The 144,179-nt window shown below is 44.5% G+C and overlaps 3 protein-coding genes and 1 long non-coding RNA gene across 5 annotated transcripts in view; 1 reads left to right on the plus strand and 3 right to left on the minus strand.

The window, feature by feature from the left end:
* The window catches only part of cc2d1a (coiled-coil and C2 domain containing 1A), an 88,678-nt gene extending 88,546 nt beyond the window's left edge, over positions 1 to 132 (minus strand). The window contains exon 1 of the mRNA XM_041176996.1: positions 1 to 132. This exon is cut by the window's left edge and continues 78 nt beyond it. The gene's annotated coding sequence lies outside the window, so the exon portion shown is untranslated.
* A 9,136-nt stretch (positions 133 to 9,268) lies between these two features.
* Positions 9,269 to 31,311, plus strand: LOC121271191. Of its 2 annotated transcripts, XM_041176960.1 has the most exons (8): positions 9,269 to 9,388; positions 10,751 to 10,841; positions 14,416 to 14,514; positions 15,476 to 15,574; positions 19,160 to 19,196; positions 21,477 to 21,609; positions 23,412 to 23,507; positions 30,862 to 31,311. In XM_041176960.1, the coding sequence occupies exons 1-8, from the start codon at positions 9,291 to 9,293 to the stop codon at positions 31,001 to 31,003; spliced, it is 795 nt and encodes a 264-aa protein (XP_041032894.1). In that variant the 5' UTR covers positions 9,269 to 9,290; the 3' UTR covers positions 31,004 to 31,311. The 2 variants fall into 2 exon arrangements, with proteins under 2 accessions (XP_041032894.1, XP_041032892.1); XM_041176958.1 differs by lacking the exons at positions 9,269 to 9,388; positions 10,751 to 10,841; positions 14,416 to 14,514; positions 15,476 to 15,574 and adding an exon at positions 17,426 to 18,097.
* LOC121271193 lies at positions 27,003 to 111,557 on the minus strand. The gene is made up of 4 exons (XR_005941691.1): positions 111,382 to 111,557; positions 71,474 to 71,586; positions 60,147 to 60,289; positions 27,003 to 27,219 (listed from the first exon to the last, which is right to left on the minus strand). It is a non-coding gene; the product is annotated as an uncharacterized LOC121271193 (long non-coding RNA).
* Positions 36,451 to 37,445, minus strand: LOC121271192. The gene has a single exon (XM_041176961.1). The coding sequence runs from the start codon at positions 37,433 to 37,435 to the stop codon at positions 36,641 to 36,643; it is 795 nt and encodes a 264-aa protein (XP_041032895.1). The 5' UTR covers positions 37,436 to 37,445; the 3' UTR covers positions 36,451 to 36,640.
* Positions 111,558 to 144,179: the final 32,622 nt, after the last annotated feature.

Consider the following 144,179-nt stretch of genomic DNA (forward strand, 5'->3'; position numbering starts at 1 on the left):
CGCCATTGGCTGCAAAGTGCTTTGCAGCCTCCTGATGGTGCAAAAGCTGCTGTAGAAAACCAAGCTCTTAATGTGTTTTCTCCCATTGCAGAATTCCCTCTTGAGCTTCACCGCGTTCATGGTTGTTTTTGTTTTCTGTGTTTTTCCTCATTGGTTACGGTATATAATTGAAGGATTATATTTCTCTGTGAGCCCTATAATTATTGGGCATTAGCAGTAAACATGCAGTATAGATGCACCATTAAAGGCTGTAATCAACATAATAATTTAAAACATCTGGTAGTGTCTTGCCATCACTGAACAGTTGGCAGTGTGGAGTAGATTTTATGGTAAAAATGTATGTTTTTGTACATTTACCGAAGCCTGCCTCAGAATGTGGAATTGCCTTTATAACAAAATAGGGATAATATTACACACTGCAATTCCAGCTTTTAAATTATATGATAAAATGAAGCTTATTCTGTGTGATTTCCTGGATATGGTATAATGAAAGTCTGAAATTGAAGCGAAACAAAGTAGTTGTTAGTGAGATAATTATTACAAGATGTTGTGGATGTCAAGTTTCTCTATAATCGACTGCAGATTATTATTCCCTGATACATTTCCCAACAATAACATCACATGGGGAATAATTGATATTTGGGAGTATTTACAGGGCAGCAATCTCACTCAGATGGTCTTGGAAATACTGAGCCACATCTCTGTGGCTTATAAACTGAGGCCTAAAGTTAGAATACAGTCCTGTCTCACTTGTGTAGGTTTGGCACTGCTCTGATGGACTATAATGGTATCTTCTGATCTTGTACAACTTCATTTGTTTAGGTCCTTTAACATAGTAGAATGTCCTGAGGTACTTAACCAGAGAATAATCAAAAAAGGAAGGCATTAGGACAGGGTGCCAAAAACTTAGCCAAACAGGTAAGAGTGAGGGTCCATCTTAAAGAAGGCGGAGAGTTTTAGAGAGGGAATTCCAGAGTTTAGGGCTTAGGAAGCTGAAGGCACGACCACCAATGGGGCTGAGGAGGAGGTGCACAAGAGATGTACAATGAATCTACATTCCTATATAACCATTATTTGTTTATCTACATTGCAGTTGGGGCAGTTTTACTTTGTATTGCTTCAATCAATTTGATAACATGGTGAGTGACAAACAAGGCAGTGACATTGCAACAATCCTCTTCGCCATCTCCCTCGCTGCAATACTAAACCCCACATCCAGCAAATTACCCATAGTTGTTGAGATAATCTATAGAACAGACAGAAAAGGGTTCAACCTAGGCCGCTTTCATTCCAAAACCAAAACCACTCCAACTTCAGTCATTGAGTTCCATTATTCAGATCACGCTTATGTGTGTGCTCACTCAGAAACTGAGCTCCAGGAGGCCAGGAACTCCTTCTCTGAAGCATATAAGAAATTGGACCTTTCTCTAAATACCCTGAATCTGAAGATCCTGTTCCAACCAGGCCCCACAGCACAAAACCTCCCCTGATCAATTAAGATCAGTGGTGAGATCCTGCAAGTTGCGGACCATTTTCCATACCTTGGGAGCCTCCTTTCAAGAAAGGCGTACATAGCCGACAAAATTCATCATCGCCTCCAATGTAGCAGCTCAGCCTTTGGCTGATTGAGGAAGAGCATTTGAGGACCAGGATCTCAAACCTGAGATTAAGGTCATGGTTTACAGGGCAGCAGTGATCCCTGTGCTCCTGTATAATTCAGAGACCTACACCAGGCACCTCAGAGCACTGCAGAAGTACCACGAGTGCTGCCTTCGCAAGATCCTCCAAATCTGGTGGCAAAAAAGGCAACCCAACAGCAGCGTCCTCTACCAAGCCAACAGGCCCAGCATCAAATGATGAATCACTCAAAACCACCTCTGTTGGGCAGGACATGTCATTCAAACATGACACCAGACTCCCAAAGCAGCTGCTGTACTTGGAACTTGATCTTGGCAGAAGACTCCCAGGAAGACAATGGAAACACTTCAGGGATGGCCTCAAAGCATCCTTGAAGAGGTCAAACATACCCATTGACTCATGGGAGTCCCTGGCAAGTGGCTGACCAAAATGGAGGAGTTTAATTTGGGAAGGCACCAATGCATGAAGAGACTTTGTTGGGAACATGCAGAGATGAAGTTGAGATGTCGGAGAGAATGCACAAACCTCCCAACAACTCCTCTATCTGACCCTTCAAACATCACCTTCCCAGCATATTGCAGAGCCTGCAGATCGTTCATTGTACTTAACAGCCATCTCAGAACCCATCGAACCGGAGTGAAAGCAAGTCACCCTCGATCCTGAGGGACTGTCTAAATGGAAGATGAGAAATGGCAGAATCAAAGACCATATACCATGCACTTAATGTATGCTGACTTTGGCATTGGTTTAGCTCATTAATCTTGCATTTACCATGCTATAAGCTGCAGACTGATAATTAGCAGAAGGTAAAACATAGCATAAACTATTAGATCATTTTTTGAAATTATTGAGCTCACTGATCTTCAGTTTGTGTACTTGATGTTCACTAGTGCTAAACCTGTCCAAAAATAGAATTAATTTAATCATTCGTGAATCAACAATAGCTTGCATTTACTGGTACATGTCACCTTTAATATTGCAAATGCCCCAAGGCACTCCATGGATGTGTCATTAAAAAAAATGGATGCTGAGGCAAAGAAGGTTGACAAAAGGCTTGTTCAAAAGGTGGCTTTTAAGAAATGTCTTACAGCATGGGAGGAAGTGAAAGGGCAGGTGGATTGAGCAGGGAAAATTCCATGTGTGTCCCTGATGAGAGTTTTTTTGGTTGCTGATGCAACTACTCATTCTCTGGTTTATTCCTCCCTTTTCGTTCCTTGAAATATGTACACTCTACACCATCAATGGTAGAGAGAAGGGACAGTTAACCTGTTCCTAAAGCTTTCCTGTGAATAGCAGCTGGGAGGTGAGCATCCATTTTACTTTGCTACTTATGAGACAGTGACTGTTCTCTTGCCATGGAAAACCAGCTAGGACTCAAGGAGTAGATCTCAGATCTGATCCCTTCTTCTGTATTGCATGTCAATGTTTCAATCCACTGTGTCACTTCTAAAGTCACACAATGTCTATAAACCTTTGCAGATTTGATCACTTTGCACGCAGCAAGGTCCCACAAGCAGCAATGTGATAACAACCAGATAATCTGTTTCAGTGGTGCAGTGATATTGGTTGAGGGATAAATATTGGCCAGGTCACTGAGGAGAACTCATTTGCTCTTTTTCAAAATAGTGACATGGGACATTATGCATTGGTTTAACATGTCATCTGAAAGGCAGCACCTCTGACACTGCAACACTCCCTTAGTTCTGCATTGGATTATGTGCTCAAGTGGCTGGAGTAGGCCTTGAGTCCATGATTTTCTGAGGCAAGTGTGCTACCACTGAATCAAGGCTGAAATGAATGACGGTGTTGCTGTATACAATGGGTTAGACCTTGCAGTTCTCCTGCTCTCCTGCCATAACCTTGATTGAAACAGCCATTTACACCATTTTTCCAGGGTTTTCATTGAAGTAATAGTGGGAGATGGGCAGAGCCTCTAATTTAGCTATCATTTATCCTCATCTGTTCTTCTCATTGACCTGGAAGTCTAGTCACAATTTCAATAGCTTCTCAAAATATATTTATTTTCCAAATGTTGTGAAATGTTGATTTTAATGCAGTTAAATAAAATTGACCATTTGAAAGTGAAACCTAAATTCTATATAAACAATTAAACATATTTTCTTGCAATTTATGATTTAGTGCTTTCTTGTATCCCTTTGTTCTCTGAACCGTGAACGTGCTGTTTCAATTTTCCTGCCATACATGGTGGCCGGTATAATGCTTAGCAGACTTCAGGGCAGATGAGCATCCAAAATAATGCCACTGCCACCACTTTTAGTAAGACGTTATTGCAAGTGTAGGGAACATTGCCAAGCTGTATGGGCTAGCAGAGAGTATCATGTAAACACCCTGTAATTAGGGAACTTGAAAGATATTTGAAGTCTCTATCTGGGTGTTGCCACAGCTGTCAAAGATTTCTAACTTGACTCGAAAGCCACTGTTATGAGTTTCTTGCAGACAACATAATTGAAACAGCGTTGTGCTAATTATGTAGAGAATGCTCGTTCCAATTTGAAGAGCATGATGTAAATTAACAAAGGCTGAACTTAATTGGCGAAATGATCACTTTTTGCTTCTCTTGGAAGGTAGCGGATTTAATTAAAAAATTCCTTCTAATAGCAAAAAAGAACTGGCAGCTTTTATACCTTTTTTTTTTAAAAAGTGCTGCTGGGCTTAAAGACTGGTAACACTCTCGCTTCTGAGTCAGTGTTATATATTCAGTCCCACTCCAAGGTCTGAGCATAAATAAAGGATCAAGGCTGATCTTCCAGTGCAGTACTGAGAGAGTGCTACAATGCCAGTCAAGACTTCTTTCAGATGAGGTGTTAAGTCATGAAAGCCGCTATATAAATACAGGTATATCTTTCTTTAAGACATGAGTATTCTTGTTTTTCTTGATTAATCCAATCTATGTGATATAGGATTCCTTCCATACAGGATACTTATGGGTTTTATATTAGTTTGCACTGTGTGCATTGCTATTGGGTACAGGTGTTGCACACACTGATGATGAATCCTATGCTGCTATAACTACGTAATTAGTATTACTGCTACAATACAGGGATGGTAATTTTATTTTAACATTCAGTGCAGCCTAGTGAGGTGCGAGCTAGTGAGTAAACACAGCTGTTTCTGTCAAATTAAATGGAGCACTTAACTGGCAGTTTTGAAATTTGCGTCAATGCAAATGATCATTTTATTCAATTCCCACTTTGCTGTACTATTTATATTGTTTTAAATTATTGAATAATTCAGTCTTTTAATGCAAAACATGATTGATTTATCAGAAGACAACTGTATCTGTGCTGGTTCCAATCTAAATTATTAATCCAGCTGCAGTTTTCATTAGTAAAGTGATGGAAAGGGTCATCAACAGGGCTATCAAGCGGTACTTGCTTAGCAATAACCTGCTTACTGATACTCAGTTGGGTTCTGCCAGGGTCACTCAGATCCTGACCTTGTTACAGCCTTGGTTCAAACATGGACAAAAGAGCTGAACTCCCCAGGTGAGGTGAGAGTGACAGTCCTTGCCATCAAGGCAGCATTTGATTGAGTGCGGCATCAGGGAGCCCTAGCAAAACTGAAGTCAATGGAAATCAGGGGGAAAACTCTCTGCTGATTGGAATCATACCCTAGCGCAAAGGAAAATGGCAGTGGTTGTTGGAGGTCAGTCATCTCAGCTCCAGGACATCACTGCAGGAGTTCCTCAGGGTGGTGTCCTCGGCCCAACCATCTTCAGCTGTTTCATCAATGACCTTCCTTCCATCATAAGGTCAGAAGTGGGGACGTTCGCTGATGATTGTACAATGTTCAGCACTATTCGTGACTCCTCAGATACTGAAGCAGTCCATGTCCAAATGCAGCAAGACCTGGACAATATCCAGGCTTGGGCTGACAAGTGGCAAGTAACACTTGCACCACACAAGTGTCAGGCAATGACCATCTCCAACAAGAGAGAATCCAACCATCGACCCTTGACATTCAATGGATTACCATCACTGAATCCCCCACTATCAACATCCTGGAGATTAGCATTGACCAGAAATGGAACTGGACTAGCCATATAAATATTGTGACTAGAAGAACAGGCCAGGGGCTAGGAATCCTGCAGCGAGTAACTCACCTCCTGACTTCCCAAAGCCTGCCCACCATCTACAAGGCACAGGTCAGAAGTGGACTCTCCATTTCCCTGGATGAGCGCAGATCCAACAACATTCAAGAAGCTTGACACCACCCAAGGCAAAGCAGCCTGCTTGATTGGCACCACATCCATAAACATTTACTCCCTCCACCACTGACGAACAGTGGCAACAGTGTGTACCATCTACAAGATGCACGCAGGAACTCACCAAGGCTCCTCAGGTGGCACTTTCCAAACTCACGACCGCAACCATTTAGAAGGACAAGGGCAGCAGATAGCTGGGAACACCACCGCCTGGAATTTCCCCTCCAGGCCACTCATCATCCTGACTTGGAAATATGTTGCAATTCCTTCACTGTCATTGGGTCAAAGCCCTGGAGTTCCCTCCCTGACTCCTTCCCATACTCCCTATGGGTGTATCTACATCATATGGACTGCAGCGGTTTAAGAAGGCAGCTCACCACCACCTTCTTGAGGGCAATTGGAATGGGCAATAATTGCTGGCCGAGCCAGCGACATCCACTTCCCATAGATGAATTAAAAAAATGTTACTGGCAGACTTGCTGATACATATTCTGTTTTTACTTCAGCTTTCAGATTTTGTTTTCAGTCATGCACTTTGTTATGGTATTTGATGTTTATGGATTTTGTTGCTTTGTAGATATCCCTTCGGGAAAGTGACATGAATAAACGGAAGAAGTCTCTCCCTGTGGCTGCAAGTAAGTACGAACATTTCTCCCCTGAGAAATGTCTGCCACCGTTATTCACCTGCCTTGCTGAGAAATTTTCTCAGATCTGCTTTTACTTTCAAGTTAATAACTAAAAGAAAATATGCTCACAGTATTTGTAAGTTCACATTCAGACATAAGCAATATTGAGTTCTATACATATGAACTGTCAAATTAGAAGCAGGCCGGTACTAAAGCCATAAGGAACCTGTACTGAAAGATGGTGCCATCGTGGTCTTATCATAAGTGCTATCCTTACACCTCTCTTTCACAGACAATTTCTTGACTTTCTCTTGAATCAATAGATGCAGACATTGTTCCTCTGAACTTTTCTCCAAACTCTGAATATGCAATTTCATACATCCTTACTTCTTCCTAAATCCTCAGCATCAAAATCAAAGCTCGCTTTCACTTGTTCCCAAGGTATCAAAGTTGTTCTTACTTGCCTCATTCTTCCTTCAAAGTTGCAGACTTTTAGGATGGAAGTTGGAGGGATCATCCACATCTTTCCCCTTGACTTAACTTACATTCTGTCCCCTTTTCATACTTGGTATCATCCTGCACCAAAGACCTTCACCTAATTTTCTGAGAGAGACAGATTTTTGATCTCTCAGGGAATTAAGGGATATGGGAATCAGGCAGGAAAATGGAGTTAGAGCCCAAGGTCAGCCGTGATCGTATTGAATGGCAGAGCCAGCTTTATGGGCGTGCGGTCTACTCCTGCTCCTATTTCTCATGTTCTTGTTTCTCACTCATCCAGTCATCTGTTCCATTTTATTGAGAAAATGCCCTTCAAAAAAGTGCTGAATCAATTTTACATGCATAAATACTTGTTGCTACACAAATTAAAAACCCAGTGGATACTATTATCTTTCTAGTGTTTGTAAATTAATTAAATCCATGATTAAAAGCATGTCCGATGGAAAATGCCCATTCTTTTTGTTCTGTGGAGCTGTGGTGTTTGAATCTAATGGTGCAGTAACAGTACTCAGCACTCCTGCTTTGCAAAATTTATCATTCTCTATGAGCTAAGTGGTATATTCAATGATTATGAAATTTCCAGCCTATTTGAGAGGATTATCCCAGATCATCCAAGGGGAATTGTGAGATGTATTATCCTATTGCTTGTAAGAACACTGGGTTTCAGTGTCACAACAAATACATATGAAGGAACCAGATGAATCCTTAATCCCCCAACAAACTCCTTACCTGGGAACTGTCTGTACTTTACCATCCAGCTTTGCTGTGGGAGTGGGTGATAGCGAAGTTGACTTGCCAAGCTGTCTTACATCACTCAGTTCGGGTTGAATTTGAGTTTAGCTTATCCACCCTCAGTTAGGATGCCCGCAATCTACAATGTGAGTGAATTAACCATTTCATATCAAATCACTAGAGAAGCTGGAGAACAATTGATGCACGAACAATTATTTGTCTAAAAATCACAATGATCACCACTTCAAATTAAGCATTAAGTTCGCGAACAATTAAGAGATCTAGGCTGTTAGAAATGGCTATCCAGCAATTTAGGTAAGAATTAAAAAATACTTAAACAGATAACAGGTTGCAAAGAGAATTTAGAAATGTTACTTTCAAATGTTAACAGAATTGCTCATAAAGCTATCATTGAAATCAGTTTCTCAGACTATTTTGGGAGCAAATAATTTAGATTTCTTACAAGTTAAGACCATTGGATATCCTATCTCTTGTTAAATTATGGTCCATGTGCAGGTGATTAACAATGTTTCCAGAGTTTATATGACCTTGACCATGTAGATAGAATGGTGCAGTTGATATTCTTCCCTCCAAGTATGACAGTGTCTGCTTCTGGAATGTCAGGTTGATGAGCACCTTCAATGACAGGAATCCGCTGAGGTCCTCTGTTCTGGCTGAACCCACTTTAGACTTGAGTGATTGTGTCGGAACTAGCTGGCTTAATGTCACCTTACACACTCTCAGACAACTTGTACGGTTAGCAACGCTCTTAGCTCTACCTGTAACTGGCTTGTATAGCCACATAATCTGATTTTTCTGACCTCTTACTCTCCATCCTAAATATATTTTGTACTTTTAAAGATACTAACGTCTGCCAGTTAAGATTACTACTGAAGAATAGAAAGCAAAGAGAATCTTCTTGTAACTAACAGGAAGGAACTACACATAACAAAGACAGAAAATCTGCAGAGCGGGGTGCCAAGCATCCTCACATACCCTAAACTTAAAGAAAAAACCCTTTCCATGCACTTGACCAACCTGGATGGTGCATGATCCAGGGTATGTCTCTTTGGGTGTCAGTTACTTTTTGAGTCCCATAATTTTCTGCAAAATGTCAAAGTTGACAAGGCTGAATACATATGGATAGAAATAGACAATTTTTCTTTAGCAAACTGGACCAGATAAGGAATAGCACATTTATGGCCCACTAGTGAGCTATTCCTGATCTCTGCCCTCAATATTAACTTCTTGTCACTGGTAAATTCCAACAAGCAATTTTGTGGTCATCATTTGTTCTGATTTCCCAATATTCATTTTAGCTACTGACTCCATTTTGTGTGACCACTTTTAAACTCAATCTGCATTTTGAGAACACCACTCAGTCAACTTACAGGGGATTTTTACATTCTGTTAGTGAGTGTGGAAAGCATTTCCTTACGAGTAACTTTGATTTTTTAACTGATTTAGAAGAGGATGGCGCATTGTTAACTGTTGTAAAGAAGGTGAGAAAGAAAAATGTGCAGCCTGATGAGGAACAGAACACAGACACAGTAGAAACAGAATGCAAGACCATGACAGAAGAACAAGAAACGGAGGATATTACAATGAAACCAAGTGAGGAGGAAGAATTAGCAAGCAGAAGTCACAGCGTGGAACGTACTGAGAAAAGGTAAAGGAATTTTCTGTGTGATCTCTCTCCTTGCATATTGATTTCATGTGGGAAGCCACACAATCGAAATAACAAGGAACTAGGGATGCAATTGACTGGGACATTTTGCTATTTTGTTTCTGAGTAGTTGCGACAAAAACAATGCATTTTTATCTAAGGCAAAGGATCATATTTTAATTATACCAACGTGGATAAGGGAACAAAAAGCAGCCACTGTGTAGAACAAGTCTTACTTCGACATACCACCTCAATTAGCACCCGTCACCTCAAACACAGTCCTTTTTGACCCCGGATTGTTAATCCTAATACTAAGATAAATATATTCAGTGATAAAGTTTTTAAAAGTTCTCACTGATCATAGAAACAGGTAACTGTGCAAAGATCCAATTATTTTGCTTGATAATCAGTCACAGGGCAGGATTTTTAGATCAGCAGGTGCTTGCGATTGGTGGGCCCAGGAGCAGCCAGGGAACGGATCCCAAACCATAATCGGCCCCGACTGCAATTTCACACTTGCTGGCCAATTAACAGCCAGCACAGTGTGAAATGCGCACTGAAAGGCTCAGTGCTGCCGGGGTGGGGGCAGGAGGAGGATGAGCACTGAAGTCAGCGGGGGGAGCATGCAATGAAAGCTCTCTGGAGGCAGAGAGCTTCCTCAGGGAGTGGAAGAATTTAAATGCAGTAAAAACATATTTGAAATCGGAAAAAATGCTCACGCGTCAGAATCAGTCACCTGAACATATACAAGATGAAAGTTCTGTCCATACATTTTTATTTTTTCTTTAATAACAGAAACCTCATCCTGCCCGTGGATGAGGTTTCCTGAAAAATGCAGTGGCTGATGCACCTGCCCGCCATCCGTAACATTGGATGAGCAACGAAAAATCTCCGTTAATTACAACTTTAATGGCCTTAATAGGCCTCTTAATTGTCAGCAGGCACGCTTCCAACTCTTGTGTGCGCCTACTGACGGAAATATCACGTGAGTGCGCCACGACACCAGGCAAGTGTGCTATTTCACACTAGAGCGGGTCGGGCACGTGCCCACACACCAAGCGAAAAATTCTGCCATCGAGTGATCCCACAGCTGAGAGGGCCTATTCATGCAGCTTCCAATTATTCCGGTAGCCTTGCGACTTATCATTAAATGGGGAGAAGCAAATGGTTCGTTTGTATATGCTGAATGCTTAACTTAACAGTGCCTCTTGTTATCTGTGCAGTAGTTAGTCCTTTTCCCACTATACTTGTGTCTTTTGTAGAAAAAGAGTAGTGATGCTGGTAAAAGACAGTTTTCAGTCCTGCTCATTGTGTTGTGCATTTGTGATTTAAATCATGTTCATTTCTGTTTCCTTCTTGTTTTAGAACTGTTCTGGTTGCACAAGAGGTAGGAGAAAAAGGCTGCAGAGAAAATGGATCCCAGGACAGGGAACATTTCTTGTTTCCACTTTCTCAGGTTTGTTGGTGTACCACATGATTTCGAGTGTAGTGTTTTTCACAGGATTTCAATTTACTTGACTTTAGTGATCCTGAGTCCAAATATAAAAATCCACCTGTGTGGGGAAAAAAAGGCTGCGTTGTTTATCTCAGATTAGTCTTGTGTTCTAACAGTTCTAGATCTTAACCCTTGCATGTGTTCCTTGTGTCTACATTGCCATTGGATCATGTTGAAAGCAAATTGGTTCACATACGAAAAATTTGAAACTCATTTGTAAAACATTGGGGAACTAACCTTGTCTCTTAGAGCTAATATATACTTATAAATTCAGGCAAGTTGTTTCAACAAAAGTGCTGGAAGCTCATGTTCATAGTTGAGTATTCTGCCAACACTCACCGTTCAAATACAAATGAATAATAAAAACAGATGCTGGAAATACTCAGCAGGTTATGGCAGCATCTGTGGAGAAGAACAGAGATTTCCACACCTGCAGTATTCTGCTTTTTAAGTGAATAATGGCCACTTGGATATGGAACTGCATGGTTGCTGATGCAGTGGTATTTGCAAAATGGTGGATGTCCCATTTTCGGGATGGTTTCTGGGACCAAAGTCTGCATCAGCGTGAGGTGAGACTTCCCCTGAGATATTGTCAGGAGAAGGCAATTAAGAGCCGGCAGGAGGGAAGGCAGCCAATTAAGAACGGTGAGTGAGCCAATCGGAGGGTGCCTTGGCAGTGCCACCAAGACAGGTGGCCAGTGCTGAGAGAGCTAGGAGAAAGTGGTGTGACCTCAAAATGGAGGCACCCCCCAGAAGGGTGAGCATAGCTTTATTTTTTTGATGAGCCAAGCAGGCAGGTCCATGAGAATATTTCCAGGTATTTTTATTTTTGTTTTGGAAAACTCCTCCACTGGCAGCGTCGGGGGCAAGGGGACTACCTTTGCCGCCAGAGGCCGCCTCTCCTCCCTGGACCTGTGCCGTTTCGACGCTGCCAAAATAACGATGGCCTGGGAATATCGCCCTTAATTAGCCTGTAATTATTCAAATTGTCTGCCCGCTTCAGTTCGGCAAGAACTTGATAGCCAGTCCTGCCACTGGCGTTCAGAATGAGTCAGGAAGCCATTCCAACATGGCTCTTTACTATTTTCCCAGCTTCATCAACACCCAGGACTAAAGTAAAATTCCGCCCCTTATCCCAGCAAAAGTGAACACCTTTAGCAGAGGAATATCAAGAGAAAAGGATAGGTTTGAAAAAAAAGAAGTTCCTGTGTCACTTTGATATTTTTGGCTTACGTCTCATAGAAACAAAGATTTTCTGAAAAAATTGTAACATAAGATTTAGAGAGATCAGTAGTTTACCTCCCACAATATTCTCATTAAAATACTCAATGTGGAATGTAGACTAATGCTCAGTCATTGTAATACACTACAGCAAATGTAGCACTAATCAGATAAAACTATTAAATTATTAACTGTCTTAGCTATAGGAATCACGGATATATATTTATAACACCATTATCTACCATTTTATTAAACACGTTTAAGGTTCCAAGTAATTTTAACCATGAGCAACGATCCCCCATTCAGCTGCTGGTTGTTGGAGACTTGACAGCAGGGATCAAGCCTCCCTTTCAACGTTTCTCAGTCATTTACAGAATTGTAAAAAAATTGTACAAGATGGGGCTGTATCATTGCTGAAGTTGTTACTGATCATAAGAATTAGGAGCCCATAAGGCCCATCAAGCCTGCTCCGCTATTCAGTAAGGTCATGCCTGATTTGATTGTGGCTTTAACTCCACTTTCCTGCTAGCCTTCCGTAACCCTTGACTACTTTGTAGATCAAAAATATGTGTAACTCAGCCTTGGATCACTGATCCAGCCTCCACTGCTCTTTGGGGAAAAGAATTCCAAATATTAAAGACCCTCTGAGAGAAGAAATCTCTTCTCAGCTCCATATTAAATGGGAGACCCTTTATTTTTATACTGCGTCCCCTAGTTCTAGATTCTTCCATGAGAGGAAACATCCTCTCAGTATCCACCCTGTCAAGCCCCCTCAGAATCTTATATGTTTCATTAAGATCACCTCTCATTCTGCTAAACTCCAATGAGTATAGGCCTAGCCTGCTCAACTTTTCTAATGAAACAGTGGCGAAGGAGATTTCTCCTTCAGTGTCAAAATTTCAACAATCAGGACCTGGACATGTGGCTATTTCCTCTTTTGTGGCATGAGGGACCTACTGACTATGGCTGCAATGATAGGTCAGCATCATAACATCTCACAAACATCCCTGGTGCACTAGTTAGTTTCCCCTTGGAAGCACACACACATATGAAAAAAAACACCCCAAAGCACACCATGGCTCAATTTTTCCCATATTCATGCCTCATGGTTAGGTGTAAATGTCCTGCTTGGAGTCACAATACACCCTGGGTATCGCAGTTCCATAGGGTTGAAAACTTCAACTTCCCTGGTGTAAGTTGCACACACAGATGTACAGAATTTGTCAGCTGGATATAGAGGGGCTGGCCAATCTAGGGGGCTTTCTGGTAGGAGTTCCTACACTTTTTAAGAGTAATTTTAATTACTTTTATTAGCAATGTAATTTTTACATGAAATGAGCTTGGACCATCTCAATCCAGTTCACAGTCAATACAGGTTCTTCAAACAAAACTGCCCTTAATTCAACACTAACTTACATGAAGGTAAGTTCCCTTTACATGGTTTTTTCTTCTGGTGTTTCACAAAATTTAGATTGGGGAGAAACCTTCTAATCAAATACCCAGAGTTTTTCTCATTTGGATATCATCAGCAATATGACTGAGCCAATTGCACCGACAGCAGAATATGCACCATACTGGACAGGACTTTCCTGTAAGTTCTCATACATGAACTTCCCTTTAAAGGTTAAATTTAATTTAAAAAAACACAATAGCATCAATGGCATTGAACTTTTTAATCTGTTTCTGCTGTTACTTTAAGCTTATCTCCTGTTGTGGTTGATGTTGGCGCTAGGGTTATAAAATAGAAAGTTCCATTCCCTAGCACTAACATTTCTCTCCTTGAAAGCACACCAGTCACAAAAATAGCAAAAGAAAGATTTCAAAAAAGGACTGTTCCTTTTGGAAAACTTTGGATTACTTATCCTAGTGCACCCAAGCTGTGCAAATAATTATTTCAAAATAACTACCTGAAAACCCTAATGCACAGTTAAAGAATTGAATTGTCAGTACGTGATGTGGGTACTTGTTTCTTATTCAGTTCATCACACTTGTATTTCTGGGCATTAGAAATAAGGATTGAAGCAACACTCTTGCTATATTAGGATATTATAAATTCTGTAAATGGTTCAGAAGGAAAGCTTTGCTCCATATGTCTGCTGGATGCACTCCAGTGTAGGTTTGCACTGCAGTGAGCTGGTACTTAGTGGCATCAATATCTCAGTCAACCAGGTTAATTGTAGATGAAATAATTGTTTTGCTAATGTCTGCAATAATATCAAATGTTTCATTCTGTATAATGTAAACATTTTTAAAAACCCATCACTCAAACAAATTTCAGTTTTGTTTTGCCTACTTTTGTACTTTGACCTAATAGAATTCACTGGGAAAATATGTTCCTGTCTTTCCAAAACTGAAAAGTCGACTTTCCCGCCATAACCCTGTGAGGAACGATGTGGAGATCCAAGAGAAAGAGGTAATATGTAGTCCTGTCATGTTGCTACAATACAATAATAACTGTATTATCACAATTATTTTTGCTCTAAACCATTTTAAAGAATACCATGTAAATCATGCCAGTGTACATACTTCCCGAGTGAAAATCTGGGCCTTTGTCTCCAACATCCATATATGCGCAGTCTCCAAAAGGGGTTACAAGATAAAAACAAAAAACTGCGGATGCTGGAAATCCAAAACAAAAACAGAATTACCTGGAAAAACTCAGCAGGTCTGGCAGCATCGGCAGAGAAGAAAAGAGTTGACGTTTCGAGTCCTCATGACCCTTCGACAGAACTGTCTGTCGAAGGGTCATGAGGACTCGAAACGTCAACTCTTTTATTCTCCGCCGATGCTGCCAGACCTGCTAAGTTTTTCTAGGTAATTCTGTTTTTGTTAGGGGTTACAGGATGGTTGTTCAAAGTTCCCTCTCTCTAGCTTGTGGGACATTGAAGCCAATAATAACATGCCTTCCAGTGTTTTGGTTGAGATCAGAATTGAGCCTGAGTCCTACCTGGTCTGCATGGCTTGACACCATAACAGGCAGTGTGCTTATCAGCCAATGGGCACTATACGATCTTTCTAATGCTCCTATAATCAGCTATCACACCATACCTCGGCACACTTGAGTACTAGTATGTTGTAGCACTGACCTGACAAAGATTCTTGCGTTTTTCTATAGTTTAGTGTTGCAGCAGCTACTGTAGAAGGAACCTTTATAAAGGTGATATTCCAGTAATTGCATATTTTTATATCATGTGTACATAATACTCCTTTTGCATAAATTGTAAATAAACCACACAGCTCTCATGCTTCTACTTCAGAAGCTCAATAACATACATTGAAAATTATCCTGTATACCAGCTAAGGTAATGTAAGTAACTGCATTCAGTCAGATGTAGACAAGTTTTTATTTAATTTTTTGCATTTTATTACTTAAGAGCTTAAACAACAGTAAAGTGGAAGGTGACAGTAGTCCTCAGAACATGGATCTTGAAAATTCAGGACTTTGCCTGCCTGCTGCCAAGCACCAACTACAGGTACCACAGCAATCACTGGAACAGATTGCTTGTAACACAATATCAAGTCAACCTAATGCAAAAGAGTCAGGGAAAGAGCAGGAGACCGAGACAGATAATTACTGCATTAAACAAAGGAGTGATGGTGATGTATCGCTTTCAGACACGCAAATGGGGCCACAGCTTGTAGGCTGTGAGCTAGAGGAGTTGACTTGCCACTCAGACCAAAAAATTACTGAAGTAGAGAACAAAAGCAACAAACTAGATGACCGTCAGTTTGAAATAGATGTGTTTTGCAGCACTTTGATCCCAATAGCTCACAGCACACCAGCTGAACGGCCACTAACTCAGTCAGAGCGTAAAATACAGAATTTCCCTGAAGGGAAGCCTGACCTTGAGCTTTTGCATCATTCTCTTTACCAGGAAAAGACTGATGTTGTGCCAGTCACCCATGAGGAATTGACTCTTTGCCGAGGTGTAAAAAGGGAATGCACTATGGAACTCAATAACAATATTGATGGAAATGGAGAAAGATGTGTTCGTGTACCTGAAGCTTTTAAGAACTCCAGTTGCAGAGAGAAGACACATAATCTTGTAGTAGTCTGTGAAGAGTTAACTGGAAGTGAGGTTAACAGACAAGAACTAGCTGTCCAAATGAAATTGACCACAGATATACCTACACAGAATGATCTGAAAGACATAACCTGTTCACATCCTCCTGAACTCTTGTGTTCCAACACCCTCCCCCATTCACTTGATACTAATGCTGCAAATCAGGCAAAGAACACCTTTAATTCCCAAGCCAATATAATGGATAGACATAAAAATGTAAATGAGAAACTGCAGGAGACACCCAGCTGTGAGGCTAAATTAAGCATTGCTATAAGAAGTAATGTACTGCAAAACTTTGATGCTTGCCAAAAGGATGGTGATCGGTCTGACATGAATGGTGCTTGCAACCCTGGGTCTGAAGTGACTATCAGCAAAATACTGCACAAAGACTCAAATGACCATCAAGTTAAACCTCAACAGCAGTCCAGCCAATGCTTTCTGGAAGATGAAACAGTGGAGATTGATCATGAGACTTTATCTGGCCACCAAGGTGAACTGGAGTCTGAAAGTCAGAAAATTGCCCATAATCTTTGCAACAGCTTTCATGATCATGATGTTAGTGTAGAGGGGTGCAGTTCTGCAAATTGTAGTGATGCTGGTGAGGAGACAAAGCAGCTGATCCAAGAGGCATTAAATAATAGTCATAGCAACAATCCATTAACAACTGACTTTGCAGACCAAAAACATAATTCTACTGCACAAAGTCAAGCTGGACTGGGAGAACAATGCATTAGATCCAGGCAATCCGAGTTTTTAGAAGCTCCATTACTTAACACAGTGCTCAATTACTCACAAACCAATCTGCTTTCAGCAAGCAAGACAGCTGATGTGTCTGCGAGCACTGGGGCTTTTAAGGTATATAGTGGAAACAGCTGTAATACAGAACCTCAACGTGGCCTGCAAACTGGCATCACTAGATCACAAGAGCGGGAAATCACAGAAAAGGCGCTACCCGTTGCACACCTCAACCCTTCACCACAAGCTATCTGTCCAATCAAGAGTGAAGCCATTCTTTCTACTGAAGTCAACGATCATCAGATGCTTTTTGATGGTAATTACAATGGAAAGGTTATGAAGGACAACAAAGAATTAGACAGTAAAATGACAGTGGTCATAACCGATGAGCTAAAATCCAGCATGTTTTTATCGTTATGTAACGTAGACTTCCAAATTGAAAGCAATTTGAGCAATGTCACTGAAGAAAAAGACAAAGTAGATTTAGGTAGAAAAGAGATTCAATATAAAACTGGCATTAAAAGAACGAAAGAAGATGTTACTGTAACTTTACTATTACCAGGCATTGGAATGGAAGACTGTGTTGATGGGCATCAGCCGGAAGACAAAATGAAGAAAGCAATTCAAGCTGGAGAGAGTATATCCACAGGCATAGACTGTGGTGGTGTGAACATCAATAATAATCAGAAGTCAGGCATAGAAGAACAATCTGTCCAGCCTTTAATGGACCATATTGCAGAGAGAGAAAGTTTAAACGAAAGTGGTACTTTTGATGAAATAGGTTTCCCTGTGGAGAAGATGGATATGGAACTGGGTTGTGAGATGGCTGGAGATGTGAATGCATTACCCAAAACTGATCCAAATCTAGAAGCCATTCCACAGTATCAGTCACCTGAAGATTTCACAAAGAGGCACGGATACCTTTCAATGGTATTTCCACCCTCAAGAAATGAAATGCCAAGTCATTGTTCTGATGGTAGTGATGTTAACATAGAAACTAGCCACTATAACAAAATAAATGAATGTGAAAGGATAAGTAGCATTAATGAAAGCAAAAGCTGCAATATTCCTTTGGTGGATGTGGGCACCTCCAGTAAGGAACAGGAGACCTATAAGACTCAATATGTACCAGCACCTCAGAGCGTGAACCAAAGGAATAACAGTGAACAAAAACCATTCTCGTATACAAAAAGCAAGGTAAGGATGTTTTTATTAATAAGGGTTAAAAGCAGCACTGAAGTGCAAATATTCAGTCAAAAAACATGGTAAAAGTTACCAACATCTACTTTTAACTAGTAGAATTGCATACACTAACCTCAGGACTTCAAAAGAAGTGTACCAGGGGAAGAATTCCTCAGATTCCAAAGCTAGGACATTGTAAATGTGTTCATGAAAATTTCTCTCTTTATTTCTAGGAACAGTGTAAGCTTGTTCAAAAAGAAAAGAAAGACTTGCATTTATTTAGAAACACTGACCAAGGGAAATAGTCATGAAAGTGTTTACGATGTTGCTACACGAACTGACCAGAGTAATTCCTCCCTCAATATTTAGTGGGATGAATTTCCTCTAATTGTGTGCTAATTCCCAACTCTTGATCTCCACTGTAGCAGAATATAATCAGATTTTTTTGGAGCCGTTTCCATTTTTATGTGCCAACCGTCACTGGCTCAGTTGGTGGCACTGTCGCCTCTGAATCAAAAGGCTGTAGGTACAAACGCCACTGTAGCACGTAATCTAGGCTGATAATTCAGTGTTGTACTGTGGAAGTATAGCATCATAAGAGCTATTGTACTTCCGATTACATCAGATGAGACTTTAAACTGAGGCACCTTCCTGGTGATCCAGGTGGGAATGAAAGATTCCGTGGTACATGTGAGTTGTCCTGACCAAAATTTCATCCCCAACTAACATCATAAAAACAGAGTAACTGGTTATTCATTTCATTACTGTTTGTGGGACCTTTCTGTAGTCAAAAATGATCATTGTGTTTACTCTTAACCGTACAATGTAATTCATTCCACGTGTCTTGTACACGGTTGTTTTACTCAGTGGACATTAGCACATCCCTAATAAATCGGAAGAGTTTTAGCTATCCTCCATGAATACATTTGTACCAGTTAGAGCACATTGTTACAAAATAACTCTTGTCGGCATGTGATGTAAAAATTTTAATAATGATCATTCAATAAACATAAAACCTCTATTCCCCTATTGTAGAGTTTTTAACATTTCACATAACTTTCATTTCTTTTGTTTTAGGCACTAACCAAACTCACTAATGACGAGGTACAACCAGGTAATTAAACAAAAAGTTTATTATATAATAATGTTTACATGGCAGAAATACTATTTCCACCATTTAAATTGAGGAGTATTGTTTTATTTATCTTTTTGGTATAAGTTACTTTATTTTCTTTTTACCTTTTCTCTTTGGAATCTTCCATGGCACACATCATTCTTGAAAGAGCACATAGGGCTGGAGGCTTGTTAGAAGATGTGAAGTTGGCCCAGAGTGACTGGCTGCCTTCATTTTTCAATCCCTTTCCATGGTTAAGTCCCCAGTTGCTGCACAGCAAAGAGCCTGAGATCAAGAACTGGACTGCAGAAAGAAACCTTGTTATACCACTTGGTACAGTGTATTGGAACTCCTTTAGCAAACAGAGTTAGGTTTTGTTTTTTTTTTCATTCCTACTCAGGAAATCCTTATGCACTGCTCATTGATCCTTTGGGAAGCAGCCAACCAGATTCAAGGCTTCTGTCAGTGATAAACTGGAACTAGTTGCTAGGAGATATTTAAGAGTACCACAGGCTGACCTTCTCGCTCACTTTCCAGCCTTTTTCTCCAGTCTGGAAGCATTTCAATACCATTTGGCCTTTCACCATGACAGTGTGGTCAAAATTGAGAATTTGCTGTGTGAAGCATTTTAGACACAGATTCCACTCCCTGTTGTGCAGCCTGTTCATGTGCTAATTTTATTCCCCCTCCCCCCCAAACGATTAAAGAACGGGAACACTTCCTGCCACCTGGTTATTCCTGGAGCTGTATTCTGTAGAAGTCGCAACGTTCATTAAACAATGCATTGTCCCTATGTTGATTTATAAATTTTGGATGTAATTTAACTCATTAATATGTAATTTGCTTGTCAACAAAACTAAGAAATAAGTTCAAATACATTGCATTGTAGAGGTGGAGGCTGGTATATTGCGAACACGATCAACATAAGGAAGCTTGCAGCGTAAGCATTCAGCCCAGGACTTAAGCAATAGTGGGCTCTTTACCCCTTCTGTTCTAAAGATCTTTATGCTCTTTTCCTAAAACTCTGTGAATCAAATGTATCTATTACTATCTCGATACATCTCAGTATGGTTTTTTTGATGGGGTATTGATCCAGTCACGTTTTGGGCAAAATATCATCTTAAACGTATCAATTCACCAAGAATAATTTATTCTGGTATTCTGATGAATTCACAATCTCAGCTGTTCTGTTATAGGGAAATGTGATTCTAATTTAGGTGCTTCCTCACAGGGAAGGACATGAAATTAGTTAGAGTTAACCCAGAGCCACCCCCAGTTTGGAATGGTATTGACAGAACAAGTTGATTGTGGTACCTTATGTAAATAGATCTTAAGAAAGCAAGGAAAGTAGATCTTAATATTGACAAATTTATCTGAAGGTCTAAGAACCATAATATAGTATAGGGCATTAACAAAACTGGAAAGAGTAAGAGAGAAAGATCACAATAAATTAAGGAATGAATTGAGTGAATTGAGATGACATGATCTTAAATGACATGGATCTTAAAATGCCTGTAGATTATAGAAAGAAGAGAATACTGAGGGAGGAATAATACCTCAGCTAAACAACTACTGGAATTTTTTGACATCTGGTAAACACGTAGTTGTGTCTGCTCCCATGAAAGGCTGCTATTCAGTTTAACTTACAGTGCTTGTGATTTGGTCCCAAAGATTTCTTGGGAGTTGCTGTTGAGTAAAACTCAATGGACTCTTGAAAAACAATGGGACATCTGTAATAGGGCTGACCTGTAAGTGTCTGCGAAAGGGAGATCCTCAAGTTACGGAGCAGGCATGTTGAAGGGGAGCCCCTACTGGCATTGCTCCTTTATCTGTCCCACACAGTTTAGCTGAGATAGAGATTAAAAGAGAAAGGTGAGAGTGCTAGAAATCTTAAATTATGAATGCTGGGACAAGTCTGATAGAAAGTAAGGGGGAAGGAAAGGTTATCATCAGAACTGGAGACTTTCTCGCTTCCACAAAGGATCCTTTTAAACCATGATTTCTGCAAAACTAAATGTTAAAAATGTCATTGTGGTGGAAGAACTTTATACCACTTGCTTGTATTGGAACTTTCTCAGAGAATTACACAATTGTTTCTGACTGCAAACACATAGTTTCGCATTGAATATAATTTACAAAAACTTCTGCAACATGTTTCCATGACCCTAGATGAATGGGGCATAAACTTTCAGATTCATCATGATTTCTAAAATTGTAAATGGATCGAAAGCTATTAGAATTAGTGATTAAACCAATGAACCGGTCGTCTCTTCCTCGTAGGTGATAAAGATTATGAATTACAACTCTTTAAACCGACATTAGAAAACAAGGCTGTGACAGATCTTTCAGTACTCAACGCCCCTCAGGAAGATAATGCCAATTTTGCATCTGATCTTGAAGACCTGCATTTAAGGTGTCAATAGTTTTTAATTAATATATGTGATATTAGACGTTAGATACTGATGATGAGACCTTATCTTTCATCTCTAGGACTTGGGTTTAAACCCCATCTAGACCATAAGGATCTATTGTGTAATGAGTTTGAGGTATTCTCCATACAGTTCCTAGTTGCCATCAACTCTTAGTACAAAACAAAAACAGAATTACCTGGAAAAACTCAGCAGGTCTGGCAGCATCGGCGGAGAAGAAAAGAGTTGACGTTTCGAGTCCTCATGACCCTTCGACAGAACTTGCGTTCGAGTCCAAGAAAGAGTTGAAATATAAGCTGGTTTAAGGTGTGTGTGTGGGGGGCGGAGAGATAGAGAGACAGAGAGGTGGAGGGGGGGGGGTGTGGTTGTAGGGACAAACAAGCAGTGATAGAAGCAGATCATCAAAAGATGTCAACGACAATAGTACAATAGAACACATAGGTGTTAAAGTTAAAGTTGGTGATATTATCTAAACGAATGTGCTAATTAAGAATGGATGGTAGGGCACTCAAGGTATAGCTCTAGTGGGGTTTTTTTTATATAATGGAAATAGGTGGGAAAAGGAAAATCTTTATAATTTATTGGGAAAAAAAGGGGGAAGGGGGAAACAGAAAGGGGGTGGGGATGGGGGAGGGAGCTTACGACCTAAAGTTGTTGAATTCAATATTCAGTCCGGAAGGCTGTAAAGTCCCTAGTCGGAAGATGAGGTGTTGTTCCTCCAGTTTGCGTTGGGCTTCACTGGAACAATGCAGCAAGCCAAGGACAGACATGTGGGCAAGAGAGCAGGGTGGAGTGTTGAAATGGCAAGCGACAAGGAGGTTTGGGTCATTCTTGCGGACAGACCGCAGCTGTTCTGCAAAGCGGTCGCCCAGTTTACGTTTGGTCTCTCCAATGTAGAGGAGACCACATTGGGAGCAACGAATGCAGTAGACTAAGTTGGGGGAAATGCAAGTGAAATGCTGCTTCACTTGAAAGGAGTGTTTGGGTCCTTGGACGGTGAGGAGAGAGGAAGTGAAGGGGCAGGTGTTGCATCTTTTGCATGGGCATGGGGTGGTGCCATGGGAGGGGGTTGAGGAGTAGGGGGTGATGGAGGAGTGGACCAGGGTGTCAACTCTTAGTACAAAACTGCCTCAGTCTACATTAGTAGGTACTAAATTGGCAGCCTTATTCATAGATACTACTGGACAGCTGATAGATGTGGACAGATAGATGAGTGTCACACTGGGAAAGCAAGGCCAATTGGTTTGAGTCTGACCCTACAATTGCTGTGACCTACCTTAGGTGAGAGTGCTGAATAATAATATTGGTGTGACCTGCCTTAGCTGAGAGTGCTGAATAATAATAATGGTGCTAGAAGTAGAAAACTGTCATATTACAGATTCAAGGTAATTATTGAAAATATTTCATCATTTTCTTTTCTTTTGTAAACCTCAAAGGGCCTCAAGCCCTGAACTATTGTAAGGATCCTGGATTAGTTATGAATGGATCTGAAGTTATGCCATGTTTAATTATATTTAATACTTAAATGGGTGGGAAGCAGTCAGTGGCATTTAAAAGAGACCCAGGAGTTAGAATGTCCTGAGCTTAATTTTTACTGCAGCAGATGAGATTTGAACTGATCCCAGTTAAAATTAGGGACCACAGATGGGACACCAGACAGGAAATGGGCAGTCAGCGGTTTAAAACTATCCCTGACAACACTTTTCAGATTTGTTTTGGCACTGGCTGTTTGAGTGCTTCCATAATGATAAAGTCTAAAGTGAATCTGTCCTTGATATGGTTACAGTGAATCCGATTGGCAGACCTTTTCTCCTTCCACAGAAGAAGAGGAAGACGCCACACATGTTGTCTGTGGGCTCATTAATGAACTTTCCAAAATAAAGTGAGTAATCTTTAGGGACCCCAAATTTGTTTGCTCTAAAAAGATTTTCAGTATTTTTGACAACTGTTTAAAGCAATTTACAAATGCTGAAGGAAAAGCAACTAATAGAAGTGATATGATCACAGTGATTATTTTTAAAGTGAGCCATCGAGTGCTATATGGATCTTGTGTTGTGACGTTCAATGCCATGATTGCTGCTGACTATCTCACACATGAATGACAGAGATACAACTGTGCTGTGTTTAGGCCCATCATTTGTACAAAAACGTGACTCACTGGGGAATTATCTGTTTTCCCTGATCATAATCATTTCATAAATTATTAATGCTGTATGGAGTATTTGGGCAGTCAATCCCACACTAGCTAAGTGTGGAGGTGCTGAATATGAGTCAGGCAACTCCATGAGAAAGGGAAGCCCACTTGTGAACATTTTAGTAGGCAACCAAAAACAGCACTATTTCAACATCTTGTCAATTACATTGTTAAGGTTAAGACAAAGAGGTGATGAGTATTGATTGTCTTTGAGCACATATAAATAGGGGATAACTGGGACACTGGGTTGAGTGGGAGAAGAGCTGTAAAACTGAACAAGTCAATACACCGACTCCTTGACTACAACTCCTCACACTCTGCTTCTTGTAAGGACTCCATCCTCTCCATTCTCTCAGTTCCTTTGCTTCTGTTGCATCTGTTCCGATGATGCCACTTTCCAAAACAGTGCTTCTGACATGTCTTCCTTCTTCCTTAACCAAGGTTTCCCACCCACGGTGGTTGACAGGGCCCTCAATGTGTCCGACCCATCTCCCGTGCCTCTGCCCTCACACCTTCCTCTCCCTCCCAGAACCATGAAAGGGTCCCCCTTGTCCTTACTTTTTACTCCTCCAGCTTTTGCATTCAAAGGATCATCCTCCGCCATTTCTGCCAACTCCAGCATCATGCCACCACCAAATACATCTTCCCTTCACTCCTCTGTCAGCATTCTGTAGGGCCCGTTCCCTCCAGGACACCCTGGTCCACTCTTCCATCACCCCCTACACCTCAACCCCCTCCCACGACACCTTCCCATGCAACCGCAGAAGGTGCAACACCTGCCCCTTTACTTCCCTCCGCATCATCGTCCAAGAGCCCAAACACTCCTTTCAAGTGAAGCAGCATTTCACTTGCACTTCCCTCAATTCAATCTACTGCATTCGCTGCTCCCAATGCGGTTTCCTCTACATCGGAGACACCAAACGCAGACTGGGTTCGACCTGTCCGCAAGCATGACCCAGACCTCCCTGTCGCTGTCCATTTCAACACCCCACCCTGCTCTCATGCCCACATGTCCGTCCTTGGCCTGCTGCAATGTTCCAGTGAAACTCAACGCAAACTGGAGGAACAGCGCCTCATCTTCCGACGAGGCACTTTACAGCCTTCCGGACTGAATATTGAGTTCAACAATTTCAGATCATGAACTCTCTCCTCCATCCTCATCCCTTTTTGATCCCCTTTTTTCAATATTAATTTTTTAATTTACATGTATATATATTTTTTCCTTCCCATTTCTATTATTATTTTTAAATTTATTTCCTTCCATTGTTTTATCTCCACCTTTTAGCCTATTTCCATCTTTTTTCCCACACTGCCCCCACCCCCACCCCACCCCCACAAGGGCCACCTGTCAGTTGCTCATCCTGCATTCTACTTTTAATGTCACCATTAGCACTTCCTTTAGCCAGTTTCACCACCGTCAACACCCCTTCGACTTTTTGTCTATGACATCTTTTGCAATCTCTTCTTTGCCTCCATCTATCACTGGCTTTCTATCCAGCTTCACCCGTCTCACCCCCCCCCGCCTTAAACAGTATATACTTCACCACATTTCTACTTCTCTTTAGTCCTGAAGAAGAGTCATACGGACTCGAAACATTCACTCTGTCTTTCTCTCCGCAGATGCTGTCAGACCTGCTGAGTTTTTCCAGCAACTTTTGTTTTTGTTTCAGATTTCCAGCATCTGCAGTATTTTGCTTTTAACTTAAGTCAATAAGCTTTCTCAATAAAGAAAAGCCCTTGGTTTTGTCTTCACCAATCCGCGTGGATCTGTTAAAACACTAGATATGGTCAACTTGGTTGCAGCAGGCTCATTAGGGAAATGTCAGGAAGGGATGAAAACCTGGGGAGAGTAGGAGGTAATGCACTCGCAAAAGAAATTTGCTATCAGCAAACAAGAGTGTGAGGAAAACTTTCTGTTTGAAGTACTCCTTTATTCCAAGCACAAATTGTCAGCCTCACATTATATTTCTTTTTCATTTTCTTGCCAATATGAACGCCCTCAATTATTGTCTCACTCCCTGCTTGACCCACTATAATTATGGTAATTGCAGGTAACCTCCCAGACGTGCACCATTTTAAGCACTAGCAGTCTTTGTTTCAAAATAGCTTCTGGCCCACTCTGTAGCTGTGCAGCCTTGAGAAACCATTGTAGGGAATGGGAAACCTGCATCTCTAACTGGTAGGACAGTGTGCCAGAGTTGGCTAGCTATCAGACCTGTTTGAAGTTATGCCCCTGTGGAACTGCCCAAGAATGCTGCATATAATCAATGTCATGGGACAAGCAGGGGGGGATTTTACAGGGTGGAGGGGTGGTGGGGGGTGCAGATCACCTGCACCCTTTCCCCCCCACACCCCAACACCCACCCCCGACTCCAACCAAAAACTCATTTGGCACTACGCTGACCAGAAACCTGCGGTGATATTATGCTTGGATCAGCCTTAATTGTTTCAGAGTGGGACTTGCGCCCTCACCTAGGAGGAAGTCCCACCCTGGAGACTTACTGGCCAATCTCATTGGCTGCCAGCTCTGTGGTCCCAGCGGCATCAGGTTTGAGTAGTGGTCACTGTTGGGACTACAGGCAGCCCTCGAGAAGAAGTGTCATGGATCCCAGACTTAAGGTAATTCCAGGGATCTTGGATAGGCCTGCCTAGCAGACACCTGCGAAGGAGGCTGGGGGCCCGTGCTTAAGGTGGGGTACAATCTTTGGAGGGTGGGTGGGGATACCTCTGATGGGCACAGGAGAACGTCAAAGGGAACCCCCCCCCAACCCACTTCCTGCCTGACCACAGCCTGCGCAGTGAAAGCTACCCGGCTGCCTGGCTTGCTTCTGCCTCCCCCTGCTGTATGTATTCAAGTGATAGAGATGGAATGAGGCCCCACTTAAGGGCCACACTACGCCTAAGGGTCAGTGGGCTGCTTGAGTTACCCACAAATTGTAATATGGGAGATGTGAGAGAATGGTGGTGGGCAGGCCATCCAATTTATTTTATGAGCCCTCCCACCTTAAGGTACACTAGCCGGGGGTGGTGGGGGGTGCATAAAATTCACCCCTATGTTCAGATGCAATCGTGTTTCACTTTTCTGCATTAGTGAAAGTTCCCTGAAGGAACAGATACTGTCTGAGGTGAGTGTGGGACGTGCCATGTTTTGTATCTTGCATTACTTTCTAAAGTGAAATCGCTTTTGAAGTTGAAGAATGGAATAAACAGGAGAGCAAATCAAACGTGGATTTCATAATACCATCAGCTAGTGAACCTAGCCATTTTCTTCCTCTTCCCCTGGCCATCCTGTGCCCATATTTTCTCTCCCTGCAAAGCGAAGTTGAGATGTGAAGCTCTTGCTGTTTCATATACAGCCATTTAGTTTGTTTTTCTCAGAATTAGGGCTGGTTTCTTCCCCCTGCAAGATGGAGCAATACCATAAGTTTAGAATTTAGAAAGGAACACCTAGAAAGCATTTAATGTACAGCAATTTCCATTAAAAATGCAGTGACCATTCTAAAGTAAGCAAACACACAGCAGCCTTTTCTGAACAATGACTGCAGTGAGATGAGAGTCAGCTGATTTGTTTTTTTTATTCATTCACGGGATGTGGGCTTTGCTGGCTGAGCCAGCATTTATTGCCCTTGAGAAGGTGGTGGTGAGCTGCCTTCTTGAGCTGCTGCGGTGTAGGTACACCCACGGTGCTGTTAGGAATGGAGTTCCAGGATTTTGACCCAATGACAGTGAAGGAACGGTGATATATTTCCAAGTCAGGATAGTGAGTAACTTGGAGGGGAACTTCCAGGTGGTGGTGTTCCCACCTATCTGCTTTTCCTTGTCCTTCTAGATGGTAGTGGTCATGGGTTTGGAAGGTGCTGTCCAAGGACCCTTGGTGAATTCTTGCAGTGCATCTTGTAGATGGTACACACTGCTGCTACTGTACATCGGTGGTGGAGGGTGTGAATGTTTGTGGATCTGGTGCCGATCAAGCAGGCTGTTTTTTCCTGAACAGTGTCAAGCTTCTTGAGTGTTGTGGGAGTTGCACTCATCCAGGCAAGTGGGCAGTATATCATTGCACTCCTGACTTGTGCCTTATAGATGATGGACGGCCTTTGGGGAGTCAGGAGGCAAGTTACTCGCCACACGATTTCTAGCCTCTGATCTGCTCTTGTAGCCACAGTATTTATATGGCTAGTCCAATTCAGTTTCTGGTCAATGGTAACCCTTAGGATGTTGATAGTGGGGGAATTCAGTGATCGTAATGCCATTGAACATCAAGGGGCGATGGTTAGATTCTCTTGTTGGAGATGGTGATTGCCTGACACTTGTGTGACGCAAATGTTACTTGCCAGTTGTCAGCCCAAGCCTGGATATTGTCCAGGTCTTGTTGCATTTGGACATGGACTGCTTCAGTATCTGAGGAGTCGTGAATGGTACTGAACATTGTGCAATGATCAGCGAACATCCCCACTTCTGACCTTATGATTGAAGGAAGGTCATTGATGAAGCAGCTAAAGATGGTTGGGCCGAGGACACTACCATGAGGACCTCCTGCAGTGATGTCCTGGAGCTGAGATGACTGACCTCCAACAACCACAACCATCTTCCTTTGTGCTAGGTATGACTCCAACCTGAGGAGAGTTTACCCCCTGATTCCCATTGATTCCAGGGCTCCTTGATGCTGCACTTGGTCAAATGCTGCCTTTATGTCAAGGGCAGTCACTTTCACATCACCTCTGGAGTTCAGCTCTTTTGTCCATGTTTGAACCAAGGCTGTAATGAGGTCAGGAGCTGAGTGATCCTGGCGGAACCCAAACTGGGTGTCAGTGAACAGGTTATTGCTAAGCAAGTGCTGCTTGATAGCACTGTTGATGACTCCTTCCATTACCTTACTGATGATTGAAAGTAGACTGTAGGGCGGTAATTCGCCAGGTTGGATTTGTCCTGCTTTTAGTGTACAGGACATACGTGGGCAATTTTCCACATAGCCAGGTAGATGCCAGTGTTGTAGCCGTACTGGAACAGCTTGGTTAGGGGTGCGGCAAGTTCTGGAGCACAAGTCTTCAGTAGTATTGGCGGCATATTGTCAGGGCCCATAGCCTTTGCAGTATCCAATGCCTTCAGTCATTTCTTGATGTCACGTGGAGTGAATCAAATTGGCTGAAGACTGACATCTGTGATGCTGGGGACCGCCGGAGGAGGCCCAGATGGATCATCCGCTCAGCACTTCTGGCTGAAGATTGTAGCAAATTCTTCAGCCTTATCTTTGTGCTGATGTGCTGGGCTCCTCCATCATTGAGGTTGGAGATATTTGTGGAGCCTCCTCCTCCAGTGAGTTGTTTAATTGTCCACCACCATTCACGACAGGATGTGGCAGGACTGCAGAGCTTAGATCTGATCTGTTGGCTGTGGGATCACTTAGCTCTGTCTATCACTTGCTGCTTATGCTGTTTGGCACACAAGTAGTCCTGTCTTGTAGCTTCACCAGGTTGACACCTTATTTTTAGGTATGCCTGGTGCTGCTCCTGGCATGCCCTCCTGCACTCTTCATTGAACCAGGGTTGATCCCCTGTCTTGATGGTAATGTTAGAGTGGGGGATATGCTGGGCCATGAGGCTATAGATTGTGTCCAAGTACAATTCTGGTGCTGCACATGGCCCACAGCGCTTCATAGATGCCCAATCTTGAGTTGCTAGATCTGTTCGAAATCTATTCCATTTAGCACAGTGGTCGTGCCACACAACACAATGGAGGGTATCCTCAATGTGAAGGCAGGGCTTCATCTCCACAGTGACTGTGTGGTGCTCACCCCTGCCGATACTGTCATGGACAGATGCATCTGCGACAGACAGGTTGGTGAGGATGAGGTCAAGTATGTTTTTCCCTCACCACCTGCCGCAGACCCAGTCTAGCAGCTATGTCATTTAGGGCTCGGTCAGTAGTGGTGCTACCGAGCCACTCTTGGTGATGGACATTGAAGTCCCCCATCCAGAGTACATTCTGTGCCCTTGCCACTCTCAGAGCTTCCTCCAAGTGCTGTTCAACGTGGAGGATTCATCAGCTGGGGGAGGGCAGTACATGGTAATCAGCAGGAAGTTTACTTGCCCATGTTTGACCCGATGCCATGAGACCTCATGGGGTCCGGAGTCGATGTTGAGGATCCCAGGGCAACTCCCTCCTGACTGTATGCTGCTGTGCTGTCCCCTCTGCTGGGTCTTGTCTACCGGTGGAACAGGGCATACCCAGGGAAAGTGATGGTGGTGTCTGGAGCAATGCCTGTAAGGTATGATTCCATGAGGATGACAATGGGAGGCTTGTTTGACTAGCCCGCAGATGTTAGTAAGGAGCACTTTGCAGGGTTGACAAGGCTGAGTTTGCCACTGGTGGTCTGTCCGGGTTCATTCCTTTTTTGTGACTTTGTGAGCAGTTTGTTACACTTGAAAGACTTGCTGGGCCATTTCAGAGTCAACCACATTGCTCTGGGTCTGGAGTCACAGGTAGGCCAGACAGATTTCCTTCCCTAAAGGGGCATTAAGGAACCAGATGGGTTTTTACAACAATTTGGTCATCATTAGACTTTTAATTCCAGATTTGTTTTTAATTGAATTCAAATTCCACCATCTGCCCTGATGGGATTCAAACCCAGAGCATTATTCTGGGTGTCTGGATTACTAATCCAGCAAAAATACCGCCATGCCGGCAACAATACCACTACGCCATCGCCTCCAAGACTGCTGGTCGTCATTAAGGGGGAAAGTGTTAGAATGCTGAGAGGACTCTGCCTTTCTATATACACTGCCCTGGGTCCTTACTGCACATCTGAACCATCAGAAATGGTAGACAGCACTGCTGACAATGCAGCACATCCATTATTGCACTGAAGAGTCAGCTTTTTCAACTCCAGCCCTGTTGTGGGATTTGAGCCGCAGCCGTCTGACTCTGAGGTGAGAACACTACAAACTGAACCAAGCTGAAATAATGAATCATTGATAATGTTATCCTATAAAGTACATGCTCAGGCATAACATTGTAACTGTTTCGTGTGTGATAATCTCCTCAGTCGTGTCATTATGATCACCCGTCGGGAGCTGGAAAGCATGAGGCGACACAAAAACAGGAGAGTGAGATCAGTTGGCAGACACCCACACATCTCAAAAGGAGCAACAAATGTACCATATTCAGTGAAGAGGAAAGATCTATGAAAAATATTACAACTTGCAACCTGATATTTACAAAGTATTTACTGCCCAGAAACAGGCTATTCAGCCCAATTGGTCCATGCTGGTTTCAATGCTGCACACAACCTTCCTTCCCTTCTTAATATAACCCCATCAATATATCCTTTTATTTATTTCTCCCTCACATGCTTACTAGCTTCCCCTTAAATGCATCCACAATAACTGCCTCAGCTACTCCTTGAGGAGCAAGGTTTACATTCTAACCACCATCTGGTATAAGAAGTTTCTGCTGAATTCCTTATTGGATTTATTAATGATTGTTTTATACTTATATCTCCCAGTTCTGATCTTGCCTGTAAGTAACATCTTCTCTATAGATATTCTATCAAACAATTTCATAATCTTAAATACGGTAAGCCTAAACTTAAAGTTGTAGTTCCATTCCTGAAAAACGCAACTTTAAATGAAACAATTTTAAGCAAATCAAATTTTCCCTTTAAAACCAATGTAAAAACTATAGTTAGGTGCTTTAGGGCTTTTCTCTTCAGGAAAAGCATTAAAACATTATACCCTGTAAGATGAAATACTTTACATTATTAAATTCGAATATTGACAAATGAAATAAAATAAATTTAAAATATAAAAGAACTATGCTAATTTCTACTTACCCCCTGCTCATTGCTGATCCTGCTCATCGCTGATCCTGCTCACCAAACCTGCTGCGTGCCATACATTCCGCTCCCTGACCCTTATTCTCCCTGCTGACCCTCTGGTTTGCAGCTTCTGCCACTTTCTAACCCTCCCTCTCACTGCAGACCCTCTGGTTTGTGGCCTGTGCCACTCCCTGACCCTCCCGGTTATTGCAGACCTTCCAGGTTGTGCCTTATGGCACTACCAGACCCTTCCTTTAACTGCTAATCCTCTGGTTTGAGACCTCTGCCATTCCCTGACCCTCCTGGTTGCTGCGGACCCTCCGGTTCATGGCCTCTGCTGCTCCCTGGCCATCCTGCTCGCTGCTCCCCTCTCCTGAACCCTTGCCGCGAGTGAGGGCACTGGAGATGAGTGACAAGAGGCAGGAGGAGCAGCTTCAAATTGCAGGAGGTAAATCATGAACCGGAGGGTCTGCAGTGACTGGTATGGTCAGTGAGCAGCAGAAGCTGCACCAAAACAAGGCTGTGGGCCAAGTGCTGATAAATGGGAATAGGTAGGTAGGTCAGGTGTTTCTCACGTGTTGGCGCAGACTCGATGGGCCAAAGGGCCTCTTCTGCACTGTGATTCTGTGAAAATGGTGCCAATTCACTCACAAGGTCCTACATCAGACTTGGTGCTAAATGATAATGCCGGCCTCATTAACTGACTGAAGTTAAAGTGAAACGACTTAAAACAGGGTGACTCAAAACAGGGACTTACTGTACCTTTACAAGGTCACCCCTTGGTCCTCCCTTTTCTCGAGAAAATAGTCTCAATCTCTTCTGATAGGTATAACCTCTCAGTTCTGGTATCAACCTGGTTAATCTTTTTTTGCATCTTCACCAATGCCTCTATATCCTTTTTTAAAATGTGGAGACCAGAAATGTTCCAAATATGGTCTAACCAAAGTTCCATACAAGGTTAATATAACTTTGCAGCTTTTAAATTCTAACCCTCCTAAAAATGAACCCTGGTGTTTTGCTTGGTTTTTATAAATTGTCTTATTATCCTTCATCACTACTTAGCTTTTTTTATATCTCTATCCGCAGATCCCGCTGCTCCTCTAACTCATTTAGACATGTACTTTCCAAGGGGTATGCAGCCTCCTCATTATTCCTACCAAATGTAACACCTCACACCTCTCTGTATTGAAATTAATTTGCCAATTTCATGCCCATTCTGAAAGTTTATTAATATGTTCCAACATTTTGTTACAATCCTCCATAGTATTAAAATAGCCTCCCCTTAGCCCCCACCCCGCCGCCCCCAAATTTGGTGTCATCTGCATGTTTTGAATTTGTACTTCTGACTCCCCCAAATGTAAACTGTTTATGTAAATGGTGAATGACAGTGGTCCCAGTTTCAACCCTTGTGGATTGCCATTTAATACCCATTGCCAGCCTAAATAATTACCTTTAACTTTTACTCTGTGTTTTCTGTTTTATATCCAGCTTTAAATTGTCATAAGAGCAAAGCTTGCTGCCTTTGGCAAAAATATTGGGGAGGAGGGATGGAAAAATTAAAGAAGAGGAATAGAAACTAAAAGGTCACCTTCAGCAGGCTGATTTCCATCAGCCACAAGGCAGGGATTACTGTAAAATGGTTATCTGAAAAAAAACAATGCAAGGGGCTTTAACTGTGAAGGAAACAACTAATAAGTGTAGTTTAAACCCCAGTGGGAATCATTCCTTCTCATCACTGGGCAGAAATTTCAGTCATGGCTGTTCTTGCATAGTCCCTTTCTCACCTTGTATGAGAACAGTACCAGCTAGAACTTTTAAATTTAGGTGTAGTGATTCATAAATGAGTGTGAGAGGATGTCCTCTGGTCAGTATTTCTCTTTAAGTTACAAAGTATAGTCTACTCCAATGCAAAGGGCTGGCATGGACAAGATGGGCCGAATGGCCTCCTTTTGTGCTGTAACTTTCCTATGGTTCTAATGTTTACTCCAATGTTTGTAAATCTGAATATAGTGATTGGGGAAAATCACCCCCTCAGAATTACAGGCATAATCTAAGTTTGTTAGTTAAACGGCATGTGTTAGAGTATACTCCTGCAATGAATGACTGTTCAGTAGGTAACAGGTGCCACCAGCTCACTTATTAGCAAATATTGTTGTCTCATTATGTTCAAATGTTTGTAAACTGTAACTGAAATAAAGTTTACTCAAGCAGATTTGCGTATATCAGAAATTAGAAAGTTTTGTTTTTGCGGCGCACAGACAATGAGCATCAGAGCCTCATCTCAGCTCACCATGGGTAAGAATCCCACTGGTTGCTGTGTGCAATAATGCCTTTAAGTTCACTGGTAAAAGTTCCCTCAGTTTGCCAATTCTAATGAAATTAGACACAGACAGACTAGAAGAATTCTTGCTCCCTGGTCATTTTGTAGCTATCTTGAAAGAAAGCACAAATTGAAACTCAGCTGTAATTCCAGGTCTGCAGGGGAGTAAACACATTGTCAGCTCTCCAAGAAACTGCCTGCTTTGCTGTGAGAATCTCTTGTGTGGTCTTACCAGCAGAGTGTTTTATTGGCTGCCACTTTAACCCTCCTGCTGGGAAGATACTTCAATCAAAAAACCAAGATGCAAATTTTGATTGGTATTATTTGGAGAGGTTTCATCACATGTCTTCCAACCCCACGCTACCATCATTAGTGGCTCATCGTGCTGCCTCTTTGCCATTCCGTACCAATTGGAAAGCAAACAAACTCTTCTGTTACCTAGATAAAAACAAAAAACTGCGGATGCTGGAAACCCAAAACAGAAACAGAAATACCTGGAAAAACTCAGCGGGTCTGGCAGCATCGGCGGAGAAGAGTATAGCCGACTGTTCTGTTGAAGGGTCATGAGGACTCGAAACATCAACTGTACTCTTCTCCGCCGATGCTGCCAGATCTGCAGCTAACGTATACTGGAAAATTCGACCAATGGGTTGTGGCTACACACAAAGCCCCGTTGGTGGTGTGGATTTCACCCTCTGGGATGAACACAGTAGCTTGCGCCCCCCAAGTAGCTTCGCTATGAATTAGCCGAGCAGGGGAGGGGACAGAAGTCATAGGCTGCTGTGTCCCACCTCAGGAGCTACATCTTTACAAGGCTGCCTAGTTGGGACAGAACCAGGGATCTACAGCCAGCAGCCATGACCTTTTTGTCACACTTCATGATCATAGCGCTCCTCATCTGCAGGAGGACATCTTAAAAGTGCTTATATCAGAGCTAGCAAAAAATAGGGGAGACAGTGGCAGAGTGGTCATGTCATTGGACTAGTAATCCCGAGACCCAGGCTAATGCCTTGGAGACATGGGTTCAAGCCCCTCCATGGTAGCTGGTGGAATTTGAATTCAGTTAATAACAAAACTGAAAACCCATCTCAGTAATCATGATTGATGATTGTAAAAAACCCATCTGGTTCACTAATGCGTATTCAAGGAAGAAATCTTGCCATCCTTACCTGGTCTGGACTACATGTGACTCCAGATCCACAGCAATGTGGTTGACTTAGTCACCCTTTGAAATGGTCAAGCAAGCCACTCGATTCAAGGGCAATCAGGGATGCTGGCCTTACCAGTGACACCCACATCAACCATGAAAGAATGAAAAGGACACCAAGATGGATGGGGGGGGGAGGGTACAAAAAAAGTGTCTTTTCATCCTATGCCCCTGTTAGAGACCATTAAGCAGAAGATGCTTAGAAGTGTTTTTCAATCTGATTTAAAACCACAGTTGAACTAGCAGAAGATTCGAACAGGCTAAATGGCTGCCTGAACCAGACCAGACAAACACACACTTGATGGGTGATTCTCTTGATGCCTTTCCTATTGAACCTATAAAGGAGGCAGTGAGGTGCCCTACCGATGTCGAACAAAAACCCCACCCCCACCCCCACCTTGTTAAATGTGCAAAAACTAAAAAAGAACTTAAGGGAAAACAAAGAAAAATTTATGAGGTTTAAATCATTCACATTTGCCCTTCAATTCCTGTGGGTCCCATTTGTTTGTGTTCCGTTCGTGAGCACTGGGATTTGTTTCAGCATGAGCTTTGGAAAATTGCCAGAGACAGCCAGTGGAAGGAGCTGGATGAAGTTGATAGAAGTGACTGAAGTGATTACACAGGATTGGTCTGCTGGAGTTAATTTCGGCAACCACAGACGGTAGTGGACAAAGAGTTACCTAAAGGAACCCACTCCATCCCTCAACAAAAACAAAAATAGCTGGAAAAACTCAGCAGGTCTGACAGCATCTGTGGAGATGCTTTTATCCACTCAATCCCTCAGTGTCCAGCCAACTGCCCCCGTTTACTTTTCATCCGCAGCCTCTGTTGCATTTGCCGAACTGCTTGGCTCCCAATCATTTGCAAATTCAGTGGCCACTGACCGACCCACTGATGGACGGGAGCAGTGGTTGGGCGCCACCCTCATGCTTTTGGCTGGGGGTTTACTCAGGATGAAGACACACACCCCTCTTAAGGGCTGCTGGCCGACCAGTTGGCCGGAGTGCTGCAGTTACTCGCCCACTCACCCGCGGCAGATGTGGAATGTGGTGACTACATAAGTGGATTTGACGGTGCCCCCCCCCCCCCCCCCCCCATAGTCGAATAGTCCAGTCCGTGCTCGCTGTCTGGACACGCACAAAAAGAAAGGCCAGTTGAGGGTTGTCAAAAGGATCGGAAAGAAGCAAGTATCATTTTCACTGTCATTTGTACTTCAAAATTGCATTAATACGACAAAATCCTTTTAATTGTAAGAAAGTTTTTTTTTATTCAGAACGGTATAAATCTATAATATTTAAACAATGTGATGGTTAAAGATAGTGACTTCCCATTGTTCAATAAACTGACTTGTCCTGACAGCTGACACTGAGATCAGAACACGTCCAAAACAGCCCTTCACCGAATATTACAAGCATTCAGAAACAAACCTTACAGCGTGTAGGATACATCAGACTCTTTCTTTAATTGTTTATCCAGGTTACTTATAAATGCCGTGTCCCTTGATGCTTCTTGTACATTGACCTATAGTTACTTTGCAGCAGGTGACAGAAGCGCTTGGTATGTGCATTGTCACCAGTCGCATGACACAGTGGACATGTGTACCCACGGAGAATGGGACACACGATCTTGCCGTTCGCATCTTTGAGAACATGCGAGGAGTAGACTTTCTTCGACTCTCCGTTTTGTTTGCAGAAGGTGCAAACGCTGCAGTCTTGCCTGATCTTGCCGACGAACTGTGCAGCAGTCAAGTCGCATTTTGTCTCCTCCCCCCTCTTATCCCCCCAGAGGTGGAGGGCTGGAAGCCCAGGCTCCTGATCTCCAGAACTGACTGTCGATTCGAACAGGCCCCCCAGCAGATCGTGCCTTTGGGCCCCTCCCGTGCGCCTCCGTGCCAGGGTCTCCTTGCCAATGGGTTTCCGACCAATCAAAGCACGCCGTCCTTCCGCGTCACTGTTGCAATTCATGAAATCAAGCCAGCAGTGTCTTTCTGTTTCACCTTTGCAATGCGTTTTTTCCACGTCTTTGGTGTTTATTGTCAAGTAAAGTCCAGCGCCGATTTCCATAGTTAAGCTGTGACTCCCCGTATTTGCTGGTCTGTGTTGCAACTGAGGCGCTCTGCCCTCCAGTTCCCGCCTTTCCACTTGCCCGCTCCTCAATTGCCTTTCCATTGGCTCCATTTTCGAATGGGTTTCCCTGTGCCGAGATTCGAAAATGCCCTCCAGCACCTGACTCAATCCGAGATAGTCAGTCCAAATGTCGAAAGCCCCGTTTGCCATCTCCAAATCGGGCTTTGCTTCCCTGTTTTTTTTTAAACACCCACCCCCCCCCCTCCAAAAAAAATATTCTTTATTCATAAAATTTGCAAAAGCACATTCCAAAACATCTCCAATTGAGTATTACAGGAAGCGCAGCAGGATTGAATTTTTCTCCATACAGTACGTTGCACTCTTGAGGTACTCTAGTTTCAACTGGTGTACGAATTGATGAGGATCTTTTAAAAAGAGGGGAGGTTGGCATTTTGCTTTCCATCAATTGAAGGGCAGAGATGCTAGGATTGGTTAAAGATTGTTATCAGTCTCTGGCGTGTTGTCAAGGGAAGAATTCCTAAAGTAAAAGCTGTTTTGTCGGTTGGTTTGGTTCCATAACTATCACAGGACATTATGCGTGCCGTATGCTAGCTACAAAAATCTACATCGGATTTTTACAAGTGGTCAAACTATTTTCTGTTGTGTGTGTGTGTGATATAAGATGATTTTTGTAGTTCACAGTGAATCGCATCACAAGCTACATTGACAGTCTTGTTGACCCATACGGTGGGAGGTGAGGACGAGCTACTTTTCAGTTAAAAGCAAAAAAAAACTGCTGGTGCTGGAAATCCAAAACAAAAGCTGCTTTTCAGTTTCTGGACAACGGAGTCAAAACATTGAGGAAGTCAGTACCTCTGCCTATCCCCTTGTGCGCTGCCCTTCCTTTTTAGCCACTGGAATGTATCAAGCTTAACAGGCATCCCATACTTTTGATTTTTTTTTCCATCCCTGAACCCAGAGTGAGCCCTGGGCTTTCTCAGTCTCCATCAGCAGCGAGTTCACCCTGCGCACGCTTGCCGAAGCGCGGATTTTTCCTCGACGCTTTTATTTTCCAGTCGCCTTCTCCACCCAACTGCTCCACAACCTGTGCTTTAGAATATCTGTGTTTAGTACCATGAGAGACGCGCTTGTTTTTATTCACCATGTGCACTGCGAGTGGGATAATCTTATTTGCAGAACATTACTGGACGCTGATGTCTCACAATGCGAGTGAGTGGTGAATGAATCAGTGGTTCATTTCAGCTGCCGGAGGTAGCGAGGCCAGCAACCCCAGAGTCAGGGAGGGGAACGGACTTTGAGTGCTGTTCCCAGTTGCTGCAAGTGTTGCGAAAAGCGACTTTGTAATCGTCAGCCACCTGCCCTCTGCCTCAAACCCTCTCAGCTCAAGCCCTTACAATAAACATGCAAGTAGCCGACATGCCTTGGACTTGGTCAGGCTGGTGTCAGGAAGCTGTTGGGTTGTTTTTAAGAACCCAGCTTTAGGGAGTGAGATCTGCTGGCCTAACGTCAGGCCCGTCCGTGACTCCAGCCCCACTTCGAAGTTCTAGGCTTTTAACTGCCCCCTGAAGTGACTAGCAAACTACTCAGGTGGACCAAACCTGATACCCAGCAGTTCCAGAAGGCCCATCAGAACAATGAGGGATGGGCAATAAGTGCCACACTTGCCAGGACGCCTGAGGATTTTTTTTTTTTTTTAAATTTGCACATAGGCGATTTTTAAATATTTTTAGTGAAATTTAAATTTTTTTTAGCTAAAGCACAGAGACACTTGGGACAATGTAAACTGCTTGAATCACAACTGTAACCACAACTGTAGGGTGACCAGATTTTCAAAAGTCAAAACTGGGACACAGTGAAAATTATTATTAAAACAAACTATCAATTCCCTGGGGTAATGCTCCCTCACAGCACACACAGTGAAAAAGTGCACCTTGCCCCAGTAACCTGGACTCCCTGAGTGATCTGTAACCCACCACCACTTTGTAAATCCAGCTCTCGTTTTGATCAAGGTAAGTTGCAACGTCTCAGTAAAATCGACCCTTGGGTTTGTTATCTCGAAGACCCTTTGCGGGTTTTTTGAGATGGTGAAGGAGAGCAGATAGGTAGGATTGCTGCATTATTGAATAAGGCCCTCTCCCAATGCGTAAATGGTGTCTACGGAGGCAGTCAGACTAGAAAAGCCTTGGGTTGGAATCCTAGGCTGTGCTGAGTTAGCCAAACGCAGCCTCAAGAAGAAACCAATTGAGTCGGGGCTCATGTTCCGGATAACTGTCCAGTTGCACCTGATTGAAAATAGGTTTGTCAGCATCGGTCATAAAGAGGATGGGATTTGTTTGCAATACTGTTTGTGGCTGGAGGGCCTGTGTTCACTGCCTGTGTGCAAACAAAAAAAAATAGACACTAAGGTGAAGTAACAGAATACTCAGCAGTTTTGGATCTGTGTGTCCAGCAAAAGGTCAGTGTCTTCAGGAGGGGAGAGAATTATCTTCTAATATGCATTCTGGGAGGCAGGTGATGGATCCCATCTATTGCCTACTAAAATAAAAACAAAATACTGCGGATGCTGGAAATCTGAAATAAAAACAGAAAATGCTGGAAATGCTCAGATAGACAGGCTCCTTAGACAGCACCTTCCAAACCCACAACCACTGCCATCTAGAAGGACAAGGGCATCAGATACATGGGAACACCACCACCTGGAAGTTCCCCTCCAAGTCACTCACCATCCTGACTTGGAAATATATCGCCGTTCCTTCACTGTCACTGGGTCAAAATCCTGGAACTCCCTCCCTAAGAGCACTGTGGGATGCCTACACCACATGGACTGAAGCGGTTCAAGAAGGCAGCTCACCACCACCTTCTCAAGGGCCACTAGGGATGGGCAATAAATGCTGGCCCCATCCTGCAAAGCCCACATCCCATGAATGAATAAAGAAAAGCACCTGTGGAGAGAGAAACAGAGTTAATGCTTCAAGAGATTGACTCTTCAGAATTGATGAAGAGACATTTTGCAGTTGGGAGGAGGCAGTGGCATAGTGGTATTGTCACTGTGCTGGTATTCCAGAGACCCAGGATAAAGTTCTGGGGATCTGAGTTTGAATCCCACCACAGTAGATGGTGCAATTTGAATTCAGTTAAAAAAAATGTAGTTTAAATTTTCATTGAACACATATTTACTAGCAATAAAAAAAAAATGGAGAATGGGGAAAAAGGCTGTTTGACCGAGTTGGAGCTACAGGGAGCAACGTAATGAGACCACCAGCGTTGGTGACACTAGAGAGAGATAGCCAGACAAAGAGGTTCTAGCGAGTGTGTCGTGTGTAGTGATTGAAGGATCAGCTTTAAATGGTGGAGAAGTAGAGTTGGGTGGGAGCAGTAGTCCTAAAGTGAGGGCTGTGGCATTCTGCAGGGGTTTATTTATAAAATGGAGTGAGGCTGGAGAGATCTGAAAACCCTACCTCCCTCCCTTCTTTAAACATCACCTCAGGAACTCAGCTTTTTAAGTGTCAGCCACCCACCATCCTGTAATGTTTATTCGGTTTCTCTTTACCCTCATGCGAAGTTCCCAGACATGCCCTCCATAAGAGTTACTGTGAGCATTTGTATGGGATATAAAGTGCAAAACCAGGCCATTCAACCCCACCAGTCAATGATAGTGTTCATGCTTCATTCAAGCCTTCTCCCACCTTCTCTCATCGAAATCTACCATCAAAACTCTCCATTCCATTCTCCCTCATATGCTTAAATAAAAGCAAAATACTGTGGATGCTGGAGATCTGAAATAAAAACAGAAAGTGCTGGAAAAACTCAGCAGGTCTGGCAACATCTGTGGAGAGAGTTAACATTTCAAGCCCAGTAAGGCTGGTTCGGAACAAGATTCACATTGGACTCGAAACGTTAACTCTGTTTCTCTCTTCTCAGATGCTGTCAAACCTGCTGAGTCTTTCCAGGCACATTCTGTTTTTATCTCTCATGCTTGTCTAGTTTCCCTTTAAATACGTCTATACTATTTGTTTCAGCCATTCCCTGTAGTAGTCAGTTCCACATTCTCACCACTCTTTGAGTAAGTTTCTGCTGAATTCCCTGTTGGATTTCTTGGTGACTATCTTATATTAATATAGTTATGTTTGAGAGACATGGCAACGATTTTTGATGATCTATCTGCCATTTTGGGGGATAAAATAATCTTTCATTTTCATCAGGGTCTTTACAAAAGTGCAGAAACCAAATAATGTGCTCTCTTTCGTTTGTAGTTTACACCTAGGATTTGTATTGCTGGCTACAGCTTGTCTCATTCCAACACTGTTCTATCTGACTGGGGTGTTGTAAAAAACCTTTGATGCAGCAGAACCTTTGATCAAAGCATTGAGCACAATTTTGACCCCAGTCTTCAGTGACTAAAGCTAAATTAGTTGTAATTTGCTGCCATTCTTCAGTAAGGTGTTAGCGGCATTTAACATGTGGTTGACAGTAACTTTCAGAGTCTGAAGTCCCAAGCTTAGTGAAAAAGTAAACAGAGTTATAACTTTGATCTTTAAAGCACCTGCTCCTACACAAGTGATTTTGAGATATGCATCACTTTGTCAAAGTTCATTTTCATTCCCTATCTAATGCTTCAAAATTCCTCCCAATTTGGAGAACAATTCAGCTTTTCCAATTTATCCATGGAACTGAAGCCTCTCATCCCCCAAATCATCGTAAAACTTCTGTGTCCTTGTGAAAACCTTTGATTGGCAGCCCACCCATAAACATTCACTTCACCACCGACGCACAGTGGCAGCAGTGTGTACCATCTACAAGACGCACTGCAGGAACTCACCAAGACTACTTAGACAGCACCTTCTAAACCCGTGACCACTACCATCTAGAAGGACAAGGGCAGTAGACAGATACAGTCTGCTATGGGAACGTCCCCACCTGCAAGTTCCCCTCCAAGCCACTCACCATCCTGACTTGGAAATATATCACCGTTACTTTACTGTCACTGAATCAAAATCCTGGAACTCCCTCCCGAACTGCACTGTGGATGTCCCTACACCACATAGACTGCAGCAGCTCAAGAAGGCAGCTCACCATCACCTTCTCAAGGACAATTAGGGGTGGGCCCATCCAGTGGCATCCACATCCCATGAACAAATATTTTTAAAATGTCCTCCATAAAGTCCCGTGCTCACAATGCTCTCACCGAGGCCAAACCAGACTTATATCCAGGTTCACCATAGCTTCCTTATTATGGTACTCAATGCTTCTATTTGTAAAGCCCAGGGTCCCATATATGTTTTTAACCATTTCCTCAATCTGCCATGCTGCCTTCAACATATCCACATATATGTGCACATATACCCCCAGGTCTCTCTCTGTTCCTGCATCCCCTTTAGAATTGTCTGATTTGTACAATATTTTATAATTTTTTATATAAAAAATTGAATATAATATGTAAAATATAATAATTTGTATAATATTTTCTAAAATCCTTTCCTATAAAAATCTATCTAATTTGCTTTTGGATGAATCAGTATTTTTTGCACCTATCCCCTCTCTTAGTCAGCCTGTGCCGTAGGTTCACGACTTGCTCACTGAAATAATTATTTTTAACAGTTCACTACTTCTACAGTTAGAGCACTATGCACCTCCAGCAGTGCAGAACTTCATCTGTACTGCACTGAGGTATCAATCTAGATTAGGTGCTCAAATACTATAATGGGGCTTAAACCTTCTGACTGAAGAGTGACACTTGACCACAAGGAATCTTTTAGGTAGAGACTACTCCATCTTTGAAAAGAAATTTGGATAAATATTTGAAACAGAGAAAGATACTGGGAGAATGCAGAGGTTAATTTTGGATTGCACTGGCAAAGATGCAGGAGAAGATAATGGGCCAAATGGCCTCTTGCTATAATGTAGGCTTCTCTGGTTCTGTGAATGTGTTGACCCGTGACGGGTGGAAGTTTGTTGCATCTTCTCAAGTGAAAGATGTTCAATCCGGCCACAGTTCCACTCATTGGTCAGTGAGTTTCCCATAATTCACAACCCACCGACAGCAATGAATGTTGATTGTGGCCTTTACAGAAAAGATGGCCGACTTTATCAGGTAACAACAATTCCCTTTTATAGAGCACCTTTAACGGAGTAAGGTGTCCCAGGGCTCTTCTCAGGAGTGTATTCAAACAATATTTGACACTAAGCCACGTGAGGAGGTATTAGGACCAGTGAATGGTCAAAGAGAAAGTTTTAAGGAATGTCTTAAAAGGTGGAGAAATTTAGGGAGGCAATTCCAGAGATTAGGCCTAGGTAGTGAAGGCACAGTTACCAATGATGGTGTGATGAAAGTGAGTAAATGGGCTCAGTGTTGCTGCACCTTAGAGCCATAAGATATGGAATGAGACTTGAGTGGGTTCTGTATAGAGTGATCTATGTCCACAGATGACGAAGACTAAAGTCTAGCCAGGAAGTCTTTTCCTCTCTTTTTGAATATTTTTTATTCCATTTTAATTGGGATGACGTTTTCATTGGACAGAATAATACAGTCCCAAAATTGGGAGCGTTCCCCGCATCCTGTAATGTATTATCAGACATGATGATGTTAGGCACATTCCCGATGTCATCACACCAGTTTTGTATAATACAGCAGGTGGGCAGGCTTAAAAGTCGATGTCAATGTAAATGTCAATGATAGTGTATTTAAGGTTGTTAACGACCTAATTGACTGCTATAATACGGTGTGAAAGGTAGAATACGCCTTTAGAGTCAGATTCACACCATTTGTGGTTCCTGTTTTTTTAAGGGGCAGCTTGCTTGGGTGGGTTTAAAAGCTACAGCTGAGCCCTGGGTCTCAGCTTAGCAGTTAGTAGACCAGTTACTGCTGGGAGCACTTATTCAAATGAACAGAGTATCTATTTTAAAATCATATGAGTTAGAGGCCTTTCTTGGCTGCTGAGTGCTATATTTTGTTCCTGACCATCTCCTAGGACTTATAAAATATCTGAGAGAGATGGGCATTGTGGTCTCGCTTCTCCTGAAAAGATGTGCAAGAGTGCACTCATTAACAATTTCAGATTATTTTTATTTTATGGCATGCTGCCTACCCATTATTAGCCAAGTGTGTGTCAGCCTGGATTCTGTGCTCATCTGTCAAATGCTCATTCTGCCAAGCACCCACCCTACAACTGGACCAACACTTTAAATGCACAATGACATTGTCGAAGACAGCTGTGTCCTTGTTGAATCATGCTGCCTTTGAGGTCTAGTCAAACTGACTTTCCTCCTCCATCCCTGAGTGTGCTGTGTCACACTGGCACAAGATAGCACATACTGAGGCCTGACTCACCCTGGCCGCCCTTATCAGGTCATTGAGCCTTTTCTGGCATGGGGACCATTTCCTTCTGACCAGCCCAACGTTGCTGACCTCCTCGGTCTCCTCCTTCCAGGCTGCACATCTCTGGCTCGGCTTCCTCCTCTTACCAGGGATAAGCATCAGCTGCTCGCGTTGGTCAGAGAGTGCATGTGGCAGGGCTCTGCAGGAGTCCCCATTGAATCTAGGGGCTGGTTTGGCTCTCCTCTCCCACTTCACCCCTCACTCCAATGGCACAGATGTCTCTGGAGAGAAACACGCAACAACTAAACAACTCCTCCATGTAAACAAGTGCTTAACTTGTTCAGGTTAATAAAGAATGCCACCTCTGATCAGCGCCAAGGTTTGGAGACAACAGAACTCAAAATAAAATGCACCCACCTTACAAGACGGCAAACTGCTCAATGACAAATTATCCTGCAGAGTTGGAAGCGATCCTGCATTTGCTGGGTCCTCTGACTCTGTCCCCACCAAGGGGCCCTTTAAACTACTGGCCATGACCTCGTTCCGGGGTACAGCACTGACCTCGGAGACCGGACATCCCGCTGTCCAACGCTGATTGGGCAGGATGAACAAGCCCTGGAAATGAACAAGCCCCAGTTGATATTTTAGCTGGCGCATTGCGAAGGTGGGCCCAGCGGAAGTTGAAAGGCCGCTGACCTCCAGGTGTGGAACCCGCCCTCCACGCCCCAGTGTATCATTCAGCCCATTGTCATTTTTCAGGTTACCTTCTGCCTATTTTGGCAGTTACTTCCCCCTGCCACATCACATTCCCACAGCGTTCCCTCACGAAAAGCCCCTTTTATCTGAATGCAGTCATGTTGACTCCTAACATTCAGGTCTCTCACAGTCAGCAATTCTCACAAATGTAATTCACCTGGGCCATTATTTAGGGGTGAATGAAGGCCACATTTCCACAGTGTCTCCTGATCTGCAGTTATGACTTTAACCTCTGAGCGTCCAATCAGCCTGCAGGAAAGCAGTGCAACAAAATCGTTTTGCCGTCATGTTCACCAATCTGTAACATCTTACCGATCATAGAATCGTGTGGCACACAAGGAAGTCATTCGGCCCATTGTGCCTTTGCTGGCTGTTTTAAAGGATGATCTGATTATCCGAGGTTTGGTAAACAGAATGCTTTTTTAAATATGTTCACGGGATGTAGGCATCTCCAGCTAGGCCAGCATTTATTGCCCATCCCTAATTGCCCTTGAGAAGGTGGTGGTGAGCTGCCTTCTTGAACTGCTGCAGCCCATGTGGTGTAGGTGCACCCACAGTGCTGTTAGGGAGGGAATTCCAGGATTTTGACCCAGTAACAGCGAAGGAACAGCAATATATTTCCAAGTCAGGATGGTGAGTGACTTGGAGGGGGACTTCCAGGTGGTGGTGTTCCCATGTATCTACTGCCCTTGTCCTTCTAGGTGGTAGAGGTCACTGGTTTGGAAGGTATTGCCTAAGGAGCCTTGGTGAGTTCCTGCAGTGCATCTTGTAGATGGTACACACTGCTGCCACTATTCGGTGGTGGAGGGAGTGAATTTTTAAGGTGGTGGATGGGGTGCCAATCAAGAGGGGTGTTTTGTCCTGAATGGTGCCAAGCTTCTTGAGTGTTGTTCAAGCAGCACTTATCAAGGCAAGTGGAGAATATTCCATCACACTCAGGACTAGTGCCTAGTAGATGGTGGACAGGCTTTGGAATATACAGCACAGAAACAGGCTATTCAGCCCAACACGTCTGTGTTGGTGTTTATGCTCCATACTAACCTTCTCCCACCTCTCTTCATCTAAACGCATCATCATAACATTCTATTTCTTTTCACCTCATGCATTTATCTAGTTTCCCCTTAAGTGCATCTCTTGGCTACTCCTCTTGGCTCTTCCTTGTGGTAGCTGGTTCCACCTTCTAACCGCTTTCTACAGCAGTCACCATCCCGACCGCAGGGTACAGTCAACGGTCGATGGTTTATCTATACGTCCAAACTCACCGACAGCGTTGAATGTTCCCTGAAGTCGTCACTGATTCACAGCGGAGATTCCATTGAATATTTTTTAAGAATATTGCCTTATCCCAGCCTTCAACAGTCTGCACTTGTAATCATTCTGTTCAAATCCTTCCATGGCCTCGCTACTCCCCCACCCACCTCCACTATCCCTGCACCCTCCTCCAGCCCTATCACTCTCCATGAGCCCTACGTTTGTCTAATTCTGGCCTCTTGTACAACCCCCACTCCCTGCACCCCAACGCTTGCAGTCGTGCCTTCAGCTGTCCAGGTCCCAAGCCTAGGAATTCCCTCCCCAGATCTCTCCGTCTTAAAACTCCACTTTTGGCCACCAGTTCTACTTTGGCTCAATGTCAATTTGTGTCTCAAAATGCTCCTGTGAGGCCCCTTGGGTCATGTTCCTAGTTTAAAGGCACTTCATAAATGCAAGTTATTGTTGTTAGGCAGTCACTTCTCTGACAGGGCAAATGTCAGACGATCTTAGTTCCTAGCCCTGGCTAATCTCAGCCACTGTAGCAGCAGGAGAGCTACAACTGAGCTTTTGGATCTCTGGATTTTCCGGCCATGTCATGGCAGGATCTGCTGTGGGGAGGGGGGCGGGGGGGCGCAGCCGGCGGTGGGCCTGGAAAATCCCAGCCTCAGAGAAAGTGGGGTTGTTGAAATTGGCCAGGCTCCCCACTCCTGAATGGTGTCCACTGACTTCCATAGGTAAGTGTGCAGGTGTAGCCAACAGGGAGAGGAAGGGACTGAGATTGGCTGCGATGTAGTACTCAGTATATGGGCTCATGCAAATACCAAGTGAACTCACTTGGATAAGGGCTGCTGGTGCCTTTGAAACCATTAACCCAGCAAGAGTCAGCAACAGGCTGACACGATCGGTCTGCCGGGACAGTCCTGTTTGTGGATTTTGGGTAGGAGGCAGAAGCAGGCCGTCCGAAGTTGGGAGACTATCAGGTTGGAAGCTGTGGAAGGAAGATCTCCAGGGGAGATGAGGTCAATCTCAGTCCTGGAAACAATGGCTTGATGTTCAGTGGTGGGGTCATGGTCCAGGGAGAGGTAGGAGGAAGTGTCTGCGAGTTGACGCTCAGCCTCTGCGAGGTAGAGGTCAGTGCGCCAGACAACAACAGCACCACCCTTGTCAGGAGAGAAGAGGAGACAACTGGAAAAACAATTCTGTCAGGATTTGCAGCAAAAGTTATATGAACTTTTTCACAGTTCATGCTGGGACAGATTAGCCCTGGCTCTGGGGGGACGACAGTGTCATAATTGCAGCTGTACAGTATCATTGTAGACAGTGAATGAGTTACAGGCGGGAACAGCAGTCAGCAGGTCTTGTTGTTAGTCACTCTGTGAAAAGATTACTTACAAAATAAAAACAATACATAATAATCACGTTCAAAGAAGAAGGGCAGCTCGAGCAGCACAGCGCTAAACTCCCTCACAGCCGCTCGATAAATTTAAATGCGAGGTGTTTTACTCGCAAAGACAGGCGGTCAGCTCTACCCAAGAACACAATTGTTCAATCAGACTTCCAAACTTCACCATTGCTCCTGCTGCGTGTGTGTCAACTGTCACATTATCCCCATATTAAACAGCAGTTCAGTCAGGGTGACCAATTCTTATGAACTAAAATACAGAAGAACGCTTTGACCATAGGACCAGGGGGTTGTGGGTTGTGGTGATTGTGAGGGAGAGAGGGCTTTTCAACATGAGGGGTTGTGGGAATGGGTGGTCTTGAGAGCATAATATTAGGGGGATGGTGGCAGAGATTTAAAATCAACTAAACTTACTACTTTTTCAAAGCTGCGCATGCCCCCAGTTTCATTTTATTCTTCATCTCATCCGACGCCTCAACAAGAAACTTTGTCTCTTTCTTTCAGGTGCTAAGGAACACAAGCTCCAACAACTCATTCATACCAACGCTCATGCAGGACCCTCCACCCCTGCCTGTCCCTCTGTCCCCATCCCATCTTCCAACCCCAGCCCTGGCCGGGTATTCACCATACCCCCTGACCTTCCCCTCTCCAACGCTGAACGTTCAATGCTCAGCAAAGGACTTAGTTTCATATCCTTACGCCCTCATCTCAATGAATTTCGGGTTCGGCCCGATGCTGAACTCTTCTTCCGCCGCCTTCGTCTCCATGCTCACTTCTTTGGGCAGGAGTCCTCTCCCTGTTCAACGGATCCTTTTACCCCCCTCCAATATTCTCCCTCCACCTGGACCCCTCCCTCTGGATTCTTACCATCTCTTGATCTTTTCATTGAGAACTGTCAGCATGACATTAGTTGTCTCAATTTCTCTGCTCCTCTCACCCATTCTAACCTGTCTCTCTCTGAACTTGCTGCACTCCGTTCTCTCAGGTCCAACCCTGACATTGTCATCAAACCCACTGACAAGGGCGGTACTGTTGGTGTCTGGCGCACTGACCTCTACCTCGCAGAAGCTGAGCGTCAACTCACAGACACTTCCTCCTACCTCTCCCTGGACCACGACCCCACCACTGAACATCAAGCCATTGTTTCCAGGACTGAGACTGACCTCATCTCCTCTGGATATCTTCTTTCCACAGCTTCCAACCTGATAGTCGCCCAACCTCGGACGGCCCGCTTCTACCTCCTATCCAAAATCTACAAACAGGACTGCCCCGGCAGACCGATCATGTCAGCCTGTTCCTGCCCCATGGAACTCATTTCTTGCTTTCTTGACTCCATTCTCTCTCCCCTTGTCCAGTCCCTTCCCACTTATATCCGTGATTCCTCTGACACCCTACACCATATCAACAATTTCCAGTTCTCTGGCCCCTCCTCTTCACCATGGACGTCCAATCCCTCTACACCTCCATCCCCCACCGGGATGGTCTGAGGGCTCTCTGCTTCTTCCTCGAACAGAGGCCCGAACAATCCCCATCCACCACTACTCTTCTCCGTCTGGCTGAACTTGTTCTCACACTGAACAATTTCTCCTTAAACTCCCCTCACATCCTCCAAATAAAAGGTGTGGCTATGGGTACCCGCATGGGCCCCAGCTATGCCTGTCTCTTTATGTGGTATGTAGAACATTCCTTGTTCCAGTTCTACTCTGGCCCCCTCCCACAACTCTTTCTGCAGTACATCGATGATTACTTCGGTGCTGCTTAATGCTCTCATCTGGACCTGGAAAAATTTATTAATTTTGCTTCCAATTTCCACCCCTCCATCATTTTCACATGGTCCATCTCTGACACTTCCCTTCCCTTCCTTGACCTCTCTGTCTCAATTTCTGGTGATAGACTGTCCAACAATATCCATTACAAGCCTACCGACTCCGACAGCTACCTCGACTACAGCTCCTCACACCATACTTCCTGTAAGGACTCCATCTCATTCTCTCAGTTCCTTTGTCTCTGTCGCATCCGTTCTGATGATGCCACTTTCAGAAACAGTTCCTCTGACATGTCCTCCTTCCTTAACCGAGGTTTTCCACCGACGGTGGTTGACAGGGCCCTCAACCGTGTCCGGCCCATCTCCCACGCATCCGCCCTTTCCCACCCAGAAACATGATAGGGTCCCCCTTGTCCTCACTTATCACACCACCAGCCTCCGCATTCAAAGAATCATCCTCTGCCATTTCTGCCAATTCCAGCATGATGCCACCACCTAACACATCCTCCCTTCACCCCCCCGGCAGCATTCCATAGGGATCGTTCCCTCCGTGACACCCTGGTCCACTCCTCCATCACCCCCTACACCTCAACCCCCTCCCATGGCACCTTCCCATGCAACCGCAGAAGGTGCAACACCTGCCCCTTTACATAACCTCTCTTCACCGTCCAAGGGCCCAAATACTCCCTTCAAGTGAAGCAGCATTTCACTTGCACTTCCCTCAACTTAGTCTACTGCATTCGTTGTTCCCAATGCGGTTTCCTCTACATTGGAGAGACCAAACGCAGACTGGGTGACCGCTTTGCAGAACACCTTCGGTCTGTCCACAAGCATTACCCAGACCTCCCTGCCGCTTGCCATTTTAACACTCCACCCTGCTCTCATGCCCACATGTCTGTCCTTGGCCTGCTGCATTGTTCCAGTGAAGCTCAACGCAAACTGGAGGAACAGCACCTCATCTTCCGACTTTACAGCCTTCCGGACTGAATATTGAGTTCAACAATTTTAGATCATGAACTCTCTCCTCCATCCCCAACCCACTTTCTGATTTTCCCCCTCCTTTTTGTTTTTTCCAATAACTTATATAGATTTTTCTTTTCCCATCTATTTCTATTATTTTTAAATGTATTTCCATCCATTGTTTTATCTCTACCTTTTAGCCTATTTCGATCCCTTTCCCCCCACCCAACCCCCACTAGGGCTATCTGTACCTTGCTCGTCCTGCTTTCTACCCTTAATTAGCACATTCCTTAGATAATATCACCACCTTCAACACCTCTTTGTCCTTTTGTCTGTGACATCTTTTGGTTATCTCCACCTATCACTGGCCCCTTACCTAGCTCTTCTTGTCCCCCCCCCCCCCACCCCCACCCCCAAACCAGCTTATATTTCACCCCTTTTCTATTTTTTCTTAGTTCTGTTGAAGAGTCATTCGGACTCGAAACGTTAACTGTGTCCCTCTCCGCAGATGCTGCCAGACCTGCTGAGTTTTTCCAGGTATTTTTGTTTTTGTTTTACAACTTATCAAGTTCAGTCACAACATTATCAACCCCCTGCCAGCTGACTCACTCATTTACAGTCCCAATCGAATCACTCCACCTCACCCTGGAGACTCCCAGATCACTCTCCCACAGGCTGTCCGAGAGAAAAAATGGGACAAAGGATGTTACTTAGGGGACAGGGACAAACAGTCCAAGTACGGGACAATCCCTTCAAATACAGGACGGGGCACCCTGGCTGCAGCAAACACCAAAGGTTTAGAAAATCAACACTGATCTTTTCAGTTTGAAGTTGTTGCCTCCATGTGTGAATTATGGGCGGGAATAGATGGAGCAGCATCTTACTGGAATAAACATGTGATCAAATATGGTAATAAATCTATGTTCAGAGCAGGCTGGATAGGAGGGATCCTGCTGGTCATCAAAGTTTGCCTCCATTGGTTGGGTTTGAAGGAGGATAGGTGAAGGGCCTACAGCTCAGGCTTCAGGTTGTTGGGCTCCCCTGGCTGAAGGTTAACAGGTAGCAAATAAGCATAAACATCAGATACAAAGATTAGAAATGTTGCCCACAGTGTTGCACAATTCTGCATCAACAGCTTAGATCTCACGGTCAATGGGGTTTCAGAGATACCTGTATTTCAGTGACCCGGTCTCAATAGCAGCAACCCCCCCAGGAAAGAGGAAGCTTCACAATCAGGACTGCTTGTCAAAATCAATCTGTTACATAGAAATTAGGATTCATTAAGTGTTTGTTGGTGTGTTTCCATGCATTTATTCCTGAAGGTAGTGAGTCGATGCACATTCCGTGCACGCCAGCTGCTTTAACCTAAGGCATTATGTTCCAGACATTAGATGAGTTACGAACATACAAAGAGCAGGAGTAGGACACTCATGGCTGATCTGATTATGGCCTCAACTCCACATCCCACCTATCCCCGATAACCTGTGACTCTCTTCTTAGTCAAGAATCTATCTACCTCTGTCTTAAAAATATTCATTAATCCTACCTCCACCGCTGCCTGCGGAAGTCTCACAACCCTCTGAGAGAAAAGAATTCGCCTCATCTTCGTCTTAAATGGGCGATCCCTTATTTTTAAACTATGACCCCTAGTTCTGGTCTCCCCTACAAAGGGAAACATCCTTTCAGCATCCACCCTGTCAAGTCCCCTCAGGATCTTCTATGTTTCAGTAAGGTCACCTCTCAATCTTCTAACCTCCAATGGATGCTGGGCCAACCTGTTCAACCTTCCCTTGTAAGATAACCTCCCATCCCGGGCTTCAGTCGGATGAACCTTCTTGAACTGCCTCGAACACATTTATATCCTTTCTTAAATAAGGAGACCAAAACTGTACCCAGTACTCCAGATGTGGTCTCACCAACGCCCTGTACAACTGTAGCAAAACTTCCCTACTTTTATATTCAATTCCCTTTGCAATAAACCACAACATTCCATTTGCCTTCCTAATCACTTGCTGTACCTGCATACTAACTTTTTGTGATTCGTGTACCAGGACACCCAGATCCCTCTGTAGCTCAGAGTTCTGCAATCTCTTTCCATTTAAATAATACACTGCTTTTCTATCCTTCCTGCCAAAGTGGACATGTTCACATTTTCCCGCACTTTACTCCATCTGCCAAATTTCTGCCCACTGACTTAACCTATCAATGTCCCTTTCAATGTCCGTTATGTATGTCCTCTTCATGGCTTACTTTCTTACCTATCTTTGTACCATCAGAAAATTTAGCAACCATAGATTCAATCCCTTAATCCAAGTCATTGGTATAAATTGTAAATGGTTGAGGCCCCAGTGCTGATCCCTGTGGCACTCCACTTGTCACATTTTGCCAACCCAAAAAAGACCCATTTATCCCTACTCGCTGCTTCCTGTTAGCTAACCAATCCTCTATCCATGCTAATATGTTACCCCCTACACTACAAGTTCTTATTTTGTGTAGTAACCTTTGATGTGGCACCTTGCCAAATACCTTATGGAAACCTAAGTATTGCTTGTTACTTCCTCAAAGAACTCCAGTAAATTAGTCAAACATGATCTCCCTTTCACAAAACCATGTTGACTCTGCCTGATTGCATTGAGATTTTCTAAGTGCCCTGCTATAACCTCCTTAATAAAAGATTCTAGCAATTTCCCTATGACAGATGTATAGCTAACTGGCCTGTAACTTCCTGCTTTGTAATTCCTTCCTTTCTTGAAAACAGGAGTCACATTGGTTATTTTCCAATCAGATGGGACCTTTCCGGAATCTAGGGAATTTTGGAAAATTAAAACCAATGCATCTAATATCTCAGCAGTCACTTCTTTTAAAATTCCAGGATGAAGTCCATCAGGACATGGGGATTTGTCAGCTTTTAGTTCTAATAATGTTTTCAGTCCGTTTACCTGGTGATTGTAATTATTTTAAGCTCCTCCCTCCCTTTCACCTTCTGATTCACAATAAGTTCAGGGATGTTATTTGTATCCTTTACAGTGAAGACAGATACAAAATATCTGTTCATTTCATCTGCCATTTCCTTATTTTCCATTATTAATTCCCCATTCTCACATTCTAGATGACCAATGCTCACTTTACTTACTCTTTTCATTTTTAAATAACCTGTAGAAACTCTTACTATCTGTTTTATATGTCTTGCTAGCTTTCTCTTGTACTCTAATTTCTCCCACCTTATTAATCTTTGTCATTTTTTGCAGTCCTGTATATTCTGTCCAGTCTTCTGACCTGCCACTCATCTTTGTCTTTCAATTTGATACGATCTTTAACTTCTTTAGTTTACCACAGATGAGTGCGTCCTTCCCTTGGAGTCTTTCTTTCTCACTGGAATGTAACTTTTTTCTGAGAAGCCCGAAATCTCTTCTTAAATATCTGCCACTGCATTTCTACTAACCTATCCCTTAACCCAATTTCCCAATTCACTTTAGCTAGCCAGCTCTGTCTTCATACCCTCATAATTGCCTTTATTTAAGTTTACAACACTAGTGTTAGGTCCATTCCTCCCTCCCTCAAACTGAATGTGAAATTCAATAATATTATAATCGCTGCTACCTAGGGGTACCTTCACTATGAGGTCATTAACTAAATCCTGTCTCCTTGCACATCACTAGATCTTATATAGCCTGCTTTCTGGTTGGTGCTAAAATGTGCTGCTCCAAGAAACTGTCCCAAAAACACTCTTATGAACTCATCATCCAGGCTACCTTTGCCAATCAGATGTGTCCAATCTGTATATAGATGGTGAGTGTTGAGAGACAGTTCAGCCTTTGGTGGGACAAGACTCCGAGGGCCAACAGCCACACTTCCAGTAAGACAAGAGTCAATGACTACAGCAATTAGAAGCAGAAACCTTGTTTGATTTTGCTGACAGCCTAATCAGCACAGAGCAGGAATCAAAGTAGACTGTTTCAGTTGGAAAACCAATTGCCAGCACGGGCATGATAGGTCACAAAACCTTGTGAAACTCTGACTTGCCCCTTTCAGGAGACATGTACCTGGAATTGGTAATGTTTTTATTCTGTACTGTGACAGTGCTCCACCCTACCACTAGGTGGCAGGTCTGTAGCATCGAGAGTTTTTCAGTGTCACTGGCTGATAAATGTGAAGATACAGAGCAAAATCATAAGATTATTGGAGACATAGGAGGCCCATCTTAATTCATTCCCTCTCCATTATACCATCTTAAATGATCCCAGAATTGATCCTCGCTTACTCCAGTCTTCAATTTATCTTTTCCCAATTTGATCCTCTTGTTCCACTTCAGCAGTTTAATGCAATAACCTGGATCTACCTTCTCTGCCCCTTTGATTTTCTCACATGCCTCTGGAAATTCAACTGTCAGCTGCCTCTCTTCCAGACAGACAAGCCCCAGTCTTTCCTCATAACTCATACCCCTGACATCAGGAACCAGCCTCAATGCCTCTTCCTATTTGAATCCTTTAACCTTCATGTCGCCGCTGTGATGACTGATCCACCCTGCATTAAAAAAAAATAGCTGCCCCCTCCCTCCCCAGATGGGGGTTGAGAATAAATGGAATTGAAATATCCCACCCAGTAAATTCAACATCCTGAATTCAGTTCCCTCACACTGTCGCCATTCAGTACCTCCTTCCGTCCATTCCCCCGATTACATAATCGGCACTTATGATCCTTTTGTGAAAGGAGTATTAACTGGGACTGCTAACGCCCCCTGTCCTCCCAAAAAAAAAGATCCACGTGTTTCAGTTAATTGGGAATCCACTGACTTAGTCCCTGAACAAAGCTGCACAATAGCTAAGAGACGTCCGGCAGCGTCTGCACATTGTTAAAGGAGGAATGATTATTTCAGCACTTCCCAGCAGCTGGCTTGGGAATCATAGAGCGTTTCCAGCACAGCAAGAGGCCATTCGGCCTGTCATGTCCATGCTGGCTCTCTGCAAGAGCAACTCAGCTAGCCCTGCTCCCCCGCCCTTACTCCACAGCCCTGCACATTTTTGCTCTTCAGGTGCTTACCCCCCTTTATAAAAGCCACGATTGAACCCTGCCTCCACCTCCCGCGCTCTCGGGCAGCGCACTCTAGCTCCTAACCACTTGCTGCGTAAAAAGGATTTTCCTCATGTTGCCAATCACCTTAAATTGGGGGTCCTCGGGTTCTCAATCTCTCCGCCAATGGGAACAATTTCTCGCCTGTCTAGACCCCCTCATGATTTTGAACCTCTCTGTCAGATCTCCATTCTCTCTTCTCCTTTCTGCGGGGAATAACCCCATCTTCTCCGGTCGACCCACATGACCGGAGTCCCTCATCCCTGGAACCATTCTCACGGACTGAACTTTTCATCCAGTGGGTGGTCCCGAACCAAGCGGGAGTGAAATAGCGCACGATCGGGGGTGGGGGGTGGGTGCGGCGAGGGTCACAATGTCATCAAGCACTCTCGCGATCTTTTGGTCAGCAGGTGAGTGTGAGAGGCGGAAGCGTGCCCGCCGCCGACAATCCAGAGGCCTATTAAGGCCGTTAAGTAATTAATGAAGCTGCATTTTGCACTGCCCATTCACCCAAGGCTCCTTTGACAGCACCTTTCAAACTTGCCCCCTCTGTCACCTACAACAACCTGTTGGTGCACCTTTCATGCTGCCTGACCGTTAATTGGCCACATCCAGGAATGGCCGGGAAAATCCTCCCCCATGAGCCTTTGCAACATCCTGGGCAGGGAGCAGGCCAGCCAGCTGCAGACGGTAGCGGGTGGTTAAAAAGGTTTAGGAAATGTAAATGAAGGAACATGAGGGAGATGTAAATAAATAAACTTACATGTACCCGTGTTGCACTAATTAACGCAGCGCTTCTCAAAGTGGAGCCCCTGGTGGTCCACAAAAAAAACGTGAGAGTGCTGTAGTGAAGAGTAAGTGATTGAGCGGTGGCCGGAAGTTGCTCTGCTCTCTCCATGCTCAGCTCTCCCTTTGCTCCTGCTCTTTTTTGTTTTCTTGTTAGTTCATTCCTGGGATGTGGGAATTGCTGGCTAGGCCAACATTTATTAGAGATTCATCAGGGAATCCCTAATTACCCTTGAGAAGATGGTGCTAGCCTTCTTGAACCACTGCAGTCTATCTGATTTAGGTACACCCACAGCGCTGTTAGGATTAGAATTCCTGGATTTCAACCAAGCGATAGCGAAGGAACTTGATATATTTCCAAGTCAGTGGGGGTAACTTGCAGGTGGTGGTGTTCCCCTGCACCTGCTGCCCTTTGTTATTCTAGGTGTCAGAGGGGCCAAGTTTGGAAGGTGCTGTCAAAGGAGCCTTGGTGAGTTCCTACAGTGCATCTTATAGATGGTGCACACTGCAACCACTGTGCGTCGGTGGTGGAGGGAGTGAATGTTTGTGGATGGGGTGCCAAGCAAGCGGGCTGCTTTGTCCCGGATAACGTCGAGCTTCATGAGTGTTGTTGGAGCTGCACTCGTCCCGGCAAGTGGAGAGTATTCCATCACACTCCTGACCTGTGCCTTGTAGATGGTGGACAGACTCTGGGGAGCCAGGAGCTGAGTTACTCTCCAGCCTCTGACCATGCACCTCTTTTACTGCTTCTGCCAATGATAGACTGTGGAGTGAGAAGCAGGCACACCCATCTCACTGATATCTATAAGTAAATAGGTGTTTTCTTAAAAGCATTATTAAAGCACTCTTCCCACGCACCACTTTCACTTAATGAATATTGCATAGTATTATAATTTAAATGGGGGAGTGGTCTGTGATACTAATCTATTTGAAAATGCATCCTTCAACCAAAAAAGTTTGAGAACCACTGTGTTGGTGAATGAGTTACAGAGGGGAACAGGGATAAGTAATGGGAGCAGGATTTATCCCTAGTCGCTCTTAATGAAATGAGCCTTTATAAAATATAAAATGACCTATAATAACGAAAGCCAAAGCAAAGCTGAGCAGCCATTTTGAGTAGACTGATGGAGGGGAGAGAGAGCTTACAACTTGAGAAATCAGACTGTCCCAGCGATGTCTGCTTACAGGAAACAAGGCAGGATAAGCTGCTAATACTGATGTCTGGGCACATTACTTCATACACTCCTGAAATAAGCACAAGAGAACGACAAGGTGCCACAGCAATTTCGAAAATAAAATCTGCCGACCGCAATTTTTTTTGGCTTTAATAAGTGAACGGCTGAACGAATGCTTCCGAAAGAGATTGATAGAACTGACAAAGGATTGCACGCACAATGTTAACCTGTGTTTCTTTTTCAGAGGCCTTGGTGCCCTGGGTGTGAAATCAGCAGAATGTTCGGAGCCCCAGATCTCTGTGAAATAAACTCCATCAAATCATTTCCAAACCCCAGGGAGGTCTGAGAGAGCAGCAGCTTCACAGACCATTGCCCTCCACCATGGAGGAACAGGGCTTTGGCCTGAGAGTCAAGTTGTTGATATTTGTTGGTCAAGGCATCAGGGAGAAGCAATGAAGAGAGGTTGGAGTAGATGAGGAAATAAAGGAAACTAAGTAACCCAGAACCGTGGTCAAGCAGCTCCTGGTAGTCAGTTACAAAGCATGAAGGTAGCAGACACCTCCACAATGGCGCTTGATATGCAGCGACTTGATAGATTCTTGATTGGTAAGGGGATCAAAGGCTATGGGGAGAAGGCGGGGGAATGGGGTTGAGAAACTTATCAGCCATGATTGAATGGCGGAGCAGACTCGATGGGCCGAATGGCCTAATTTCTGCTCCTTTGTCTTATGGTCTTATGACTTAATCAAAATAGAGAAAGTAAATCTTCTCCTCTAGCTCTCTGCCTGAAGGCAGGTCCAGCCAACAGAACTATGACTTTCGTCACAGGTACATACGAACGAGGAGCAGGCCATTCAGCCCCTCAAGCCTGCTCCGCCATTTAATAAGATCATGGTTGATCTGAGTGCAGCAAGGAGACAGCTCCTAAATCCACCCCCACCAGAACAGGGATCAAACCCCATGCTGTTCACACCAATCTGGTCCTCACCAGCCATCCAGCCTCCTAAGGAGACCAAGTTGCTGTGGCAACACAAACATTGTAGTCTGGAGTTATGGATAGTGATGGTAAAGGCTCCAACATTCTTTCCATCAATGGCTGATCAGGACTCTCTTCTACTCTTATCACCTGCCATTGGCATGTGTTGGAAGGATTTCCAGGTTGATCATCAACCCATTTGGTCAAATTATGAACACACCTTCCTTGGCCATCAAGTCCTGGGGTGGGACTCAAACCCAGAGCTTCTGACTCAGAGGCAGGCACCCTACCCACTGCACCACAAGAGCTCCTACTGAAAAAACATGGTTAGGATAAGGCTTTGAACCCTCTCAGTGCTGGGCATCATAAGAGGTTATTAACTAACGGGACATTAATGAGATAAGCTTCGTGGTTGGGTAGATTCATCAATACTATTGAAATTGATCAGCATGATGGGTTGGATTTTCAACTCTGCTTGGCCTTATTCCTGGAGGTTTGATCATGTGATGTTGGATCACATGACATTTGCTACAGTTTGCAATGGTTACTGTGTTTATCTTCTCCGTAGGTCTTCATGTCTCCATTCCAACTTAGCTAGCCTGCTTTTCTTACATTCCTAAATGAAAGGGTAAATTCAGTGCTTAATGCTCCCTCACTGGGTTGTAGCTCTGTTTCATATCTGTACCCCTCCGACCAAAAGGCTACAAAACCAAAACTCCTTACTCTATCATTCTTCTCTTACAATCTACAGTCTTTTAAAACCCAAGTTTGGCATCGCCTAAACTCTGATTTACCTCATCTTCTCTCCGAAGCTCATTAACCTGATCAGTGCCCAGCACTTTGGGGCTTAACCCTTTACAACCACAAGTGCAGTTTTGCCTCGCTCTCCTGAGGAGATCTCGCTTCCCAGCGCGTCCCTTTTACAGACAGCTGAGGAGCTCAGCTCTTCAGCATGGGTGATTGTGAATACCTAAACACAATTTTAAAGGTGCTTCGTGCGAGATGAATCCAGTGTTATCTAATGGGCATGACTCGCGTTGGTCTCTTGTGCTTTCCCTCGCTTCTGTGCCCCTCCACTGCAGTGTAGAAGCCCGACTTTCATCGTGACCCTGGAGTTGTGCTGCATCGTCATCCCAAATTGAGAGGGGGGTGCTGAAAGATTGATAAACCCGACCTTCAGTGATGTCCTTCAACTTTCCAGCATGCCCTCAATGTGCCAAGACAGTACATGTGACTGTAGATTTCTGCCTAATTCCTTGTAACATCTTTTATAACAAGATAACCTAGAAATGTCCCATCCTTTTCATGCACCAGTTGTCAAGACATCACTTTAATCTTATAAAGATAGACAATTACAGACCTTACAAGTGCATTTGCCTAAGGTGCACTATATATTTAAACGCAAACAGCCAGCACTTTCAATTAGATTCAAGTGTCCACTGACCTGGAAGAGTGCGATCCCAAAGCAGTGCCACAGGCTCATTTCATCAGATGCTTCTCGATTGGCTCATGAAATTCCCGTTTCCTTGGAAACTGTATGAATCACCGCAGCTCATCTCAGTGTTCCCAGAGATGTCTCTCTGGAGTCTGTTGAAATTCAATGCCTTTCAATCAACAAAGTTCTGGTACACTTTGACAATAATGGACGCTTGTGTGTGTGAACCACTTCATCGCATTAAGCATTTACGTGGAGTTTGAAGGTAATACCAAACACCAGTTTCATCAATTCTGCAGCGTGCTCAATTAGGATAAGACAATAGCGATTAAAGCCCAGATCAAGTGTGGCAAGAATCTAGTGCAAAGTGAAACTCTGTGTCAAAAGCGCGCCTCACCTTCAATCTCAGAAAAGCACTCCAGGCTGCACCAACATCGCACTCATTTACTATATAGCACCTTACGTTTATATACATTTCTGGTTAGATCCTCATCTGGAACATTACACTCAGCCCTGGGCACCATGTCTCAGCAAGGATATATGGCCATGGAAGGGGTGCACCTCAGATTCATCAGAATGATACTGCGGCTAAAAGGGTTAAATTAGGAGGACATGTTGTCTTGATTATTGAAGATTAAAGGGTGATCTACTTGAGGAGTTTAAAATGATTAAAGAATTTGATAGGGTAAATATTTCCACGGGCGGGCGAGTCCAAAACAAGAGGGCACAATCTTAAAATTAAAGTGTTCAGGGGTGATGTGCGGAAGCAGTTGTTCCTCACAAAGGAAAGCTGCAGCTCCCTCCCCGACAAAGCTCTTGAGGCTGAGGGGTGGTCAAATGAAAATTCCAAAACTGAGATTGACAGGTTTTTATCAGGTAAAGTTTAGGGCACTAATACAGATAGATCAGCCAGGATCAAATTGAATAGCGAAGCAGACTCCAGGGACCTGTTAAACCTTCCTGCAGCCATTTGATACGAGAGAGTGGCTTCAGAGGGCAGTGAGTCTGGAGTCACATGTAGGCCTGACCAAGTAAGGAAAGCAGGTTTCTCCCCTGAATGACATTAGTGCACCAGTTGTTTTTTTTTTAAATGGCAGTTCAATAGTTTCATGGTCATGAGCACTTTATTTTGTATTTATTAATTTAATTAAAATTCCCCCAACTTCCACAGCAGGATTTGAACCCATGTCACCAGAGGGTTAATCCTGGCCTCTTGATTACTAGCCCAGTAACATTACCACTATGCTACCATCCCCCGAATGGTTGAATGGTCTACTGCTGTTCCTAAATTTCTGTCTGACTGAGAATGCCTCTTTGTAGCTTCAGGTGTTCATCCAGCCAGGAGGATTTGGTTCAGAAAGTCATGGATTTAGGTTCATTATAGTTGCTAATGCACAAAACGTTCATCCGGTAGTCTAACCTTCATCTGACCCCATGGAGTGCAGTAGGAAAAGGGAGCGAATCCAGGGAAAGACGCAAGAAGGAAAAACAAGGACTTGTGTGTATGTATCTAGATTGCAAGCATTGGCTAGACAATAGCGAGGCTATCACAGGTACTTTTAGCCCTTTCCCCAACCGAGATCCACCTGTCTACTCTCCAGCGGGAGTTGTTAGACAATAATCAGGAGCTGGAACCCTGGCCTATACGGTCAATAGATTAGAGGCCAATTTTAACACACAACCTAAGTTCAGCTTTCTCAATGTAAGAGATGGGGGCATTGTGCTAATGTCACTGGGCTAGTAATCCACAGGCCCAGGCTAATGCTCTAGGGGCATGGGTTCAAATCTCACCATGACAGCTGGTGGAATTTAAATTCAATTAATAAAATCTGAACTAAAGGTTAGTCTCAGTAATGATGACCATGAAACTAAAGGGAATGCCCTTTAGGGAAGGAAATCTGCTACCCTAATCTGGCCTGCATGTGACTTCAGACCTACAGCAATGTGGGTGACTCTTAACTGGCCTCTGAAATGGCCTAGCAAGCCACTCAGCTCAAGGGCTATGAGGGATGGGTAACAAATACTGGTCTTGCCAGGGACGCTCACTTCCCATGAAAGAATAAAGAAAACTTCTGAGTGGAAAGCAAATTGCCAAACCAGCAAAGATGAATAGCAGAACTGAGGAGAGGCAACAGGTCTGGGACAACACCATAGCTCGCCATGTAGGGTCTTTATTGATGAAACCCTACTTGGGAATTTGCGATCTCAGCCCAACCATCTGCTGAAGTTCAGATAATCTTGGTTTAAAAAAAGTGAAGTAAAATGCATATTCTTCCACGTGCTGTATCACCTTTTCCTGTTTCGTATCAGTGCACACATTGTACAGTTGTGTTGAGCTTGTTAAAACAGATTTTAATTCTATTTACATTGCAGTAGCTTCCTGTTACAAGCTAGTATGTCTGGTGTGGACAGCTTTGCATTGTGTAACATACCTTAAATCTCCGGTCTATGGTGTGATTTTATTCAAGGCAGCAGTTGTGTGAGCTGGGCTTTAATGGTAATAAAGTGGGGGAAATGCTTTACATGCAGCAAGATACTCAATGTCGGCATCTCTCTGCAGCTAGCAGCGATGTTACTCATTCTGACCCATAACTCTTGCTTAAAGAATCATCCTTGCCTCCTCACTGCCAAAACTCGTCCCAATATCACATTACCCTATTTTCTCTCAGGGCCTCAAAACTAGAACTCTTGAGAAAAGAAAGATGTGCATTTATACAATACCTTTCATGGCCTCAAGATGATCAAAGCTCTTTACACCAAAGGAACACTTTAAATGTAGTCACTGCTGTAATGCAGGAAATGATGCAACCAATTTGCACACAGCAAGCTCCCAAAAATAGCAGTGAGATATTAGCCAGGTAATCTGTTTTACTGCTGTTAGCTGAGAAATAAAAGTAGAGAGCCCTCTTCTTCACACACACATGCTCTTCTTCAAAATAGTGCTATAGAATCCCTTACATCCACTAGATAGATCTTCAGTTTAACATCTCATCTGAAAGACAGCATGTCTACAGTGCAGCAGTCCCTCAGTACTGTGCAGGAGTGTTTGCCTAGCTTAAGCACTCAAAGTCTCTGGACTGGGACCTGAACCCACAGCTTTGCCTTCTCAGACATCCCTTGTTGCTACAAAACTCGAGCTCGGTGCTACCTGACCATGCACTCTGTCCTAGTTCACCTCTCCTTCTGCTTTTCCAGCCTTTATACCCTCTAAGCACTGCGGGCTTTGCCCTTCACTGCCCTTTGATTTCTCAATTATAGAGAGAAAGATCTTGGTCGGAAGCTTTATCCCAACTGCTGCCTCCTGCCCACCTGCCCGCACCTGGAACATGGATGTGGGTGGAAATAATTGGGAAAGATTTGAGCGATAGAACATGAAGTGATGAGTCAAGGAGATGCTTCGTGTCCACTGCCAGGAAAAGATGACCGAAGTAGGGTCACCCTCTGCTTCAGAGTCAGGAGAGACAGCACCCAAGGGTGGAGTCAAAAAGAGCTGAAAGCTCTAGTACTGGAATCCAACTTAGGGGATCAAGAAAAAAAAAACAGGAAATTTTGCTTCTCTTTATCTTTCAACGGCTTCTGAAAATATTGTTACTTTTTAAAACTCAATGACAAGATTTTAATCAGGCCGAAGTAATCATTCAGTACACCCCCTCCCACCCCCCTGCCACACCCCCCAAGCAAAAGAGGCCGACAACAGTGGTCCTTTGACTCATCCCTTATATAACCCCAACCCCTCACTTTCCCAGTCATCATCTGGCTGGAGAATTTGACTAAAGGCTGGCCGCATTCTACAAATTAAGACAAGGAGAGATGACCGCAGGGTTGTACAAAGACACCATCATCTGCAGTCGAGCTCAAAGTAATGATCAGACCAAATATGACAGAAGGAGAGAACAGATAACTGCACATTCTAACCCAGAGCTTTCATACATAAATCCAGTCAATTCCACATAAATGAATCGCTGTTAACTCATTCGCTGCTCGTCACTGTTGCTCACAGGAAGCTGCACCCATGCTCTATCGCTGTAACCTGTCACCCGCCGCTGGCTCCCTCAGAAAACAATAAGGATACATGCAGCTGGGTCTTAGTGGACTGGTTTTCTGGCTTTGCCCTGTTCAAAACCTATTGGGTAAATGCACAGTCCATTTTTAAAAATTCTTTCAAGGGATGTGGGCATCGCTGGTCAGTCCAGCATTTGTTGCCCATCCCTAACTGCCCTTGAACTGAGAGGCTTGCTAGGCCATTTCAGAGGGGCAGTTAAGAGTCAACCACATTGCTGTGGGTCTGGAGTCACATGTAGGCCAGACCAGGTAAGGATGGCAGATTTTCTTCCCTACAGGGCATTAGTGAACCAAATGGTTTTTAACAACAATCAATGATAGTTTCATGGTCACCATTACTGAGACTAGCTTTGAATTCTAAATTTATTAATGGAATTTAAAAAATGCTGTGGTGGGATTTGAGCCCATGTCCCCAGCATTAGCCTGGGCCTCTGGATTACTAGTCGAATGATATTCCCAATACATCTCTCTCTCCCTCCAAATACCATTTGGCACTGAGGCACACAACCTAAGGGGAGCATGTTTTGACCCCTGGTCTGCATTGTGTTGCATGGAGTGATAGTTGGAGTGCTATAATTGGTCTCAGCAACCTCCCCAGAATTAGAGAGGTTGGAGGGGGGTGGAGGGGATGATCAGGATTCTGCTCTCGAGCATTTCTATGTCCTTGTGAGTGTTGGGCGAGTGTCTTCGCTGATCAGATATCCTGCCATGTATGGGCTGACATGTGAGGAATGACCATTAGCTAAAAAATAAAGGATACTTCTTTTTTTAAATTCGTTCATGGGATGTGGGAGTCACTGGCTAGGCCAGCATTTAATGCCCCTGTTCAGAGCACTTTTTTAAATAAAAAGCAAAACTGCTATGGGTCTGGAGTCACATGTAGACCAGACTAGGTAAGGACAACAAATTTCCTTCCCTCAAGGGCATTAGTGAACCAGATGGGTATTTATAACAATTGACAATGGTCTTATAGTCATCATTAAACTTTTAATTGAACTCAAATTTCACCATCTGCTGTGGTGGGATTTGAATCTGGGTCCCCAGAGAATTATGCTGGGTCTCTAGATTACTAGCCCTCCTGACAATGCCACTATGCCACCACCTCCTAGCTCAGGACATCCCAAAGTGCTTCACAGCCAATAATTTACTTCAAAGCGTAGCCGCTGCTGTAATGTAGGAAATGCAGCAGCCAATTTGCACACAGCAAGATCCCACAGCAATGCAATAATGACCAGATAATTTATTTTTTGTGTTGTTGGCAGAGGGATAAATATTAGTCAGACACCAGGTAGAACTCCCCTGCTCTTCGTGGAAGATGATGTGCCTTGGGATCTTTTACATTCACCTGAAAGGGCAGTTGAAAGAACGCCACATCCAAAAGATGGTACCTCTGACAGCACGGTACTTTCTCAGTACTGCACTGGCATATCAGTTTAGATTGCACGACTTGAACCCACAACCTTCCGACTCAGAAGACAGTGTAACCAGCTGGGACACGGCTGACACAATTCCATGAGATTCTGGAGGGCTTGGGTTACCTGTGAAAGTATTCACCAAAACTAGTCTTTTGGTTAAAGTCAAAGTAAGTCTTGGGGAGATGGTGGCATAGTGGTAAAGTCACTGCATTAATAATCCAGAAAGTTTAAGCTAATGCTTTGGGGACATGGGTTTAAATCCCACAATGGCAGCTGGTGGAATTTAAATTCAATTAATAAATCTGGAATACAAAGCTAGTCTCAGTAATAGTGACCATGACAACTATCATTGATTGTTGTTAAAAAACTCAATTGGTTCAGTAATGCCCTTTAGGGGAAGTGATCTGCCATCCTAGTCTGGTCTGGCCTACATGTGACTCCAGATAAACTGCAATGTGGTTGACTCTCAACTGCCCTCTGAAATGGCTGAGCAAGCCACTCAGTTCGAGGGCAATTAGGGAGGGGCAACAAACGCTGGTCTTGCCAGTGACACCCATATCCCACAAAACAATAGAAAAAAGTCTACTTCCTATGAGGATACTTTTGTTCTAAAGTCCCGTTGTGTGGAGTCACCAATGTCCCACCAATCTACATTCATACATAAATGCTCTAGCGCACAGTGCCCCCCCTACCCCCCGTTACATTTCACCACATGTACACGAACACTCATGAAAAAAATAGAAGGCTTTCATAGCAGCTATGCAGGGCTTTAAAGTTTAATATGTTATTTTAAAAGAAAGAGCTGGCAAATTAGCTTGTTGGTTAAAAATAACGCGGCTTGTGAATATTTTATCACAGAATAAAAATAACAACGCAAAAGTTATGTCCTGGGAGATAATATGCACACAGATGAACAACTGTTTCAATGCGTGGTGACCCAATTCTGCCGGAGAAGCTGCCAGCTGGAAAAATGCACAGGACCCAATACACGCACGTTTGCCCTAATCCACTGCTGAACAGCAATGTGCGTCTGTGCAGATTAGAAAGAGGGAAAGCATCCACTGCGGTAATCTTTTACTTCTAATTCTTTGTGGTGTAATTTAAGTGCATCCGTTCTGCAAAGTGCTGGGCCCAGTTTACACCCCAGCTAGCGATTTCTTCCCCTTTGGAATGAATTCAATATCGCACAACAGCAAACATCGACAGCCCTGCTTACAGCAAACTGCACTTGTTTTCCCTGGAAAAAGGGAGATTCCAAGGTGATCTGTTTGAAGTTTTGTTTCAGATTACAAAGGAGACGATCAAGGGTGATCCATGCTAATTGCTATAGTGACGGGCTTGAGTGCCAGGGACAAAAATTAAGAGAAGTTGGGAGCAACGGTTTCATGGACTGGTTAATAAAAGTTGAAATGCCCCCCAATCCATTTTGGTAGCTGCAGGGTCTGCGAAGCCAGGGTATGACATTGTACATCAGTTGTGTTTAATCGCATGCAGGTGGAGGGTATTAACTGAAGCTTCACTTGAGCACATATAAAGAGACACTTGCCACGACTGGTGGGTACCACGGAGGCTGGAGTGAATCATCAGCCCCAGGAACAACATTTTAATTTGATCCGTTAAGTTTCCTTTCAAAGTTTTGTTTTAGTTACAGTGCCCGTCCGAGGATGTCATCCCCCACCCTTTTTTTTTAGCTTGTTTGTATTGATTTACTGTTTTATTTAAAAGACCATATAAGGAAACACTTACTGAAAGTGTGGCAGTTGAGTTAGGAAGTGTATGCATGTAAACGTTTCACTCTGTAAATAAATGTGAGACTGAGTGAAGGTTTCCTGCAGTACTATCCTTCACCAACTGGCTTTTCGGAATAGAACAGGATGGAGCGGAAGTTTGGTTTCTTCTATGTGCTGTGTTACAGCTAGCTGCCAAAGTGTTCTTGCACAAGCCCAATAACAGAGAGGACAGCATACTGTACAAATATTCAAAATAACTTTCTGGCTTTTTCACTGTGACTGCGAGTCCATCTGGACTGAGCAAGCTCCCATGTGCAGTGGAGTTCTTAAAGGGACAGAAGCTTTTATCATGTATAATTTAACCAATGTTTTAATAAAAGGTTTTTATAGCATTTTTTGGAGGGAGATCTTGTGGTCCCTACCTCTGGGCCAGAAGCTCTGGGTTCAAGTCCCACTTCAGGACTTGATGGTTATAGAAGGTGTTTGTATAATGTGGCCAAGCAGATTGATTATGAGCCTGTCAATCCTTCCAATATGCACAATGGCAGGCAATATGAATGGGGGAGTTTCCTAGTCAGCTGTACTGCAGAAGGCAATAGCAAACCATTGCAGTACTTTGCCAAGCATAATCATGGACAAAGTCCATGGTCTCCAATGCTCTGTTAGGGTGTAGTACCTGAAGGAGGGGGATTTGCTTAGAGTGACATTTTTAATTAATTTATTTCCTTTTTGTGATAACAGTGGGGACTGTTTGAGTCCAAACCAGAATCCTCTCTGCCAATTGACCGTGGAGCCAAATGGATCTAAAGTATTTATGAGCCTTGAGCTGAGTAGGAGTAGCTGAAAAATACAAAATGCACGTGTGAGCTCAGAATGACCTGGCCTCTAGGGATGGAATTGATCTTATACAGGATTGGATTGGCCCGTTACTTGCTCTGCTTTATTTAGGCCTATTGAAGTCAGTGGAAGGATAGCAGATGACTGTGTGATACAGCCTGTTTCACATTACGGCCTAGGTTACTACTCCAGTAAGTTCCAGCTGCACGTTGCTCATCAAAGATTTGAAAGAAAATGTATTGAAAGGGGCAGGTTTTAAAGCACTCCAAATGTCACATTTCATCAGGTGAAAGGCTACAGATTGAAAGGAGGCATGCCAGAGACATCAGGAGGCACCTGAGCTAAGCTGCCCATTTCCACCATTGCGCCTGCAGACTGCGGCATGGCTACAATGCAGTGAGGGAGGGGAACTGGCTCTCCCATGCTTTGGTTCAGGACACTGATTCAGATCCCCTCTGCTGAAAGGTCCCTTAAAACCTGCCTGGATAGCTTAAGGGAATCATGGAATATGGGGATAAAGCAGGAAAGAAGAGTTGAGGTAGATCTTAGTGGGTGGCAGGGAAGGCTTGAAGGGCCCTATGACCTGCTCTTGTTCCTGTCTCTTATGTTCTCATGGACTATAAGGATGTCACTGCCAGTGGCAATTAAGGTCTCAAATATTCTATCCTCCACTGCTGTATATAGTTACTGGGCTACCTTTACTTTTATCAAACTGCTAACTGATGCACCGAGCAACAAAGCCAGTATTTTCACTTCAATTCCCATTGAATATCAAAAACAACTTAAAACAGAAAGCGCTGGAGAAACTCAGCAAGCCTGGCAGCATCTGTGGAGAGAGATACAGTTAACGTTTCAAGTCTGATATGACTCTTTTTCATAACCCAGTTCTTATGGAAACTTGGATTTATGAAAGGGAAATTATGTTTGACAAACCTACTGGAGTTTTTTTGAGGATGTAACTAGCAGAATAGGTAAGGGAAAACTGGTGGATGTGGTGTATTTAGATTTTCAGAAAGCTTTTGATAAAGTCCCACACAAGAGGTTAATGTGCAAAATTAAAGCACATGGGATTGGGGGTTATATATTGGCATCAATTGAGAACTGGTTAGCAGACAGGAAACAAAGTAGGAATAAAAGGGTCTTTTTCAGAATGGCAGGTGGTGACTAGTGGGGTACCACAAGGATCAGTGCTTAGGCCCCATCTATTCACAATATATATCAATGATTTGGATGAGGGAACCAAATATAATATTTCCAAGTTTGCTGATGACACAAAACTTAGTGGGAGTGTGATTGGTGAGCATGACGTTGAGAGGCTTCAGGGTGATTTAGACAAGCTGGGTGGGTTGGCAAATACATGGCAGATGCAGTGTAATGTGATAAGCGTACTTTGGTAGGAAAAACAATGGCAGAGTATTATTTAAATGGTGATAGATTGGGAAATTTTGATGTACAAAGGGACCTGGGTATCCTTGTACATCAATCACTGAAAGCAAGCATGTAGGTGCAGCAAGCAGTTAGGAAGGCAAATGGTATGTTAGTCTTCATTGTGAGAGGATTTGAGTACAGGAGCAAGGATGTCTTACTGCAGCTGTACAGGGCTTGGTGAGACCACACCTGGAGTATTGTGTGTGCAGTTTTTGTCTCCTTACCTAAGAAAGGATATACTTACCATAGAGGGAGTGCAGTGAAGGTTCACCAGACTGATTCCTGGGATGGCAGGATTGTCGTATGAGGAAAGATTGCGCTGACTAGGCCTGTATTCACTGGAGTTTAGAAGAATGAAAGGGGATCTCACTGAAGAGCATAAAATTCTGACAGGACTGGACAGACTGGATGCAGGGATGATGTTTCCTCTGGCGGGGGGGTGGGGGGGGTCTAGAACAAAGGGTCACAATCTCAAGATAGGGGATAGACCATTTAGGACTGAGATGAGGAGAAATTTCTTCACTCAGAAGGTGGTGAACCTGTGGAATTCTCTACCACAGAGGCTGTGGAGGCCAAGTAACTGAATATATTTAAGAAGGAAATAGATAGATTGCCAGACTCCAAAAGTGTATGAAGAGAGAGCAGGAAAATGGCTTTGAGGTACAGGATCAGCCATGATTGTATTGAATGGTGAAGCAGGCTCGATGGGTCGAATGACCTACTCCTGCTCCTATTTTTCTATGTTTCTTCTGTTCTAAAGAAGAGTCTTATTCAGCTCAAAACGTTAACTCTGTTTCTCTCTCCACAGATGCTGCCAGACCTGCTGAGTTTTTTCAGTACTTTCTATTTTTATTTTAGTTTTCCAGCATCTGCCGTACTTTGCTTTTATCACAAACAATCTGACCAAGCTCCCTTTCTTTTACTTAGTGAGTGCAAATCCCCGAACCCAAACGATTGTCTCCTCATTGGCTGAATTTGAGTTGATTAGTCTGCCACTTAGCCTGGAGAAGGGACAGTCTTTGGTAACATGCAGCATTGTTTGCGTCTCTCCACAAGTGCATAAGTGGCTGGTACTGAGGCCACTGGTGGAGGTTGGCTGCACAGGGACCCTGACTTATCCTGAACCTGTTTAGCAAGGATCCCACCCACCACCACCACCACCACCACCACCCCCCCCCCCCCCCCCCCCCCCCCCACTGCCCTGGTAGATCAAAGCCTGCCACTTGACAGGTGGGCTTTATCACAAGCAGTTTATTAGTGACTTCCTGTGTTTGCCATTCCTTGGCCTGGCTCCCTAATGTCCAATCAGCATTATACTTTCCAAATCAGATAGGCTAATGATGCTGGCCATGTCTCAATGGGTAACATTGTGATCCCCTGCGAGTCAGAGGATTTTTGGCTTCAAGTCCCGTTCCGGAGGCTTAAGCGCAAAGTCGGAGCTGATTTTCCAGTGTAGTACTAAGGGCATGCTGCATTATCAGAGATGCTGACTCCTGAGTGAGATGTTAAACTGAACCCCACCTGCTCTCTCTCAGGTGGACACAAAAGACCCCGTGGCATTATTTTGAAGAAGAGCAGGAGAGTTCTCTCCTGACCAATGGCCAGCACCGAGCCAACATCACCGAAACAGATTACCTGGTGATTATCACTTTGCTGTTTGTGGGAGCTTGCTGTATGCAAATTGGTTGCCATGTTTTGTAAATTAGAAGAGCGGCTACACTTCAGAATTGGATGTAAAACACTTTTGGAGATCCTGAATTGGGAAAGGTGTCATAGCAATAGAAGTCTCTCTCTCTTTTTGGCAGTTTCGTGGTCATGCCCTGCTCCATTACTTCCTTCCGCTTACCTCTGCATTCTGACTTACCTGTGCAACCTCCTTAAGCTCGCTAATACCATTGTCCTGAATGCGTGCATCAGTGAAGGGGTGCGATGAGGTCCTGCGCTGTATCACTGCTAGCCGTCTGCTACTCGAGGTCTCTGATGACAGAAAAGGAAAAAATTCTTAGAATGCTGGCTGCAAGGCAGACTGCCAAGCAGACATATGGGGACATCAGGTGAGGACAGAACCGAGCCTGTCTTTGATGCCTCTTGATGCTGCACAAAATCTGGAATGCAAAAAAACAGAACACGTGATTGCAAATATGAAATTCAGGATCACACAATGAAATATGAACCAGTGCAATATAAACTGGAGGGTGTTACAGTCTTAGGAAGTGGATGAAATTCAGAACCAGGAGAGCAAAGTCCTCATTAAAAACAATATGTGTCCCAAATTCTTTGTAAAATGCTCTGCATGCCAATATATTTTCCCTCCGGACTTCAACCACCTTAGTGGAGGATTGAGGGCTGGGGAAGATGTGCGTGTGTGTGTGTGTGTGTGTGTGTGTGTGTGTGTGTGTGTGTGTGTGTGTGTGCTGTGTGTATGCTGTGCATGTTTTTTGTGTGTGGTGTGTGTGTGTGGTGTTTATGTGGTGTGTGTGTGGTATGTGTGTGGGTGTGTGTGTGGTCTTTGTGTGGTGTGTGTCTGTGTGTGGTGTTTGTGCGGTGTGTGTCTGTGTGTTTGTGTGTATCTGTTGTGGTGTGTGGTGTTTCTGTGGTGCGTGTGTTTGTGTGTGCTGTGCAGTCTGTGTGGGTTTGTGTGTGCGTTTGGGTTGCGTGTGTGTATGTGTGTGTGAGACTGTGTGTATGGGTTGTGTGTGTGTTGTGTGGTGTGTATGGTGTTTGTGTGGTGCATGTGTATGTGTGTGTGGTGCGTGTGTGTCTATGGTGTTTGTGTGTGTCTGTGTGTGTGTGGTGTGTGTTTGGGTTGTGTGTATGTATGTGTGGGTACGTGTGTGGTGTTTGTGTGGTGCGTGTGTGTATGTGTGGTGTGTGTATATTGGTCTGTGTGTGTGTGGTGTTTGTGTGTGTGCACTTGTGTGTGCCATGTGTGCGTGGTATGTGTGTATGTGATGTGTGTGTGGTGTGTGTTTGTGTGTATGCGTGTGTGTGTCGTGTGTCTGCCTGTGTATGTCTGTCTGTGTTTGTGTGTGTATGTGTGTGTGATTGTGCATGGTGTGTGTCTGTCTGTGTCCGTCTGTGTGTGGTGTGTCTGTCTGTGTTTATGGGTGTGTGTGTGTGTATATGTGTGTGTTTGTGTGGTGTGTGTGGTGTTTGTATACTGTGCATGTGTATGTGTGTATGTGTTGTTTGTGTGTGTGGTGTGTGCGTGTCTGCATGTAAGTGAATGTGTGGTGTGTGTCTGCGTGTTTGTGTGTGTGTCTTGTGGTGTGTTTAATTGGTGTTTGTGTGCTGTGTGTGCATGTGGGTATGTGTTTGTGTGTGTGTTTGGGTTGTCTGTGTATGTGTGTGTGAGTCTATGTATAGATTGTGTGTGTGGTGTGTATGGTGTTTGTGTGGTGTATGTGTGTGTCGTGTGTGTCTGTTGTGGTGTGTTTGTGTGGTGTGTGATGTTTGTGTGCTGTGCGTGCCTGTGGGTATGTGTTTGTGTGTGTGTGCACGGTGTATGTGTGTGTGTGTGTTTGGGTGTGTGTTTGGGTTGTGTGTGTGTGCGTGTTTGGGTTTGAGTTTGGGTTGTGTGTGTGTAAGCGTGTGTGTTTGTGTAGTGTTTCTTTGGTGTGTGCATGTCTGTGTGGCTGTCTGTGTTTGTGTGTGTGATGTGTATATATGTGTGCTGTGTGTTTATGGTATGTATGTGTTTATGTGTGTGTTTGTGTGTGTGGTGCGTGTATGTGTGTGTGTGCGTGGCGTATGTCTGTTTGTGTTTGTGTGTGTGTGGTGTGTCTGTCTGTGTTTGTGTGTGTGTGGTGTGTGTGCATTTGTGGTGTGTTTGTGTGGTGCATGTGTTTGTGTGTATGGTGTGCGTGTGTGTGTGTGTGTCTGTGTTTGTGTGCATGTGGTGTGTGTGTGATTATGTATGTGTGTGTGTGTGTGTTTGTGTGTGTATGTATGTGTGTTTGTGTGTGTTTGTATGTGTGGTGTGCGTGGTGTGTGTCTTTCTGTGTTTGTGTGTGGTGTGTGTTTGTCAGTGTGTGTTTGTGTGCATGTGGTGTGTGTGGGTGTGTGAGTGAGTGACTGTGGTGTGAGTGAGTATGAGTTGTGTGTTTGTGTGTGTCTGTGTGTGTGCATGTGTGGGGGGTGTCTTGTTTGTGTTTGGTTTGTGTGTATGTGTCTGTGTGTGTGTGGTGAGCGTCTCAGAGAAGTCACAAATAAAATAACGTTCCCTGAAAAAACAATGAAGATTATTTTGAGCTTGGGCCAATGGGATGGATGATATTGAATTTTTTGAATTCACAAGACAATTAGGAAGGTCCGCATGAAAAGTTCTTTGTCCGGCATGTCAAGAATAACATTTCTGCCAGGGCCTTTTTTTTAACTCATTTATGGGATGTGGGCGTCACTGGCTGGGCCAGCATTTATTGCCCATCCCTAGCTGCCCTTGAGAAGGTGGTGGTGAGCCGCCTTCTTGAACAGCTGTAGTCCCTGTGGTTTAGATACACCTACAGTGCTGTTATGGAGGGAGTTCCAGGATTTTGACCCAGCAACAGTGAAGGAACAGCAATATATTTCCAAGTCAGGATGGTGAGTGACTTGGTGGGGAACTTGCAGGTGGTGATGTTCCCATCTATCTGCTTCCCTTGTCCCTCTAGATGGTATGATCATGGGTTTGGAAGGTGCTGTCTAAGGAGCCTTGGTGAATTCCTGCAGTGCATCATGTAGATGGTGCACACTGCTGCTACTGTGCGTCAGTAGTGGAGGGAGTGAATGTTTGTGGATGTGGTGTCAGTCGAGCGGGCTGCTTTGTCCTGAACAGTGTCAAGTGTTGTAGGAGTTGCACTCATTCAGGCAAGTGGGCAGTATACGACCACACTCCTGACTTGTTCCTTGTAGATGGTTGACAGGCTTTGGGGAGTCAGGAGGTCAGTTACTCGACACACGATTCCTAGCCTCTGACCTGCTCTTGTAGCTGCAGTATTTATATGGCTAGTCCAGTTCAGTTTCTGGTCAATAGTAACTCCCAGGAAGTTGATAGTGGGGAATTCAGTGATGATAATGCCATTGAACGTCAAGGGGTGATGGTTAGATTTTTCTTGTTGGAGATGGTCATTGCTTGGCACTTATGTGGTGCAAATGTTACTTGCCACTTGTCAGCCCAAGCCTGGATATTGTCCAGGTCTTGCTGCATTTGGACGTTGACTGCTTCAGTATCTAAGAAGTCGTGAATGGTGTTGAACATTGTGCAATCATCTGTGAACATTCCCACTTCTGACCTTATGATGGAAAGAAGGTCATTGATGAAGCAGCTGAAGATGGTTGGGCCGAGGATACTGCCCTGAGGAACTCCTGCAGTGATGTCCTGGAGCTGAGATGACTGACCTCCAACAACTACAACCATCTTCCTTTGTGCTAGGTATGACTCCAACCAGCGGAGAGTTTTCCCCCTGATTCCCATTGACTCCAGTTTTGCTAGGGCTTCTTGATGCCACACTCAATCAAATGCGGCCTTGATGTCAAGACAACACAGCCCAGTCCTGTTCACATCCTGGCATCCTCGCTTGTCTACTGTACATTCTGCCTGATTCGTCCTTCTATTACATTTACTGACTAGGAAAGTAAACCATTCTGCACGGCGATGGCTAGTTTTGCGCCATCACCTGTGATTAAAATTGAAAGAGATGCAGTGCATTTAATGCCCTCTTACAGATGCGGCTGACTGAGTGCTGATGACACGTCACCATGTGACACGGTGATCGTACAAAACAGCTAGTCTTTTCATTGATGTTTGCTTCATCATGAAAATGTCATTTCTCAAAAGGCCTTCAACACTGTTCGACATTCTGTCAGGTGCTGCTCAGCCCTTGCAGCCATCATTTTTCTGCAGATCCTATGTGGCAGGGATAGTGCGTGCAGATTTAATGCTGAGAAAGGGCATGGAGTGCTCAAAGGGTTTGTCTTGTGTCCTTCTGCCCTATACTGAAGGCAGCTGGGATGCAAGCATCACAGGTACTGGATTTCACAATTTGTGTTGACATAATCGTGCACAGCAACTAAATGCCCCAAAGATTGCCAACCTTCCAGGATTTCCCTGAATGTCTCCTGGAATGAAAAGTTAACCTCTTGGACACTGCTGAAAGCAACCCTGGAGAAAAATCTCAGTGGTCAATTAAATTAAAATTGTTGGTTTCCCTTTGGACATTTGTTTACTGGTTAATGAGTAGAAACGGTTGTTTGGCTGAATCATCCAGTTGGGGAACAGTCCTTTCAATTGGCATGAGTCGGCAAGGCAGTGTTTGGAGGGGCATGGTGATGGGCGACCAGTTGACCAATGGCGAGAGAGCAGAAGGTGGTTTGGTTGGAGGCAACCGCCCAATGTTGAAACCGCCAAGGATCCCTCCAATCAGAATTGGTAACCGTGAACACCTCCCAACACACCCCCACCACCCTCCCTCACTCCTCCTGACAACTGACTTCTTCTGTCATTTGCTTGTTTCTTTGTGGACTAGGGTTGTCTCCAAAGGGCTCACGATTTTCTGAAAATTCCCAGGGGCACGGAGGTTAAAGTTGGGTTCACTTCACCTGCATCGTCCTGTGGAGAAGCAGGACAAGGACTTGAGACTTTGCGGAAAGCAGAGAGCAGAAACTGTCCACAGGGTGAGAGGAGTTTCTGGGAGAGTAGCCTCAGGCCACGCACAGTTAGAAAACAGAGTCCTGGGAGCGGGGAGTCCAGGTCAAGACATGATGCACATGAGAAAATTGTACCCCCTGTGCCCTGAGCTCATGTTGATACATTTCCAAGTGGGCCACCTATTCTCCACTACCTTATCCACATAGACATTCATGACCTGCCATGTTCACATCCTGCCATCCACCCTCAACACTTCCTGGCACCGATCACTGAGTGGAGATCAGGAGGAGGCGCAACAGATAGTGCTCTTTTTGCCCTCTACCTGGTAGCTGAGGGCAAGTGTAGTGTCCTATGACTCTACCCCAATTGGAATATCAGCTAGATGTCAGCATTAAAATCATGAACAAGGCACTAAACAGATATCACTGCTTGCAAACAAGCAATAAATGTTGGCCTAGCTAGTGACACCCACATCCCATCAACAAATAGTATTATTAAGCACACTTAGGGTGAGCACTGGCTTGAATAAATATTGACACCTCCTCTTTCCTTCGCTCCAACATTGGTGGCCAGAGCTTCGGCTGACTAGGCCCTAACTCTGGAACTCCGTCCCTAACCCTCTCTGCCTCTCTCTCTCTCCTCCTGTAAGTTACTACTTAAAACCTTTCAACCTGCTTCCAGGAATGAGAGATAGGATAGACTGGAAAAGCAATGGTTGTGTGTTCGCCTTAAGAGGAGGGAAGGTTGAGAGGAGATTTGACAGAGGTGTTCAAAGCCATGAGGGGTCCGGACAGGGCAGATGGAGTGAAACTGTTCCCCATTGGCAGAAGGGTTGAGAACCAGAGGGCACCGATTTAAGGTGACTTGCAAAAGGGCCAAAGGCGACATGAGGAAGAACCTTTTTACACAGTGAGTGGTTAGGATCTGGAATGCATTGCCCGAGACAGTGGAGACGATTCAATCATGGCTTTCCAAAGTGAATTGGATAATTATCTGAAAATAAAACATTTGCAAAGCTATGGAAAGGGGTGTGGGACTCAGCGAGTCGCTCTTGCAGAGAGCTAGTACAGACATGATGGGCCAAGTGACCTTCTTCAATGCTTCTTTTTGACCAGGCTATTGATCAGCTGTCCTAATATCACCTTATGTGACTCGGTACCAAATTTCTGTCTGCTAAGGCTGCTTTAAAGCATCTTTGGGATGTTTTACTATGTTATTTGATTACAAATTGTTGTCTTTTTTTTGGAGTTTCAAATTTCAAATTTAAAAATGCAATGATATGCAGTGCACATCATTGCAAGACTGCATCTTTTACAAAGTTGATGAGTTATTCTATGGGGAGCACCCCCCCCCACCCCCCCCACACACCCCCCTTCCCCCACCCCCAACAGTGCAAGCCATTCTGACCAGAAAGGCCCAAGTTCAATTCCAATCTGTGCTTAGCTAGCTGAGCAGCAATTTGACCCTGAAAACTGGCCTCAGCACCATTGGATGAGGAAGGGCATCTCCATTCCTGGCCACTAGCCATTGACTCATTCTGTTCAGTGGACGAGTTCAGTCAAGACAGAATATGTGTGATGCCAGCCCCTGTCAAATGGCTTGCTAACATATAGGAAACATCAATGAGAAAAGTCCATTTGTCACAGCCCAATAGTGCCCTAACCCTCTTATTGTAGCATCCAGCTGCATTTTAAATGCCCTTAATGGTTAAACCCATCTGGCAGATCGTTCCATTTATCACTCTTGAGTAAAGGCATGCTTCCTAATATTTCTTCTAAATTTACTTTTCACCAGTTTAAATTTAGTTTCCCTGTATAGCTTAAAGCAATATTTGTTTGGTGGTACAGAACTTAAGTATTGCTGAAAAAAGAGACATGTCAAAGCTTTTCATCTTGCACTCATCAGGGCACTTTACAACTATACCAATATAAGAGGAAAACAACATTTTATACTGCATGAGAAGAGTGCTGATTGTTCGCCAAGCGGACTCTTATTGGTAGAAGTGTTGCCATGGAGAATGCACCAGTAATGGTGACTGACAGTTAACTGCCAAGCATTGTTGATATTTAAACCATGCAGCTTGACTCTAATTGGTCAAGGCATTGCCCTGAGAAATGAGCCAGTGAATGGCTGTCACTTACTTTGTTTAGCTGAAACAGGTGCAATGCGTGTACCTGTTCTTTCTGCCTGCAAATACATATATTAATACACAGGGCCCTGTTCTTTGCCGTTGGAAGTGGCATAGCACACAGCAAGTGTTATGATTGGGAATGCACTGCCTGAAAGGTTGGTGGATTCAAATTCAATAACAAATGTAATAACTTTAAAAAGGAAATTGAATTTATACTTAGAAACATTTGCAAGGCTATGGGGAAAGAGTAGGAGAGTGGGACTAATTGGAAAGCTCTTTCAAAGAGCCAGCAGAGGTGAGATGGATTGAATGGTCTCCTTCAGCTTTGTCAGCTTCTATAATTCCCCTAGCATGGTCTGCCCAGTGCATTGTGAAACCTTAGTAAATCCATTCCTTATATATTTATAATATTTAATTGGCATTTGGAAAGCTGCGTATTATTAATGATCAGCAAGGAGTAGTCAAAATCAGCATTAAATTTAATTCACGATTTGTCTACCCATTTGCAGAGCTGAATTAAATCCTGTGCTGAATGCTCAGTCTCTGTTGCTGTCCAGCCATGTAGAACTTCCTCCAGTTCTGAATGATTCATTCACAGCTTTAAGCAGTGACCTACAAGCTTCCTTCCTTAACTTGTTCAAAACTCTCGGCCATATGCCAAGATGTTTGTTATTTATTAAGTACCTCTGCCATCAAGATTTCTTAAGTCCTCGAGGATATTGGGTGTACTGCAAAGATTGAGTAGCAATTGGTGAATTCTTCTGAGGCATGTTTGTTTCTTATTTTACCTTCTCTGGTTTATTTGGCACCAGTTTCACCCTCTTTGCAATGGAACGTTAAACCGAGGCCCTGTCTGCGCTCTCAGAGGACATGAAAGATCCCTCACCCCTATTTCAAAGAAGAGCAGAGGAGTTGGCCCCTGGGCCAATATTTACCCTTCAACCAACATCAAGAAAGTAGATTATCTTAGTCATTACCCCAGTGCTGCTTATGGGAGCTTGTTGTGTGTAAATTGTTGGCGTTTCCAACGTTACAACAGTGACCAGTTCTTCATCAGCTGTCTTGCGTTTTGGGATGTCCTGAGGTCATGAAAGTTGCTATAGAAATGCAAGACTTTCTCCTTACGTTTACTGTTTTAGAAAAGAAGCTATAGCCTTTTAAAAGGCAAGACTCAATGGGCTGGCCCGTCAATACAAACAGGAGGTGTAAGGGAGCTGCTGACACACAGCAAGCTGTACCCCTCCCCAGCAAGTGTTAAACACCTTCAGGAGAGGATTAAGGAGGGGGCGGGGACACAGAAAACGAAAGATTAAAAATGTCTTATGAGGCAGTCTTACCGGACGACTGTGCCCCTCTAACCTTAGACTCGAATGAGCAGCTCCAACAATGTGCAGGGTGCGACTGGATTTTTTTTGCACTGCTGGTTTGCTTTCTCTCGTGGTTAAGGCTCTTGCACATCCCCCATCGGGAAGCAGCCAACGCCAGACTAATCTGGCTGACAGCCAAGTTGAAGATCGAGGATTAGAAGGTGGTTGCGGTGATCCTCTCTCTATAACCATCAGCTCCCCATGGATTCAGTAATGACTCCAGCTCTATGCAGTGCTCGCCTTCAGATTAGCCAGAGTGCTGCACATTCCCAGGCACCTACCCATTGCTCCCCAGGAAATATTCAGAATCATTCATCTCCCCCCAGAAAAAGGACAGTGGGGTAGTTTTAATCATTTTCCATTTCTTGCTGTGTTTAATTAGTTTAGACATGAACTGCACTGAAGCCTGGCTTTCAAAGGGGGCAAAACTATTCCAAGTAATGATCTATATTTGTGTTTGAACCTTTCCTGTGTTAAAGACAATTCATAGCTCCTTCTAAATACCGTTGTGTAGGACGTGGGAGCGATTGTTATAACTTGAAAGCCAGAACTGATATAACCAGGAAAGAGACACTTAAACCAACATCACACCAACAAGCAGCATTTGCAGGTAAGACAGCATGTCCCACTAGGAATGAATTTGACAGAGTAAATGTCATAGTGCAAACTAGAATCTGCCAATACCTCAAATTTAAAATTTACATCCTTGTTTTCTAATCCCTCCATGGGCTCACCCCTCCCTATCTCTGTAACCTCCTCCAGCCCGACAACCCTCCGAGGTATCTCCAATTCTGGCCTCTTGCGCCTCGCCAATTTTAATTGCTGCACCATTGGTGGCTGTCCCTTCAAGTGCCTGACCCTTGAGCTCTGCAATTCCCTCCCTAAACCTCTTCAACTTTAAGATGCTGCTTATAACCTACATCTTTGACCAAGCTTTGAGTCACCAACCCTAATATCGCATTACGTGACTCAGTGTCATATCTTGTCCGACAGTGTTCCTGGAAAGCACCTTGTGATGGCTCACTACGTAAAGGACGCCATAGAAATGCAAGTTTGTTGTCGACTTCGGTCGAGGAAAAGGAAGGCAGGAAACCAGCTGTCAACAGATGGTGGTTTCACTAAGGGCTGAATTTTACACACTTCGGGTGTGTGCCTGACCTAATCAGGTGTAAAATCACGCGTCCCAACATCATTGTGTACTCGCGCGATATTTCGCTCGGCAGGTGTGCGCAAAAGTCGGAAGCGTGCCCCCCCGACAATTAAGAGGACCATGAAGCCCATGAATGGTGCAATTGTCTCCAATTTTCCATGGCCCGCCCAACCTTACAGTTAATGGTTGGATGAATCGGCCAGGGGGACTTTGCATTTTTCACCAAACCTCATCCAAGGTCGGGATGAAATTTCCATTATGAAGTAAAATGAAAATTACTATCTGTGGACGGCATTTTTGTCAGCTACATTTTCTGGTCTTTATGATGCATGGACATCTCTTTGCAGCTTTACAAACCTTTATGTTAGCATTTTCAGGTCTGCAGCTCCCTGAGACAGCTCTCTGTCAGCGCTGACCCACGCCCGCAGAAACGTCATCGCCCGCCCTCTTCCCACCCTCACCCCGGCAACGCTGAGCTTTTCAGCACACGTTTTGCTCTGGCGGCCATCAGGGGTCAATCGCAGTGGGGGCCCATTTCCCGCCGATCACAAGGTTAAATTCAGACCCCAGTGTTCAAAGGAAAATAGGAAACGCTGGACCAAAAATAGGCCAAGGTCCACCTACTTTGCCTTCTACAGTTCTAGTCACTGCATGATACAACAATAATAGAGTGTTGGTTGATCATGTGAATCAATCTCTAGTCTTTAATCTACAGTATAGATCCAGATGTGAGGCAAGGAAAGGCCCCAGTTTTGGGGTTCGTATTTAATTATATATTAGGACAAAGTGGTTGGCTTTAAGAAGCATCTTAAAAAGAGAAGAATGAGGCAAAGACGTTTAGAGAGGGAATTCCAGAGCTTAGGGCCTAAGGCAGCAGAGCGATAAAAATCGGGAATGAGCAAGAGGCCGGAATTGGAGAGCTTGAAAACTGAGGCTGTGCCCGTCCAGGAGTCAATGTGGATCAGCGAGCACAGGGATAAGTCATGGGTGAACATGATTGGTCATGAGATATAACATAAGTCGTTTTGGATGAGCTAACAGAGGGTGCAATGTGGGACCGCTGGCCAGGAGTACATTGGAAAAGTCCAGAGAGGAGAGAAAACTTAGATGAAGAAAAGTTGCAGGCCTACGTACTGTTAAAAACAAACTCCTCAAAACTCTCCTGCATATAATCGCATGTTATCCAAACCAGCCAACACGCAGAACTACCACACACAGATTAGCAGCGTCTCCTTGGTAATTTAAAAAAAAATTAATTTCACAGCCAATAAGGAAGCAATTTCAGCTTGACATCACTGTAAAATAATGCTCTCTAACTGCTCATTATACTGCAACCTTCTGGGAATCTTGCTTAAATGCTATTTTGGTTAACTAGATGTTGGCAGTCACTGGATTCACGGTTCATTCTGTGAATCATGTTCCCCATTTGAATCCCATGATCGACGTGCATGGAAACAGAACAATCGCTAGCATCAGCCAGCCTTTATACTTTCCAAAAGCAATCCCTCACTGGCTTCTCTCAACGCGGTGGGTGGAATATAAATGTAGAGTGAGCTACATCTGGAATCTAATTCAGGAATCCAGATACTACTGTATTTGCAGCTGGAATGGTGTGGCTACATGAGGGACAGTTTCATCAATCTTATGACCTAGTGCAGGAGTTGATGTTCAGGAATTTTCAATCCACAGGGAATATGGCCATGCTCCCATCTTTTGGATGAGACATTCAACCAAACGCTTATTCCCTGGAGTTTAGAAGAATGAGAGGCGATTTCATTGAAACCTACAAAATTCTGAGGGGGTTGACAGGAGATTGTTTCCACAGGTCAGGGAACTGAAAGCCCTGGGGCACAGTTTCAGGATGAAGAGCTGATCATTTGGGACTGAAATGAGGAGAAATTAATTCACTCAAAGGGTTGTGAATCTTTGGAATTCTCTACCCCAGAGGGTTGTGGATGCTCAGGCTGGGACAGACAGATTTTTGGTCTCTCAGGGGATTAAGGGATATGGGGAGTGGGTGGGAAAATGGAGTTGAAGCCCAAGATCAGCCATGATCGTACTGAATGGCAGAGCAGGCTCGATGGGCTGGGTGGTCCACTCCTGCCCCTATTTCTTGTGCTCTTGTGTTCAAGCCTCCTTCTGCTCTGTCAGGTGGATGTAAAAGGTCCCATGGCACCGGTTCAAAGGAGAGGAATGGAGGCCTCGAGTGACATAACTGGCACAGATTTGCTGGTCTTTCTCCCATAGCCAGTGGTGGGATCTTGCTGTGCACACACAGCTGCCGCATTTCCCTATATTACAATGGCGACTGTATGTCTAATGACGGCATTGCCTGTTCAGCATTTTGGCTGCCTTCAGGTTGTGAGAGAGAGTGCAAGTTCTCTCCTTTCCTGAGTGTGCACTCACAGCCCCTCACCAGCAGCATGAATGTCTTTATCCCTAAAATCCGCCTTTGACTTTATCATCAGCTGTAAAGAGAAAAAAAATAAATCTTGCTTTGATTTGTTGGGTGGAGTGTAAATTTGGGGGAGCTATTAAAATTGGGGATGCACAAGAGGCTAGAATTGGAGGAACGCCAGTTACCTCGGAGGGTTCTAAGGCTGGAGGGTTGGCAACAGAGATAGGGAGGGGCAATGCCTGCATGGAGGAATTTGAAAACAAGGATGACTGTCTCTTATCAAAGTGCTGTCAGATCAGGAGCCTGTATATGACAGTGAGCACAGGGCAATGGGTGAACAGGACTTGCTGCAGGTTAGAATCTGGGGAGCAGATAAATGAGACTATTGTGCCATTAAATGTTTCATTTTATTTTATATAGAGCAGGCACTGGCGGCAGAGATAAAGCACAAAGCTATATCAATAGACTATTTGGAGACGAGACAGATTAATGAGAACTTATTGACTGGGAGACTCTTTAATATTCAGCGTGTAACATTCAAGACTGTTCGCTTCCCCTCCCCCGTCTCCCTTCTCTGCTTGCTTACAGAGACTGGGGAGGGGAAAAAAAGAGTAAAAATCATCAAGTTGCGCTGAATAAGAACAGTATTTAAACATAACCACCAAAGTGACAAAGGGCCTCATTGTGCCTGAGGTGGGAGGGAGGGAAGCAGCTCCACCACTCGGTCATCTGGGTCCCAGAGCTGAGTAAAGGCAGTAACAGCACCTGCTGCTATAGGCGGGGGGAGGGGAAGGAGGTTAAAGGTCAATCCTCAGCAACATTACTGGATAATAAGGCATTAAAAATGTCTAGACAGCTCCTCGGGGATTATTTGCCTTGACACCTGTTCATTCTTTCTCTCTTTCTCTTGCACTCCTTTTCCCCCTCTGTATCTCTGTCCCTTTCTCTTAGTTTGTCATGCTATCTTTTTGTATTTCCTACCGCGTGGCTCCGACTGTCTGTTTTTCAGAGTGTGTGTTTCTCTCTATCAATCTTTCTTTTTTCTTACTCTGGTTTCTCTCCCTGCCTGCTTGCCTGTTTCTCTGTATCTGTCTGTGTCAATCTATCTCTCACCCCCACAATTCTCGGCATCTCTGTTCTCTGCCTCTATCCTTCCCTCTGTCTCTCAGACTGTCTACCTAAGCATCTACTCTCACTCTGTCTTCCATCATTCTCTGACTCTGGTGTCTCTCAGTCTCCCTCCCTTTGTTTAGGTCGTTCTCTCCATGATCCCATCTCCCTGCTCAGGTGGATGTAAGATCTTGGAGCTCCATTTTTAAAACGAGCAGGGGAGTTCTGTTTTTGCTGGGGAGTTATCTCTGTTGTCCCAACCACTATTTATTTCTCAATCAGCATCATTAAAGAAAAACAGACTATCTGGTCATTATCACTGTTTGTGGGATCTTGCTGTGCGCAACTTGGTTGCCATGCTTCCTACATTACAACAGTGACCACACTTCGAAAGTTCTCCATCGACTGCGAAGCACTTTGCGATGCCCGGTGGTCATGAAAAGTGTTATATAAATTCGAGTCTTTCTTCCTTTAAGAACCTCAGTAAATCCAAGAGCACTTTGCACTTTTGAAGTGTACGGTCACTCACAGCAGCCAATTAAGCCAGGGGAAAGCAGGAAAAGAAAGACTAGCATTGCTTATCGTACCTTTCACAACCTCAGCTTGTCCCCAAGTGCTTTACAGCCAATAAAATGCTTTTGAAGTGCACTCACTGTTGTAAGATAGGAAATGTGGCAGTCAGTTTTCACACAGCAAGCTTCCACACGTGGCATGAAGATAATACCAGATAATCTGTTTTAGCTGTTGATTGAGGAATAAATGTTCACCATGGCACCAGGTGGAACTCCCATGCTCAGCTTTGATGCTGCGAATCATTCAAATGTCCATTGACCCTGGGGGGGGGGGGACCAGAAGATCCCATCGATAGCGGGGGGCTGGAAAATTCCACCCAAAGAATGGTTAGAGCACAGAAGGAGGCCATTCGGCCTGCCATGTCCATACTAGCTCTCTACAAGTGCAACTCAATTAGTTCCACTCGCCCACTTTTCTCCGTAGCCCTGAACCTTTTTCCATCTACAGGTGCTTATCCAATTTCCTTTTGAAAGCCACAATTGCTTCTGCCTCTATCATACTCTCAGGCAGTGCATTCCAGACCCTAGCCACGGGCTGCTTAAAAATGTTGCCTTTGGTTCTTTGACCAAACAGTTCATCTCTCAGTGATGTTGGTGGAAGGATAAAGACTGGCCTGTCATCAGTGAGAACCCCTCCCACCCATTCCCCAAAACAGTGCCCGTGGGATCATCCACATTCCCAATGTACAACATCACATCTGAAAGACGGCATCCTCAAAAGTTGGGCACTCACCCGGGGCAACGGTATTGGGAGAAGTGGGGCAAAAGGCGAAGTTAAGGTATCAGCCATATCTGACTGAATGGCAGAAGAAGTTAGAGGGGCTGAATGGCTTCCTGCTGTTCCTATAGTCATCATTTGCCAGGAGCGAGGCCACACCCCAAAGTCCACTTGAGAGGGCACCAGGCTTCAGTCTACTATGAGGCCTCCAATAGTGCAGCACTCACTGAAGTATCAGCTTGAATTGTGTGCTCAGGTTTCTGGACTGGGACTTAACAAGCCCTCATCTCCCGACTCAGAGCAAAGAGTACATATGCTGACTTTTCACTCATCCAGCAGGGGGGGGTTCTTGGGTTTGCTACATAATCTGTTTCTTTAACCGAGCAACAGGACCAGTTGCCTAGGCCTGTGGCCTTAAGGTGTGACCACAGTTGATTCGTGAGGGGGCGAAGATGAGGCAAATCAAGAAGAAGAGGTTAGATGACAACATTGAAGTCTGGTAATTGGAGATGTAAGCAAGATTGATGTGTCCTGGTTTAATAGAACAAAATAATTTTGGTATAAATTGTAGGAAATTTTATACTTGAGAAGGAAAAAATTCATGGCTATGGAGAAGCAGCAACCAGGGAAGTGGGACTAATTGCATATATTTTTCTAACAGCTAGTACAGGCACACTGGGCCGAATAGCCTTCTTCTGTGCTGTGAAATTCAATTATTCTATTCTATGAATTGGTTGCTGCTAAAAGAGCATCAATCCAGGTAAGAGAATGAACTTGGAAGACAATTTGTTATGATATCGCCAGGTGCAAGTCACACAGGAACATTTTTCGGATGCAGTACTCTTTCCAACATGGTCAACTGCAATTCAATTCTGGCTGATGGGCTCAGAGTGACACCTTTAGATGATTGGGGCAAGTCACTCATTGAGGGCTGTGACATTGCAGAGGGAAGCAAGGGAGATGACAGCAAAATAAAACAGTAGGACAAAGACGGAGGATGTACAACTATATGCACGGAATGTCATTATATCAGCACAATATGAATCAGGAAGCATTGTGGGACATAAAGCCATTCATCCCTGATCCATACAGAGCTCAGAATGGATACAGTTCTTCTGTATAACACCAAAGCACCCACTTGCCTGACCCGAACCTTACAGAATTAGGCTGTGTCATGTCCTTAACCAGGCTTTAATGCTTTTTCTCAATATGCTGTCTAGCAAACTAAAGGAACTGGGCTGCTATTCTCAATGTTGAGGCAGTACAAACATAGTCAGCCCAGACACAATCTGCAGTTTCACAGATAACACTGCGGCAAATAATCCAAGTGGATCCAATTTCCTTCCAAGTTTTCTACTTTCTCTCCTGAAGATACAAACCCTTTCTTGGGTATGGTTGCATAAGTGTTGGTAGGCCAGTTTTTGTTATGCGATCTGAGAGGCTGATTAGGCTGCTTGTCTGTGGGGTCACAGCTGACCTTATCTTCACAAACTTATTAGCTAGGGTTATCATCTCTGGTTGGATGTAGCTTTCATCAAATTACCTCCTTCCTTTGATTGACGCCCTCCACCCAACTAACCATTTGGCATCCACCATGTCACTCTTAGGCTCATCATTACTTGGCTGGATGATTCTTGACTGTCGGTCAACAGCATTTTTTCCCAAGTTCCAACATTTTGATAACTCATATAACCAATCCTTGGTAATGTGCCTGTGATTTTGTTTCTCATGGGCGTTACTTCCGGCAGTTGTCCTGGAGATTAGCCTTCAATTCCTGGAGACTCCAGGGCAAATCTGGAGGGGTGGCAATTCTAAGTCTCGGACCGTGAATGAGACTGGGATGTTTGCTTCACTTTGGGAGGGCGAGGCCACTTGTGGAGAAGTCATCCCACTTCACCACAGACTGAGACTGGAATATGGGATCTTTCTGATCCAGTTTTACAGCATGCTCTGCATTTACTCAGTGAGTTATCAGACAGCACCTTCCTTAGACAGAACCTTCCAAACCCGCAACCACTGCCATCTAGAAGGACAAGGGCAGCATCTCCACTTGGAAGTTCCTTTCCAAGCCACTCACCATCCTGACTTGGAAATATATCACCGTTCCTTCACTGTCACTGGGTCAAAATCCTGGAGTTCCCTTCCTAACAGCACTGTGGGTGTACCTATACCACATGGACTGCAAGTGGTTCAAGAAGGCAGCTCACCACCACCTTTTCAAGGGGAATTAGGGATGGGCAATAAATGCTGGCCCAGCCAGCCACCCCCACATCCCATGAATGAGTAAAAAAAATTCAGGGTGCCCCATGGTTGATCCTTCTGTAGAACTTTCTAAATACAGCATAAAATGTAATGCAGCATGAAAATATCAGCACATTCCAAAAATGTTCTGTGTCCTTTGGAAATAATGCACAAGAATCCCAACACCAGCCAAATAACTTGACATTCAAATTTCCTGCATGGTGTATATTTTGCTGCCAACGACCATAGTCAGGTCTTGCAGCCTCCGTCGGATGTTCAGTTTGTTGAATCTAATCTACAGGCCATTTGTTAAGAAAACTTACCTTTGGATCAGGATTATGCTCAGATTAGGACTTTTACAAGCTCTGGATAAGGCAAGTTTTCATTAACAAATTGATCCTGTGGCCCAGTTAGCAGCTCAATTCAAAATGCTAGACACCAAACAGAATTAGTTCGGCAAACTTCTGGAATGTTCCTCTGCTCTCTCTCCCTCCCTCCCTCTCTCTCTCTCTCTCTCTGGCCGACGTTGGCTCATAGATAGTTGTATTGGAAGGAAGAAAAGGTTTGCTGCAATGGCACACTGAAAGGGAAACGGGAAGAGGCTTAATCACCTTGTGTACAATACTTATTAACTCTAGTTAGCCCACAACTAGAGCATTGTGTACATGGGGGAGATGGTGGTGTAGTAATGTCACTGCACTAGTAATCCAGAGACCCAGGTTAATGCTCTGGGTCACGGTTCAAATCCCACCACAGCAGTTGGAATCTGGATCTGGAGTACAAAATTAGTCTCAGTAATATAACCATGAAACTAAAACTGATTGTTGTAAAAACCCATCAGTTTCACTAATTCCTTTTAGGGAAGGAAATCTGCTGTCCACACCAATGTGGTTCACCCTGTGAAATGGCCCAGCAAGTCACTCAATTCAGATGGGCAACAAATGCTGGTGCTACCAGTGATGCCCACATCCCATTAAAGACTGGGACCTGAATTTTCAAGATGGCGAGCACATCCCTGCCGACTCCAGGGGGCCCAAGGCCATTTCACGTTCTAACGAGTGTTGATTGGCAGAGGGTGAGGGCGAGGGCGGGGGCATGGGTGGGGGCGGGGGGGCACTTCCGCCCCCTCACCGGGAGGAAGTCCCATTTTGGAGAGCTGCTGACCAATCTGATCCCTCCAGGAACAGCGCTGCAGTGGCCGGGAGAGGCACTGCAGGGAGCTACCTGGAACTAAATGCTAGGAATCGAAAGAGAGGCAAGCGGCACAGGTCCCAGGGCAGGGCAGGGCAGGGCGGGGAGGGTAGGGAAGGCCTGGGGCGGGGGGGGGGGAACGTGAGGGAGATGGCCAATCGGAGTCCCAGGGGATAGGTCTGGTTGGGAGGGAGGTCCAGAGGTCACTGGGCCTTAATGGGAGGACACCCCTAGTCAGAAGGGGGTTCCTGATGGAGGCACTGCCCCCGCCTCCCTCCCCCCAACCTTCCTGCCCAAGATCAAACACTTCATTTTCAGGTTTGCCCCCCTGGTCTGTCACCCTCACGTGAGAAAAAGCCCTTAAGGGCCTTAACTGGGGCAAAGGTTAGCTTCCCATCTCAGGCCCTGCCCACCCCACCATAAAATTGAGACCAGAGCAGAGTGGGCGGAATCCCAGAGGGAATCTGTCCATGCAATTTTATGCTGCCCTCCCCACCAGCCGTCGCCCCCTACCTCAGAAACCGCTGGGGGTGTGGGGAGGGGATGGGGGGGGGGAGGTGGGTGGTGGGGGGGGGGGGGGGGGGGGGGGGTGTAGCGCATAAAATTCTGGCCTAAGGAAACAAATGTTCTCGTCACCCCGTACACTTTGGGAAGGAGGTTCCTTGAGTAGGTGCAGAGGGGATTTACCTGAATGGAGAAGCTAGGGTTGTTCTCTTCAGAGCAAGGTAGATTGAGGAGAGATCTGATTGAGGTGCACAAGATCACGACAATGTTAGATAATGTAGACAAAGATGAGCTGTTCCCATTTAATTTTTGGTACAAGGTTTTGGGCAAGAGATGCAGGGGGGCAATGTGAGGAAGAGCTTTCCTTAACACAGTGAGAGGCACTGACCTGCAACTCACTGCCTATAAGGGTGGTGGAAGCGGAGACAATTAATGATTTTGAAATTGGATGGGCACTTGAGGGAATGAAACTTGCAGGGCTATGGGGATAGAGCGTAGGGAATGCAACTGACCGAACTGCTCGACAGAGAGCCAGTATGAACTCCGTGGGCCAAATGGCCTCCTTCTATGCCATAATAATTCTGTGACTTAGCATGTATGAGAAAGGATTTGGCACATTGAGAATGAGTGGGACAGCCAGGGTCCATACATATGTGAAACGGGAGTGAACAGCAAAGTGTTTGATTCATGAAATTTTGTTTGGTTAGAGCAAAAAGCAACAGTTTTGCTCCAGTATAATTAATATAATAATAGAATAGAAAGGAGTTTGATCCAGTGGGATTCTATAGGGGTTGGTCCACTAGGACTGAATGGAAAGGGGCTTTGGCCCATTCACATTCTGCGTGCTGATCATGGCTCTGCTGGACAGACCTCTGGGCCTATGTGCTTGCTTTTACCATTTTCTTGCTCTCATTTAAGTAGCTGCAGTGTTTGGGGAAATCATTGCAATACTTACATTGATTGTAACTCAGTTTGGCAACTGAGAATTGTTCAGGATCCTTGGCCCTCCAGAGTTGGCTTGATGTAAAATAAAGAGAGATGTCAACTTTGAGCTTTGTGGGTGAACCGCATTTGGGAATCTAACCTGACTCATCCATCCAAGGTGTTGCCAGCTCGTCTCAAAGATGAAAAAAGATTGATTCTTTTTATCTCCTTTCACTTGTCTCCATAGTAGTTGAATTAGCGCAGCCAAATATTTCGCTTGCTACTCTTAGTGCATTAGCAAAAAAGCGCTCAACATTCTCTCCTTCAAAATAATGTATCAACTGTGATTCAGCTGGTAGCACACTTGCCTCAGTATTACAAGTGTCTGCTTTCAAGTCCCACTCCAGGGCTTAAGCACAAAGATCAAGGCTGGCACTCCAGTACCGAGGGAGCATTGCAATTGCTGGAGGTGCCATCCTTCAGGTGAGACATTAAACCAAGGGCCCATCTGCCAGCTTGGGTGGAGGTAAAAGATCCTATGGCACTATTTTGATGATTACACCAGCGACAGCACTTCAAAAAGAACTTTATTGGCTTTGCAAAGCACTTTGAGACGTCTGGTGAAAAGTGCTATATAAATGCAAGACTTTTTTTAAAATGTATTAAGCATTATTGGTTCTTTTTGACTTCAACCTCATGCTTTTTCTCTCTCAGTTTTCTCATCAATTTCTCATTACAAATTAGTATGATTTTTTTTGCAGGATTAATGTGAGGTAATGATGGAACTTCCCGATTTTAGTATTAGGCCTGTTAAAAAAGTAGGAAACTATTGGCCCCTTTTAGTTGCAATGTGAGTGGATGGGCCAGATTGGGTCCTTGATGTGTTCAGAAATAAATATACATTGGCTAACTGTACAGCACACCTACCCCACTAGGCTGTGGGTTCAAAGTGCCAGATCCAGAGACTTAAGCACATAATCCAGGTCGATCCATCAAAGCAGAACATGAGGGAGTGCTGCGCAATTGAAGATACTGTTCTCAGGTGAATGTAAAAGACCCTTTTGGTGTCATTTAATCAGAAGAAATAGGGCAGGAGTGGACCACATGCCCCATCGAGCCTGCTCTGCTATTCAATACGATCATGGCTGATCTTGAACTGCAACTCCATTTTCACGCCCGCTCCTCACATCCCTTAATCCCTTGAGAGACCAAAAACATGTCTATCCCAGCCTTAAATGTGTTCAGTGATGAAGCATCCACAATCCTCTGGGATACAGAATTCCAAAGAATCATAACACTTTGAGTGAAGTAATTTCTCCTCATCTCAGTCCTAATGATCGTCCCCTTATCCTGAGACTGTGCCCCCCATGTTTAGTCTCCCCAATCAGCAGAAACAATCTCATGTCTACCCTATCAAGTCCCTCAGCGTCTTGTAGCTTTAAAGAAATTGCCATTCATTCTTCTAAACTCCAGAGAATATAGACCCAATTTACTCAGCTTCTCATCATAGGACAACGCCCCCCCCCCCCAATCCCAAGGACCATTTTAGTGAACCCTTGATGTACCGCCTCCAATGCAAGTATATCCTTTCTTAAATGTGCAGACCCAAACCGGTAGACAGTACTTCAAACATGGCCTCACTAAACCCTTGTACAACTTAGCAAGACTTCTTTATTCTTGTACTCCAATCCCCTTGCGGTTAAGGCCAACATGCCATTTGGCTTCCTAATTGCTTGCTGCACCTGCATACTAACTTTCTACGTTCCTATAAGCACACCCAAGTCCCTTTGAACATCAACACTTAAAGTTTCTCACCTTTTTTAAAATATATTCTGCTCTTCTATTCTTACACGCTGCTGTGCTTTTCCTGCACTTTGGTTTTATTTGAGTTCTGCCTAGTGAGCTGGCCAATATTTATCCCCTAACCAACACCGAGAAACATTATCTCGTCATTATTTTATTGTTGTTGTGTGAGCTGGCTGCAGTGCTCCTACATTATAACAGTGACTTCTCCTCAAAAGAACTTCATTGGCTGTAAAAGGCTTTGGGGCATCCCAAGATTGTGAAAGGCACCATATAAACACAAGTCATTCTGTTTTGTCTTTTTTGTGGTGTCTCTTGCCCTTGTCATCAGAATTCTGTCTTTCCCACCTCTTCTGTGCCAGGGTCACTCTTCAGTAAAGTTGATTCCAAAATGAATAAAACTGACCACAAACTGACAAGCCTGGGAAACAAAAGGGGGTTCTGTGGCTTTACAAGTGGAGATTGGAGCAGTTCTGCAGCTGAACACAGGATGTAATTGTTACACATGGTAATTGCTTTCATTCGCTCGTTACAATTCCTAACGCTTGTAACTGACAAAGACTGGGGACAAAAGCTGGAGATTTACAGAGGCTGGCTCCTGATGTGATGTCACCAGTTTAGCTGGATCTTGTTCGCCATTCTAACCCCCAGGTTCAATTGCTCATCAGATTTTAACCAGACTTAAATAAGAAGCCAGCTTATCTGGCCGAGAGAGGGAAGGGTTAGATTTAAATAACAGTCGTTTGGTTACACAGAATTTGAGTATTGCTGAAAAAAGAGACATGTCGAAGCTTTTCATCTTGCACTCATCAGGACAGCCAGAGATGATAAACCAACAGTAAAGGGAACGACAATTTATACTGCATGAGAAGAGAGTGCTAACCACCCAAAATAAACAGTTAAGAGAGTTTCAATTCATCTCTGCTTCAGTGTTACTCGATGTTTAACAGCGACCCTTCTTAGTTAAGAGATCATGGCAGAGTATGATCCCACATTGTGATGGCTGCACACCAGCAGGGTAATTCTGCATATAATGCTCTGCTGGCTGGCCTCCCACCTTGTAGCCTCTGACCTCGAGCTCAATGAAAACTCGACTGCCCGTGCCTAAACTCTCACCAAGTCCCATTCACCCATCACCCCTGTGCTTGCTGACCGACATTGGTCCCCACTCCAGCCTTTACTTTAATATCCTCATCCTATTTTTTGAAACTCCTTCCAGGTTCGAGCCCTTTCACATCTCTGCAGCCTCCGAGATCTCTGGACTCTTCCAATTCTGGTCCCTTGCACGTTCCCGATTTTCATCACTCCATCATTGGTGGCCATGCCTTCAGCTGACAAGACCCTAAACTCTGAAGCCCTCCCTAAACCTCTCCGCCTCTCTAACTTGCGTCTCTTAAGATGTCCCTTAAAATCTAATCTTCGACCAAGCTTTGGTTACCTGTCCTAATTTTTCCTTTTTAAAAAATGATTTCATATGCTGGGGGTGTCATCAGCAAGGCCAGCATTTGTTGCCCATCCCTAATTGCCCTTGAATGGAGTGGCCATTTCAGAGGGCAGTTAAGTATCAACCACATTGCTGTGGATCTGGAGTCACATGTAGGCCAGACCAGGTAAGGATGGCAGATTTCCTTCCCTAAAGGACATGAGTGAACCCAATGGGTTTTTACAACAATCGGTCACTGTTATCATGGTTGAGACTAGCTTTCAATTCCAGAATTGTTATTGACTGAAGTCAAATTCCACCAAATACCACAATGGGATTGGAACCCACATCCCCAGAGCATCATCCTGGGTTCTGGATTACTAGTTCAGTGACATTACCATTACACTACTACCTCCCCTTAAGGGGCTGGGTGTCCAGTTTTGTTTGATAACGCTCCTGTGAAGTGCCTTTTGACGTTTTACTGCTTGAGCGGCTTTATAGAAATGCACGTTGCAGCTTTTATTTGGGGAACTGAGAACATAAACGCACATCTTCATCACTCTGTGCTGCAGCCTCTGAGCTGTCTAAAGTTCCAATCATCTGTGCAAATGTAAGGTTATATCTTCCGATCGGTGAAATGCAAGTTACGAAAGTTCAAAACCTAAAAGAAAGTGCACAGAGGAATGCAGCACAAAAACATAGTTCTTACCCTGGGTTAAAGGGGGCTGTGGTGCAATGGGCAGGACCCCGGTTTTATCTCCAGCCTGTGCTAAGCTAGTTACTGTCAAATTGTCATAAAATTGTCACACTTGAACTTTGTCAATTACAATGGGTGGCTGGTTTTTTCTTCAGCTGGTGCAGACACAATGGGCTGAATGGCCTATTTCTGTGCCATAACTTTCCTATGGTTTTCAAAAATATTTCCCGTGCTCTCCAGTAACAGACAACCACTGCCTTAACATTTCGAGCCCTTCCTCTGATTATGAGGAATGAGGGGCTAAGTTATGTGAAGGAAAAACGGGAGAAGCTGGAATTGCTTCCCTTAGAGCAGAGGAAGATTAAGGAAGATTAAAGAAATGTGTTCAAAATCCTGAAGAATTTTGATGGAATAAATTAAGAGAAATGGGGCGGAATTTTACGGCCCCTCCCCCTAGTCCCGCTGCAGCCAATGGACTTCTGAATGGATCTTCCAGCTCCACCCACCACCCCCTCCCCACAACAGGGTTGTCAAATTCTGCCCACTATTCTTACTGATGGAAGGATCGATAACCAGAGGACACAGATTTAAGATAACCGGCAAAAGAATTGGGAATGAGAGAAAGAGAAGTTTTTTTTTTAATGCGACGAGTTGTTATGTTCCATAAGCGCTGCCTGAAAGGGCAGTGGAAGCAGATTCAATAGTAACTTTCAAAAGAGAATTGGATAAGTACTCGAAAAGGGAATATGTTCAGCACTAGGAAGAAAGGTCAGAGGAGTGGGACCAATTGAGTAACTCTTTCAAAGAGCTGGCACAGGCACGATGGGTCGAATAGCCTCCTCCTGCATTCTATGATTCTATGGACCACACACAGCAATAAAGAAAAATCTAAGATCATCTATCCCAAGTCAGTTCTTGGACACCAACCCCTTGTCACCCAATACAGCTCCCAGGAATATTTAAAGATTTTTTTTTCAGAAATGATATTTATAATTTAAATAGAACAAGAAGGAATGTAATTGTACCTCAAGCTGAGGCACAAAAGACATTTTGCTTAGCAATGGTCAAATGTCAACTTGGTTTCCTGGCTCAATGGCCTTGAAAACTCATGAATGTCCCTTTAAAATGTGAATGCTTTTCACAGCCAGAATTGAATCGGCAACAGCCGAGTGTTCTTACTCTGTGGTAAAGAGGGCTGAAGCGCAATGGACAGGACCCAGGTTTGATCCCCAGCCTGTGCTAAGGTAGTTACCATCAGGGCAGGCAAGAACAAGATAAGGAGAGGTTTGGTTGAATCGGATGGGTTGGGGAGGCAGGGGTAGGGAATGGGACAGGATCCCCATTGCCTGCTCTTGGATAATAACCTGAAGAGAAAAGAAATTGCAGGGTCAAGTGGAAAAGGCAGAGGAGTAGGACAAGGTGAGTTGGCCTTGCAGTGAGCCAGCACAAAGATGATGGGCCGAATGGCCTCCTTCTGTGGTGAAACCTATCAACGAGTTCCTGCTTGGAAGTGCAAACGTGGACACGATCCAGCTTGGCTTAGATGACCCATCCAGACTTTAATAGTTTAACATCAAAGCTCATGCATGGTATTGTTTATTAAATTGTACATCATTTGTGCTCAGTTATATGCAGGTGAAGGGTATTAATTGGGGCTTCACTTGAGCACATGTAAAGAGGTACTTACTGAAACTGTGGTGTGATGGAGTTAGGAGATGTAGGCTTATAATAATAAAGAGAGACTTGCATTTATATAGCACTGGATATCTCAAAGCACTTTACAGCTAATGAAGTACTTTTTGAAATGCAGCCTCCGTTGTAATGTAGGAAATGCAGCTGCCAATTTTGCGTACAGCAAACTCCCACACAGCAATGTGATAATGACCAGATAATCTGTTTTCTGTGATGTTGATTGAGGGTTGGCCAGAAACTCCTCTGCACCTCTTTGAAATAATGCCATGGGATTTTTACAATCCACCCGAGCAGGCAGATGAGGCCTTGGTCTGAAAGACAGCACTTACATTGTGGTGCTCCCTTAGCACTGCAATGGAGTGGCAGCCTAGATTTTCATGCTCAAGCCCTGGGGCAGAATATTTCCCTCGCCAGGAGGGCATGTGCCTGACCCGAACGTGGGTAAACTATTGCAAGATGATGTCGGCAAGCGTCCTGACATCATCGCGCACTCTCGTGACATTTTACTCGGCGGGCGCAAGCAAGAGTTGGCAGTGTGCCCACCAACAATTAAATGGCCCATTAAGGGCCTTAATCAACTGTTCGGTTGACGGGTGAATAGGCCAAGCGGCCTTTGCATTTTTGGCAAAACGTCATCCACGGACGGGGTGAGGTTTCGACCAGTGATATATAAAAAAATAAAAACTTTTAAAACTCATATTTAACATGTCCCTGCTAATGTGACAGAGTCATGTGAGGGGGCATGTTCTCCTTATTTTTTAATTCTTCATTTTTACTGTTCAAAATCTTCAGCTCTGTACCTCAGGAAGCTTTCACTGTGCGCACCCCCACCCATGTGCACACTTCAGCACTGGCGCTCCTTCTGCCCCCACCCTGACAGCACTGAGGCTCCCAATACGTGTTTCACGCTGACTGGCCGTTAATTGACCAACCAGCGTGAAATCGATGTTGGAGCCCGATCGCGGGCAGCTATTGCCTTTGGGCCCGCCAATCACGCCTGCCCAACAAGGTCAAAATTTAGCCCCTGGAGTGGGACTGGAACCCAGCACCTTGTGACCCCGAGACAAGAGTGCTACCAACAGTGCAGCCCAGCTGATAAACGTAAGACTGAGTAAAAATTGGCTCCATTATTATCACTAATAGAACACTGGGGACATCCATTTGTGGCTCAGGTTTAACCGTAGCAGGAAAAGAAAGCCAACTATTCACTGGTGTCACACCTTGTTGGACCGAGAATCAGTCAGCTGGACATTCACTTCCCACTTTGCTCTGACTGACCATAGCCCGTGTGCAAAACTGGTCCGTTTCCTTGCTGAACTTCAGTTAGACGCCTCCCAACCAATGTAGCTTCCTGCTGTTCCTGTGTGGTTACCCATTAAGCAGCACGGTATGTGTTTGCCACGTCATGGCACTTCTATAGAAAATAGACCAATTTCCCGATAACATGGGGAGCAAAGGAAGGAGGCGTTTGGACAGAGGCAGAGAAAGTGGTCAGGTCCTCTGTTGTCCAACTGTCCAAAAGAGAGCGGAGAAAAGTTGGCCTGGATGTCTGCTGGGCACAGTGGAATGTTAGGGACACTTCTTGCTGAATACAATTCTAATTTTTTTCTGAAAAAATACTTTATTTACAAAAATTGTACAATTCTGATGCCCTTACCCTGAGCAGCTCCAAGGCAACTCAAATAGCCTGACCTCCCTCCCGTGTTTCTCTTATCTGCCAGGCAGTGTTGCTTGACTGCTCTACCTCAGGCTATTATCCTAACACCTTCAGACACCCATGCCCCAGCATAGTGACCTTTCACCATCTGCAACCTTCGACCCCCAACTTGGCACTGACCCTAGGTTTTGTAATGAAGAGAGAAGTTGTTTTGGTGAATGAATACTTTAATGTATAAATTACAGAGGTGGTAATTCTATATTGAGCTATAAGGGGTCGGATGTTATAGGAATTTTGCATTTCCAACCTCAAGTAAAATGTACACTGCACCCCAGCAAGTTGTGGGAGGGTATTGCCATAATAGAGGGTCATTATAATAAAGTTAAATCAACAAAATAGATTTTCCTTTGAATTAAAAGGATAATTTCTATATTTTCTGATTGAAATGCAAGGATAAGAGTTTATTCAGTGTCCCACAGTACTCAGAATTCCAGCTGCAGCTCTCCAGGTATTTCCCAATTTCTTAATAGCCAATTTAAAGCCAGCAGTGTATTTAGCTGGATTCGCTAGTGAAGCAATGTACTACACTAGGAGATCGGATGGGGGAACATTACATTGAGGCTGAGGAATGCCATTGTAAGAATTGTTCCATGCAAGGATCAGCTGCCTCCCAACTGGGATGGGTGGGGTGAGGAGGGGAGGACAATACAGAATCCATGAGAGAGTAACAGTCGGAATGAACACCTCCTAGCAGCGGATCTTAGAGCCTTCCAGCCTTCCAGCCCCAGGTGGGACAAAGGTAAAGAAAAAGAAGGAAAAGCACTTGCATTTATATAGCACCTTTCAAAACTTTATGAGGTCGCAGAGGGCTTTGAAATTGTTGTAATGTAAGAAACACAGCAACCAATTTGCACTCAGCAAGCTCCTGCAAACCGCATTTTTTCAACTATGTTGATTGAGGAATAAATATTGGTCCAGGAACTCCCCTGCTCCTCTTCAGAATAGTGCCAGGGAATTTTTTGTGCCCACCTGAGGGGGCAGACAGAACATTGATTTAATTTCGCATGCAAAAAAAGCCACCTCCAACAGTGCAGCAGTGCCTCAGTATTGCACCTCTAACAGTGCAGCAGTGCCTCAGTATAGCACCTCTAACAGTGCAGCAGTGCCTCAGTATAGCACCTCCAACAGTGCAGCAGTGCCTCAGTATAGCACCTCTAACAGTGCAGCAGTGCCTCAGTATAGCACCTCCAACAGTGCAGCAGTGCCTCAGTATAGCACCTCCAACAGTGCAGCAGTGCCTCAGTATTGCACCTCTAACAGTGTAGCAGTGCCTCAGTATTGCACCTCTAACAGTGCAGCAGTGCCTCAGTATAGCACCTCTAACAGTGCAGCAGTGCCTCAGTATAGCATCTCTAACAGTGCAGCAGTGCCTCAGTATAGCACCTCTAACAGTGCAGCAGTGCCTCAGTATAGCACCTCCAACAGTGCAGCAGTGCCTCAGTATAGCACCTCCAACAGTGCAGCAGTGCCTCAGTATAGCATCTCTAACAGTGCAGCAGTGCCTCAGTATAGCACCTCTAACAGTGCAGCAGTGCCTCAGTATAGCACCTCCAACAGTGCAGCAGTGCCTCAGTATAGCATCTCTAACAGTGCAGCAGTGCCTCAGTATAGCACCTCCAACAGTGCAGCAGTGCCTCAGTATAGCACCTCTAACAGTGCAGCAGTGCCTCAGTATTGCACCTCTAACAGTGCAGCAGTGCCTCAGTATAGCATCTCTAACAGTGTAGCAGTGCCTCAGTATTGCACCTCTAACAGTGCAGCAGTGCCTCAGTATAGCATCTCTAACAGTGCAGCAGTGCCTCAGTATAGCACCTCTAACAGTGCAGCAGTGCCTCAGTATTGCACCTCTAACAGTGCAGCAGTGCCTCAGTATAGCATCTCTAACAGTGCAGCAGTGCCTCAGTATAGCACCTCTAACAGTGCAGCAGTGCCTTAGTATTGCACCTCTAACAGTGCAGCAGTGCCTCAGTATAGCATCTCTAACAGTGCAGCAGTGCCTCAGTATAGCACCTCCAACAGTGCAGCAGTGCCTCAGTATAGCACCTCCAACAGTGCAGCAGTGCCTCAGTATAGCACCTCCAACAGTGCAGCAGTGCCTCAGTATAGCATCTCTAACAGTGCAGCAGTGCCTCAGTATAGCACCTTCAACAGTGCAGCAGTGCCTCAGTATTGCGCCTCCAACAGTGCAGCAGTGCCTCAGTATAGCACCTCTAACAGTGCAGCAGTGCCTCAGTATTGCACCTCTAACAGTGCAGCAGTGCCTCAGTATTGCACCTCTAACAGTGCAGCAGTGCCTCAGTATAGCATCTCTAACAGTGCAGCAGTGCCTCAGTATAGCATCTCTAACAGTGCAGCAGTGCCTCAGTATTGCACCTCTAACAGTGCAGCAGTGCCTCAGTATTGCACCTCTAACAGTGCAGCAGTGCCTCAGTATTGCACCTCTAACAGTGCAGCAGTGCCTCAGTATTGCACTGTGCAACAAAGCAAGTTTTCAGAAACATGCTGAACGTATTTAAGGGTATGGGAAGTGAGCAGGAGAAGATTGCTTTTAAAATATGTCATTATTTTTCTACTCACTTCATCTCTCTTTTCTATACATATTATACCTACATGTATTATATATATTATATATATATATATATGTATATATGTATACAGATCTGCATCTACTTCCTGCTCACTTTGCTCTTTATTAATTCCCACACCCACAATTATAATGCGAGCTAGCTATGTAAACTTGTTACACTGTAATTACACCTTCCCACCAATGGAGGCACCGCAGCACAACGACTGCAAAAGGCTGTAATTGCAGGGTGACAAGCTACATGGATAGTTTCCATTCTAGATGTGGACACAGGAATTTATAGGGGAGAATTTTCGGGAGCTTGCGCAGGTAGGCACATAGCCAATCACTGCCCGTGACCGGCTGCGTGCCGCCATTTTGCATGGGCAGGCCAATTAAGGCCCACCCAGCATGACACATACTCAGAAGCGCTTAGCGTTACCTGTGCGGGCGGGCGGGGGAAGAGAAAGAGCGCAGAAATCTCCCTGAGGCACAGAGCTGCCTCAGGGAGATTACTTTCATCATGAAAAGTTGAATAAAAGAATTTTAAAAAAATTTCAGACATGTCTCCTCATGTGACAGTGTCACATGAGCTGGGACAAGTCAATGAATGTTAATAAAAAATTTTATTAAACTTATAAACCCTTCATGAAACCTCATCTTGCCTGTGGATGAGGTTCCATGAAAAATGCGAAGGCTGCCTGGGTTCTTTGCCTGCCCTCCAACCTTAAGGTTGGACAGGCAGCCCAGACAAGTACCACAATTAGTTTAATAATGGTCTTAATAGGCCTTTGACAGTCTGGCGGGTGTGCAGCCAACACCATTGTGCGCCCACTGAACTGAAGATTGGAATGACGCACGCCCAATGTCACCGTGCGTCATTTTATGCATCAGCGAGTGGGGTCCACCTCCGCACGCCAACCAGAAGATTCAGGCCATAATATATAGAATTCATAGAAATGTTAAAATGACGGAATGTATTCAGTCCCCATGTTAAAACGCCTACGCACTCTGCCCCCCAACCCTTCTTCACCTGAAGACTACACATTACTATTCAAGTGCAATGCCAAGGGAGATAATTCATTAGTTATAATGTTATAAATGTTATCAAGATTCTTCATCACTATATACCATCAGCAAAGAAACTGCCTGTTTTGTAGCCATGAATATCTGGATCTGTTTAAATTCATTGATAGAGATTTACCAACTCTATTACCAATGTATTGTGCGACCACCAGAATGAAAGGTGAACTTGATGGACATTGGACTTTTCCAGTCTAGCAATTCCTATGTTCCGATGAATCTACTCTCAGTTGTGTAGCTTTTGGACATCACAGCAGGTAGTGATAGGGGTCAGCAGTGATTCAATGGTAACACTCCAGCTTCTGCATCATCCAGTAATGGGCTCAGCTCCCACTTGAGCATGTAAAATAGATTAAACCATCAGTGCAGAACTGAGGGAGCTCAGTTGGAGATGCTGTCTTTCCTATGAAATGTTAAACCAAGGCTCTGCCCTGTCAGGTGAGTGTGGAAGATCCCATGGCAGAACAGGGGATTTCTCCCTGGTGTCTGAGCCAATGTTTTATCCCTCAACTAGCATCATAAAAACAGGTTATTTTATCATTATCACTTTTCTGATTATGGGAGCTTGCTGTGTGGAAATTATCCACTGCATTTCCCATATGACAACAGTGATGACACTGCACAAGTATTTTAATGGGTGGAAAGCACTTTGGGACATCCTGAAGTCATGAAAGGTGCTAAATAAATGCAAATCTTTCTTTCTTTCAACGGAGGCACAATTTAAATTTTGGCATTGTTGCTCACTTGACCATAATTTACTCTCTGTGTGTACTTAGTTTTTCTTAAAACCATTATCATGGACAACACCGATAGTTGGGCTAACTGTGAGAGATTACTGTGAGTGTGAGTGAGAACCTGTGTGAAACACTAGGAGACAGACAGCCATCAGTAACAGTAAATAATAACCCTCACACTCAGATGGCATCTTGCTGTGTGGAAACAATTCAAGATGCTTCACACAAGTTAGTTCATCAGAAAGGAATCTTTATTTGACTACATTGCAAGAGTGACAATGATTCAAAAGTGGTTCATTCGCTGTAAAGCATTTTAGGATGTACTGAGATAGCGAAAGGTGCTATATAAATGCAAGTATTTATTTATTTTTCACATATATCAAACTTTTCCATGTATAAATAACCCACAGTTCATAAGGTAACCTACAACCCATATTTAGCCCACCGTCCGTATTTAACTGACAGTTCATATTTAACCCACAGTCCAGATTCGTCCACAGTTTATTCAATCCATTACCCAGATTTAATCCACAGTCCATATCTAAACCATTCAGAATCTCAGAATTCTAACAGCAAAGAAGGAGCCCATTTGGCCCTTCGCATCTGCACCAGCAGACACGATGTTCAGATTGTTCAGAGTTAACCCACAATTCAGGGTAAATCTGCTGTTGAGAGTTAACTCTCACCTCCTAGAATGGCAACCTTGATATAGCTGTTAACATTCACATTGCACACAAATTGTTGCAGGCAGGGTTCACAGTTATCAGCGCCTCAGCAGGTTAGTTCTTGCCAGTCACAGAATCCTAGACCTGATAGTCCAGTCTGCCCATTGCACCTGTGCCAGGTCTTCAGCTGGAGACATTCAATACATTTGTCTGTCAATGCGACATTAGCATAGCTCTGATCCCAAGCAGTTCCTGGTGGTACTTGATGGAATGGGATTTGCCCCCAGTCCATTCTGACCTCACTGATTTCAGCTGCACAGCAGTTGTGAGGTTTTGGAGCTGGGTTAAGAAGGGGGTTGGAAATCAGTCTGGAGTGCTACTTCTGTTTGCTTTACAGTGCCTTTTAGCAGAACGTGTGTGCATGTGTGTGTGAGTGCATGTGTGTGTGTGTGTATGTGGCATGTGAGTGCACGTGTGTGTGTGTGTGTTGGGGTTTGTGTGTGTGTGTGGCATGTGAGTGTATGTGATTGTGTGTGTGTTACTCTGTGTGTGTGTATGTGTTGGAGTGCCTTTGTTTGTTGGTGTGTGTGTGTATGTATATGTGGCATGTGAATATGTGTGTGTGTGTGTTTTCGTGTGTGTGTGTGTTGATGTGAGAGTGTGTGTCGGTGTGTGTGTGTTGGTATGTGAGAGTGTGTGTCGGTGTGTGTGTGTTGGTATGTGAGTGCATATGTTGGTACGTGTGTGTGTTGTGTGTGTCTGTGTTGGGTAGGTGTGTGTTTGTGTGTGTCCAAAACGATATAAATGGGTTGATGGAGTGGGCAGTAAAGTGGCAGATGGATTTTATCTTAGAGAAGTGTGAAGTCATACATTTAGGGAGGTCAAACAGTTGCAGGGATTACAAAATAAATGGGAATATACTAAGAGAGGTAGATGAAGGGGTAGATCTTGGCGTACAAGTATACAGGTCCCTGAAGGCAGCAGTTCAAGTAGACAAGGTTGTAAAGAAGGCATATGGAATGCTCTCCTTCATTGGCAGTGGTATAGAATATAAAAGTAAGGATATAACGTTGGAATTGTATAAAACACTGGTGAGGCCACAACTAGAGTATTGTGTGCAGTAATGTCACCACATTACAGGAAGGACGAAATAGATCTGGAGAGAGTGTAAAGGAGATTTACAAGAATGTTGCCAGGGTTAGAAAAGTGTAGCTATGAGGAGAGATTGGATAGGTTGGGGTTATGTTCCTTAGAACAAAGAAGGCTGAGAGGTGACTTGATTGAGGTGTACAAAATTATGAGGGGAATAGATAGAGTGGACAGGATAAAATTGCTTCCCTTGGTGGAGAATTCTAGAACCAGGGGACACTGATTCAAGTTAAGTGGCAGAAGGTGTAGGGGGGACATGAGGAAGAACTTTTTTACACAGAGGGTAGTGGGTGTCTGGAATTCGCTGCCCAATTTGGAGGTAGAGGCAGAAACTTTAAACTGTTTTAAAAAGTACCTGGATCTGCATCTGAAGTGCTGTAAGCTGCAGGGCTATGTGCCGGGTGCAGGAAGGTGGGATTGGAAAGGGCACCTGGGTGTCCTCGGGCTGGCATGGACAAGATGGACCGAATGGCCTCCTTCTGTGCTGTAACTTTTCTATGGTTCTACGGTGTGTGAGTGTGTGTATGTGGCATGTGAGTGTGTGTGTGTTGGTGGGTGTGTGAGTATGTGTTGGCGTGTGAGTGTTGGCGTTGGTGTATGTGTGTGTGTTGGTGTGTGAGTGTGTGTTGGTGTGTGAGTGTGTGTTGATGTGTGTGAGTGTGTGTTGGTGTGTGTGTTTGTGTGTGTGTGTTGGTGTGTGTGTGTGTTGGTGTGTGAGTGTTGGTGTGTGAGTGTTGGTGTGTGTGTTTGTGTGTGTTGGTGTGTGAGTGTAGGTGTGTGAGTTTGTGTGTGTGTGTTGATGTGTGTGAGTGTGTGTTGGTATGTGAGTATTGGTGTGTTGGTGTGTGTGAGTGTGTGCTGGTGTGTGTGAGTGTGTGTTGGTGTGTGTGAGTGTGTGTTGGTGTGTGAGTGTTTGTGTTTGTGTGTGTGTGTTGGTGTGTGTGTTGGTGTGTGTGTTGGTGTGTGTGAGTGTGTGTTGGTATGTGAGTGTTGGTGTGTGTGTTTGTGTGTGTGTGTTGGTGTGTGTGAGTGTGTGTTGGTGTGTGAGTGTGTGGCTGGATAAGGGCAAGGCTAGTTTGGGCTCTGCTGTGATGTCCAGACCAACATGAAGCGTGACCCCTGGGTACAGTCCCAGCAAATGCTAAGCTTTTGGGGAAATAATTGCCTTAAGTAATAGAAAAGTGCAGACTTTAAACTAGTAAAGCCTTTCTAAAGAGTTGTTAAACCGAGTCAGCTAAATGTCAACGATCCTAGGGGGAGTTACCCCTGTGTCCCACCCAAAATTTTGTCCTGCAGTTAACATCACTAAAACTGATCATGGTTGTTGCTGTTTGTGGGAGCTTGCTGTGCACAAATTGGCTCTCCTCTTCCCAACATTACAACAGTGACCATACATCAAGAGTCCTTCACTGGCTGTAGAGCCCTTTGGAACATCCTGAGGTGGTGGAGGACACTATATAAATGCAAGTCTTTTTTAGTTTTCAGTCTTTGGGCTTTCTATAATGTGTGCCAATTATCTATGGAACTGAAATCATGGAAGGAGCTATATATAGTCGCAAGACATTTTTAAAAATAAATCTTTCTCTTTAAGTTTCAGAATTTTCAAACGTGGTTCTGCTATTTCTTAGGATACACAACAGAAAGATTCTTTCAATGAATCTGAAGTAAAATTATTACATTTCTTGTATTTTTACTATTGTGGGAGGCTCCTTTCCTCTCCCCCTGGGTCTCTGTTCTCCTAGCATATTGAGTCTACTCTGTTCCAACAAGGATAACTCTGGTCATGTCGCAGCCCTGTCAGCTAAAGCAGCAGATTCGTGGGCGCACCCCAATTTAATTTGAATCCATTTCACTGTTTACCCCTAGCAACACAGCTAACTCGATGCCCTGTTATGCTGCCAGTTAGCTCACACTGCTACGCACCCCACCAATTTGTAACCACGCCATTGTCTTAGGAGTGTGACACTGCACAGGTCTTTATAATCACCGAAAATACAGCCCTCATGATCATGCATCAGTTTATCAGCACAAATCTTTCCACTCAAACTGTTTTTGTAATCGGCCTCCAGTTTATCATCAGGAATCAATTTATAATCACTTTCCAATCATGTCAAGTTCACAGTCACAAGTCACATTAATTTGTAAATCACAGCCCTCCTCCCATTTAAAGCAATGGATGTGGGGGTAAGTATGAGACAGTCACATGTTAGATCACATGCTCTACCACTCTTGATGATGGGATCTTTTCTGGAGTTTATGCTCAACTGGATCTGCCTATTAAAAGGACATTAACCCACTGGACACCGGCACTTTGTCAGTCTTTGCAAGCCCCTCACCCCCTCATTCATGGACCAACTGCTGAACTGCTTCACCTTTCTTTGTGCAGTTTGCAAATCAGGAATTAAGGTGGAAATTACAGAAGTAAGCAGAGCCAGTCATGTCATAAATGGCACAAATTACAGCCTTGTTACACTTTAGGTCTCGGTGCAGAAGGTCTCTTGGGTTTAATTGGAGCTCAACCGCTAAAGACTGCTCCATTGTGTGTACGCTGTGCTTTCCTGAGTCTGTGTTTTTGCAGGAGCTGCACAGCCCGAGAGAGCGTAGATCATAAACAAAATGGCAGAAAGCTTTTGTGTAAATTTAAACGGGAGGCTGGGATCAGTGTGTAGGTAACATGTTGGGATCACACGGTGTAACCTGCTGGGATCACATGGTGTGGGTAACCTGCTGGGTGTGGGTAACCTGCTGGGATCACACAGTGTGGGTAACCTGCTGGGATCAGTATAGGTAACCTGCTGGGATCACACAGTGTCGGTAACCTGCTGGGGGTAACCTGCTGTGATCAGTGTGGGTAACCTGCTGGGATCACACAGTGTGGGTAACTTGCTGGGATCACACAGTGTGGGTAACCTGCTGGGATCACACAGTGTGGGTAACCTGCTGGGATCACACAGTGTGGGTAACCTGCTTGGATCAGTGTGGGTAACCTGCTGAGGTCACACAGTGTGGGTAACCTGCTGGGATCACACAGTGTGGGTAACCTGCTTGGATCAGTGTGGGTAACCTGCTGAGATCACACAGTGTGGGTAACCTGCTGGGATCACACAGTGTGGGTAACCTGCTGGGATCACACAGTGTGGGTAACCTGCTTGGATCAGTGTGGGTAACCTGCTGGGATCACACAGTGTGGGTAAGTTATGGGATCACACAGTGTGGGTAACTTGCTGGGATCACACTATGTGGCTAACCTGCTGGGATCACACAGTGTGGGTAACTTGCTGAGATCACACAGTGTGGGTAACTTGCTGGGATCACACAGTGTGTGTAACTTGCTGGGATCATACAGTGTGGGTAACCTGCTGTGATCAGTGTGGGTAACCAGCTGGGATCACACAGTGTGGGTAACTTGCTGGGTGTGGGTAACCTGCTGGGATCACACTGTGTAGGTAAGTTGCTGGGGTAACACACTGTGGGAACTTACTGGGATCACACAGTGTGGGTAACTTGCTGGGATCACACAGTGTGGGTAACCTGCTGGGATCACACTGTGTAGGTAAGTTGCTGGGGTAACACACTGTGGGAACTTACTGGGATCACACAGTGTGGGTAACTTGCTGGAATCACACAGTGTGGGTAACTTGCTGGGATCAGTATGGGTAACTTGCTGGGATCACACAGTGTGGGTAACTTGCTGGAATCACACAGTGTGGGTAACTTGCTGGGATCACACAGTATGGGTAACTTGCTGGGATCACACAGTGTGGGTAACTTGCTGGAATCACACAGTGTGGGTAACCTGCTGGGATCACACAGTGTGGGTAACTTGCTGGAATCACACAGTGTGGGTAACTTGCTGGGATCACACAGTGTGGGTAACTTGCTGGAATCACACAATGTGGGTAACTTGCTGGGATCACACAGTATGGGTAACTTGCTGGGATCACACAGTGTGGGTAACTTGCTGGGATCACACAGTGTGGGTAACCTGCTGGGATCACACAGTGTGGGTAACCTGCTGGGATCACACAGTGTGGGTAACTTGCTGGGATCACACTGTGTGGGTAACCTGCTGGGATCACACGCAGTGTGGGTAACCTGCTGGGATCACACAGTGTGGGTAACCTGCTGTGATCACACAGTGTGGGTAACTTGCTGGCATCAGTGTGGGTAACTTGCTGTGATCACACAGTATGGGTAACTTGCTGGGATCACACAGTGTGGGTAACCTGCTGGGATCACACAGTGTGGGTAACCTGCTGGGATCACACAGTGTGGGTAACCTGCTGGGATCACACAGTGTGGGTAACTTGCTGGGATCACACAGTGTGGGTAACCTGCTGGGATCACACAGTGTGGGTAACCTGCTGGGATCACACAGTGTGGGTAACTTGCTGGGATCACACTGTGTGGGTAACCTGCTGGGATCACACAGTGTGGGTAACTTGCTGGGATCACACTGTGTGGGTAACCTGCTGGGATCACACAGTGTGGGTAACCTGCTGGGATCACACAGTGTGGGTAACTTGCTGGGATCACAGTGTGTGGGTAGCCCGCTGGGATCACACAGTGTGTGTAACTTGCTGGGATCACACTGTGTGGGTAACTTGCTGGGATCACACAGTGTGGGTAATTTGCTGGGATCACACTGTGTGGGTAACTTGCTGGGATCACACTGTGTGGGTAACTTGCTGGGATCACACAGTGTGGGTAATTTGCTGGGATCACACTGTGTGGGTAACTTGCTGGGATCACACAGTGTGGGTAACCTGCTGGGATCACACAGTGTGGGTAACCTGCTGGGATCACACACAGTGTGGGTAACCTGCTGGGATCAGTGTGGGTAACTTGCTGGGATCACACAGTGTGGGTAACTTGCTGGGATCACACAGTGTGGGTAACCTGCTGTGATCACACAGTGTGGGTAACCTGCTTGGATCAGTGTGGGTAACCTGCTGGGATCACACAGTGTGGGTAACTTGCTGGGATCACACAGTGTGGGTAACTTGCTGGGATCACACAGTGTGGGTAACCTGCTGGGATCACACACAGTGTGGGTAACCTGCTGGGATCACACAGTGTGGGTAACCTGCTGTGATCACACAGTGTGGGTAACTTGCTGGAATCACATGGTGTGGGAAACCCGCTGGGTGTGAGTAAGGTGCTGGGATCACACTGTGTAACCTGCTGGGTATAAGGCGCTGGGATCACATTGTGTAACCTACTGGGTGTGAGTAAGGTGCTGGGATCACACTGTGACTGACATAAATATTTCCTGTCCCCTGTTTTGTTGACACTCCAAGATGTGGCATTTTGTTGGTCAGGTTGTTTTGTACAGGGATATGACAGAGAAAAGTGAGATGAGAGTGAGTGAGGTGGAGAGGGGAACTACGTAGGAATGAGATTGAGGGGTGGAGATGGATAGGAGGGAGATGGATAAGAGTGAGATGGAGAGGGGAGATAGAAGGGGAAGTTTGACTGGGGAGATGGAGAGAGCAATATGGAGGGAGTGAGACAGAGAAGGGAGATGGAGGGGGAAGATTGAGTGGGATTGAGCGGAGTAAGATGGAGAGGAGTGAGATTGATGGGGGAGATGGAGAAGAGTGAGATGGAGTGAGTGAGATAGAGATGGAAGGTAGGGAGAGTGAGATGGAGGGGGGTTGGGTATGAGTAAGATGGAGAGGAATGAGATGGACCAGAGTGAGATGGAGAGGGGAGATGGAGGGGGAAGTTCGAGGGGGGAGATGGAGAGGAGGAGATGAAGTGAGATTGAGATAGGGTGATTGAGATGAGGGGAGGTGGAGATAGCGAGATGGAGGGGGAAGATAGAGAGAGTGAGATGGAGAGGAGTGAGATGGAGAGAATAAGATGGAGAGGGGAGATGGAGAGGGTACATGGAGGGGGAGACGAGAGGAGTGAGATGGAGAGAATAAGATGGAGAGGGTACAAGGAGGGGGAGAGGAGAGGAGTGAGATTGAGAGAGTGAGATTGAGGATGAAATGCAGACAAGGTTGATCACTCTCCAATGACCCTCCCTCCTGAAAGAAAGTTCACATTTGTGGACATTAGGATCAGGCTTGAATGTGATGCTTTCCACAGCAGAAGATCCAACTGATTGCTACTGCTTGGTTACACCTGAAGAATGACTCCTTGGGTGAAGCACTGACTGACTCCCAATATCATACCAAAGCATGAATCAGTGGCATCAAGAGGGAGAATTAGTGCTGACAGAGTTATGAGTTAATCCGCTTTAAAGATTCTGACATGGTTAGCAAGTTAGCTTTGTCTTTAGACACCCACGATAGACTTTAGCATTCATTTGACAAAGCGTCGTGCCTTCAGCTGAGAAGCAAGACATAAAGACAACTGCCATCTTCCTAGGTTACATGATAGAGGGTGGGAAACACACAGACTGAAACTAGGATGGTGGGAGAGAGTTAAAATACTAACTATAGCAGACGTGGGGGCTACACATCTGTGGCACATTTTCACTGAAACCTCCCACTTAATCATAGTGTCACAGTCATGGAATCCTGCAGAGTAGCAAATTCCCATCTTTAAGCCGTGTATATATATATTCCTTTGTTAAGGAGATGGGAGCTGGATTCACAAACCGGCGTGAAATAAATGTACAGAGAGGATGCAGATTACCTAAAATATCTGAGGAGATGGGGAGGGAAGAAAACAAAGTAAACACAAAGCTTAATTTTTTAAAAAAATATTCTTTTCTATTTCTTCTTGTAACTCTTGCTAATGCCTCCTTGTTAACTCCTCACTCTGCAGCCCCAAATACATTTTGTGACATTCACAAGCACTGCTAATAGTTTACAACTATTTTGACCCCCACTTCCAAAAATCTGGACAGATTGGTAATAAGAAAATGATGGTGTCCTGTTCTATTTCCCACCGTCAAAATGCACCCCACCCCCCCCAACATCACCTCAATGCCCACCACCACCCCCACCAATAGACCACCCCACCCCCCACCTCTCTCCTACCCGCCTAACTCCCTGTTTTCAGAGCTGACTGAATTTAAAATCGTGGGTCACATTCTGTTAAATTACACAGAGTTAGGGTCAACGCCAGTGGTGTCCTTAAACTTCAAATATTTACAAGTGAAGGAATAAAACTTTGTGGCCAAGAGCAGATTTACTGGAAACGTGACACTAATTAATATTTCTGTCCGCCAAAACAGGAATGTGCATATCAACTTGCACCAGAGGTGGATTTGGAGGGGGAAGCGCTGAGCCCTCCCTTTTTTTTTTAAAAAAAATTTCAAACAAAAAAAAATGATTGCACATGAAGTTCATGTACTTACAGCAGGAGAGGCAAACGTGGAGACGTTCCCTGGAAGGATTCCTTTATCCAGCAGGTTCTTCTGCAGCTCTACATTTCTTGCTCTTTCAGTCGGTTGAAAAAAGCTGGGCTGCTTTCTTTCTCGTCGTGAGAGCTGTGTTTGAAAGGAAGCCAGACTGGCTGGCTGCCTGTCACACATCTGAATATAGTTCGGCTGAGGCAATGCTGGACCTCTCCCAGCTGAACGTTAATCCTTGGCTGCTTTATACATCCCTGATGCGTGAGGCAGGAACTGGTAGAGGAAGGAGGGGGCGGGCGGTGGTCTGAAAACATCGTCAGGGGATTGGCTGAACCAAAAGTATAGACAGGGTATTGGGCTAGGGGCCTGGAGAATGGAACCGTTTGGCTTTTTTTAGATGTTGCTCGATGCCCGTGTGTGCTTTGGCAGCCTGCCATCTATTAACTCTTTGAGAAACCAAACCCAAGCTGCTGTGTTTAGAAGAATTGCAGCAACCTAATAGAAGTAAGAATATAAAACAATGCAGAAAGTAATCACAGTAAGAAATAGTTCAGACAAGGCCACTAACATTTTATTTTAATAAATAAACTTACAAATGAAATATTAACCACATTGGTCACTACAACATCCTCTAATATACTCACATTAACCCTCTAATATACCACACTCCTCACATTAACCCTCTAATATACCACACTCCTCACATTAACCCTCTCATATACCACACTCCTCACATTAACATTCTAATATACCACACTCCTCACATTAACCCTCTAATATACCACACTCCTCACATTAACCCTCTAATATACCACACTCCTCACATTAACCCTCTAATATACCACACTCCTCACATTAACATTCTAATATACCACACTCCTCACATTAACCCTCTAATATACCACACTCCTCACATTAACCCTCTAATATACCACACTCCTCACATTAACATTCTAATATACCACACTCCTCACATTAACATTCTAATATACCACACTCCTCACATTAACCCTCTAATATACCACATTCCTCACATTAACCCTCTAATATACCACACTCCTCACATTAACATTCTAATATACCACACTCCTCACATTAACCCTCTAATATACCACACTCCTCACATTAACACTCTAATATACCACACTCCTCACATTAACCCTCTAATATACCACACTCCTCACATTAACACTCTAATATACCACACTCCTCACATTAACCTTCTAATATACCACACTCCTCACATTAACCCTCTAATATACCACACTCCTCACATTAACCCTCTAATATACCACACTCCTCACATTAACCCTCTAATATACCACACTCCTCACATTAACCCTCTAATATACCACACTCCTCACATTAACCTTCTAATATACCACACTCCTCACATTAACCTTCTAATATACCACACTCCTCACATTAACCCTCTAATATACCACACTCCTCACATTAACCCTCTAATATACCATACTCCTCACATTAACCTTCTAATATACCACACTCCTCACATTAACCTTCTAATATACCACACTCCTCACATTAACCCTCTAATATACCACACTCCTCACATTAACCCTCTAATATACCACACTCCTCACATTAACCCTCTAATATATCACACTCCTCACTGTAACCCTCTAATATTCCACACTTCTTTCTGTAATCCTCTAATATACCACACTCCTCACTGTACTCCTCTTATACACCACACTCCTCACTATAACCCTCTAATATACCACACTCCTCTCTGTAATCCTCTAATATTCCACAATCCTTACTGTAACCCTCTAATATTCCACACTGCTCACTGTAATCCTCTTATACACCACATTCGGCCTTGGCGCAACCATCTTCAGCTGCTTCATCAATGACCTTCCTTCTATCATAAGCTCAGAAGTGGGGACGTTCGCTGTTGATTGCACAATGTTCAGCAACTCTTCTAATATACCACACTCTTATGGTAATACTCTAATATACTACACTCCTCACTGTAATCATCTTATATACCGCATTCCTCACTAATCCTCACATGGCTCCTCAGATACTGAAACAGTCCATGTCCAAATGTAGCAAGACCTGGACAATATCCAGGCTTGGGCTGACAAGTGGCAAGTAACATTTGCACCACACAAGTGTCAGGCATTGACCATCTCCAACAAGAGAGAATCCAACCATGGCCCCTTGATGTTCAATGGGATTACCATCACTGAATCCCTCACTATCAACATTCTGGGGTTTATCATTGACCATATACGGAACTGGACTAGCCATATAAATACTGTGGCTGCAAGAGCAGATCAGAGGCTAATAATCCTGCAATGAGTAACTAACCTGCAGACTCCCCAAAACCTGTCCAACACCTACAAGGCACAAGTCAGGAGTGTGATGGAATACTCCCCACCTGCCTGGATGAGTGCAGCTCCCACAACACTCAAGAAGCTTGACACCCTCCAAGACAAAGCAGCCCACTTGATCGGCACCACATTCAAAAACATTCACTCCCTCCACCACTGACGCACAGTAGCAGCAGTGTGTGCCGTCTACAAGATGCACTGCAGGAATTCACCAAGGCTCCTTCGACAGCACCTTTCAAACCCACGACCACGGCCATCTAGAAGGACAAGGGCAGCAGATAGATGGGAACACCACCAACTGGAAGTTCTCCTCCAAATCATTCACTATCCTGACTTGGAAATATATTGCTGTTCCTTCACTGGTGCTGGGTTAAAACCTGGAACTCCCTTCCTAACAGCACTGTGGGTGTACCTACACCACATGGGCTGCAGGGATTCAAGAAGGCAGATCATCAGCACCTTCTCAAGGGCAACAAGGGATGGGCAATAAATATTTGTCCAGCCAGCGAAGCCCATATCCCGTGAATGAATTTATAAAAAACTCCTCCCTGTAATCTTCTCACATACTGCATCCTTCACTGTAACCCTCTAATATACCACAGTCCTCACTGTAATTCTCTCTTGTACCACACCCCTCAATATAATCCTCTAATATACCATACTCCTCACTATAATTATGTAATATACCACACTCCTCAATGTAATCCTCTAAGATACCACACTCTTAATGGTAACCATCTAATATAATACTCTTCACTGTATCCTCTCATATACCACACTCTTCAGTGTAGCACCTAATATTCCACAATCCTAACTGTAATCCCCTAATATACCACACTCCTCACTGTAATACTCTAATGTATCACACTCGTCATTGTAATCCCATAATATACAGTTTTCATTGTAACCCTTGAATATACCACACTCCTCACTGTAATCCTCTATTATACTACATTCTTCACTGTAATTCTCTAATAATAGTCCTCACCGTTGTCCTCTAATATACCACAGTCCTCCACTGTAATTTTCTCATTTACAACACTCCTCACTGTAATCCTCTAATATACCACATTCTTCACTGTAATGCTCTAATATACCACACTCCTCACTGTTAGCCTCTAATATAGCACACACCTCATGGTAACCTTTGAATATACCACAGTCCTCACAGTAATCCTCTAATATACCACAGTCTTCATTGTAATCCTCTAATATACCACATTCTTCACTGTAATGCTCTAATATACCACACTCCTCACTGTTAGCCTCTAATATAGCACACACCTCATGGTAACCTTTGAATATACCACAGTCCTCACAGTAATCCTCTAATATACCACAGTCTTCATTGTAATCCTCTAATATACCACATTCTTCACTGTAATGCTCTAATATACCACACTCCTCACTGTTAGCCTCTAATATATCACACTCCTCATTGTAATCCTCTAGTTTCCACAACCACACTGTAATCCTCTCATATACTACACTCCTCACTCTAATCCTTTAATATACCACACTCCTCCCTGTAATCCTGAAATATAAGAACATAAGAAATAGGAGCAGGAGTAGGCCATTCAGCCCCTCAAGCCTGCCGCGCCATTCAATAAGATCATGGCTGATCTACCCCAGGCCTCAAGTCTTCTTTCATGCCAGCTCCTCATAGCCCTCAACTCCTCGATATTTCAAAAACCTACCTGCCTCCTCTTTAAATACTTTCATTGATTTAGCTTCCACAGCTCTCTGGGGTAGAGAATTCCAGACATTTACCATCCTCTGAGAGAAGAAATTCCTTCGCATCTCAGTTTTAAATGAGTGTCTCCTTATTCTGTAACTATGTCCTATAGTTTGAGATTCCCCCACTAGTGGCAACATCTTCTCAATACCTACCCTGTCAAGCCCTCTCAGAATCTTGTACATTTCAATAAGATCACCCCTCATTCTTCTAAACTCTAATGAATAAATAGCCATTCTTGATAAGTCAACCCCTTCACCTAGTGAATCTCTTTCAAACTGCCTCCAATGCCAGTATATCCTTTCTTAAATACAGGGACTAAAACTGCATACAGTACTCCAGGTGTGGCCTCACCAACACCCTGTGCAGTTGTAACATGACTTCCCTATTTTAAACTCCAATGCCCTAACAATACAGGCCAAAATGGTATCTTCTTAATTACTAGCTGCACCTGCAGGATAATGTGCTGCACTTTTTTGGAGTTTATCTCCATTTAAATAATAGTCTGCCTTTTGATTCTTCCTACCAAAGGGCATGACCTCACACTTTCCAACATTAAACTCCATCTGCCAAGTTTTTGCCTACTCACTCAATCTATCTATATCCCCTTGCAGATTCCTTATGTCCACATCACAACATGCCCTCCTGCCTATTTTTGTATAGTCAGCAAATTTGGATACATTACACTCTGCCCTCTCCTCCAAGTTATTAATATAGATCATAAATAATTGAGTCCCCGGGACTGATCCTTTGTGGCACTTTGTGTTACATCTTTCCAACCTGAAAACGACCCATTAGTACTGACTCTGTCTTCTGTGTGTTAACCAATCCTCAATCCATGCTAATACATTACCACCAATACCGTGAGCTCCTATTTTGTGTAATAACCTTTTATGTGGCACCTTATTGAATGCCTTCTGGAAATCTAAATACACTACATCAACCAGTTCCTCTTGATCAACTCTGCTTGTTACATCTTCGAAGAACTCGTAGCAAATTTGTCAAACATGATTTCCCTTTCACAAAACCATGTTGACTCTGATTGTGTCTAAACGTCCTGCCATTTCTTCCGTAATAAAGGACTCTAGCATTTTCCCAACAACGGATGTTAGGCTGACTGGCCTATAGTTTCTTGCTTTTTGTCTCCCTCCCTTCTTGAACAGGGGCGTCACATTAGGGGTTTTCCAATCCGCTGGGATCCTCCCGGAATCCACTGAGTTCTGGAATATTTCGACCAATGCCTCCACTATCTCTGCAGCCACTTCCTTCAAAACCTTTGTACGCAGGTCATCAGGTCCTGGCAAATTGTCTGCCTTTAGTCCCATTAGTTTGTCAAATACTTTGTCCCTCGTGAAAGAGGCAGTTACAAGATCTTTCCTCCCATTAACTCCTTACTTATCTAATATCTTTGCGATGTTTATAGTGTCCTCCACCATGAAGACCGATGCAAAATATTGATTTAAATTATCTGCCATTTTCTGTTATCAATTCTCCAGTTGCATCCTCCAAAGATCCCATGCTCACTTTAGCCACTCTCTTTCTTTATAGATATCTGTAGATGTTCTTGCTGTTTGTTTTTATATTCCTTGCCAATTTACTTTCATAATCAATTTTCTCCCTCTTAGCTTTTTAGTCATCCACTGCAGGTTCCTAAAAAAATAACAATTCTTGGCCTACCACTAGTTTTCACCACTTTGTATGCCTTAGTTTTTGATTGGATACTCTCCTTGACCACCTCTGTTAACCACTGTACTGCATCCTTCTCATGGAGTCCTTCTTTTTGACCGGAATAAATTTTTGCTGAGTGTTATGAAATGTCTGCTTAAATGTCTGCCACTGCTCATCCACTGACCTTCCCCTTAGTCTATTTTTCCAGCCCACTTTTGATAACTCTTTCTTCATACCTCTGTAATTGCCCTTATTTAAGTTGAGGACACTAGTTTGAGATCCGAGTTGCTCACCCTCAAACTAAATTTGAAATTCTAACATGTTGTGATCGCTACCCCCTAGAGGATCTTTATCTACAATGTGTATTATTAATCCCACCTCACTATACATTACTAGATCCAAAAAAGCCTGTTCCCGGGTAGGTTCTGCAATGTATTGCTCTAAGAAACAATCCCTGATGCACTCTACAGATTCGCCTTCCATGTTGCCCCTGCCAATCTGATTTGTCTAGTCAATATGCAGATTAAAATCACCCATGACAATTGTAGCACCTTCTTACACACCTCCATTATTTCACAACTTACACTTTGTCCTACTGTGAGCCAACTCTTCAGGGGCCTATAGACGACTCCCACCTGTGACTTCTTCCCCTTGCTATTCCTTATTTCCACCCTAACTGATTCCACGTCACAATCTATTGCATCTATATCACTACTCACCACTGCACTGATACCTTCCTTCATTAACAAAGCTACCCCACCTCCTTTTCCTTTTTGCCTATTTTCCTGGAACATCAGATACCCTTGAATACTGAGTTTCCAGTCTTGGTCACCCAGCAACCATGTCTCTGTAATAGCTGTCAATTCATATTCATTTATTTCTGTATGTGCCGTCAACTCATCTATGCGTGCATTCAGGTAAAGGACCTTCACCTTTGACTTTTTACCATTGCTCATTCTGGTTCTAATTTTTGCTGCACTCTCCTGCTTATATTTTCTGCCCCTTTCTGTCACAATTTGATTGTTGTTCACCTCTTCACTACCCTGCACCTCTGCTCTCTTGTTTCTTTTTGATTTTTTAAACTTCCCTTCAATTGAACCCTCCCCCCGACCAGTTAGGTTAAAGTCCTGTCTACAACCCTAGGATTCGCCAGGAATTGTTCGCCGTGGTTCAAATGAAGCCTGCCCCAGCAGAACAGCTCTCTCCTTCCCCGGTACTGGTGCCAATGCCCCATGAATTGGAACCCATTTCTCCCATGCCAATCTTTGAGCCACACATTTACCTCTCTAACCTTATTTACCCGATGCCAATTTGCACGTGGCTCAGGTAGTAATCCGGAGATTATTATCTTTGTGGCTCTGCTTTTAATTTAGCCCCGAGCTGCTCAGAGCCTCTCAGTAGAACCTCTTTCCTAGTCCTACCTATGTCATTGGTACCTACGTGGACTATGACAACTGGACCCTCCCCCTCCCGCTCCAAGTTCCTCTCCAGCCCAGAAGAGATGTCGTTAACCTTGGCACCAGGTAGGCAGCACAGCCTTCGGGACTCTCTGTCTTTGCTGCAGAGAACAGCATCTATTCCCTTAGCTATGCTACCCCCTATTACTACTATATTTCTCTTTTCTCTCCCCACTTGAATGGTGCTCTGTACCACAGTGCTGTGGTCAGTTCGCTCATCCTCCCTGCAGTCTGTGCCCTCGTACGCACTGGGAGCAAGAACCTCATACCGATTGGACAAGGGCACTGGCTGAGGCTCCTCCAAAGCTAAATTTTGGATCCCCAAACCTGCCTCACCCACAGTCACACCCTCCTGTCCTTGACCACAACCCAAACACAGTGTCCAGGTAACTCTCCTCCTCCGTGATGTGTCGCAGTGTTTGCAGCTGAGACTCCAGCTCATCAGCTCTGAGCCGAAGTTCCTCAAGCAGCCAACACTTGCTGTAGATGTGTTCACTGTGGATCGCTCCAGTGTCCACCAGTGCCCACATCCCACATACTACAGCTACAACACTTCACCTGCCCAGCCACCTCTATTCTATTTAATTAATTATTGTGGATGTTAAATATTTTAAAAGTGAGTTTCTTAACTGTACTCTTCAGCTGATTTAAACCACTTGGCTAATCAAAAGAGACATGGAAGAGATACCCACCAATCACCTGCCTGTTTTCCTTTGATGTCACATTTTGGCTCTGACAGGTAGAAACAGGTCCTCCGCTCACACTCCCCTCTAGGTGCTGCTGACTGCCTGTCCCAGGGTCCTCCTCTCACTCTCTCCTCTAGGGACTGCTGACTGTCTGTCCTGGTGTCCTCCACTCACACTCTCCTCTAGGGACTGCTGACTGCCTGTCCCAGGGTCCTCCTCTCACTCTCTCCTCTAGGGACTGCTGACTGTCTGTCCTGGTGTCCTCCACTCACACTCTCCTCTAGGAACTGCTGACTACCTGTCCCAGTGTCCTCCTCTCCCACTCTCCTCTAGGGGCTGCTGACTGCCTGTCCCAGTGTCCTCCTCTCGCACTCTCCTCTAGGTGCTGCTGACTGCCTGTCCCAGGGCCCTCCTCTCACACTCTCCTCTAGGTGCTGCTGACTGCCTGTCCCAGGGTCCTCCTCTCACTCTCTCCTCTAGGTGCTGCTGACTACCTGTCCCAGTGTCCTCCTCTCCCACTCTACTCTAGGGGCTGCTGACTGCCTATCCCAGGGTCCTCCTCTCACTCTCTCCTCTAGGTGCTGCTGACTGCCTGTCCCAGGGCCCTCCTCTCACACTCTCCTCTAGGTGCTGCTGACTGCCTGTCCCAGGGTCCTCCTCTCGCTCTCTCCTCTAGGTGCTGCTCACTGCCTGTCCCAGGGTCCTCCTCTCGCTCTCTCCTCTAGGTGCTGCTGACTGTCCCAGGATCCTCCTCTCACACTCTCCTCTAGGTGCTGCTGACTGCCTGTCCCAGGGTCCTCCTCTCGCTCTCTCCTCTAGGGGCTGCTGACTGCCTGTCCCAGGGTCCTCCTCTCGGTCTCTCCTCTAGGTGCTGCTGGCTGCCTGTCCCAGGGTCCTCCTCTCACACTCTCCTCTAGGTGCTGCTAACTGCCTGTCCCAGGGTCCTCCTCTCACTCTCTCCTCTAGGTGCTGCTGACTGCCTGTCCCAGTGTCCTCCTCTCACACTCTCCTCTAGGTGCTGCTCACTGCCTGTCCCAGGGTCCTCCTCTCACTCTCTCCTCTAGGTGCTGCTGACTGCCTGTCCCAGAGTCCTCCTCTCGCTCTCTCCTCTAGGTGCTGCTGACTGCCTGTCCCAGGGTCCTCCTCTCACTCTCTCCTCTAGATGCTGCTGACTGCCTGTCCCAGGGTCCTCCTCTCACACTCTCCTCTAGGTGCTGCTGACTGCCTGTCCCAGTGTCCTCCTCTCGCTCTCTCCTCGAGGTGCTGCTGACTGCCTGTCCCAGGGTCCTCCTCTCACACTCTCCTCTAGGTGCTGCTGACTGCCTGTCCCAGGGTCCTCCTCTCATACTCTCCTCTAGGTGCTGCTGACTCCCTGTCCCATGTTCCTACTCTTGCACTCTCCTCCACACTCCTCAAGGTAACCCTCTAATGTACCACACTCCTCACTGTAATCTTCTAATTTACCACACTGTTCAAGGTAACCCTCTAATATACCACACTCCTCACTGTAACCCTCTCTTACACCACACTCCTCACCATAATTCTCTAATATACCACTCTTCATGGTAACCCTTTAATATACCATATTCCTTAATGTAACCCTCTAATATATCACATTCCTCACTGTAATCCTATAATATACCACACTCTTCATGGTAACCCTTTCATATACCACACTCCTCACTGTAACCCACTCCTATACCACACTGTCAACTATAATTCTCTAATATACCACACTCCTCACTGTAATTTTTAATATACCACATTCTTCACTGTAACCCTCTAATATACCACAGTCCTCACTGTAATCCTCTAATATACCACATCCTTTGCGGTAACCCTCTAATATAGCTCAGTTCACACTGTAATCTCTCTTATACCACAGTCCTTACCATAATACTCTAATATATCACATCCCTCACTATAATCCTCTAATATACCACACTCTTCACAGTAACCCTCTAACATTCCTCAGTCCACACTGTAATCCTCTCATATACCACACTCCTCACTATAATAATCTAATATATCACATTCCTCACTGTAATCCTCTAATGTACCACACTATTCATAGTAACCCTCTAATATACCACAGTCCTCACTGTAATCCTCTCTTATACCACACTCCTCATGGTAACCCTCTAATATACCTCAGTCCATACTGTAATCTTCTTTTATACCACACTCCTCGCCATAATACTTTAATATATCACATACCTCACTGTAATCCCCTAATATACCACCATCTTCACAGTAACCCTCTAATATACCTCAATCCTCACTGTAATCCTCTCATATACCAAACTCCTCACTGAATCCTCTAATTTACCACACTATTCATAGTAACCCTCTAGTATACCACAGTCCTCACTGTAATCCTCTAATCTACCATACTATTCACGGTAACCCTCTAATATACCTCAGTCCATACTGTAATCCTCTCATATAACACACTCCTCACGGTAATCCTCTAATATACCACAGTTTTTGTAACCCTCTAGTATACCACAATCCTCACTATATGCTATAATATACCACACTCCTCACTGTAGTCCTTTAATTTACCACACTCCTCACCATAATCCTCTAATATACCACACTCTTCATGGTAACCCTTTAATAAACCACATTCCTCACTGTAAATCTCTAATATACCACACTGTTCAACGTAATGCTCTAATATACCACATTCCTCATTGTAATCCTATAATATACCACACTCTTCATGGTAACCCTTTAATATACCACACTCCTCACTGTAACCCACTCCTATACCACACTGTCAACTATAATTCTCTAATATATCACACTCCTCACTGTAATCCTCTAATATACCACACTGTTCAATGTAACCCTCTAATATACCACACTCCTCACTGTAACCCTCTTATATACCACACTGTTCAATGTAACCCTCTAATATACCACACTCCTCACTGTAATTTTTAATATATCGCATTCTTCATTGTAACCCTCTAGTCTACCACAGTCCTCACTGCAATCCTCTAATATACCACACCCTTCACGGTAACCCGCTAATAAAGCTCAGTCCACACTGTAATCCTCTCATATACCACACTCCTCACTGTAATCCTCTAATATACCACACTCTTCACAGTAACCCTCTAATATACCTCAGTCCACACTGTAATCCTCTAATATACCACACTCTTCACGGCAACTCTCTAATATACCTCAGTTCTCACTGTAATCCTCTAATATACCACACTATTCATAGTAACCCTCTAATATACCTCAGTCCTCTGTAACTGTAACCCTCTCTTTTGCACACTCCTCTAATATATCACACTCTTCACAGTAACCCTCTAATATACCTGAGTCCATACTGTAATCCCCTCATATAACACACACCTCACTGTAATCCTCTAATATACCACACTCTTCATGGTAACCATCTAATATACCTCAGTTCACACTGTAATCCTCTCTTATATCACACTTCTCGCCATAATACTTTAATATATCACATACCTCACTGTAATCCCCTAATATACCACACTCTTCAAAGTAACCCTCTAATATACCACACTCCTCACTGTAATCCTCTCTTATACCACGCTCCTCACTGTAACCCTCTAATATACCACACTCCTCAGTGTAATCCTCTCATATACCACACTCCTCACTATAATAATCTAGTATATCACATATCTCACTGTAATTCTCTAATATACCACACTCTTCGCAGTAACCCTCTAATATATCTCTGTCCTCATTGTAATCCTCTAATATACCACACTATTCACAGTAACCCTCTAATATACCTCAGTCCTCACTGTAATCCTCTAATATACCACACTATTCATAGTAACCCTCTAATATACCACAGTCATCATGGTAACCTTTGCATATCACACTCCTCACTGTAATCTGGAAGAGCAAGTGTCCCAGCACTGACCCCTGGAGAACTCCACTACAATCCTTCCTCCAGTCTGAAAAACATGCATTTGCCACCACTGTCCATTCATTAAACCAATCTTCTATTCATATTGCTACTGTTTCTTTTATCTCATGCACTATAACTTTGCTGACAGTCTGTTGTGTGACACTTTATCAAATGCCTTTTAAGTCCACATACACCACATCACTAGCATTCCCCTCTTCAAATTTCTGTTACCTCATCAAAATCTCCAGCAAGTTAATTAAATATGATTTTCCCTTAACAACTCTGTGCTGCCTTTCTTCTATTAAGCTGCATTTGCCCAAGTGACTATTAATTTAGTCCCGAATTACTGTTTCTAGAAGCTTCTGCACCACCAAAGTTGAACTGACTGGCCTGTAGTCGCAGAGATTATCTTTCCATCCTTTTTTGAACAAGACCATAACATTTGCCATTCTCAGTCCTCTGGCACCACCCCTGAGTCTAGGAAAGACTAGAAAATTATGGCCAGTGCCTCTGCAATTTCAATTCTCCCTTCTCTTAGCATCCTTGGATGTATCCCATCTGGTCCTGGTGTCTTATCAACTTTAAGTACAGGCAGCCTGTCCATGAGACTAGGCTCTCCATGGCACTAGTGGCAGATGCCTTCCATCCTCACGCGTCATCATTGGGCATGAGTTTCTGGGTCTGATGGCCAGATGGATTGCCGCCAGGATGCCACCTCAATTGAGCTGGTGGTCTCTACAAATGTCGTTAATTTAGACTGTGATGCATCCTCCTTGTGCTTGCTTGATTGCCTTAAGCTGCAGGAGAATTTCCCAAAGTCTTTCGAGAATTGGCTTGGACTTTCTTCCTGCCTGTCTCAAGAAACAGCATTACTATGAGGTAGGAGGCTGGTGTGGGAGGGTAATACATGTGCTCATGCAACCAGCTTGATGCGCCTAATGATCTTTTGTTGCCCATTTTCTCAGCCGGTCATACTGATCTCTTGATTTTTCTTTCTGTCACACAGACAGGTCTTGAATGTTACTGCAGAAACGTCATCCAGAGGCATGAGGTCACCTTCAAAAGGCTGACCGTTGAGGGCAGGTTTCTCCCGAACAGATCGAGACAACAATGAGAAGAGCTCAAATCAGCTGTACTTCCCTGAGGGTCCAGTTCTGCGCTGGAGGTAGGAAAAGTTCTCATTACAGAGGGACAGTATGCGAAGTGTACACTTAGCCTTAATCGTACTTCTGATTTGAGATATGGCGATCTTGGATTTAGTAGCCATTTCATCCTTCTTTTTATTATTTGTTCATGGGATGTGGGCTTCGCTGGCTGGGTCAGCATTTGTTACCATTCCTAATTGCCCTTGAGAAGGTGGTGGTGAGCTGCCTTCTTGAGCCGCTGCAGTCCATGTGGTGTAGGTATACCCACAGTGCTGTTAGGAAGGGAGTTCCAGGATTTTGACCAAGCAACAGCGAAGGAACGGTGATATATTACCAAGTCAGGATGATGAGTGACTTGGAGGGGAACTTCCAGGTGGTGTTGCTCCCATACGTCAGCTGCCCTATCCTGCTAGATGGTAGACATCACACTCCTCACTCTAATCCTCTAATATACCACATTCCTCACTGTAACCCTCTAAAATACCACACTCCTCACTGTAACCCTCTAATATACCTCAGTCCATACTGTAATCCTCTAATATACCACACTCCTTACAGTAACCCTCTAATATACCACACTCCTTACAGTAACCCTCTAATATTCCACATTCCTCACTGTAATCCTCTAATATACCACACTCCTTACAGTAGCCCTCTAATATACCACATTCCTCACTGTAATCCTTTAATATACCATACTCCTCACTGTAACTCTCTAATATAACACTTCTCACTGTAACCCTCTAATATACCACACTCCTCACATTAACCCTCTAATATACCACACTCCTCACTGTAACCCTCTAATATATACCACACTCCTCACATTAACCCTCTAATATACCACACTCCTCACCATAATCCTCTAATATATTAACTCCTCGCTATAATCCTCTAATATACCACACTCCTCACTGTAAACCATTGATATCTCAAACTCCCCACTATACCTTCATAACATACCATAGCCGTTACTGTAACCCTATAATATACCACACACTCTAACACCCTCTGGCGTACCACACTCCTCGCTGTAACGCTATAATATACAACAATTTTCACCATAAAACCCCCCAATATACCACACTCCTCACTGTAATCCTCTTATGTAACAGAGTCCTCACTGTAACCCACAATATACCACACTCCTCACTGTAATCCTCTTATATAGCACAGTCCTCATTGTAACCCACAATAGACCACACTCCTCACTGTAATCATCGTATGTAGCAGAGTCCTCACTGTAACCCACAATATACCACACTCCTCGCTGTAATCCTCTTATATAGCACAGTCCTCACTGTAACCCACAATATACCACACTCCTCAATGTAAAACCCCATGATGTACAACAATCCTCACTGTAACACCCTCTACTGTACCACACCTCTTACTGTAACCCTATAATATACCACACCCTGCACTGTAACATCTTCTAATAAGGAGAGGTGGTGACATATTGGTGTTACCACTGGACTCAGGGGACCTGGGTTAAAATCCCACGATGGTGAAATTTGAATTCAGTAAAAGTCTGATGATGACCATAAAACCATTGCCGATTGTCTTAAAAACACATCTGGTTCACTTATCCCCTTTAGGGAAGGAAATCTTCCACCCCTTGCCTGGTCTGGCCTACATGTGACTCCAGACCCACAATGTGGTTGACTCTTAAAATATGCCCTTTGAACAAGGGCATTTAGGGATGGGCAATAAATCTTGGCCTAGCCAGAAAAGCCCACATCCCATGAATGAATTTTTAAAAATGTACAACACTCCTCACTGTAGCCCTATAATATATCATACCCTTTACAACAGTCCTTTAATATCCCACACTGGAACACCCTCTAATATATAACAGCCCTTACAACAATCCTTTAATATCCCACACCCCTCATTGTAATACCCACTAATATATCACACCCCTTACAACAATCCTTTAATATCCCACACCCCTCATTGTAATACCCACTAATATATCACACCCCTTACAACAATCCTTTAATATCCCACACCCCTCATTGTAATACCCACTAATATATCACAGCCCTTAATGCATTCCTTTAATATCCCACACCCCTCACTGTAACACCCTCTATTATATCACACCCCTTACAACAATCCTTTAATATCCCACACCCTTCACTGTAACACCCTCTAATATATCACATCCCTTATAACAATCCTTTAATATCCCACACCCCTCACTGGAACACCCTCTGACAGACCCATAGATGATTACAGTAAAAATGGGGACTATTATTTTCATTGTTTTTGTGCTGACTCTTTATTAAAATACTTCAAAACCAATCCCACTGCTCTAAGCTCTCCCCAAAGCTCTGGATTTCTCTCTGTGTCAAATATTTTTTTCTGAATCACCTTGTGTAAGATCCTAGCCTCAACCACTCTCTGTGGGAACCAGTCCATGCCCCAACAATCCTATGTGTAAATGGATTTTTCCTAAGCTCTCTCTCTCTTCATGTTAAGTTGATGTCCCCTTCGCACTGACTCCCTAGTGGGGAGGAAATAGCCTTTCCCTATTCCCTTGATGACATTAATAATCTCTAATGAATCTCCTCTTAGTCTTCCCTGCTCCAATAGAAATATAAATCAGTATCTTTGCTACTCCTCAACACTGTGGCTTCCCACCCTTGGCACTAACTTGTTGAATCCACTCTCTCTTTAAGGTACTGCATTTTATAATGCGAGGCCCAGAACGTTACACAGTTCTGTAACTGCCCCCTATCTAACACCTAGAATTTCTCTTTCTGTATGTCGATGCATAATAGCTGAAGTTCTTTTGGCATTTCCTCAGGATATATCTGTCCACTCTCATATTTTCATGGACTGAAGCATCTGAAGACTTTGGTTTCTCTGAGGCTAATTTTGACTTTGGGAAACTGTGTAAACCACTTTAGCCTGTTTTACATCTCCCGGCTTTTATTTATATTGAAGTTAGTGTCGCATGTTATTCACTGAGAGGGTTTTATTTTCCATACTGGCAAGTTTGATGTTTATTATCCATCCCTCACGAAGAGGCTTTTGATGGGGCCTTAATTCTACTTGAACCTCTGCTCTGTGTCATTGGGTTGCCAACCCTCCAGGATTGGCCTGGAGTCTCCAGGAATTGAAGATCAATCTCCAGGACACAGCTGTGTGCAACCCTGGAGAAAAATCATCGGGACACTAAAAAAGATTGTTTTTTTTTTCATTTTGTTTGGATATTTTCTCTTTACCAGATATAAAAATATTGAAAATTGAGGGAAGGGGGTGGGGTGATGGGAAAGGCTGTTGGGCTGACAGTCAAGCATCATCCAATGGGGTAATGAGTCTTTTTGCTTTCCAGTTGGTGTAGGAAGGCAGTGCATCACAAGGATGGATGTGTTGGCCGACTAATGGATGGAGCGTGGGGGCAAATCATGTGATGAAACCTCCAGGAATATATTTAATCACGGTTGACAACCCTATCTCTGTTTGGTGAAGGTGTTCCCACACTATGCTATAAAAAAACCCCAAAAAAATGCTGGAAAAACTCAGCAGGTCTGGCAGCATTTCTGGAGAGAGAAAGAGAGTTAACGTTTCGAGTCTGATATGATTCTTCTTCAGAGTTAAAGAGAAGTAGAAATGTGATGGATTTTATGCTGGAGCAGGTGGAGCTGGGTAGAAAGTCAGGGATGGGTGGGAGCTCAGGAAAGATTGACAAGGATCTCATGGACACAAGACAAAGGGAGTGTTAATGATAGCGCTAAAGACTAAAGAAGGTGCTGATAGTGGCATCAAGGTAAGAGCAGAATGTGTTAATAGCAGAACAAGGGTCAGTGCTCTGTGAATGCAAAATGTAGAAACCAGTGACAGATGGGCCTGTTTTTTTTGGGGGGGGGGGGCGGGGAGGGGGGGGTGGTGAGGAGGGCAGGGGGGTGTTGGGGGGGAAAGGGATTAAAAAAAATTAAATAAAAATAAATAAATCTAAAATTAAAATGAAAAAAAACCAAAAGAAAGCAACAACTGGATTACAAAAGGGCTAAAAATGGAGGAGAGAGTTCATGATCTAAAATTGTTGAACTCGATATTCAGTCGGGAAGGCTGTAAAGTGCCTAGTTGGAAAATGAGGTGTTGTTCCTCCAGTTTGCATTGAGCTTCATTGGAACAATACAGCAGGCCAAGGACGGACATGTGGGCTTGAGAGCAGGGTGGAGTGTTGAAATGGCAAGCGACAGGGAGGTCTGGGTCATGCTTGCAGACAGACCAAAAGTGTTCTGCAAAGCGGTCACCCAGTCTGTGTTTGGTCTCTCCAATGTAGAGGAAACCGCATTGGGAGCAACGAATGCAGTAGGCTAAATTGAGGGAAGTGCAAGTGAAATGCTGCTTCACTTGAAAGGAATGTTTGGGGCCTTGAATGATGACGAGGAAGAGGAGATAAAGGGGCAGGTGTTGCACCTTCTGCAGTTGCATGGGAAGGTGCCGTGGGAGGGGGTTGAGGTGTAGGGGTGATGGAGGTGTGGACCAGGGTGTCATGGAGGGAATGATCCCTACGGAATGCCGCCAGGGAGGGGGTGGGGTGGGGGGCGGGGGTGCGGTGAAGGGAAGATGTGTTTGGTGGTGGCATCATGCTGGACTTGGCGGAAATGGTGGAGGATGATCCTTTGGATGCAGAGGCTGGTGGGGTGAAAAGTGAGGACAAGGGGGACCCTATCATGTTTCTGGGAGGGAGAGGAAGGGGTGAGGGCAGAAGCACGGGAGATGGGCCGGACACGGTTGAGGGCCCTGTCAATCACAGTGGGGGGGATCCCTCAGTTAAGGGTTTGCTTTGTTACTGGACTAGTGATGTAGAGGCCGGATTAATATTACGACATCACCAGTTCAAACCCACAGCAGTTGAAGGAATTTTAATTCAATTAATGAATAAATCTGGAATAAAATGCTAATCGTGTTAATAATAATCATGAAACTACCAGATTGTCATTAAAACCCATTGGACCGCCCCTCATGGTTTGAAATCTGCTATCCTTACCCTGTCTGGCCTACACATAACTCCAGAGCCACCAATGTGGCCTTGCAATCTGCTCAGCTGTAGGTGGCTCACCGCTACCTGCTCAAGGGCAACTAGGGATTGGCAATAAATACTGGTCCAGCCAGCAACGTTCCTGTCACAAGAACAAATAGAAAAAATGGAAGTGTTCAACAATGTCTTTTGTCTGTTTTTGGAACTAAGTGAGCAATTTAGCCATAATCCACAATGCAGGTACGTGTGACAGATTCCTGGCTCACTTGCGCCATGTGGTGGGCACAAGCTATAACTGCAGGAAACATACTATCCACACTCTGCTGAGGAGCTGGTCCTGTCTCTACATCAGATTGGAGAGCTTCCTACGGCACCGATAGACAATTGTGACTTTAGAAACAGGAGGAGGCCAATCAACACCTTGGTCCTGTTGAGCCATTCAATTAGATCATGGCCGATGTGAATATTAACTCTATTGATCTGTCTTGTTTGACATCCCTTCAAAACCCTTATTAAAAAAAAGTCACTCTCAGTTTTAAAATTTTCAATTGACTGAACCCCACACCGTCCCCCCCAACACCACCCCCACTCCCTCCACCGCCCACCAGCCTCAGCCACGTTTTGGGGGAGAGAGTTCAGATTTCAACTATCCTTTGTGTGAAGAAGTATTGAATTAATTTCGTGTTTGGCACATTGAAGGATGGTAGTCATGGAGAACAACTTGCATTTATATAATGCCTTTAACTAAGTAAAACCATCCCAAGGCTGTGTCGTGGGAGTGTTATCAAGAAATGAGATATTAGGGTGGGTGATCAAAATGTTTGGTTTTATGGATCGCCTTAAATTAGGAAAGAGCGGTAAAGAGGTTTAGGAAGGAAATTTCAGAGATCAGGACACAGAAAGCTAATTGCATGGCCACTAATGGTGATGCAGACAACGCTGGGGATGTGCAAGAGCCAGAATTGCAGAAGACAGAGATCTCAGAGGGTTAAAAACAAAAAAACTGTGGATGCTGGAAATCCAAAACAAACCTGCTGAGTTTTTCCAGGTATTTCTGTTTCTGTTTTTGTTTTGGATTTCCAGCATCCGCAGTTTTTTGTTTTTATCTCTGTGTTTAATTGACTGCCACTGCTCTTCAAGAAATGCCTACGTTGAAGAAGTACTGCTCTTCCTTCCGACAGGATTTCCGTATCTCTCTTTTGCCTTGTTGTCCCTACAACCACCCCCCCCACGCCACTTCTCTCCCCCCACACCCCCCCCCCCCCCCCACCCCACCTTAAACCAGCTTATATTTCACCCCTCTCCTAATTTTACTCAGTTCTGTTGAAGGGTCATGAGGACTCGAAACGTCAACTCTTTTCTTCTCCTCCGATGCTGCCAGACGTGCTGAGCTTTTCCAGGTAATTCTGTTTTTGTTATCTCGGAGGGTTGTCGGGCAGAAGGAGATTACAGAGATGGGGTGGGGTGTAAGGGCTGCAGGGATTTGACTCCGAAGATGAGGATTTTAAATTAGGGGCATTGGTAGACCAGGAGCTAATGTAGGGCAGTGGGTACAAGTGTGATAGGTGGGCGGGGTTTAGTGTAGGTTGGAATTGGTAGTGGGTGAGGGAAGAGCAGAGTTTTTGGATGAGCTCAATTGTGTGGAGGTTGAAAGATTTGCTTCATGCCCAGGAAAGCATTGCAAAAATGGCATGAAGTGCTCTTTAAAAGTGGAACACATTCAGTGTCAGTAACTGAAGTGATTTCTCTCTCGTGAGGTGTAGTCCTGTCTGATTTCAGGTCTGACTTCTGTTGGCGATCACGGCTGAGGCACAAGCCTGAGCTGTTCAGCTGTTTGTGACCCTTATTTTCTTTAAGAGGCTGCCCCCTGTAGTTAGTGTCCAGCAATTACACGCAATGCAGCCAGTGAGCGTTTACAGGATTAATTTGTACCACATCACATGGGCTTCCGATACACAATGTGCCTGTGTTCATCGTCTGGAGATATGACTCTGACTGGGATAATTAACAGTTTCCTTCATTTGATGATCACGCACTTCATTTAACTGAGGAAACTAAACCAGAAACCAAGTTCACAGTTCAGAACAACAAAAAACAACAACGACTTGTATTTGGATAGCACATTTAGTAGTGCAACAAGCCAAGGTGCTTCACAGGAGTGAAATCAGAAGAGTTGAAAGCGAGCCACATGTTAGGACTGGTGACCAAAAACTTAGTCAAAGAGGCAGGCTTTAAGGAGCGTCTTAAAGGAGAGGAGGTAGAGACAGCAGGTTTACAGAGAAGATTCTAGAGCTTAAGATCCAGACCCTGAAGTACGCCAATGTTGGGGCGAAGAGAATCCAGTATAAATGAAGAAGTAGTGATTAAGAACACTGAGCTTGGCTTTAATACTCTGTCATTTGCCAGATTTGGGTGGAAGCAAAGTGATGGGATGGGGGGTGGTGGTTAAGAAGGTTTGTGGTTTTGAAGTCCTAATCAAAGGATGAGTTGTAGTCTGACACAGTGCAAAGGGGACACTGAAACGCAGTGTGGTGAGGATAGAAGGAGAAAGAACATGTTGCTTAGAATTCAGGAGGGACAGACAGACAAAGAGAGGCAGAGAAAGACAGACAGACAGGTAGATGGGGCAGAAGGGATAGACAGACAAGGAGAGACAGATAGGCAGACCAAGCTGGAGAGATAGGCAGACAGTACAGGAAGGACAGGCAGATAAAGAGAGACAGACAGGCCGACCGAGCAGGAGGGACAGACACTCGAGAGACAGATAGGCAGACTGAGCAGGAGAGAGAAGCAGACAAAGAGAGACCAACAGGCAAACTGATTAGGAGGGACAGACAGATAAAACCAGCTTGGTCTGTCTATCCTTCCTGTTTGGTCTGCCTGTCTGTCTCTGGAGAGGCCAGAGCAACCAAGAGAGACAGACAGGCAGACTGAGCAGGAGGGGCTGGCATACAAAGAGAGACAGACAGGCAGACTGAGCAGGAGGGACAGGCAGACCAAGAGAGGCAGACAGGCAGACCGAGCAGGAGGAACAGGCTGACAAAGAGAGACAGATAGGCAGACCAAGCTGGAGAGACAGGCAGACAGAGCAGGAGGGATAGGCAGACAAAGAGAGGCAGGCAGGCAGGCAGACTGAGCAGGAGGGATAGGCAGAGAGAGCAGGTGGGACAGTCAGACAAAGAGCCAGGCAGACGAAGCATGTAGACAGACAAAAAGAGACAGACAGAAAGAGAAAGACAGGCAGAGAAACATGCAGAGCAAGCAGGGAGAGAGAGACACACACAGACACAGTCAGACACAGACTTTCATTGTATTCAAATCCAGTCTGCAGATGTCAAAGGCTAAAGGTGAAACCATAGGTCAGTAATTTTTATTTAAAGTGTAGGATATGGCTGATGAAACCATGAAGCTGAAAAGCACAGCTTCTGTGAAATGTTTAAGAAAGGTTCCTAACCCCTCCAGGGTTATCCTGGAGTCTTCAGGAGTGAATGATTAATCACTAGGACACTGTGTCATGTGATCCACTGGGGAGAGAAGATGCTCAGCACAAGGCATTGTGGGGTGCCTTATCTTATTGGCACTATTTCCCATGAGAGTATCAGTGGCCCTGTGATTAACTGCAGAACCATAGAAAAGTTACAGTGCAGAAAGAGGCCATTCAGCCCATCATGTCTGCGACAGCCAAAAAGGGAAAAAAGAAACTAGTGCTCATTTTAATCCCCCTTCCCAGCACCTGATCTGTAGCCTTGCAGGTCACAGCACTTCAGATCCATACTTCATGTGCGACACTCCTCCACTGAACGACAAGCAAAGAAGTAGTTCACAGTTTTTGGAGATTGGAGCTTGTTGAAGATTGGGAAGTTTGAGCTTTTGTGTCTGATATCAGGCTGATAGAAGAAAAGTTCCGTTCAGAAAAAATTGAATTATTATTAGCAAATTCAAAATGTGTGACCTTGTAAGTGCAAACCGTCCTTCTGCTCCTCCCTTTCTCTCTCTCTCTCTCTCTCTCAAGGGATGCTCAGGGGACACTCCTTTTCTTTATATTAACACCACCCTGCACCTGAAGTCGTTTAAAGACCATCCCCAAGAGTCGAGAGGCTTCAATTAATCATTGTATGGTTTGTGTGTAGGTTCCTTCCCTTAGCCCCTTCCACACAAGGTCATCAGTGCTCTCCTCACCACCCAAGTCCAGGGAGAGCCCCAGACCACCAAAGGCAACTCACTACGGAACAATCTGGTTTTTTTTTAAATGTAGAAAGGACTGAACTCAAATCAAGAAAAGCTATAAATACTTAAGAGACCTATCTGCATCTGAGAAAGAACAGGTTAACAGATCAAACTAAACTCCATGGCAACGGCTAAATACAAAGTCAAATTCTCTTTAGTGTTGGACTAACGATCAGCTGAAACCACCACCTTCAGAAAAGAAACAATACAGCACGTGTACCTGTGTGACTGACTATCAGGGCTTATGGCAGTGTCAGCTCTGATTCAGTTGGTCGCGCTCTTATCTCTCAGTCTGAAGATTGTGGGTTCAAGTCCCACTCGAGCGGCGGAATTTCACAGCCCCTCCCACCGGCGGGATCTGCCGGTCCCACCGAAATCACTGGGCTTTTGAACAGCATCTTCCTGCCTCACTCCTCCCCACGCACCCCCCACCTGCTGCAGTGGGCCTGTAAAATAATTCCACCCAGGGCTTGAGCAAGGCTGACACTCCAGTACAGTACAGCTGGAGACATGGCCTTTCAAATGAGGTGTCAGACCCAGACCAGAGCAGGGATTTTCCGCTCCCACCCGCTGTGGGGATTGTTGGGGGCGGCGCCAAATAGTTGACGGACCAGCCAAAGGTGCGTTGATTTCCGGTGGGAAATCCCGGGCCCTGGTCCTGCCCTCCCAAGTGGATGTCAAAGTTTACATGACATCATTTCGAATAAGAGCCAGGGGAGTTCTCCCTGGTGCCCTGGACGATATTTATCCCTCAATCAGCGTCACAAAAACGGGTGACCCGGTCATTTTCGCATTGTTGTTTGTGGGAGCTTGCTGTGCGCAAATTGGCTGCCACGTTTTCCTGCATTACAACAGTGATGGCAGTCACAAAATGTTTCATTTGCTGGAAAGACCTTCGAGGCACCCCTGTGCTCATGAAAAACTGTAAGAAATGCAAGGCTACTCGTGTAATATCACGGTGCAAACACAGTGAGCACCTCTTTTTCATTGCTGCTGGCCTGTTACTAAGCGGAGGTGCCTTTTGTTATTGTAAAGATTGGTGGCATCCAGTTCTCATATTAATAGACAACTGTGCCCCCAGCCCTAGAGATATTAAATCCTAACTGTGCATATACTCTAATTACAGTTTTAGTATTAAAGCAATTTGCTTGGCCTTAGGAATGACAGGTTGTCTTTGTTCTGGAAATGTCGCTGTATTTTACTCAGAGTTGGCGTGTTTGATCCACAGCCCTTGCCCCTTCCAACATCACCTTGGCTAACTCCCCAAGGTAGCAGCATACACTGGGTTGCCCAAGAGCTGATGATAGAATCGTACAACCTTGCGGCACAGAAGGAGGCCATTCAGCCCATCGTGCCTGCGATGGCTGAAAAGAGAGTTATCTAGCCTGATCCCACCTTCCAGCTCTTGGTCCATGGCCCTGTGGGTAAACGCGCTTCAGGTGGCAAATTCAAATACTTTTTCAACATGTCGAGTTTCAGGCATTGAGTTCCAGACACCTTCCACCCTCTGGGTGAAAAAAGTTTCTCCTCGATTCCCCAATAACCCTTCTGCTGATTACTTCAAATCGCCGCCCATTGGCTACTGACTCTCAGCGAAGGAAAAATGGTTTCTCCTAATTCACTCTGTCTAAACACCTCACAATATTTTACACGTCAATTAAACCTCCCCTCAGCCTCCGCTGTTCTGAAGACAACAATCCAAATCTCGCCTCACAGCCTAAATTTTCTCGGCCTGGCAACATCCTTGTAAATCTTGCCTGTACCTTCTCCATGATGTGGTGATGGTGTAGTGTTGGTTGTAATGGGCCAGCTAGGAGGCTTCACTTGATGCCAAGATGTTGTTCTTAAAGGACTTAGTGATGCTCCAGGCCTTGAAGGAGCTTCCAATGTCAGGGGAGCGAGCCTGTGTCATCGCCACTTTAATGTAGAACCATTACAGCACAGAACAAGGCCATTCGGCCCATCAGGTATATCCTGGCTCTCTGTATAGCAATCCAATCAGTCCCATCCCACTATCCCCTTGGCCCTGCAAGTTTATTTCCCTCATGTGCCCATCCAATTTCCTTTTGAATTATTTATCATCCCAGCTTCCAGGGCCCTCATCAGCAGCGAGTTCCAACTCATTACAACTCGCTGTGTAAAAAAGTTTTCCTCACATTCTCCCTGCCCAAAACATTAAATCTCTGACCCCTAGTCCTTGAACCATCAACTAAAGGGAACAGCTTTTCTTTGCCTACCTTATCTAGACCTATCATAATCTCCTACACCTCTATTAAAACTCTCCTCAATCTCCTTTGGTCCAAGGACAACAACCTTAGCTTCTCCAACCTAACCTTGTAGCTAAAATCCCCTCATCCCTGGAACCATTTTGGTAAATCTCCTCTGCCCCCTCTCAAGGACCCTCGCATCCTTCCTAAAGTGCAGTGATCAGAAATAGATGCAAAACTCTAGTTGTGGCCCAACCAAAGATTTATACAGATTCAGCATAACGTCCCTGTTTTTGTACCCAATAGTCCGTTTATGAAGCCCAAGATCCCATACTCTTTACTAATGACTCTCGGTACATCCTTACACTTTCAAAGATCTATCACATGAGCCCCCAGGTCCCTCTGTCCCTGCACACTCTTTAGAATTGTGCCATTATGTTGTCTCTCCCTTTGCCTTTTGCCAAAACGCATCACCTCACACATGTAAATTAAATACCATCTGCAACTTGTCTGCCCATTTTGCTAGCCTATCTACACAACTTTGGTGAACCAGATAGGTTTATATGACAACTTAGCAATAACACAACAATTTGTAGTTTTTACTAAAATTAGCTTTTTTTAGAATTCCAGGTTTATTTAATTAACAATTTTTTAAATTCATTCATGGGTTGTGGGTGTCACTGGAATTTATTGCCCATCCCTAATTGCCCTTGAGAAGGTGATGGTGAGCCGCCTTCTTGAGCCACTGCAGTCCATGTGGTGTAGGTACACCCACAGTGCTGGTAGGGAGGCAGTTCCAGGAGTTTGACCCAGCGACAGTGAAGGTACAGCGATATAGTTCCAAGTCAGGATGGTGAGTGGCTTGGAGGGGAATTTCCAGGTGCTGGTGTTCCCATGTGTATGCTGCCCTTTTCCTTTTAGATGGTAGCAGTTGTAGGTTTGGAAGGTTTAAACTCCATAGCTGGCATGGTGGGATTTTAACTCTTATTTCTATATTAATAGTCCAAGCTTTTAGTTTGCTAGTCTAGCAACACTACCATTGTCCTCCCTCCTTTCTTACATGCTTGGATCCTCCTTCTCCTTCAGGTACCAGGCCCTAAGAGGGCGTTGGCGACCATGCACTTCCATTGGATTGGTCCATGATAATGCTTGGCGATGTACTGCAGCAGTTTTCCATTGCCTCCTTCAGTCTGGCCGGCCAGGAAACTCTCTCGCTCTTACCGCCTACCATATTGAACACATCATAAACGCACCTTCCATGGCCATCAAGTCCTGAAGTGGGACTTGAACCCAGAGCATCTGGCCCAGAGGTAGGGACATTATGCACTGCACCACAGGACCTCCCACCTTTGGGTACTGGTTTAATTCTTTTGCCTGTTTCTAATTTAATTTCAATCTTACATCGACAACTGCAATGAACCCTGGAGGGAAAGAACCCAAGAGAATGAACCCGGGAGGGGCTGAACCCCCGGAGAGAATGAACCCTCTGAACTCTCACATCCAAATTGAGCTCTGACCTTTGCAATGGATTAGTGTCTCTTATGCGGCTGGGTGAGACATTAGGTTAAGACATGGGCCTTTCCCTTTGACGTGAGTTGCAATCTATCTCTGACAGGTGAGCTGAGGTCCTTCCACCTCTAATGACAGTGACCATTCCCAGTCAGAATCAGTCAATCTAAACTGGCCCACAGTCCCTCACAAACTGCAGTGTCTAACGCAGAGCTGGTGAGGGTGGATGATATGGAAAATGCAACTGTATTCAGACTATGTGAGGTACCATTCTGAGGCGCTAAGTTGAAAGGAGAGGAGAGAAATGCTTACTTTGTGCCTGTGGAATGTTGTACCTGAGCTGGGAGTCCTAATGCAAGTCAAGGTCAGAAAGTGGAGAGTGTTCCATTCCATAGCTTAACCAAGCATCAAATATTCATCAAAAAAAATGCAGCACAGAATGAATGAAACAAGAGAAAGAGAAAGAAGTGAAATAGCAGGTATAAAAGGCAAGTGAGGGATAGAAATAGATAGAAAAAAGGAATATCAAAAATGATGGAGATGAGAAAGTGGAACAGAATTTTGATCCTACAAAATCATCCATAAATTTATGAAAATGGTTTCAAGGATGGGACACTTCAATTAACTCACCTCATATTTGTAAATTAAATTCCATCTGCCCTGGGCTTTATTAATAGGGGCATAGAGTACAAGAGCAGGGAGGTTATGCTGAATTTATATAAGATACTTGATAGACCTCAGCTGGTGCATTGTGTACCGTTCTGGGCACTACATTATAGGAAGGATGTGAACACATCGGAGAGAGTGCAGAAGAGGTTTACACGAATGGTTCCAGGGATGAGAAACTTCAGCTATGAGGATAGATTGGAGAGGTTGGGTCCATTCTCCTTGGGGAGAAGAAGACTGAGAGGAGATTTGATAGAGAAGTTCAAAATCATGAGGGGGCTGGACACAGTAGATAGGGAGAAGCTGTTCCTGCTCGTAAAAGGATCAAGAACGAGAGGGCACAGGTTTAAAGTGATTTGCCAAAGAAGCAAGTGTGACATGAGAAAAAAAATCTTTTCACACAACGAGTGGTTCAGGTCTGGAATGCACTGCCTGGAAGTGTGGAGGAGGCAGATTCAATTGAGGTATTCAAGAGGACATCAGATGATTATTTGATTAGAAACAATATGCAAGGTTATGGGAAAAAGGCAGGGCAATGGCACTAGGTCATGATGCTCATTTGGAGAACCAGTGCGGACATGATGGGCCAAATGGTCTCCTTCTGTGCCATTAAGATATGGTGATTTTCCCAGATTGGAGAAGCTGGACTGTTCTCCTCAGGGAATAGATGGTTGAGAGGAGATTTGATAGAGGTATTTAACCATGAGGGGCCTGGACAGAGTAGATAAGGAGAAACAGTTCTCACTGGCAGAAGGATCAAGAATCAGAGGACACCGAATTAAAGTGATGGGCAAAAGAAGCAACAGCAACGTGAGGAAAACCTATTTTGCACAGCGAGTGTTTAGGGTCTGGAACGCACTGCCTGGGAGTATGGTGGAGGCAGATTCAATCATGGTTTTCAAAAAGACATTGGATAAACACCTGAAGAGAAAAACTGTCAGGGGAGTGGGGGAAAATGGCAGGGAGAGGGACTCGTTGAGTTGCTTTGGCAGACAGTCAACAAGGATACGAGGGGGGCCAAATGGCCTCATTCAGTGCTGCAACCATTCTATGTTTCAGACAGAGAACATTCCATCTCTTAACACTTTGTATTGGAAGCTTCCAGGTTTAAAGCTTGGTTAAAGACTACCTTTGGCTGATCTCAGTTGAATATTAAAATAATGCTATATTAGCCCTGGGTTGGGGTAGGTGAAATTCAACCAGGGTTTCTGAACCTGATTGCTTCACAATGACCTCCTACCGGACAATGGCCGGATATCAGATGAGTGGACAGGCTCAGCTGTAGTGTCCTCCATTAGCAATATCTCTGCTGCCGCTCATTGTCTAGGCTCATGTTAATAGTGGCGACTTCCAAAGGTTCACCGGGATCTGTAAATCATCCCAGTGAAGGAATCGACATCTTCAGGAGAATAAAGGAGATATTCTTAAAAGGAAGAGCAGAACGAGGAAGAGAAGGAAATCAAGAGAGGAAAAGAAAGAAGGCAAGAAAGCAACCAAGGAAAAGAAAGTGCAAAGGAAGAGAAAAAGAGATGAAGAGGAAAAGGGAGGGGGAAAAGATACAAAGAAGGTCATGCATTTATATAGCGCCTTTCAAGACTCCAGGTCCTCCCAAAGTGCTGCACAGCCAATCAAGCTTGTTTTCAAATGTAGTCACAAGTGTAGGAACTGAGGCAGCCAATTGTGCACAGCAAGATCCCCAAACAGTAATGTGATAATGACCCAATAATCTGTTTTAATGATGTTGGTTGAGGGGTAAACATTGGTCAGGACAAACATGGGAGAACACAACAGCTTCTTTCTCACAATGGCTTCATGCAATCTTCTACACCCACTTGAGAGAGAAGATGGGGGTCGTGCTTTAACATCAGAGGCAGCACCTCTGACAATGCAGTACTCACTCAGCACTGCCCTGCAATATCAACCAGGATTATGTAGCTTAAGTCACCAGCATGGGACTTGAACCCAAAACCTTCTGGCCCATAACTGGGGGCAGTTACCTACAGAGCCACAGCAGTTGAGAGCAAGAGGAGAGTGAGCCTCCATCTTTCAAGGTCTGACTGGGGCTACAGTTCTCTTTCTACCTGGCATCCACTTGAGAAAACCAGAAATAAACCAGGGCATGAACGCCCGCTCCAGGTAGCAAGACTTTTTATTTTCTCATAAGAGGTGCTAAAAATGGAGACAGATTCTTATTTTTTTCACCTAACGACAACTGGGTTAGCAGATGTAAACCACAAGGCCCACCTCCTCCCCAACCACCAGTTCAACGGTCCCTGACCACATGCAGTGTGCCTGACAGTGGCTGAGTGAGCGATCCTCCCCACCTACAATCTCCAGCACAGACTGCAACTAGTAGTTAAAAAAAAATAAGATGATAAACATCTCTCACCAAACGAACTGCAAATCTCTGCTGTTGTGGCCGCCACTGCAGCTGTCAGTGTTTAGTTTAGAGGCAGGCACTAGAAATATCACCTGGACCAGCTAGATGACAAGCTACACTGCTGAAGATCTAGCCTCTTCAGGCTGATAAGAGGCAGCATTTGGATTTAAAGGGGTACGGTCTTTATTGACCTTTTTTATTTTCCGCTGAAGAACCTAATGATGTTTTACTGTGCCACATCACGTCACTTGTGCAGTCTGGGGTATGGATAATCTGTGTGAAGCCCACCCAGGTTAGGTCCTGCCAGCACAGACTGAGGCTTGAAGGAGTTGCTGGTTTGTTATCAATGGGCTCAAAACTCCTGATTTTCCATTCAAGATGTCACTAAGTCTTCCCTGTGAGCTCTTCAATCAAAGATTCGACCCTCCTGCCTCTCCTCCACATCCCAGCCTTGACCAGTTAGGGAACAATCCTATTTTCTTTCTGTCTTTTCTCAAAAAGCAAAGTCTCTGAAGATGATTTCTGTTAAGTCTCTCAGCATTGACAATGAACTCATGGTTGCTCTGTGAAGGTCAGAGATTTTCAGATCAAATGTTGCCAATTCTAACTGTATTCTGGGCTCTTTGACTGACCAGAAAAGTTGCATTTGAGGTTGATTTTCTGACAATGGAAACTGTTTAGCAAGGTGCCCTCAAAACAGACCTAAGAGCAGTAAGAGCTAGGCATTCTTCATGGAGGAATCTAAACTGCGAGTTTCAGTAGCATTCACCAGTGACCCATGTGTATGCACACTCAGTTACACATGCTTAGTGGCACATAAACACACTCAGTAATACTCACACAATGGCAAATAAACACGCTCATACGCACATTCATACACACACTCAGTGACATTCACTCAGTGCCACATAAGCACACTCATACACACACCTCATACACACGCTCTGTGACATGCACACACTCATACACACACACTCAGTAACTCTCACTCAGGAACACTCACTGAGTGGCACATAAACACACTTAGGCACACTCAGTAACACTCACAAACACACTCATACATAGACTCAGTAATACACACACTCATTTATACACTCTAAAACACACACTCAGACACACACACACACTCTAACACACACACTCAGACACACACACACACACACACACACACACTCTAACACACACACACATACACACACAAACCCAGTTTCACACACTCAATGACATACACTGGACATAAATTTACACACTCCTGATTCATGTTCTCATTTTTTACTGGGAAAGGATTATACAAGCCTTTCATGATCCCAAACAAAGTGTTGACTTACTGTTGTGTAATTAGAATTGTTCATTCCCAGTCCTTACCTTATGGGATGCTCATGTCCATTAGAATATTCCCACATTGAATCCTGGAGCCCCACAGTGCCTGGACCTGACACAGTTAGATCCCACTCGATTAATCCTTTACTCTCTGATTCCAATTTTGAGCCTGGTGCTGAATTATGACAGAATACAAAATAAAGACACATAGATCACCCAGGGGACAATTCAATTAAAATAACAGCTTATTGGGAAGAAACAAGCCAGGGTTTAATGTTGTATTTTCAGCTTAGGTCAGTCTTGCCGGAGGAGCTACTCCTTGATATCAGCTACAGGAGAATCAGTGTGAAGCTCACTTTATTTTCTGGGATAGAAAGTGTTCATTCCAGACTAATGAGAGAGACTAGGGAGGAGATTTGTGAACCACTGTAGTTCCGATTTTATTCATGAGCATCTTCTAAATCACTACAGTCCATGTGGTGTAGGTACACCCACAGTGCTGTTAGGGAGGGAGCTCCTGGACTTTGACCCAGTGACAGTGAAGGAATGATGATACAGTTCCAAGTCACGATGGTGAGTGGCTTTGAGGGGAACTTGTAGGTGGTGGTGTTCCCATGCATCTGCTGCCCTTGTCCTTCTAGGTGGTAGAGGTCGTGGATTTGGAAGGTGCTGTCGAAGGTGCTGCAGTGCATTCTGTAGATGGTACACACTGCTGTCATTGTGTGTCAGTGGTGGGGGGAGTAAATGTTTAAGGTGGTGGATGGGGCACCAGTCAATCCAGTTGCTTTGTTCTGGATAGTGTCAAGCTTCTTGTAATTGTTTGGAAACAGACTATTCCTTTCCCAACATCACAGCAGTCACTACACTTCAGATATGCTACTTGCGGAAGATCTTACCTATTATGTGGGAGGACACATGCAGCAACATCAGTGTCGTCTCACAAGCATTGAGGCTGTGATCATCTGCCATCAGCTTCATTGGGTTGGCCCATATAAGTCAGATGTCAGATACCAGGCACCCAAAGCAGGTTGTCTTTTCCCAGCTCGGCCAGGGCAGACGCACCAGAGGAGGACAGAAGAAGCATTTCAAGGAAATGCTGAAAGCCAACATGAAGAAATACAACATTGACATCAACTCCCGGGACCAAAGCAGATGACGGCAGAGTGTGTGGAAAGGATCCCAGCACTCTGAGACCCAACCACGACAAAATTAAGAGGAAGAATGAGAGTGGTGAAAAGAACACGCCATGACCTGAACTGATAACACATGACCAGACACCCCACATGACAACAAATGCCCTACGTGTCATAAAGTTTGCAGATCTTGAATTGGCCACATCAGCCACCTTCAGACTCGTGGAAGACAATCACCCTCGCTATCAAGGATAGCCGATAATATTAATGCACTTCAAAAAAAATTACTTCATTGCTTTTGAAGGACTTTGGGATGTCTGGTGATTGTGAAAGGTGCTATATAAATGCAAGGTTTTTTTGGTTTGCATATTCAGAAAAAGTGAAAGAACAAACAATCAATGCAGACTTATTGGCATTAGTACAATTACATGTAAAATAATGGAATTTGCTATCAAGAGTATACTTGAGGATAATCAATGTGGAAACATAGTAGTAAACAGCTCTGAATCCCTTCCCTAAACCTCTCCGCCAGTCTACCACTCTGTCTCCCTAAATGCCCTCCTTAAAACTCGCTTCTTTGACCAAGCTTTTTCATGGGATATGGACATCACTGGCACAGCCAACATTTGTTGCCCATCCCTAATTGCCTTTGAGAAGCTGGTGATGAGCTGCCTTTTTGAATCGCTGCAGTCCATGTGGTATAGGTACACCCACAGTGCTGTTAGGGAGGGAGTTCCAGGGTTTTGACCCAGCGTCAGTGAAGGAACGGCGATATAGTTCTGAGTCATGATGGTGAGTGGCTTGGAGGGGAACTTGTAGGTGATGGTGTTCCCATGTATCTGCTGTCCTTGTCCTTCCAGATGGTAGCAGTTGTGTGTTTGGAAGGTGCTGCTTAAGGAGCCTTGGTGAGTTCCTGCAGTGCATCTTGTAGATGGTACACACTGCTGCCACTGTGTGTCAGTAGTGGAGGTTTGTGGAAGGGGTACCAATCAAGCTGGCTGCTTTGTTCTGGATGGTGTCAAGTTTCTTGAGTGTTGTGGGAGCTGCACTCATCCAGACAAGTGGAGAGTATTCCATCACGCTCCTGACTTGTGCTTTGGGGAGTCAGGAGGTGAGTTACTCGCTGCAGGATTTCTAGCCTTCGACCCGCTCTAGTAGCCACAATACTTATATGGCTGGTCCAGTTCAGTTTCTGGTCAATGGTAACCCCAGGATGTTGATAGTGGGGAATCAGTGATGATAATGTCATTGAACGTCAAGGGTGATGGTTGGATTCTCTTTTGTTGGAGATGCTCATTGCCTGACACTTGTGTGGAGCGAATGTTACTTGCCACTTGTCAGCCCAAGCTTGGATATTGTCCAGGTCCTCCTGCATTTGGACATGGACTGCTTCAGTATCTGA

This window comes from Carcharodon carcharias, chromosome 30 (assembly GCF_017639515.1).
Source record: "Carcharodon carcharias isolate sCarCar2 chromosome 30, sCarCar2.pri, whole genome shotgun sequence".
Lineage (NCBI taxonomy): Eukaryota > Metazoa > Chordata > Chondrichthyes > Lamniformes > Lamnidae > Carcharodon > Carcharodon carcharias.

Excerpts from the sequence above, each read along its gene's own strand:
- LOC121271191 (XM_041176958.1), top strand. The coding sequence starts at position 17,471 with ATGGAAGACTGTGTTGATGGGCATCAGCCGGAAGACAAAATGAAGAAA. Across the intron at positions 18,098-19,159 it reads TCTCGTATACAAAAAGCAAG|GCACTAACCAAACTCACTAA; the intron begins GTAAGGATGTTT and ends CTTTTGTTTTAG. Across the intron at positions 19,197-21,476 it reads TAATGACGAGGTACAACCAG|GTGATAAAGATTATGAATTA; the intron begins GTAATTAAACAA and ends TCTTCCTCGTAG.
- LOC121271192 (XM_041176961.1), bottom strand. The coding sequence starts at position 37,435 with ATGGCAAACGGGGCTTTCGACATTTGGACTGACTATCTCGGATTGAGT.